The sequence below is a fragment of the Leptidea sinapis genome, chromosome 11 (assembly GCF_905404315.1).
Source record: "Leptidea sinapis chromosome 11, ilLepSina1.1, whole genome shotgun sequence".
Classification (NCBI taxonomy): domain Eukaryota; kingdom Metazoa; phylum Arthropoda; class Insecta; order Lepidoptera; family Pieridae; genus Leptidea; species Leptidea sinapis.
In genome coordinates, this window is record NC_066275.1 from 10,746,443 (window position 1) to 10,890,621 (window position 144,179).

General features: G+C 34.4%; 1 protein-coding gene across 1 annotated transcript; it reads right to left on the minus strand.

Moving 5' to 3' along the window:
* Positions 1-7,233: 7,233 nt before the first annotated feature.
* Positions 7,234-87,285, minus strand: LOC126966860 (lachesin-like). Its single transcript, XM_050811131.1, has 10 exons — positions 86,950-87,285; positions 36,060-36,163; positions 29,065-29,272; positions 24,366-24,521; positions 23,140-23,268; positions 18,161-18,298; positions 15,290-15,439; positions 13,287-13,355; positions 9,597-9,680; positions 7,234-7,821 (listed from the first exon to the last, which is right to left on the minus strand). The coding sequence occupies exons 1-10, from the start codon at positions 87,026-87,028 to the stop codon at positions 7,736-7,738; spliced, it is 1,203 nt and encodes a 400-aa protein (XP_050667088.1). The 5' UTR covers positions 87,029-87,285; the 3' UTR covers positions 7,234-7,735.
* Between the last annotated feature and the right edge of the window lie 56,894 nt (positions 87,286-144,179).

A 144,179-nucleotide genomic window follows, 5' to 3' on the forward strand; every position in this document is an offset into this window, starting at 1 on the left:
TGTATGTGTTTGTGCTAAGTAAGAAAAATAATGCTGGGAGAGTTTCTTTCGCCGTTTCTTCTCTTTCAGAGCGCCTTTTGTTTCCGAAGCGTTAGTAGTAGTATATTATTAGAAATGACATCAATAATACTTCTAAAGGAATAAATTTTGAGAAATTAAATGCCTATATGCCTTTTTATACACCGCTATATTAGAACATAATGCTTAGAAATATTATTTCTTTAAAATTAGAATACTTATCAAGTAGTTTTACACAACAATAGTGTACAAGTGAATTGTATACTTGAATAATACAAAGTTACGCAGAAAATAACTTAAGTTTGTAACTCGCGGACCACTGAACTCATTCAATGCGGTGCAAAGATCTTGAAGGAATTGCCGATCTGAATACAAGTTAAGTCACAATCTATGCGACCCATTTATGATTCTTTACTATAAACACTATTATTTGTTAATACGAGGAGTTAAATGTATTGAGCCTAAGCGACTTTATGTGTCACTAAGGACTTGCGCTGTATGTCACTAATTGATTAGTACCTATATTAGATATTCCTGCCGCGGAATTCCACCTTCGCACGACACGCCACAAATTAGAATATCATTCCCACCATCTGGATGTATAGCGTTTCTGCACAGTGCGGTTTTTAAGGAACTTTCAACCAAGCTGTGAAATGAACTTCTATGTTTTCTTTTAATGAAAATAAGGGATGAGACGAGCAGGACGTACAGCTGATGCTGATGGATCCGCCCTGCCCAGAACAATGCAGTGCCGCTCAGGATTCTAGAAAAATCCCAAAATTTCTGAGTGGCAATACAACTACGCTCGTCACCTTGAGACATAAGATGTTAGGTCTCATTTGCCCAGTAATTTCACTAGCTACGGCGCCCCTTAGACCGAAACACAGTAATGCTAACACATTACTGCTTCACGGCAGAAATAGGCGCCGTTTTGGTACCCATAATCTAGCCGGCATCCTTTGCAAAGGACCCTCCCACTGGGATAAGTGCGGTGTTTTCGGGATGATACGACATGGGTACGATATCCGAAAAAAGTGTGTATACTTTCCTCAGGCTTGCAACGCTCCTGTAATTCTTGTGTCGTTGTTGCATGAGTATGTGGGCGGCGGTGATCACTTAACACCAGGTTCCAGGTTAACATACGCTCATTTGGCGTTATGTTCCATAAAAAAAGTATAAATACCAAATTTCATGTCATTAGTGTCATTGCATTATTAGATATTGAACCGTAAACGTCACTATGACTGAGTCATCCGCGTATTCTGCGAAATCAGAGTACGAAACGCCAAAGAAAACAAAACGCCATCAGAAATTGAATTGAAACGATGTCTTAATTTACGGGGAATCTAGACCTTTCTTTGCGTCCAAGTTTAAGAAATACATTTCTTTGCTAAGATTGATCCTTATGAGCAACAGAGTCCATTGGTCCCATAATACATAAAGTAATTTTTTTGAAAAATCATTCGGGTCGATTTCCGTCAAAAGTTCAAGAAATTCTTAAAAACTTAATATGTAGTTATTGCTTACTTATAAATCGAGGGCATAACTCCTTTAACGACTTTCCTCTAAGTCTCGGGTAGTTTCCGACTTGGCCATCACCGCCGGTCTCAAAAAACCATCCTGTATAATCAACTATAACTATATAAAGGCTTCTTTGAAAGAAGCTTTAATATATTTCTCGAATTTTTGCTCAGTGACTCAGTGAGAAATAGGCCAAAATTTAGTCCAAAATCACCGACATAATCCAAATGATTGCGAAACTGAAGTGGCAGTGGGCAAGGCGTATAGCTCAACCGACAGATGGCCGGTGGGGCAGCAAAGTCCTCGAATGGCGAATACGTACCGGAAGGCGCAGTGTTGGTAGGCGCTCCACAAGATGGACTGACGATCTGGTCAAGATCGCCGGAGTAGGTTGGATAAGGGCAGCACAGGCAGACCGTCGTGGAGATCTTGGGGGAGGCCTTTGCCCAATAGTTAACTGTTAGTTAGTTGTGGCTTCCAGCTGATATGATGATATTGACCATGAGTCTTAGAAAACTGTTTGGTGTTTATTGTTAAATTGAATACCCAAATCTATACAAAGTATGCGGTTATGTGTTTCGGTAATATGACAAGAGACTGCTGACTTCAAATCACAGCGCAGTATAAGTCTAAGTAAAAATAAATATTTTGAGATTTCTTCTTCTCGATCGTTCAATCTTGTCAGAGTGGTCGTGGTTGCCAAGATGACGCAACTTTAGTCGCCGTTGGTCTCCACAGTTATGGGTCGCACTGCCTCCCTCGCGATTTTGAGATTTACAACGTACTTTTTTAAGTAAAATTGTATTACATCACCTCAAATTTTCTCGTGTCTATCTTACATAAAGTCGCATTTCAGCCGGTTACGGAGTAGGTGAGAATATGAGTCATTAATTGTAACTACTACATTAAGTCAGGATGGTCGATACGCCAGATTTAAGCTTTTTTCCTAGGGGAAGCGTGGGTCTTAACCCCACCCCTGACAATGGTTTTTTTATTAATCATATTTTTATTTTATGAGTAAGTAAATCATAAAATATACCAAAATATTAATTACCGGGAGAACTATAGGTAAGAAATATGAACTTGTATTAATATTATCTGCTAACCATAAATTAATCAAAGCCTTATATTCTGTTAGTCAAAGCAGCGTCGGGTTTAGCTAATAAATATACGCATATTACCTTAATTTACCAGATCATATATTATAGTCTTGGTAAGGCTTCTGAAGCCACTCTTCAGGGGTTGAAAATAATACTAGATATCATACAAAAAGGTTTATTACTTGTTTTTACATCAACATCTAACTGAAACATCTATACATGCATTTTCAGATATTTACAAATTTCTTATTGAAATACCTAATTCATTACATTTAATTCAAAAATTTATCACAAAAAAAAAAGTAGAAAATCATAATAAAATCATTAACCCCTTCAGTACTAATTAAAAATGATAGTTACATTGTTGTTATCGCAATAAAGGTTGTATTGGATTGAAATAAAAAAAATTAAACTCCTTACGCACGATTGACTTGGGGAGAAAGTTGGTGAATGCGTTGCGAGAGCGTTACGAAAAGTGTGATCGGGCGAGGCGATCGGAAGTTGAGATATAGAAAGAGATTTATGTTTCGTATATTGCTATAGAGAGGGGCGAGCACACATTGTTTTTCTCTCTTCCTCTCATAGCCAGTGCATGAAATATACATGTATATCAGTCAAGGAAAATAATAATAAAAAAAAAATCAAAAATAATAATTTATCAATGAAAACACATAATAAATTTAATTATTCATAAATATTATTATTTTAATATATATATGTATGAATATACATGTATTATATATATATATATATATATATATATATATATATATATATATATATATATATATATATATACAAATATAAACATATATATAGATACATATAGATGGAGCTAAAGAGGTTTTATTTCAGTCGTGTGGTCTAAAGCACACTCGTTTTTATATTTTACGGTATGTTACTTTTGTAGTTATTATTATACATTTCTATATTATATTTCATATTTATACATTACTACATCTTATAGGATCATCGTTCCTGATGTCATCAGAATGATACGAGAATGAGTAGAAAGATAGAGTGGTATTCCCGATATTCCCTACTCGCTCGCACGTATGCATCTTGTTAGAGTACGTAGTGAGTGATGTGTAAAACTCTTTAGATTTATTTTCGAATTTGTGTTCCATGAGACAGCACTCACATCTCGTTACCTTATATCAAAGAACTATATTGTGATATTTTAACTGTTCACTGTTAAACACTAGGTTCTATACTAAAAACTTACAGATACATATTAATGGATACGTCATATTGTCTGTATTGTATAGAATATTTACAAATGAATACGGTATATACAACGTACATAGAACTAAGAAAATACGAACTTAGGTTCGAAAATTAGGTATTGTCTCAGGAGACGTTACAGTGAAATAGGTGAAAAAGGTTCACGAATAAAAAAGAATAAATAAAATTCTTTGGAATAAATTAATATACCAATTTACATTCAGGTGCCTTTTTATGGTGCTTAAAGTGTTTTTATATACTCAAATATCATAAAACCTCCATGATGCATTCAAGAACCGCACATTATGATCACCAAAAAAGTGTGTTTTGTTAGAACAAATTTCTTATCTGTATAAATGTTATTATCGCTAAATAATAACATCAACTTCGATAGTATTATTTCATTCAAATTTCGAATATCTTTGAAAAATAGGAAATTCTATTTGTCCCGTATTCTAATAACAGTCCAGATGACCTTTAGTTCGAAATTCAATGTCAATTTGCAAAGAAATTTGACAAAATGTTGCACGTAAGTTAGATATCGAACGATATGATAGTTAGGGCCGACGCTAGTTTGTCTCTGAATTAAATAAAACTATGACATGTGACAGAAAACTTTTCATTGCCGCCTTTCCGGTTCAAATTTATGGTTGTTATAATATACGGCTTCTAAATGCATCATGGAGTTTCATGATTTGTCGGTAGATACTGTAACTGTACATTAATAGGCATTAAAACACTCTTGTGACGTTATTAAACCCACACTCGTGCTTAATGCCCTTCATTATGTACAGACACATAAACTACTACAATTACCTTGGTTTTCATTAAAAGTCTGCCTGCTCTCCCTTTACGCTAAAATGACGCATTGAGTCAGTTAGTTGAAGTGAAAACTTCTACTTTATCATCGTTGTGTTTTTAAAGTCGGTGAAACGAAAAAGCAAGACAGTAAAAAGAGACAGACACATGAATTCATAAGATTTAACGTGGGAGAAAATAAGATAGGAAGCATTATACTGTATACCAGGCGATCATAGTTGAACAAGAGATTGTCTTATGTATGATGCGAGTATATCTTAATATATTCTGACATCATGCGCACGACGTATTAGTACATAGACAAAAGGAGAAGATAAATATGGTAGCGGTGATAGTAATGTCTTTCATAGCGATTGAAATCATGTGTGTCATCCTAGCAACATGTACCAGGACTAAATCAAATCAAACCATGACATGTGTACTTTGTACGAAATGGCTCTGTCGTAAATCCTATTACTCCACTGCTGAATATCTAAATGATCGGACAGCCTGGGACTAGATTGTGATTATTTTATAGCGATAGAAATGACTGTACAATATTGTATATTTCTATTGAAAAGAGCGCAAAAAAAGAATGCTGGGAGAGTTTCTTGCGCCGCTTCTTCTCTGTCAGAGCGCCATTTGTTTCCGAAGCGGTAGTAGTATGTAGTATCTAGTAGTTATTAGAAATGACATCAAAAAGAATTCTAAAGGAATCAATTTTGAGAAAATAAATGCCTTTTATGCCTTTTTATTTTTTCCGCAATTTCTTTTCTATTTTTAGTTTAACAGTGAATCATAGAAGTCTAAATGAATTTTATAGTAACACCTTATCCCATTACGTAGAATATGCAACATTCCTTTAATAAAGTTAAAATAATCAATATTTTTAACGATATGTGTGGCATTTTTTTTATGTTTGAATGCTGTTGTTAACGAAATGGTTCTGAGCCTCAAAAGCCTGGGTTTTATAAATATTAATTTTCTATTTAAGTTCTTGTGTCTACTACTATTAAATAAATTGATTAAATGAATATAAAATTTACCGAGTTGTGTGTAGCCATAATTTATAAACACGATATGTCAATCAGAATTAATAAATACAAAAATAACTTCATTAAAATATGATCATCAGATATGGCACGTTGATTTTAGTGTATATCAGTCTTTGATTGTATTATTATATTTTATTTACAACGATTAACTACTACATTACAACAGAGTTAGTTTATATTATTCTCTTATGCGCATAATATTTGTGCACTTATCGCTACGAATGTCTCACAAGCCCAATTCTACAAAATAAATGGAATATGTTAATAAATAGATCCTCAAATTTTAATGATATATTTTATTCTATAAATTAAATTTGAAAACAAAATTTATGATCAATGCCGGACTCGAACCCGTGACCTATCGCGTACCGTGCGAGCACTCTTCCATTGAGCCAACCATTTCATGAAACCAAAACCTAAAAGTTGAACAAAAGATATAATCAAAATTTATGAAAGTGACATCACTCGAACGGTTGGCTCAGTGTACGGAACGTGAGAGGTCGCGGGATCGAGTCCCGCACCGTTCATTAGATTTGTTTTCAAATAAAACTTGTGTAGTTAATCCCAGAAGTGATATATATCGCTTAAAAAAATAACAAATTGTTTATGATTCTGCCCAAATTTCTTATCATTTAGAGCATATTTTACAAGATCGTAGCAAATAATGAAAGAAAAAGACAACCGAATATTCTCAACAATGAACTCTTTTTTGCAATACGTACATTAGTAAAAACAGAAGGACTCCGCGACGTGATATTAGCAAGTGAAGCACCTTTATGCTAGTGTGTGTGCGGTTACGGGGATACTAGTTGTACAATTTTTTTCCCTTAAATAGTCATATATGGCCACAAATACTTTTATAGTATCGTTTTTACACTTTTTCACAACACACGACGGTATTTTTAAAAATATTTTATTGCGACGCAAAATGATCTGTCACAGACGATGGTAAATCTCATAATTGCGGCAGATCGGCTTGTATTAGAGTAAGTGTGTGCGTGGGGCTATGTGTTTACTCGCTTACCGGCTTGTTTTGGTGCTTCACTGTTATGTTAGATGGCACGGAGTCCTTCTTTTTTTACTCGTCCGTGGTAAGGACTTGTTTTGTTATGCAATATTGTAAATTGCTTGTTTAATAATATAATATTAATAAAGATTGAATTCCTTCATTTTTATTATCTAAATCGGAACATAAATATTATATACTAGGTTAGTATAATTTAGAGATAATTACAAACAAAAATCAAATGAAATAAACTTTTTTTTAAAGTTGGCTTACTATTTCTATGCCATTATTGATTTATTTAAACACTTTCTCATAAAATAAAAACAATTATATCTTTATCTGTTTAAGGCTACTATCCTAAGAAATTGCCAAAATACCGCATAGATGAACCCATTTCTTTAAGATTTATATAAAGCTTTTATTTTTTAAAAAAATACTTATATATCTACAGAATATGAGAACAAAATTAAATTTTTTTCATTACATTTTTTTTATATACAGTGTGAAAAAAATCACCAAAATACCCCTAACTTTTACAGTTGAAGCAAATATTCAATCTAGTTATAAATTGTACGGAAATTTATGAATTGTACACCAATGCATTTAACATGCTGTGTCATCTGTCATTTTGATAGTTTTGTAAAGAAAATCGTATGATGTTTGTAATAAATTAAAAATGCTTCTAATTCTGAATTAAAACTATGGCGATCTTGTGCGAGAGAGTTAACCTAGCTCCGCTAGATTCCTCAAGGCCATGGGTTCGGTTCCCAGCCTTAAAATAAGATAATAAACAAAATATTATTATTCAATTTGTACGGAACGAAATACTAATTGTTTATTAATGTATATACAAGAAATCTTCTAAGAAGGTCTAGACCCTAACAAAATAAGAACAAATGCACTTAAATTTATACTTTTTCTAATTAATATACATTAAAACCATTCGATGTAACAATACTTTTAATTGAACATTAATACTGTCGGCACTAAAGTTATAGTAAAAACAATTTATGTCAGCTGATTACTAACAAAGCTATAACTGTTATTAGAAAATTTCCGTGCAATGAACATAACCCTGAAGACTGTGTGGATTCATAATCTGTGAACAAAAATACCAATCATAAGTTGAAATCTTAAAATTAATAATATGAAATAAAATTTAATCAATTTAAATTTCATCAATTAAAATTTCACCTGATTCCTGCCGCTGAATTCCACCTTCGCACGACACTTCACAAGTTAGCATATCATTCCTACTATCTGGATGTGTGGCGGCCTTCCACAGTGCGGTTTTCAAGGAGTTTTCCTATACGTACTACAAAGCTGTGGAATGAACTTCCTTGTGCAGTGTTTCCGGGACTATACGACATGGGTACCTTCAAAAAAAGCGCGTACACCTTCCTAAGCCTTCCTAAAGGCCGGCAACGCTCCTGTGATTCCTCTGGTGTTGCAAGAGAATATGGGCGGCGGTGTTCACTTGACACCAGGTGACCCGTACGCTCGTTTGTCCTCATTTTCCATAAGAAAAACTCGAAGTAATTTATTCGACGTTATATTGTTAACAGCTTAGTTGTGGAAACTATCAACATCTGCTTTTTTTGGCTGGATTGCATCATATTAGCTGTTACAGTTAAGGTTTAAGTAAAATTTTTAACGCTGACTTTAACATAGACTGCAGAATGTATTTGACCATCGTATTCCATAGTTAAAGTTTAAAACTGAAATATCAAATAAATATCGAATATTTATTTGAAACTTTTGTCAGGTCACTATGTAGCTATTTAACATTAACAATAGCTTTAACCGGCGAAGATTGGACAGTTACGGTTACAGTTATGACGTCATCTAAAAACTGTCAAATGGTGAAACACATTTTTTGCTTAACTGTAACATGTTTGTAACTGCTAAAGTTAGTTGGTGAATCCCAGCCTTAATCTTTCTACATCTATAATTTCTCCAGTACGATATATCTGGGTGTCTTTAAGCCTGGAGCAAAATAGTCTACTACTAGGTACGCCTGCTACGTCTTCGCTTGCATCTCTTTCCATGAGATGAAAATAATGTACCATAATAAATTTTTGGCCTCGCGACAGTAAGTAAAATACTATATTATTAGTATTAATGCTACTACCAAGAACTCTTACACACTAATACGGATCACCAATAAAACACTAGCAGTTGTATCGATTGCCAATATATCAATAAGGATTTTTCTCAAATGATATCGGACTGTGATTTTAATTATAAATAATCGAGAAGGAAGAACAAACAAGTAAGTAAATAAATTGTTTACGTAATAGCTGAATCCCACCAAAATTATTTAACCTAAATTACTGTGTAAGGCTTTAGGCGACATTTCCTTAAACTGGTATTATTATTCAATTTTAAAGCTCTTCAACGTAACCCTGTAACAAAAATTATTATGGATAACCAAACGTTTATATCTACCGGGACTCGAACCCGAGATCCCCTACTTAATCTTTCCTTTCGATCCTCCAAAATAGGGAAGTGCCCTTTGGCACTAGATCTTTCATATACACCAAAATCGAAAGTGCCGTACGGCACACTATACCCTGACCAAGTTGACAGTCTGACATTCATTTTCTTCAAAAGATAGTTTATTTTATATGGTCTTAAAGCTTGTTTCAATAGCTTTCTTAAACATTCTCTCATATCATCCTAATTATTAGCAATGTATTAATACACGTAAAATAATACGTATTAACAGGCCGCTGCGCGCGCGCCAAAATCGCGCCGATCTGAGACATACCACGGCGTGGGGGCACTTGCCGATTACGGAAGGTTAATAGTTCCGATTATTTAGCACTGGAGTAAGAGATCTTCAAGTATTAAACAAGTTTAAGAAAAACTTACCCATGTCTTTCCATTCCTCAACTTCATAATCCCCAATCACTCTGTTGTCAGCTGAACTATCTCGCCACCTGTTTCTGTGTTTACCTGTGCATAGATATTCAATTGATCAAAAAAAATAACTGTTGTGTAATAAGGGGTATTAAAACATGAATGTCGGTTTATCACACGAGGCGAAGCCGAGTATCATAATAGTATCACATGAGTGTTTTAATTCCTAATTATAAACAGTTGCATACAAGACTTTATCTACTCCCCTAATATGAATCCTCTATTAAAGATTCCGAAACAGTTAGCTTACTGCTTACATTAAAAAAGTCAGTCCTAGTAACCATTACATCATCCAAAGGAGTGTTATTATAAAATTTAGTACAACAAATTCATTACAATACTCATTTGGATGATGTAATGGTTATGGGACATTGGGTGTTTTAATGTTGGTAATAAGCTAACTGTTTTTAGAATCTTTAGTAGAGGATTTATATGAGTGTAGATAAAATATAATACAGAATAGATAAAGTTGTGAGCTCGAACAATATATCGTCATAAAGCATAAAGGATGTTCACTAACAATAAGAACATTCATTTGAAGTCAAAGAGCAAACAAAATCGTTCTACCCACAATAATATTACTAACGACCCAATTGTACAGAAGCATTGAACTACGGCGGCAAAACCAATAAATACGAAATCCGTCGTCGACCTTTTGCAGCTACAAGTTTCACGATGAATGTATAAAGGTAAATGTAAGACACGAGTGCTGAAACTTTTCAATAACCTCATCTTCTCATCTCGGTTACAACGAATGTTTGAATTATGGAAAATTTTCCACAAACACAAACAATAAGAGGATTGAATTTACGTGAAAAATTAAAACTGGAAACGTCAAACTTCCTTTAATCACACACATATAAATAAAATCGGAGTGTCTGTTTGTAATATCGAAATTACTGTTTTTTACTACATGTACATGAATATACAAGTGCCGTATATATATGTAAGTATACGGTATATTTACACCAAAATAACATTTTTTACATTTATTGTCTGTCTGTTTGTATGTTCCGGAAAATCTCTGAAATGGCTGGACTGATTTTGACGGGACTGTTATTGGCAGGTAGCTGATGTAATAAGGAGTAACTAAGGCTATTTTAGAAAAAATCTTTTATTTTATTAAAATTAAGTAAAGTTGTTGTTGTATGGCAACACAACGTTTGCCGGGTCAGCTAGTATTATTATATACATTATATAATAATAGGATGTAATTTCCGCAACTTTGGGAATACTTGACTTAGCGTGGAACAAGGATTTGTAAACGGATAGAAATATACTATGTGTACAGATATATATATACTTTGTGTACAGATATATAAATAACGTAAAACGTTGCGTAGAGACGTCGCTTCATTGTGTGTCTTCTACCGTATTTATCAAGGTGAGTGTTCCGAAGAGCTGCTTAACCTATTTCCTGCCGCCGAATTCCACCTTCGCACGACACGCCACAAGTTAGGATATCATCCCCACCATCTGGATGTGTGGCGGTCCTCCACAGCCCGGTTTTCAAGGAGGTTTCTTCCACGTACGATTAAGCTGTGGAATGAGCTTCCTTGTGCGGTGTTTCCGGGACAATACCACATGGGTACCTTCAAAAAAAGCGCGTACACCTTCCCTAAAGGCCGGCAACGCTCTTGTGATTCCTCTGGTGTTGCAAGAGAATGTGGGCGGCGGTGATCACTTAACACCACAAAATTCTCATGTACATATTCAAGAATTGTAACTAGGAATAAAATATATTGACCCGTACGCTCGTTGATGAAGAAAATAATTTGTAATATAATAACATATTAATGAATGTAGATTATATTATATTTATTTTTATGAAAATGTCAAACCTAATTATAAAATTTAACCATTTAGTTAAATCTTATCGATATCGATCTGCTATTACGCACATCATTATGGCGCTTATAACTTTAAAGACCGATTACGATCCTGACTTTATTGGAAAACAAACAGCTTAGGTTATATACACATTGTAACACATAATTTATATTACACAAGCCAATAAAGTTTCCACTTAAATATAAACAAAGTAGGAGTGAATATAATACAAAATATAACGATTTTATATACAATTAAACATAAGGCGAAAAAAGTACACAAAAATACAAATGAAACAAAATTTATCAAATTTATCGGTTGGACATATTTTAAGAATGTTTAAGATATTCTTTAATTTTTTTAGTATAATGCGGGCACTATAGTAAGAATGCTGTATTGTTTGCTTTTTATAAATCGATAAAGGCTACATAGATCTGGCCTGAAACAGAAAACCTCATCTATATATACAAATTTAATTTGTATCACTGTTTGTCTCAAAATTTATGGACGATGCGGGACTTGAACTCGCGCCTTTCGGTTATCACTCGGACGACTGGTTCAGATGGTAGAGGATTCGGACGGAACCCGGAACTTGGTAATACGTAAAAATAACAAACTGTTTAGATTTGAAAGAGCTACATCTCAAAATCAATGTCAAATAAAGTCAAATAAACTTTATAGGCTTAAACTAAGCGCTTTTGAATCGACACTGCAGATATTTCTTTTAAATTATTGAATTCACCATATGTTCGTAAAAAATTGAGCTCGTGAGAAGAACATACAAGAAACTTAACGGCCACTCTTTTCAATCAAATACAGTATTTTACAATGGCTGTAATAACAAACAAATTTGTTTATAAGGTGCTGCATCCAATATATTTTGAGTCGTGTTCAAATAGTAGAAATTATTTCATGAAAAGTAATAAATAATTAAATTTAGAAATAAAAATTATCGTATTTTGGATGCATCAACCCTTAGAGCTTGAACTCATTGTTTGTGTAAGGATGCTTCGTGAACATGATGATCATGATTACTGTCATATTTAGTAATCACATCCAACAAATACACTGACTAACTATAACAGGTCGACCTGGCACCACAAGAAGCACCCGCTCACGAGTTGACGCATGGACCAAGTCAACTCCAAACAGATCTTTCATATACACCAAAATCGAAAGTGCCGTACGGCACACTACACCCTGACCAAGTTCTGACATTCATTTTCTTTAAAAGATAGTTTATTTTATATGGTCTTAAAGCTTGTACTGACTGAAGTCAATTTCCTAATATGCAATTATTGGGATTGAGCAGACTATCAACTGTAAAGTAGGTCCTGTAGATGGAACTAAAACCTGAGAGTTGAACAAGTCATATCAAGATTTACGATCGATGCATCACTCGGATGGTTAGCTCAATTGGTAAGAGAGCTCGAACGGAACCCGAGAGACGCCGGTTTGAGTCCCGTATCTTCCATAATTTTGGTCCAAATTAAATTTGCATATTTAATCCCAGAAGTAAGGCATATCACTTTAAAAACATAAACCTCGTTTATGCCATAAAGTGTGCCGAAATTCAAATAATTTGCATTATATACACTATTTAAAGGACATAAACAGAAAGACAGACAAAACTCAAGAAATATTATAATTTGTGTCAAACTAAAAATATTAAAAAATATTAACAAAATATATTATAAAGATTTAAAAGTAGTATGTATCAAATTAATAACAGCATAAGCGATCTTTTGATGTTTGCTTCAAAAACTTTACCAGTAGTCTAACATACTAAGTTTAATTATCTTCTTTTGTTACCTTTTTTCCTTTGTGGAAATGTGGGAACGATGTTAACCGTCGTTGTTATTGTTGATGGCGCGGGAATTTCTGTTAACAATTTTATATTATTATCTGACACGCTGGAAAATTACATGTGCAATCAATAACATCGCTACATTGTTCTGTAGAACAATCAATTTCTGTTACGTTAGTCACAATAATTGAAACTTTACTATTTGTGTTTGTATATTCGACCAACTTCGCTCAGCACTGATTATATTGACTGTGAGCTATCTAAGTTCATCATCTGCCGGAAGACGGCCACTGCTGGACAAAGGCCTCCCCCAAAGATTTCCACGACGATCGGTCCTGCGCTGCCTTTATCCAACGTATTCCGGCGATCTTGACCAGATCGTCAGTCCATCTTGTTGTGTGCCTACTAACACTGCGCCTTCCGGTACGTGGTCGCCATTCGAGGACTTTACTACCCCAACGGACATCTATCTGTCGAACTACGTGCCCTGCCCACTTTTACTTCAGTTTCGCAATCATTTGAGCTATTTACCAATCATCATTTTTCATGTGAGCTATCTAAGTAATTATTACAATTTCAATAAACATAACAACAATTTCAACATTGTATATTTCTTTGAGCCATTAGGTGGTAATCATATAAATATGATTTAAGCTTAGAATACTTTTACGGCAGCAAATATTTTTGATTGATTGAAAATTCTGAGCGGCTATACGGCGTTCGTCACCTTGAGACATAAGATGTTAAGTCTCATTTGCTCAGTAATTTCACTAGCGACATCGTCCTTCAGACCGAAACACAATAATGTTAACACATTGCTGCTTCACGGCAGAAATAGGCGCCGTTGTGGTACCCATAATCAAGCCGGCATGCTGTGCAAGAGAGCCTCCCACCTTTTCCTACAAAGAGAATCACAGAAGCGTGGCCGGCCTTTTAGAAAAGTGCATGAAATTTTTGAAGACAACCACGTCGTCTCATGAAGGAGATACTGCACAGAATAAAAGTAATCCATTGGCGCCTCGGCAAACATCCATGATGCGCTACAGAACCCGCAAAACGCTATACAGGACCAGACCAAAATCACACAGACCACTCCAAACACCCAAGCATTCCGTAGAGCTCCCTATAACTGTAAGTTGTGTAGAAAAATAAAAACAATGTTTAATGCAAACTTTTTTAGCCAGCATTGTTATGTACAGTACCTACGAAATAAGGGTCAATGTCACTTGTTCAATGTTTTCTAATGCTGTCGGATGTTGAGTTTGCTTATGCTTATTGGTTTTTTATTATTTTAGAGACTAATAATATTTATGAGATAGTTATGAATAAAAATTGATTGCATATTTTAATCTTTAGTCTAAATATAATTAAAATTGTTCGCACCAAATTTTTTATTTTGGTTATTTTCACTTCCAATGTTTTTAAAGTTATAGTCCAACTGCAACCCCCTATTTTTAAGATGTAGCTATTTAGCTATGTTATAGGTTGTTAAATAACAACCTATATAATTTTAGTGTATAATCACCACACAGTCTGTAGGTGTCAAAAGCTTAGAATAAGAATAAAATAATATTACATGCATAGTACAGGTACTTATATATATACTATATTCTTATTCGTATATGAACAGATTGGTGACATAGAAGTGTTCGTAGTATCGATTTTAATAAAAATAAACATTAGTGTATATTCTGTTGAAATTTAATAAATAAATCAATCTTCTGCACTTAACGTCTTCAGTTCAGAATGTTTTTAATAAATCAAGATATTCATATTACAGATGATAATATAAATTATATTAATTATCGCCTATATTATAAAAAAATTGAGTAAAGAAACTGTTTGAAAATAATTGAGTAATATTTTTTAGTTTTTGTAATGAATAAGTATCTAGTTTCCATCTTGAGGTATTCATGAGAGCGTCTTAGGACCGATTGCCGACTCTGTCCCAAAAAGGAGTTACAGGAACTTAACTTAACTGAAATATAGTAAATAAGTCAATAGTTACCATCAAGCCGTATAAGACCGTCTGTCTCGCCCAAAGAATTCTTCGCAACACAGCGGTATGAGGAGAAATCCCTTGCCGACACACGCTTGATCGTTAATTTCATCTTTCTGCTATAGGCATCATCACTTAATGAGGTCATGTATTTATTTCCTTTAAACAAAAGTTGCGATTAATTAAATGAAAAAATTAAAATTTGGAACATTTTTTCCCCAAAAAAGGGCTATGCTTCAAAAGATTTCAATTAGAATTCAATCGGCCTAGTCTGACTATAAATTACATCATGAAGTTTCCACCATCGGCACTGTATTTAATACAAGACTTTTATCTACCATCCCAGCAATTTATGGATTTATACATTTTCTTCTGTTTAAGTTATACTCAGACACCGGTTTAAGAATCAAATAGATTGGTTATTTTATGTGAGGACTATCAATTATTGTGGCCAGTCGAGAAGAAAGCTCAAAGCACCTCAACCTTAAGGTATTTCCGCTGTGAACAAATTCGTTTGTTCGGGATCAAACTCAAATAAAATAGATATGTCTATCTATCTATAAATATATATTGCAAGTCAAGTATTGTATAAGCTATATTAAAAAAAAAAATCAAAAAATTCAAATTCAAGATTTCTATATTTGGTATTAAATACATTTTACAAAATTACTTAAATCTACTTATTAAAGCAATTTACAATTAAGCCTTATATATGTAGGTATCAGAAAACTTATTTCTACAACCCTATCTACGTATTGAGGGATAAAACTTTATTATGCTTAAAAACTAATACATGAGGTTTGTGGGGGGGGAATCCAGGAAACTGGGAAAACCTGGCTATTTGCTATTGATATAACGTAATATTAATCGTAACCTATCACTTAACCTAACTTAAGACTAATGACTAGAACTTAAAACTAACTTAAAAACTAAGGTGAATAAATACATAGATATGTATACATACATATATAACATAAATATAAGAGGGGGGAGGGGGGGGGATCTTGGGAAAGGGAAGGAGGGAGAGGGAATAGGAGGCCAGTTTTCGCCGTTATTTAATTCTTATAACTAAACCAATTTACAATATATTGGTTTTACATTTATTCAGACCTAGCTAGAACTCTGTGTGCGTGAGTGTGTGTTTGTCTATACGCTAGTGTTCTGTGAGCTCTAACCAGTTGTGATGTGGTAATGCATGTTTATAACGTTTTATGCTGAGGCAGTACTCTGTGAGTGACTTACGACTACAAGTCGACCGGAGGGCGGGGTTTATTCCGTCCTTCAGTCGGCGTAGCCCTCTGTAGAAGTTATGAGATATCTCTTGTATGTGTTGTTCTAGTGTTGGGATGTATGGTTTTAAGGAGCTATATTAAAAATATAAACTTGCTCATATCCTATATTACATATTAACCAATGTCAACGCGACCCAAGTAGAACCTAGCGCCATCTATTATTCTTGTGCGAAAAACAATACTAATTGAACACACTGTATTACGTAACTTCCGTCTGGAATAACTTTTGACTTGAAGAACTTCAATGCCCCTTTTTGGTTTAACGATCAGCTCCTATCAAGATATGTCCATTGTGAGAAAACAAAGAAATATAACAAAAATATATCAACAATACAATAAACCCATACTCATATAATTAATGATTAAATTAAAATATAGAAGTTGTATACAGTTAGAAAGATAATCCAGTAAATATAAAACACTATAAGACAGAGTGAAGTACCTAATGATGGAGACGTAAAATAATAAAGGCGTCTGAGTGCATTACCGACGGTATCATCACATCTGCGGATGGAGGAAATATTATTATATATTCTGCGCTTTTTGACGATACCAAGAAAGAGTATTTACAACTGTTAAGTAATACTATACCAGATAACGCTGTGGCTGCAAATTTTCTTAGAAATCTCGATGCAAATATCGATATGTGTGTTCACGTAAATCATACGGCCGTTTGACGACTTACATCCATGCTGATTTTTCAATTCTTTATAGGGTTGAGAATAATAGTTAAATACCATTTATATTTACATTGTATGTATAGGCTGCCATTAGTACGATAATATATATTACCATGCTTTTTTAGTGTCTTAAAATTACCTTAGATCTTCATACCAACTTTATGTAAAACAAATACTGTGGTTATATAATACTTACAATATCATACCTAATAAATTTATATTTATTAAAAAATACTATTACGTTGATAATAATTGTGGATTCTCACACAATATAGACATTCCAAATTTAAACACACTAAGAGTGAAGGCGTTACATTAACATTATTTATGGTCAGACTTCCCTTTTTTATAAGTAATTAATGAAAAAAATATATTATTATTATAGACTAATGGAAGCTGTTTAACCTGATTCCTGCCGCTGAATTCCGCTGAATGAACAACCTTCGCACGACACGCCACAAGTTAGTATATCATCCCCACCATCTGGATGTGTGGCGGTCCTCCACAGTGCGGTTTTCAAGGAGCTTTCTTCCGCGTACTACTAAGCTGTGGAATGAACTTCCTTGTGCGGTGTTTCCCGGACGATACGACATGGGTACCTGCAAAAAAAGTGCGTACACCTTCCTTAAAGGCCGGCAACGCTCCTGTGATTCCTATGGTGTTGCAAGAGATTGTGGGCGGCGGTGATCACTTAACAACAGGTGACCCGTACGCTCGTTTGTCCTCCTATTCCGTAAAAAAAGCTTACTTAATAATCTTGGTAGCTTTTTTGTATAATATTGTCTCTATCTTTTATCTGTCAATCTTTATTCATTATATTGTAATATTAAATTATTACCCTATACTCAATAAGGTATTAATATTCGAGATGTGTTTGCTACATTTGTAATTAATGCATTTAGACTTACCTGATATGATCATGTCTCCTCTGTCCGTAGTCCAGTAATTTATAGAGGATGGGAAGGCCTCCGTGTGACATTCGAGAGTGACGTCTTGTCCTATATACGCAGCCTCTAACTGATTCGGGATCGATAGCATCGGCGGGACTGCATCCAAATGTGTTCATAAATCAACATTATTATACCAGTTTAGTGTTCGTGTAACGATGCTCAAGTAATTATTAGTAAGGAGGTCAAACAATGTTATTTATAGCTTGATTATGTAAAAGTACCTGCATTTCCATTGCAATTAAGAAAAAACTTGTCGAAAAATGTTTGCACTTAATTGAATTCTTATCTATATATATAAAAATGAATTGCTGTTCGTTAGTCTCGCTAAAACTCGAGAACGGCTGGACCGATTTGGCAAATTTAGGTCTTGAATTATTTGTGGAAGTCCAGAGAAGGTTTGAAAGGTGAATAAATAGGAAAATGCTGCTAAATTAAAGAAAAAACAACAAATTTGTTTTTCCTCTGATGTTTCCATACATAATTTCTATGAGAGAATTTAGTGAAGCACGGTTTGACAGTTCTGCTGTGAAACAATTTCATTACGACAGCAGGGTGCGTATTTTACGAAGTAATTTTTGATGTTGTGACATATTATTGACAAATTCATATAAAAGCATTATTTAATTTATTATATACAGAACAACGTCTGTCGGGTCAGCTAGTACTTTATATATATACTTTAAACTTCGAGCATAGAGCATGCTTCGTCGTCTACGCAGCTCTTGACACTTCATTTAGTCAGATTTTTATAATTGGATTTTATTTTCTCGTTAGTGAAGAGTAGGAATATTATTGTATCAATTAGTTCTCCCAATATACGATTTATTTACAATATGTGACTTACAAGAGCGACATCTCAAGTTAATTTCCTAATATGCAAATATTGGGGTTGAGCAGGTTATCAACTGTAAAGTAGATCCTGTAGATGAAGCCACAACCTGAGAGATGAACAAAGCAAACAGAATTTTATAACGATGCGGTACTCGAACGGTTAGCTCAGTTGGTTAGAGCACCGGCACGGAACGCTGGAGGTCGTGGGTTCGAATCCCGCATCGTTCAAAAAAATTTATTTGTGTATTAATCCTAGAAGTGAGAGTTATCACTTTAAAAATATAACATATTATATGTGTTCATGATATTACATCAGTATAGAACCCATGATGAGTGTGTCACGATCACTTGTCATTTCTTTTTGCATTGTATTTTTTTTTGTTAAGAAAAATCTACTATACCGCCTCGACGCTGCCACGAATAACTATTAACACATTACAAAAAAAAAATTATGCGTAAGTCTTTAAATTTCATAAAACAACACCTGAAATCCTTTAAGGTGATCAAAATTCATTTATTCGTATTTATTTCTTTACAGAGAAATTCACTAAATCTAGTATTCTTTTTATTAATACTCACGTTATTTTTTCGTATTTAAAATATTATCATTAGCTACATTTAGAGCAAGAATATAATTTAAAAGACCAGTCCCTGTTTTCGTTTAAAATGTTATTCGTGTTAGCAAAAGCTAAAATTAAAAAAAAAATGAGAAAAAGAAAGTCATTTTAGCGCCACTTGTATCATAATCTCTTTCAGTTTCAAACAAGAACAATGAATTATTTACAACATAATTTAAGAAATTTATGTCTGAAACAATAGCAAAGTCTCCTTTACTTATTCAAAAGCTATCAAGTTACTATTATTAAGACCAAACTAAATATAATAACAGTTATCTAACACCTCAATAATTATCAAACTATTAACAATGTTTCAAGAAAGTTATAAAATATAATTAATGTCTAGACTGCAGCAGTCAATTTCTCTATTAAAAGTACTCCCGTATCGGGTACAGCGCTAATACCGTTCGGTTATAACCGGCTGCTTTCGCCAGACTTAATGGCGACTGACAGGAATTCATAGGGTTATCGTTTTGGTTAATCGACTGAAAGTTACGTGAGAATTTTACGTATACCATAACAAATTTAGAAATCTCCGAGCGTTCGCAGTGTTAAATAGGGAAAGGAATCATCTCAATAGCCTCTGGGATTGAAACGTCCCGGAGACGGGCATTTCGTGGCTGATAGTATCGCACATTATCGCCTTCCCGGAGAATCCACGTCAGCATAATGCTCTAATTGGGTGCAATTACGGTGAGACGGTATAGAAGGCATCGTCAGGTAGACGGTGTGTCCTCGTAAATACTCGTTAACGACGCCCCTAGAAAAATAATACCCGTAAACGCTGACTTCCCGGCAAAAGGAAACGACGTGGGAATATTCACGTACTTATAAACGGAAGTATTTGAGGTTATCTTTACGGGGGCTCGAAACGGCGCTTTGCGAAATATTGCTATAACAAATTGGTGTTGTAAATATGAAGGGTTCTTGTTACGTGAGCTTGTATAAATTATTAATGTTAATTGCGAGAAATGAGGCACGTGTCTGTGAAGTGTAATTAGAGTTGAACGTAGCGAATCGAACTAGCGAGCGAGCTATTACTGCGATCTGAGTAACTATTCGAGCTGTATTGATGTCTGCCTATCAATTTAATCGGTGCTCTACAGATACATGCTTGGAGTTTAATTATCTCCGATATGAATCATGATTTTGCAGTCAATTGAGTTGAGACTGGCAGTATACGTTGCATCTGTCTAGAGAAGACTGCGATATAATATCGGTTTTAGGAGTATGGTTTTTAGGGTGAGTATTCGTGTGTGTTTTATATATATTACTAGCTGACTCGACAGACGTTGTTCTGTAGATAATAAGAAACATACTGTTTTATAGAAATTCGCCAATAATATTTAAAAAAAACATCTAGAATTATTTCGTAAAAAATGCTCCCTGTTGTTATAATGAAATTTTTTCACAGCGGAACTGTCAAACCGTGCGTCACGAAATTCTCTCATAGAAAATATGTCCATACAAAACAAATATTGAAAATAAAAATAATTATGGGTCCCAAATCGAAATAAAAACTATCCTATCTCTCAAGTTGGACCAAAATGCACTCCATGAAGTAATCCCCATTAAAATCCGTTCATTAGTTTAGGAGTCCATCGCGGACTACGATAATTTATATATATTAGATAATATTGTGTCATGAAATAAGGGTGCTACATTACATTTATTTACAGTTTTTACATGCACGAGACATAGTCGCGACAGATAAGGGAACCGAGAGTGGCAGGATCAAGGCACTCGCGTTTTCAACATAATTGCGAGGAAAAATAAAAAAAGCGATATAAAAATATTAAAATTATATTTATCATAACACAGGAATTTTATCATTTAATTGGTATTGTGTAAGTTGATAGTTAGTTTTATTTTAAGTAATTGTATTTTTTTCAATCTTTAAATTCAATGAATTGGCTAGCATTTTCATAAAATAATTAATTTTATAAAATTGTAACCGCATTTTGTGTGTTTTTTATAAAATCAATGAAATAAAAACCTAGCTTACTACGCGTCTTATTATACCTATTTTTAACGAATTTAGTGTGAAGTGTTCACTTATCAATTGGAAACCTTAATACCTTAATTGCTTTTTCAGAAAGATAACCGGAAAAGTCTGAATGAAAATCAAGTAACAAGAAGTCTAACTATATTTGCTTAAATTGGCAGAATACTGTTAATTCCTTAATTTTCTGATATTAAGTAAGTTTCCTTTTCTTGTGCGGTAACTAACTTCATGCTAAGCTTCTTGGTTTGAAATGACAGCTTACGTTTTCAGTTAAATATGCGGATATAATAATAGTATTATTAAATAGAGAGACAGACAGATGAATTACTTTTATACAGTGGTTTGGAAACATGGCTATAAACTTTAATGTTACAATTATGAACTTTAATATTAATTTTATTTATTTATTTAAAACATCACAAAATCCACAGAATTTAAATTAGTTTATAATAATACTATTTTGTAGAACTTACTTCTAATAACGTACTTACAATATTTATAATAAGACGTGGTATTTGTGCGTGTGTGGTTTGGTGAGAGAGCGTGCGTGTGTGTGTGTGTGTGCATGTGTGTTTGTGAATTACTCTTAATTTAACCTTCCTTTAGATTTTCATTAAAACTCCATTTAAAGCAGCCTTTACTGTTATTAAAAAGCTCAGTACTGTTGAATTCTTTATTATAGTTGCATAGAGTGCGACAGATTACCGAATTTTCATAATAAATAGTGTGACTCAGCGGGACTTGGAATAGAGGCGTGTGTCTAGTGTGAACTGACAGCACTCGTAATTGTATGAATAGTTCAGTTAGCTCTGTACGATCCTACCATGAACTATGTTGGTTTATGTGAAGGAAAGAGAGATCCAGAACCTTGCTTATGACTAGCTGCTGCCCATGACGTTGCCTGCATGGACGCCATAAAGGAGCAACAAAACTATACCTGCTTCTAGCGTGACAATATAATATGCTGCCGTGACCTCTTATTAATATTAATTAACTTAATAGTTTTATATGACATTAAGGGACGAGATGAGGACGTTCAGCTGATGGTAATTGATACGCCCTGCCTATTACAATGCGGTGACGCTCAGGATTCTTGGAAATCCCTAAAATTGTGAGCGGCACTATAATTACGCTCGTCACCTTGAGATATTAAGATGTTAAGTCTCATTTGCCCAGTAATTTCAATAACTACCGCGCCCTTCAGACTGAAACACAAGAATGCTTACACATTACTACTACACGCCAGAAAAAGGCGCGATAATCTACCCTATTGCATCCTGTGCAAAGGAGCCTCCCACTGGTGTATTCTTAGTGTTTTCCCAGACATACATATAAACGGGCAAACAGATAAAAATTTTAAAAGCACTCTTCTCATCGCTATTGTTTGCACAACACACAACAAGTATTCTTTAAAAATATATAATACCATGTTTTTACTTAATTACGATTATCTTATGTATAGATAATATTAACAATATACTTACACTGGACCATTAAAACGACTCGCTTGCTAATAGATGGCGGGACTCCATTGGACGCGATGCACAGATAGGCACCCATATGGAGCCTCGACACTTTCGATATTGTTAAATTCTCTCCGTCAACTACATTAACTGAAATTTTCAGTGCATTATAACTCTATACTTAAATCAAAATCCTTACAATTATAACTGTACTACCAATGCTTACACGACATTTGTCTTACAAATTTAATTTGTTTATTTGAGGACGTCCCAGTCCCGTCCCAGATGTGATTTGCAAGAGCGACATCTTAAGTCATTTTCCTAATATGCAATTATTGGGGTTGAGAAGGGCATCAATTGTAAAGTAGAACTGTAGATGGAGCCGTAACTGGAGGGTTGAACAAGACAGACCCAGATTTACGGTCGATGAGCTCGGACGGTTAGCTCAGTTGGTAAGAGCGCTCGAACGGAAACCGAAAGCCAGGGGTTTGAGACTCGCATCTTTCATAATTTTGGTACAAATGAAATATGTATATTTTATCCAAGAAGTGAGAGATACCACTTAAAAAGAACAAACTGTTCAGACATTTATCTTAAGAGTAAAAGGCATTGTGCTGCATATTATAAAGCCTTTTATTCTCATTTAAATCTGATTACTGAGGTAAGATTACGTTAGTAAGCCACGTAAAAACAATCTTGATCAAAAGAAAACCAAAGAAAAACTTATATAGAATTACAGAATTCCAATTTCAATTTCTGATTCAATCTTATAAATATTTCGACTATGCGAAGATGTAAAATGGATTGTAGTGAACGGAACGATTGGTTTATGTTGTCATTTCGCTGAGAGGTCGTCTTACAAGCCATTGGTGTTTCGAATTTCTTTAAAGTAGAACGGAAACATAAAATTCGTTCCTCGTGAAATAATATCAACGAAAATAACTCTAAAAACGTCTGTTTTTCCTTTTGTATCTCGACAAGAACTCGATTTGTTGAAGTGTTTCGTAGCTCCTTCAGTCAACCCTTAGCCTTGTACTTTTGTGTACCAAAAAGTTGTTATACATCTGTTTTGTTTCTTCGCGAATGCGTCTATATAATGATCATCCGGAGAGGATGTTCGAACCGGATATTTATTTGAAGCAATCCACGTTGTTGAAACAACGAGAAACGTCTTATTTGAAGTGAAAATAATTTCGTCTGGATCACAAAAGGAAATAGCTTGTGAGAGAATTCTATTGTTGTTTTACCTGACTCGCCATTACAGTTGAATTCTTGACCATCTTCGCGTCTCCACATGACATATGGTTCCGGGTAGCCGGTCGCTCGACATACCATAGTGACGTTCGTACCCTCGCGTACCACCATGTCACTCGATGTCATGTTGTCTATTATTATTGGCGGCACTGTACAAGAATTTCAATTACATATCTTATATCTTAAAACGAGCAATTCTTGTATTTATAATCCGGATCTCGGAAACTGCTCCAACGATTTTCATAAAATTTAGTATACATAGGTATTTCGGGGGCGATAAATCGATCTAGATAGGTTTCAATTTAAAAAAAATGTAGTTTTATCCGTGTTTTAATGTGAAATAGCTACAATAACATAAATATAGAAAGTAAATTACGCCACTATATACACGACTATAATAGCTCAGATGGGGCATTGAGTGATCCGGAAAGCAGAAAATACCGGTTTGAATCCAGATGTGGTATTAGTTTTTTTTTGATAAAAAAAAATGCCAAGCAAGGCTCGGTCGTCCGGATATTACATAATTAAATAAAAAAAGCCTTTAATTTGTTTAACTTATAATAGTACAAGATTCCATTACCACTGGGAGGCTCCTTTGCACAGGAAGCCTGCTAGATTATGGATACCACAACGGCGCCTATTTCTGCCGTGAAGCAGTAATGTGTAAGCATTACTGTGTTTCGGTCTGAAGGGCGCCGTAGCTAGTGAAATTACTGGCAAATGAGGCTTAACATCTTATGTCTCAAGGTGACGACCGTAATTGTAGTGCCGCTCAGAATTTTTGGGTTTTTTAAGAATCCTGAGCGGCACTGCATTGTAATGGGCATGGCGTATCAATTACCATCAGCTGAACGTCCTGCTCGTCTCGTCCCCTATTATCATAAAAAAATCCACAACTCGATTCTGCAGGCACTTATTTTGTTTGATTAAACTAATATTAAATGTACGTTTAGGGATTATTCAATGTACTAGCGATATTGCCTATAAAAAATCGGCCACAAGTACCTGTAATTTATTTTAATGAAATGAAATGAAATGAAATGAAATGAAATGAAATGAAATGAAATGAAATTGAAATGAAATGAAATGAAATGAAATGAAATTTATTTGCAGGAAACATTGTACTTAAGGTGTTAACAATATAATGGATAATCCAATATGTTTCGTCAATTGACATGCAAAATATGTTACAAAATTGTCTAAACACTAATCGTACTGTTATATTGAAACATGTCGGATTTCACAATGATATCAATAATATTTATAAAATGAAATTTTAATACTTATATAATATTATAATATGAGACGTAAATAACTTAATAATTCATTTAGTACCTATGTATAATATTAACAAATTCAATGTCATAAAAGTATATTAATTTACATATATTATTATCAAATAGACTAATTCATTTTGTATTGAAAAATTCATTTAAACTATAGAAGCACTTATTTGTTAACCACTGATGCAGTCTTCTTTTAAAAACTTTGAACGGTAAATCTTTCAATTCATTGGGCAATTTAGTATAATTAATCTTCTGAAGTAAATTGCACCTTTATGCTTTTTTCAATAAATTGTACATCATGTTAAAGGCAATTACGTCAAGAATTGAGAATAATATGGTTGCCAGTTTTAAACAGGTAAATTTTTATTGATAATTTACAGTCATCTCTTTTATTTTTATAATATTAATATAGAATTGATGTTTTTTATTTACTATTTACGATAAACCATGGTTATCTGTTAATAAATGGCCTCAAGTAGAGGTTGCCATGATTTCAATAAACGAGTCTCGCTCCAGTAAAGTGTGAGCAATTATTAGATATTTATGCAACTGTTGTGTAATAAGGGGTATTAAAACACGAATGTGGGTTTATCACATGAGTGTTTTAATACCTAATTATCAACAGTTGCATACAATACTTTATATACAGCTAGAATATAAATCCTCTAAGAGATTCTGAAACAGTTAGCTTACTGCTAACATTAAAACAGCCAGTCGTAGTAGTAACCTAATATCATCCATTACTAATTATATACAAATAAACTAAGTATTAATGAAAGAATATTTATTTTAATAGTAATATACATTTTGTGTAGTGTAATTATTTAAATTCACTTGAATATTATGTTCTTTTGCAGCGTTTAAAATATCCGGCGGTGTGCTGTCAAAACTTGAATCGATTTCTTTTTTCAAGAAAAATAGCGAAGTTTCGAATAACCAATTTTTTTTACGGCGCGCCACGTTCTGGTAGTGTGGAACGCGCGTAAACGAAAATGTAATTTTTTTAAAATTCATACAGATATCACGCATCGAGCAATAAGAATGTGGCTGTTTATTGAAACTCTTTGCGCATGAAGGGATCGAAAAAAAAACCAAGGAGTGTTGTTATGAAATTCAGTACAACATTACAACACTCGTTGGGATGATGTAATGGCTATTACGACATTGGGTGTTTTAATGTTGGTAATAAGCTATTTCAGAATCTTTAATATAGGATTTAAAGCATAGGTGTAATTAAATGTTTTTTAATCAATTTTACGTAATTATTTTAAAGGAAATTATGTAAGAGTTGCCAGCTCTCAGTCAGCCGTTAAGTTATGATTGCGAGGGGTAAACAGGAATTTTATTGTTAATTATTTATAAACATATGTTGTTTTTTTAATTGCAATACAAATTTGAAGTTTTATTTTATGTACTATTTACGATAAGACATGGCTGCTAGTTAAAAAATGGCCGCAAGCAGAGTTTGTAATATTTTTTCTATTTTTTTTTTTATGGAAAAGGAGGACAAACGAGCGTATGGGTCACCTGGTTATAAGTGATCACCGCCACCCACATTCTCGTTCGACATCAGAGGAATTTCTTCCACGTACTACAAAGCTGTGGAATGAACTTCCTTGTGCGGAATTTCCGGGACGATACGACATGGGTACCTTCAAAAAAGCGCGTACAACTTCCTTAAAGACCGGCAACGCTCCTGTGATTCCTCTGGAGTTGCAAGATTGTCATGATTTCAATAAACCATTCTTGCTCCAGGTAAGGTCCATATAAACATTTTAGGTTTCTGCGAAGTCGCTAAAAAATTTAATATTTATTTATTAAGAGCCATCCCTGGCTATTTTTACGCTGAGATACAAAACTGTGGCACAGTGATTATTTGCATTGGAGCCTTTTATTCCTATAGATAAATATAATTGTTACTAAACATTAAATTGAAAATTGATATCTGTTCGCTAACAGTTTGGGCCAATTTTTCCGAACACATTTCACCATCTAATATCAAACATTTATCTACTAATTTATATAAAAAAAAAAACTATTATTGGGTTCGTCGAGCTACTTGCTGTCATTATAAATTAATGCTATTTGTTTCTAAAGCGGATTAGATACCAACAAGAAAACACAAGGAATCGGTCTTGTGAAAATAAGTTACTTTACACCATAAATGTTTTTATCATAACGAATAAAAAAATGATCTAACTACAAGAATATGAATATCATAAAAAGTTATAAAATATTTTTTTGTGATAATAAGGGAGGAGACGAGCAGGAGGTTCAGCTGATGGTAACTGATACGCCCACCCATTACAATGCAGTGCCACTCAGGATTCTTGATAAAGCCAAAATTTCTGAGCGGCACCCCAATTGCGCTCGTCACCTTGAGACATAAGATGTTAAGTCTCATTTTCCCTAGCTACGGTGCCCTTCAGACTGAAAGACAGTAATGCTTACACATTACTGCTTCACGGCAAAAATAGGCGCCGTTGTGGTACCCATAATCTAGCTCTTCCCATCGGTAAATATTAATTATACGTGTCCAATAGCACCGATGATTTATGGCGCTACAAACAGCGAGAGTTTGATATTAGTAGATGACAATATATTGTATGTTAAAGAATATTACCGAATTCGAGAAAAAATATGATTTAAATTCATTCAATACAATAAGATAAAATAAACTGTGCATTTTGATAAGTAAGCTAGAGTTAAGAGCTCCTTCATATGTCTTCGTATTCAATTTAAGAATAAAATACCAGTCAGTATACCAGGACTCGCTGAGCACAAATTAATGAAATATATTAAGGCTTCTTTGACAAAGAATATAGTATAGTAGATTATATAGAGGTCAATGATGCATGGTTCTTTTCTGGTTCTGCGGAGGCCACCTAATATTCTATAATATTATATTAGTCATAAAAAGGCATAAAAAAGCTTAAAAGGCATTTATTTTCTCAAAATTGATTCCTTTTGATGTCATTTCTAATAACTACTAGATACTACTACCGCTTCGGAATCAAATGGCGCTCTGAGAGAGAAGAAGCGGCGCAAGAAACTCTCCCAGCATTCTTTTTTTGCGCTCTTTTCAATAAAAATATACAATATTGTACAGTCATTTCTATTGTTATAAAATAATCGCAATCTAGTCCCAGGCTGTCCGATCATTTAGATATTCAGCAGTGGAGTAATAGGATTTATGAAGATTACGTAATTTTATTATTGAATAGGCTAAGCTGTTATATGATTTAAAAGATGCGCTGTGAGTTTCTTGTTACTTCTTCTTCCCATGCCATAGTCCCTTTACGAACCAATGTAGCTTCATGACATTTACAAAGTGTTGTTGCAACATGTTATGTTATTGTCACTCCCTATGGAAAATAAATATATTCTATTCCATTCTAATTATTACCAACAACTTGCAGGTATCCCTTCCTGGACCTCATGGGGTCCGTGTTGACCTGGCACATGTACCAGCCTCGGTCCACCTCCTGCACGTTCTTGATGTGCAGGTACCAGGATCTGTGGTCGTTGTACGAGAGGCTGATGCGAGGGTTCTGTGTTATTATGTTGTGGTGTATACTCAGGATTGTCTGAGTATCAACCCGCACCCAAGCGACCTGTAAAACGTGTGTTAGGTGAATCCCCAATAATATTATAAACAGACTTAATTCCTAATTCAAACTATCAGAGGCTTTATCGCAGCTATCCTAAAATAAATTATGTGACGAATTTACTTTTAGAAAAGACATGTGCATAAAATTACTTTGCATTTACCTCAGCGTCACCTTATTTTGTCTTCAAGCAGTAATAAGTAAGCGTTATTGTATTTCGGTTTGAAGAGCGCTGTTTTCAGTGAAATTAAAGTGTTACTGAGACTAAGCCCAATTTCACCAATAACACTTTGAACTGAGTTTAACAAAACTCAGTCTTACATAAACGTGTTCAAATGGCAGTCTTGATCTCGATTGAACACAAAGCGATTTCACCAATATATAATATGATATAAACGTTTTACATAAACAATAGAATGTATCAAATACCTCTCAAAACTGTCATCGACAAGTATGAGCAAAATTAAAATTGTTATATGTCAATGTTTCTATTATGATGACGACAGTGAAAGCTCTTGAACGTGATCAAATAATATAATGAAAGTTCAGCGCTCATAGTTTAAACGCGATTAGGAAATGCGGTTAGTTTGTGTTGGTGAAATCCGAATTGATTCTGTAAACTCGTTTACAGGCGTAAGCTTTGTTCAAATTAATCAGGGCTTAACATCTTATATCTCAAAGTAACGAGAGCATTTGCGATACCACTCCAAACTTTGTACTCAATGAAGATTTCTGAACGGCACTGAACTGTGGTGCGGGAAGCTGATGGCAGGGCGTTTAACCTGCCATCAGGTGCACGTCTTGCTGTTTTGATCACTATCTCTCATAAAAAATAACTAAAGTTGCCTGCATGAGCGTAACAAACATACATTAACGATTTGCAAATTCAAATTTAAGTATAGAATGACGTTTCCTTTTTTGGAGTGATAACTTCTTATGGGAGGATACATCGCTTTGTAAAGTAACGCGTTACGGCGCCAATATGTCTGGCTTCTCTTTCTCTCACGCATACTCCAGAGATAGGCAGGCTCCGCCTCTGCCACTATAAGGCTGCATTTAGTGCTCAGATGACAGCAAAGTTAATTGCGCGGGTACAATTGCGAAGAAAATGAATCGATTCTTAACCTCTTTAATATGTGCGTATTATTTAAGCAATCATTTACGGAACTAAAGTCGGAGATGATATCAAGTTCACCCAATAATTATAGAGCGCCTAATTGAAGGAGAAATTTATTCAATATATTCGAAATTGCCAAAACACGAAGTTTTCTATACGATTTTTGATGACGTTGTTACATTGACCGCGTACGGTCGGTCATTCGGCCAGCGTAGCACTGAAAGCACTCATTTATCGCCATAGCGTATCAGCGGACCGACGCGACGTACGTCAGATCGACAGCTCGGCAAAACGATTCTCGTCAGCGCGACGTAGCTCTACGCGCGTAGCAATTCAACAGCGCTGGACTGAACGCGTTCATTCGTTTTCATAATTATAGCTACGATCAGCGCTGACGTCAGTCGAGCACTAAATGTAGCCTAACCAATTGTTACTTTTATAGGATTAAATAATGTATATACACAAAATTCGAATGTACATATTCAAGAATTGTAACTAGGAATAAAATATATTTTATAATAAATAAATCATTTTATTATAAAATAACCTATATATTAATAAACGTAAACTTTAGGTAATAACCTAAGCTTTTCTCAAAAAAGTTAAACAATTTCAATATTAAATCAATGTTATCTCTTCTTTCAGGCGTCCCGAGACGCACACTTTTTGTTTTAACTTTGTATATTTTTGTCCGACAGAAATCAAGGCTATATAGGCTACTCGTGCCTATTGTCATTGTAATTATACGAGTATCTCATAACATTATTTTTCCTATTATCGTGCGCAAAGTTCGATTTAGCGCATGCATTTGCGTTCGCAAAGTACTACTTTCCCAAACGTTGATAAAAGCGTTTGAAAATAATAATAGTGGTCGAACTTTGCCCAACTTAATAGGAAAAATAGTATACGATACTCGTGCGCTCGTAGGTCATCATGCACACGCTTCGCTCGTTCGGGAACGACTTACTAATTTACTATTTTCTATTATCGTGCGCAAAGTTCGATTTTGCGCATGCATTTGCGTTCCCAAAGTACCACATTACCGCACGTTGACACGAGCGTGCGGGAATGTAGCAGAGCGTGCGGGAATATGGTGAGCGTGCGGGAATGTTTGAAAATAATTATAGCGGTCGAACTTTACCCAACTTAATAGGAAAAATAGTATTCGATACAAGTGCGTGCGTCGGTAATCCTGCACTCGCTTCGCTCGTGCGGGAATGACCTACTTTGCGCGACGCGCTTGTATCGTATTGTACTATTTCATAATAAGATTGGTGCTTACAATATTATTACAAAATTTCATCGGATTTGTCGCTTTTTCATGAAGTAAATTAAAAATATCACTAAACTGAATTACAAAATCATAAAATATTTATTGGATAGTTTAAGAAATTCTCTAGATACACCTCATACAAAGAACTCGTAAAACTGAATTAATGAATTGACTCTATTCTATCATGAGGAACATTATTGATTGCAGACACTTCAATGATATTTAAAGTGAAAAGAAACTAGGTTATATATGATGAAGTAAACGATATTCTATCTAACATCGTGTTCTAATTTAGCGCTAATAACCTAATGCTAAATATGAAGAAATCGAAAGATATATTATTTACCGTACCGAATGTCATAAATGTAAGTTCGGCTCTCCATATTCTTGATAATGTTATATATTTACAAAGGCATATAAGTGAATTTGGACAAACATAAACTTATAATGCCTACTACTCGGCTAAGTCGAGTTAGTAATTCTTTTGTGGGGCGTTGTATATGTTTTTACAACAAGATCCCACATAATGTCCAAAAAAATGTGTTACGGAATTAAAAAGAATTGTCAAAGAATGTTTGTGTGGTAAAGGTTTCTATAACGTAATTAACTTTTTTAATGATACCACTGATTGGAAATAGAGCGACCGCCCTCAGGCAAATCATTAATAAATTTTATTGTACATTTTTAGGTTGTAACCATATTTTTTATAAAAAAAAAAGAATCCCGCTATGTGTTGCGTCCGTACTATTCAGATCTGAGCTTCAGATCAGACCTTATGGAATGATTGGTAGTTTTTAACTAAATAATTTTATATGATATTTTGAATAAAAATATTTGAATTTGAAAACTTTATTTTACTTCACACCATTATTTCAATATCTACTACGTAGGAATCAATAAGCTTCGATGAACAGCAAGACGTGCCTTGTTGAAAATACTCTGGCTTCACATGAACAGTTGCAACACCCCGATTTCTTGTCACTTAATTTCACTTACATTCACACTTTCTATCTCTAGTAAGCAAACTTCCCAAGTATACACATTAAACAGTCTTTTACATGTTCCATTTTCTCACTATCAACTCTGTCTAAAATTTCAACTTCAACTCTGTACAACAAAAGAAGCCTATATTACTCCTTTACAATGGGTGCTATCTTCCAAATCCCATTTATTATCACTGCATCCGATAGAACCACTGAGAAAAGCACTTGGCCCATTCGCCCATAGGGTTCGACTGCCGTTTAAAACGCATCCACAGCTACTTCGGCGTGCACATAATGTTTTTCTCGAAGATTTTCTTTTATTTTCGGCAAAAAAAAATCGCAAGGTGCAAGGTCGGAGTTATACCGCGGATGACCTGGTAATACAATGACCATATATGACGTCGCCAAATAGACGATATCTTGCCTGGCAGTGTGTGACGAGGCGGTGTCATGAAGAAGGATCCTACTGCAAGGTCGATTCCCTCGAACTTTTCCTAGACAAGAGGCAAGCAATTGTTCTTGTATCACTGTGTAGTAACTGTTTTCGATCCTCTAAAACTATTGTCACGTAATTAACTGTTCTTTTTTTCCTTGCTTTGACCTCTCTTCACTTTAGTTGGCAACTCCTCGGAAGGAAACACCCACTAATCAGTCTTTTGGTTTCAGTATCATAATCGTAAGTCCAGCTTTCCTTATCCGTTAGTACGTCGAACACAGCATTTGAGCCACCTGGGTTAAATCTTTTAAATATTCCACGGATCGTGACGGAGTTTTTGGGCCTTGGTAGAAAATTATGAGGTATCCACTATTCCTGATCGCTATATATTCATGGGGCTTTTGTGTATTTGACTCATACCGATGCTTAAGGTTATCCAAATCTACTATTATGTCAATCTATTATCAGTCGTAACCGTAGAAGACCGTCCCTCAGATCATCGGTGGGATTAGTGCGACCACATTTAAACTCATTACACCGGTTGTAAACAGTAGCACGAGATGGGGCTTCATCGTTTAAGTCCAATCGTAGTCTATAACAACTTTCTTGTAGACTTATATGGCAGCGATAAAAAATCATTGCACGAAAATATTCTCGCGTCAAATTCCTGCTGATGTGATATAGACAATTTTCATATTGTCGCCAAATCGTAAAATAAATTAATAAAAATATATATCTAAACTCAATATTTTAAAGAGGAACATATTTTGTGTTTTTGTATATATGTTTGGTTTTCACACAAAAACTACTGGACCGATTCCAAAAATTCTTTCAACATTCAAAAGCTGCATCTTCACTGAGTGCCATAAGCAATGATACATTTAAAAAAAAAAATTGGGATCCCTAATAAAAATGCAATAATACTCGTATAACCCTATATATGTAATAACAAAATAGTCATTAAAAATCAACCGTCAACAAAAAACCGTTTCAATACCTGTAAAATACTTTTTAAATTATTATAAACGGACATTACTTACAAAAGATTTAACGAATTTAAAAACGTCAATCTAAAGAAAATAATACATTAATAAAATAATAACTAAGTGAAATAAAAATTTTATGTTGACAAAAATAAATATATAGTTCGACTTATTAGACTTTCCACTGCCACGAGATCGGTATCAACGTGAGTGAAACACGGGACATTGCTAGGTACACAATAATATTCGAAAGGAGTTCCATTTTCAAATATATGCTTATTTTTTATTATATGGTTTACAAGCCGCCAGTTCGAATGTATCTTTAGTAATTTAAAACAATCATAGAAATCTTGTATAGATTTAAGAACCTATACAACAACTCATAATAAGCTACTATTAAAATTTTATGAAGTAATGAATATTTCATCATCAAAAGAACATTTTAAAAAACACCTCACGCCCACAAACCATGTACAAAATTATATAAAAGCCTCACGTTGTAATTGAAGAAAAAATCACGTATTCATTTAACATTCTGCACTATAATTCGCAATTCCGAGCACACAGCGAGGTAATTCAATAATCTCTTTTGTACCGACCACAATGCAAGTGGGCGAGCGTGGACTTGTTTACTTGTCAAAGAATATTAAATCGTCTTCAGATGGCATTTCCCGTATGCTAGCCATATCCTATTTGAATTCCAGCTCACTACACGCTACTCCAATTTCGCTAACTAGCCTTGGTGCATGATTAATAACTGGCGAATCGTGCACAGAGAAGTGATATTAAGTTGGCTTGTTAAAACTTCACTGTGTCGTATGACTGCAGTTCTAGTTTCCCTACACGTATAGTGTTCGTTGATACAATTATAGTAACTGGACTCCAGAATGAATGTGTAATAAAGTGCTTATATATATTTATCTTGTATGAATAGATTTTACTAGAGGTTTTTATACTCTGTCAATCTAACGATAGTCATGTCTAACTATGAAATCATAAGACTGCAGGGTAAGATCTGAAAGTTTGTTGCAAATGTTGTGTATTCGATTGAAAAGACTTTGATTGAAATTCATATTGCTTCGCAATAGGGTTTGATGCTAGGAAAGTTTTTATGTACCTTAATATTACACATAAAATTCTCGTGTCCCGGTGTTTGTTATCAAACTCCTTCGAAACGGCTAAACACATTTGTTTGACAATTTGTGTGTATATTATCGGGTAGATCTGAGAATCGGCTAGCATTTTTTTTTCATATCCCTAAATGAGTCACCCAACCCTAACTATTTTTATTGACATTTTTTTAAATTTTTATTTTATTTTGATTCAGCATTAAAATACATACAACTTCAAATTTTCACCCGTCTACGATTTACACCTTTTTGTATCGCGATTTATATATTATTATTGCGCTCGTCACCTTGAGACATGAGATGTTAAGTCTTATTTGCCGAGTAATTTCACTAGCTACACTGGAAGGGTGCCCCTTTCCGAACGAAATACAATAATTCTTACACATAACTGCTTCACGACAGAAAAAAAGCGCCTTTGTGGTACCCATAATCTAGCTTGCATCCTGTGCAAAGGAGCCTCTTACTGGTAACTTGAAACCCTACAAGCATTTTAGGTAAATTTATGCAGCGCATATAGCCACATAATAAATACTAGCTGATACCCGCGACTTCTTCCCTGTAGATAAAGGGTTTTTAAAAACAATTAGCAAGTTTGGAATTGAAGATTATCTCATGTCCTATACCATTTATGGTTACCGTTTTCACTACCGTTCCCAACATATTATAAGAATCTTATTCCAAGGGAGATTGCTACAGAAAACTAAGCCTACTATTGGAATAGTTATAGCTCATAGTGAATTTCAGTTTTTCACAAATCCCGCGGGAGCCATTATTAACTCCGGGTAAAAGCGTAACAAACAAACTTACGTTCACATTTATAATATTAGTAGGGATTGATTGAATTAAACAACATCAAGACTGAGATAAATACCTTGTAACTTCTCAAGTCTTCAACAACGCAAGCCAGCAGTGCGTCACGACCAACTGTTACCGTGACATTTGTCACCGGTTCCACGAAACGCGGGAATAATGATTCTGAAACAAAATGACAAATGAAAAACTAAATCAACACTCTTCAAAGATCTAACATAGCAACAATAATACTTTTATTACAATAAAATACTTTAAACATGGCCTACAAAAAAAACTACGTTTACAAAATCCGACTTAAAAAGTATCTATAAAAAAAAAAATAACACAAAAACAACCGAATCCAAAAAAACTACTCCAATAATACTACTCCAATAACCAAAAACACTGCTAATATTCACTAAAAAGTATAAAAATAATTGTGTATTTTTTTACTTTTAATTCTAGTTACGATTATTGTTCCTGTTTTTGATTCATATCCATTCCAATAAAAAAAGAATAATCGAAATCGGTTCGTGCGATATTGAGTTATTCGTAAATTTGTCGCGCACATACATAAAGCAAATTTAAGTTTTATTTTTATGGTGTTCTCATGGATTTCACTGTCAGATCTGGACAAATTGCAATGGGACCACACGGGAAGCACCTGCTTTCAAATAAAAAACGAATTATCAAAATCGGTTCACCCAGTAGAAGGTAAAAATAATACCGAGGAATTGAGAACCTCCTCATTTTTTGAAGTCGGTTAAAAATAGCTTAAAAGAGATTTAATTTAATACACCTCTTATGCAAATCTTTTACTTATACTATTAATAAAATATTATTATTTGTATGTGCTACCTATGATAGGGTGTAAGTCTTGCCTGCTTGGGTGGTTTGGTTCTAGACGAAGCATTTCCGCTCAAAGTCACGCATGGTGTGTGTGTGTCAAGTGTAGGTACCTGCTATTATTAATATTAAAATTATCGGGTTGGCACCGACTTCCATCCCCACAATATGGACCGACGATCTGGTCAAGATCGCCGGAATACGTTTGATGAGGGTAGCGCAGGACCGATCGTAATGGTTATCTTTGGAGGAGGTTGCAGTGGTTGTCTTCCGGCTGATGATGATGATGACTTAAAGGATTCTCATACATGGTGGGCGAGGATCGAACCAAGGGCACAGTGTTGAATGTCGAAGGTCCTAACTATTGAGCCACCGAAACATTCATAAAAGATTATTAGACAGGATTACTAATAGTAATAATTTACGGGTTCGAATCCATGCAACACATGCAAACATTTACATGATGAATATGGATGTTTGTTTCCGAGTCATGAACGTTTATGTATGTATTTATGTATGTGTAGTTATTTATATTTTACTAGCTGACCCAGCAAACGTTGTATTGCCATATAAAGTAACAGGAAAAAATCAATAATTAAAATTTTTGGGGTATAAAAAATAGATGACTCTCAGACCTACCAATAATATCGTACATAAAATGTATCGTACTATAACAATTATATTCGATTGCCATTTTGCAACCCTATTTCTGTGGATAGAACAAAATAATATAAAAATCGCGATACAAAAATGATCGTAGATGGGTGAAAATTTCAAGCGTTATGTATTTTTTAACGCTGAATCATAATAAAATAAAAATTAAAAAAATTGTCAAAAAATATATTTATTATTATTCACAGGAGCACTACGTCTGCGGAACCGCTTAATTTCATTATGTCGTACTCGCTGTTGTTGTGTTGGATGTGCACGAACTCGTTGCATTCTATGACTATCACCTAAGGGTACTTCATTGTCGCTTACTAAAGAACGCAATTATGACATAGCAATACGACTATTTTCTTGATCTGTCTCTCTCTGGTCATCATTGCGGTTAGCACGCGAGGTAGATCTTCGCACATTTGATTGACTGCGACGACCAAAGTCAGATCGTCGTCTCCTCAGCATCGTTAATTGTAATTAATCTACCAACTATAACTAGCTAAAATTAAGTTTATTATTTACCTCCTGAGAAAGTTACAAATACATAAAGATTCTAATTAGTTATTCATTTTTAACTATTCTTTCAATTTGTTTTCTGAACGACGAACACATCAAAGGAAAACTTTTGTTTATATTTAATTTTTCCGAGTATTTTCATATTTATTCACCTTTTAAACCTCTGGACTTCCACAAATAATTCAAGACCAAATTAAGCCTAATCGGTCCAGCCGTTCTCGAATTTTAGGGAGACTAACGAACAGCAAATCATTTTTATATATATAGATTAAGTATATCGTAGTCTTGCTTACTATGCCTAGTTTGGGACAAGATAATTTATGTAAAAATATATGTAATGACAATTAAAGGCACACAAATATCGTCTATCTCATCAATCTGTAACGCTTTTGCTGAATACTTTTCCACAGTTTATACACAACCAGATCATATGGACATTATAATCAAGCCTAATATAGTTTCTACAACAGATAATAACGCAGATGCCGATTCAGCAAACAAATCTCTATTTAAAATTTCTTTTTGGTAAGGTTTTCGAATCTCTTATATGTCCTTATCTTTCTTTTCATTTGAATTAAAAGAAAAATCTATTTTAGCCCCTCAACAGCATGGTTTCGGCAATAAAATGTCTACCATAAAAAATTTAACTGAATTTACAACTCAAGTAATCAATAATATAGACAAAGAACACCAAGTGGATGCTATATATATGGATATTAGTAAAGCTCTCGATCGGGTAAACCCCTCAATTTTTATAAGTAAACTGCAAAACACTAGCATTCTAGGAACTTTGCTGTCTTGACTCTCGTCATTTTTGTCGTACAGACAACTACAAGTTTTGGTTTGCGGGGTATCAATCAGATCCATTCATGGCTCCATCTGGAGTTCCTCAGGGATCCCATCTAGGTCCTATATTATTTTAAGTATTTATTATCGACTTGTGTGACCATATAAAATCTTCAAATTTTGCGTTATTTGCCGACGACTTAAAGATTTTAAAGCTATCCAAACTCCGTTAGACTCGAATCCCTTCAAAATGACATAAACAGTACGTCCCAATGGTGCGTTAAAAATAAATTACCCCTTAATGTTAAAAATGGCAGCATATAAAATTTACAAAGAAATTAATACCATATTCTTTAAGTAATCTGTCGTTAGATGAAGTGGATAACATCAGAGGCCTTGGTATTATTTTAGACAGGAAATTATCCTTCAATACACACATAGCTGTAACAATCAATAAATTTTACAAATTATTAGGCTTTGTTTGCAAAACGTTTAAATCATGTTTAGCTCTTAAAATGGTTATTTTGCTTTAATTCGTAGCCTATTAGAATACGGCTCCACCGTTTGGAATCCATTCTATAAGGATCCTATCAAAAGAATCGAAAGAATCCAGAAACGCTTATTTTGTTGTTGTCAGTACATGAAACAAAACAGTTCGAATTAACTATTTACTAGAAAATTGTCGCTGGGTAAATGATCAAATGTTTCTATCCAAAATTTTAAATCACAAATTAGGCTGTCCTAATATCCTAGCCAAAATTAAATTTTCATTGCCACACGAAAGTGCACGTTACACAAATTTCAAACCATTTATTGGAAATTTATATAGAGCTGAACTCGGTGCTATAGTGTTTTAGAATGGATCTGCCGGGAGCACAATAATCTTTTCAAAACTACTCGTGTTGACATCTACTCCTCCTCCCTTCAGGATTACAAAAAAATATTGCATCAATTTATCAGTGCAGAAACCACATAACTTATGCTTTGTTTTTACTTATTTTGTTATTTTTATAAGCTAGTAATAGTATATAATCTGTTGGTGAACCTAATCAATAAATAATTACACTATGGAGATGGTCAGATTTTGGTAAAATTTTTCGTCTTCATTTTCGGTATGTGGGTTTTTGATTTTAATATCGAGATTTTTTATCTTTAATGTTGGAAATATTTAGAAAGACCTCTCCACTGAATTGTAAATTAAAAAGGGCAATAAATAACCAACCTTCGTTATAACAACATTTACTTTTTAACTCATTTCAACTTCGGTACCCCTGAAAACGTTGAGATGGAAGGCAACGAAATGTCCGGTTAAATAAAAATGTTAATTATACAAAAAAAAACTTATAAATAATTAATCATTTTATTTAATATATAAAATACTCGTGTTAATCAAAGATACCATTATGTTATAAGCTTTACAAAGTATAACGTCATAAACATGCCGATATGAGCGATATTTCAAAAGCTACATTCTATTTAGGCTAAACAACCTGAGACACGGAAAAATATCCGCGAATGATTGATGAGGGAGCGAGAATAGAACAAATCCATCCAAGCCCCATCAATCTTACAGAGCGGGCTCCTTGCAAGCGACGTCTGCGCTCTAATGAAAGAGACTACATATAAACAATTGAAAAATGTTGTTTCTAATATCCGACATAAGACAGATGGTTTGGAAAGTTCATAATCTCTATATAAATGTCTTAAAATACCAGGAAATAAGATAACTTTATTAGCTCCAAAATTGTTGCAAGAAATATTTAAAATTGTTGGGTATGAGTAAATGAAACTAGTAAAAATGAATACCTAATTTACTACGAAGTTACGGCCATGTCATGAGAAGGCATATATATCACATGATGATCCACATTCAGTGCCTTGATCAGAAGTTAGGACCCAAGCAGTCCGGAAGACTCAGACTTACATGGATGTCTGTTGTTAGGAAAGACTATATGGAAAACAACAATGTTGATCGAAGGACTACACAGGAAAGACATGTCTGGAGAAAAATGAGAAAAGGACAGAATAAGAAGAGATCGTTGAAATGAATGAAAACTGTTATGTAGGTTTAGGATACAGTGAGCGATAAACAGGAATAATAAATAGTAAAAGGCACAAAATATCTCTAGAAAAAGCAGTGAATAATTGTCCCACGGAAAAGTGGGTAAATCCATACATATTGTTTAAAATTTAAAGGTATTGTTATGTACAATTTATATAATGATAGCTTTGACTGATTTTATTGTTTGTTATAATAATTATTAACTAGTTCGATTAATTGTTTATATTCTTACTAATTTATTGTTCGATTTTGGTCGTTCTCTTTTCAATTACTTATTAATTCGTTAGATTTTTATTAATATTATTAATTCAAGTATGTTTGGCATCTTTTCTCCCAACTTTGATATGTGTATTTTTGTAACATTGTGAACTGTTATTAGTTAAGTTATATTGATATATTTCTATTGTGTATTTATTGTTAATACCGTTTGTTTCCAAAATAAATACCTAGTCTTGCCATAACTACTGAAATGAAGTAAAAGAAAAATTATCATTGTTATTGTACACAAACATTTTACTAATACCAAGCGTATGGAGAGTTTTAAAATTGCATTTGGCTCCATACCTACTTTGTGAAATGCAATCACAGCGATTCGGTTTTCTTTATCAACCCACTCCATTTTAATATCGCAAAATATTGTACAATGAACCATATAAAAATGACAGATTCCAAATTGAAATGTAATATTTTGTTTATTTTTAATTGTAACAGTATTTATAGCCAGACTAAGTATATATCCGTAGTTAATAGTCATAAATACATTACTGTAAGTATAGGCCTTGCGAAGCAAATGCAATTGCGGAAAACGATATTTGATTACCCTGGTGTCATCAGGTCAACGAGTATTTACAGATGCATGCCATGGGGCCATCCAGCATCCGTCGTATATTTAACCAATTGTCAATGCAGTTAACAAGCAAAGCTTACGTTTCGGTAATTTCAGCTATTGTGCTTGTTGTAATTATTATTGTTTGTTAACTTAAAGTGTTTTATGATACTTATTTGTATTATTCTTAAAATTATGTTTTGCAACTGCACAGATTGACGTACCATAAACAACTAGACAAATAATCAAGCTCAAAATTCAGCCTACGCGTCTATTAGGCAGAGTTTTCGTTCAGTTGTGTTTCGACCGCGCTTTGAATACAACGCCACGCAATAATAAAATGGTCAGTGAAAAACCATCCAAATAACAGCATATCCATACTAAAAAAGCGGCCAAGTGCGAGTCGGACGCGCCCATGAAGGGTTCCGTAACAGCAAGTAACATAATAATATAAAAGTTCTTGTAGTTCGTTATATCTTTGATCGATGTCTTCAAACTAGTACCATAAATACCAATACGTATAGGTTTGATGAAAAAAAAAAATTTGAATTTCAGTTTTAAGTATATAATTATTTTTAAATTATTGTTGTTTTTTTTTTCTATTTTTGTGTAAAAAATATTAATGCAGTTCACAGAATACATCTACCTATTAAGTTTCAACAGTATAGTTCTGTGTGACATATGGACGGACTGGCAGACATGCAGACATAACGAATCCATATTATGGGTTCTTTTTTTTTGCCATTTGGCTACGGAACCCTAAAAAGGATGTAGTGTATTTCAGATAAGTGCCCCATTAAATCACATCACCACATCAACCCCATAATCAACATTTAGCTAAATTTATTATTACATTTCAATTGCTAAACAATTTGCAAAAACAAAAAAACATCGCTGACGAAATGTTCGAAAGAGACGCATGCATTCCTCAACATAATCAATATGCTTCTTATAAGCGTATGCAATAGATATTGAACATTAGTGCTACGAAATAAGGTGTTTATTTGAATGAATGTATTATGCCTATTAGGCATTTATTAAATAAATAAATTAATTTTAACTAAGTATCGAAAATAGTTCAGTAAATATGATAATTAGTCAATGTGGTACGATTTTCGACGCGGAAATCAGATACCTCCATCCAACACGCCAATGAATGTAACGTATTATCGAAAATAATGAATACACATTTAATAAATATTGTATTTTACTTAATTTTTTTTTACATTAAATTAGTATGTTTGATTACATATAATTTATTTTTAATATTACAATTGACAGTCACATATTTCCTTTAGTTAAAAAAAGCTATTTAGTTTTTGTTATCATCACAAAATTAAGCGTTAGAAAAACACTGCAAAACTGTGTAAATAAAAAACAAAATGAATTTGAACTAATAAAACACGTTGTTTGTTGTATACAAATAAAATAACACAAATTAAAATTTATGATCGATGCGGGACTAAAGTAGATCCTGTACATGAAACTACAATCTGAGAGTTGAACAAGACATTTCATGATTTATGAACTTACGTCACTCGAACGTTTGGCCCAGTAGAAGAGCGCTCGCACGGAACGCGAGAGGTCGCGGATATGAGTCCCGTTCCGTTCATAAATTTTGTTTTTAAATTTAATTTGTGTCATTTCATTTATATACAACAACGTGTTTTACTAGTTCAAATTCATTTTGTTTTTCATTCACACAGTTTTTTGATAACCCTCACTTCTGTGATTACCAGAAGTGAGGGCTTTCACTTAAAAAACAAAGTCATACTTAACTACTAACGTACTAAATATAATATTAATTGATTGTATCTAAAAATATCGATTTTAACAAAGCTACATCACTATACAATAGGTGGTACACTCGCAGCTAGCATTATATACCTATCAGCATCAAAATAAAACTGCATTACCAATTGAAATTGGAAATAGAACTAAACTACCTGGTAAATTGAATTACCAAGTTACATGCGTGAATTTGCACCGTCATTCACTAAAACAAAACATGTGAAGGGATCCGCACGTTGTGGCGAGATACATGCATTCATGAGTATCGATTTTATGTAAAATGCAACAAGATTCACTCGAATGTGTCGCTACTCGATGTGTTATTTAGACACGTATGTATCGAGCAATTACGTCGGCGTCGGTATCAACGCATTGGTTAGCTGGCGTTAGGCAATTCGAGAGCCGTAGTGCTCTCAAATTGAGAGAATTGAAGTAATCTATTAACATGAAACACAATTAACGAACGCTCGCTTGCAACACGTCCAACTCTACGTAATATCATCGGTAAATCCAATTTAGTATCCGATTTCTCTTATTGAGCTCAAGTCAGTTTTGTGTGAAACATTTCGATTCGTTGAATTTATTGTGACTGGGATTATTGTTTTCCTAGATAATTTATACGTCTAGATAGAGACTCTTGCTGCTAAACAACCGATTTTAAAAAAAGTTATCTTCAAAAATACTATTCTAAAACAATATGTTCATTCCATCGAACAGCATTATATTACAAATATTGCTTAGTAGATAAAATTAATTTCTTATAACTATGTGTTGCCTTTAGCAAAGCAGTACACTTGTAACTATAATTGGTCGAGCCGGTCCTGGTTATCATAAACCATTCGTCTATAACCATTGATCAGGCCGATCCCAGCTACCTTTAACCGTTTGTCTATAACCATTACAGGCCCGGTCTGAGTAGTCTTCTTCTGAGAGATCCGTCTTCTCACAAGTAGAACCATTAATTAAAGTTATTTAACGTGTCATAGATTAATTTAGTACCTTAAGAAAAAAATATTTTTACTATAAAAACCAATATATATATCTATCCCTAAGTGCACCCCTTTTTATGGTCCTTCGAGCCGGATTTACTACGTTAGAAACCCTTTTCACAATAGATATAATATGGTCTAAAAAGTATAAAATAATTACGTATTTTTTACCAATTCAATTATTTAATCTAATTCTAATTACGATTATTTTGTTATTTTTCGGTCTAAAAACTTCAGTGTGTGTGAGAAGCTACGCCTTACACTCGCCATTTGTATGTCACTTTGTGATAGTATGCGTGCATTGCTCAAAATAGAGGCTAACAATCAACCTCCATTTTTTTCGACGTTTTCGCAGCTGGTCACAGTCTATGTAGACGTATAAATGATCGAAGATTATTTTCATGTTTGTAAGTTTTTATTCAGCCTTATTTTAACTGAATTCAAATTTATATGCAAAACGGCAGAATATAGATTATATTTTATGAAGAAAAAGAGATTTCTTGTGGTTAACAAATTCAAAGATTAAAGAATAATAATTTAATTATAATAAGAGGAATGAAAGCTTCCCCTAGAAGTTATAAAATAATTCTACTAAATTAATATTAAGTATTATGTATTTATTGCCTTCATTCAAAAACATCCTCTATGTAAACTGATGAAATTATCTATCGAACTATCGGACGTATCTATCAATGTAAGCAATGATTCACAATACTAAAAAATTTAACAAACAATTTGATCATTGCTTTCATGAAAGCTTTTTGAAAAATGAGGTAAATATACATGAACTGTAAAATCATATCGTATTTTAATAAAATCCATGTTAAATTTTAACGACTAAACCAGAAATAACAAGCTTTTTACACAAAAGCTTAGTTGAGTAGTTATTAAAGTTTGAATGCGAAGTTCCTTGGCTCCAATACGACGACAATGCACCGCGTTTCGTATTTAATGAGACTAGGTATTGAAAATATTATCGTAGGAAGAATTAAGTTCCTTTTTATACACTAAATCAATATATTTGTTAGTATACATTTAAATAAAACACCAATCCTTGCACTTACCTTAGCAAAATTCTGTGTCTTCTACCGAATTTATCACGGGGAGTGTTCCGAAGAGCTGTTTAACCTGATTCCTGCCGCCGAGTTCCACCTTCGCACGACACGCCACAGGTTAGGATATCATCCCCACCATCTGGATGTGTGGTGGTCCTCCACAGTTTGGTTTACAAGAAGCTTTCTTCCTCGTAGTACAAAGCTGTGGAATGAGCTTCCTTGTGTGGTGTTTCCGGGACGATACGAAATGGGTACCTTCAAAAAAAGCGCGTACACCTTCCTTAAAGGCCGGCAATGCTCTTGTGATTCCTCTGGTGTTCATGCCTATCAATGTGAACTATGTAAAACGGAGACCATATACAACAATAATATTCTAGAGTACTTTTGATAAATGCGTTAAATGTTGAAACTCAACAAATGAATCCGAGAAGCTTATTACTTTTGCCTATAATATGCTCATAGTCAGTTCATAGTCAAAAAGTACACCTAGATCTTATGCGATTGATTTTGTATGACTAAGTTTATTTATTTTATTTTTTTATGAAAAAGGTTTACCAACTAAATGTACAATAATATTGTGACTTCTTATAATTTCATATTTGTTATATATAATACTTTTATATCTAACTAATAGGTATGCACAACGTTGCCTTCATTTATTATTGTAAGTTTGCGATAGATACTACTACTTTTATGTTTTCTGCTACTAAAATTGTAAGGGCTCAAAAGCTTATATTCTATAATAGCCAAATGTATTAAAATTTAAATCTATACTACTATTACTGTGGAATATCAATATGTGGAAAAGTCTTAGAAAGTCTAGTTCGAAAAGTAATATATTATTCTCATATAGCTCCATATCTCGATCCTAATCAACACGGGTTTCGCCCTCGGAAATCCACTACCTCGAAATTAGTTAGTTATATTTCAGACATCGCAGAGGTTGTAGATGCTACTGGTGAGGTACATGCAGTTTACACTGATTTTCAAAAAGCTTTTGATATGGTGAACCATAATATTTTATTGTTAAAAATTGAGTTTTTGGGAATTCATGGCTCATTGTTGCGTTGGTGTGAATCTTACTTAAGAAATCGGTCACAACTGGTTGCTATTATATGGTTTCAAGTCCTATGTGATAAAAATATCATCGGGTGTACCTCAAGGATCACATTTAGGTCCCACATTCTTTTTAATTTTCATAAATGATTTGGCACTCAAGTTAAATTCTAAATTAAAATTGTTTGCAGACGATATGAAAATTTACAAAACTATTAACAGCCAAGCTGACGTGACAACACTACAAAATGATATTGATGCTGTGCACTCTAGGTGCACCACAAATGGAATGTCCTTAAATATAGAAAAATGTTTCCACATTAAATTTACCAGAAAGAAAAATCCGTTAGACTGTGTATATAAAATAAACAATGTTAGTCTTAAGGAAGTTTATAGTATCAGAGACCTTGGTGTTATTATAGAATCGGCTTTAAGTTTTCGCCCACACATAGAACAAATAACATCTAAAGCGTCAAAAATATCTGGCCTAGTCTACAGACAAATGAAAATATTTAAGGATCCCAGTTTATCTATACTCGTTACAACAGTGTTGTCCGTAGTATCCTTGAATATTGCAGCACGGTATGGAGTCCAGGGTATCAAGTTCATTCCGATAGAATAGAACGAATTCAAAAACGGTTCTTGTACCATCTGTCTTACATAGACTTCAAATGTAATAAATTGTTTTCGTACGACTCTCGTCTCTCTTACTAAAGAATGAAATCACTTAAAGACCGCAGAAAGATTGCAGATATTATTTTCTTGGCAAAGCTAATGAAGGGACACATTGACGCGCCTGAATTACTTTTACGCTTAAAGTTCGTTGTGCCTCGTGATTGTAGCCACTTACATAATCGCAAGACTTTCTGTTTACCACAAAGCAGAACCAAACTTGGTGATCATAGTCCGCTATATAGAATGCAATTTTATGCAAATTATTACAGAGATGCTATAGATATGTCATGTGAGAATAACCCAAAATAAAAAATAAATTAAGTACATAGATAAGTTAGCAAGTGAGTAATCTGTTAATATTTTTTTTCTTGTTATTGGCTGTTAGAATAAGTCCTGTTTTTATCAAGCTTATTTGTTAAGCGGGTTTTGTTGCGCTGTAGTTATTGTATCACTTAATCACGCATGCCACGTCCACATCCAGTAGACTCAATTGATAAATAGTATTTTTGTATATTTTACTACTTTGCATCCATACAATTGTAGTCAGTTATGTAGACTAAATAAAAAAAATATACAGTTTTATAATTTTGAAATAAGTTGGATAGGTGAATTTGAGCCATAATTGTTTCTGAAAAATTGTACATGTACTGGCGGATATGTCACGTCAGTGTACCATCTTATGTACACATAATCCAATATCGGATACAATTAGTAATGGACACTTGACTGTTTAATAATTTATATAAAAAAAGAATTTGTGATGCATTTCTTCGCAATTCGAAGGTTTTCATATTGAAGGATTTTAATTTGTCTTTGTAACTTATAATAGTGTAATTATTAGTAACATAACTCAACATAGATATATTTTTTTTAACTGACTCAATCCTAGTGATGTACTTTTTTCAATAGGGCCACCAGACCACGGAATTTTATTCAACTTGAGATCTTACAAGGGAATTGTATACTATTTTAAGCGAAGGAATTGATGTAAAAAAAGCCTTAGTGTTAGGACAGTTAAAAATTAGACTGGATTACTTTACTATCCCATATTATTATTTGGAGGACTCATTCCACTTTATAAAAAAAAAATAGATTTGTCAATCTGAAGACATTAGGTCAATTTTACTACTTTTTTTTTACATACGTTTTATTTAGTATCAACACTATTTAGGGTTACCACCCGTGCGTTTAATAAAAATCTGTAGTCTTTTTCATGTATGTGTACTCTGCGATCTATGACACTAATAAATAAACAAAACACAAAGTTCTTGATGCTTTTGTTTATTAATCTATACTTTTTATTTATCCTTCTAAAATTGGAAGTAGTCTACTTTTTCTAGAAATTTTGGCAACCCTAAGTTTACAAGCTATTTTGACACGCTTTTGTCTAACTTGCAATATTTATATGTTTGTTCGGTTAAGCTGAAATATTATGTTAGTTCATCTCCGCTAACAAAATATTATAATATATTGAATGAGGTCTATCCAATGATACCTGCAGATAAAAGCATTTGAATTATGAAGGACAGTTTTTATTTTCAGCCTTCAAGGTTGGCTAACAAGAGAACTCCTAGACACTTTACAGAACAGATATTTTCAATGAACCCCCACGATATGGGTATCAAATGAAAGGATTAGCTGAAAATAGTCCTAAAACCATTGCCTATGCCTGTCTTGCAATATTGGAGAAATCTCTGAACACTGCCAGAGTTTGAGTGGAAGGCTGGAGGCGCTTTGATAAGATATATCATCGACCTGGACTACCCTACATATCTCTTCTCAGAGAGCTGGACTATGAATTAACTCTACATATTAAGGTTATAATAAGCTTTGAAAATCTAAAAAACAAGTTTAAATCGTAAGCCAATCTGAAAAAAATGTATTACACTTAATTATATTTCATTAAATCTAAGATTTTTTAAATTAGATAGTTGTTATATGCATACAATTTGCTTTCTTCTTTTATTACTCATGATATGTGTGTCGAAATTCCCATTTCATTCTTGGGATCTTGCTAAGGAAATGGCCAAAATTATGAAAATATTGTATTGCTAACAGTTTTTAAAACGTGTGAAAATTTTTACGTAAATCGAACATCGTGAAGGAAATAAAAAACTACTTTTGACTATTCCTTTACATAGATAGACCGGCAAAGCTTAAACGATTTGAAGTTTTATAAGACAGAAGAAAACTCTTTTCATGTTAATAATATTTATAACATAAGTTGCTTTTGTATCCCAGAAAAAATAAGCTAAAGTTATTACCGCGTCAATAAATAATTCTGTTATGCTTGAAACGAATATATATTTGTTTCCAACAGAAACGAAATGCCATCGAAATCAAATGTATCGTAAATTACAATACACTTCAAGAATGTAATATGAAATGCGAGCGTCGGTTATAAGAATATTTGCATGATAGCTTGGCGTTATATTACTGTTATAAATCAAAGATTGCGACACTACGGGTGAGTTTGCGGTACCACCTCCCGACGACACCAATCAGATGCATAAAATATAAATATCATCTAGTCACATCGATGCCTACTTCACACGCGATTCAGAAGCATAAAATGCTTTTTACATGACACGAACGTACCCTTACGTATTCAGGAATTGCTTTTTATTTTAGTTTATATATCGTGACATCGCATGTTGTGACTAAGAGTTTATGTGTTGACATTTTATCGGACGCTACCATATAGTTTCTCCAACGCTTTTGAATTTATACGTAAGTGAAAGATCTAGACTTTACTGCAGAATCTAGACTTTGATGCAGCCTTAAGTCATCTAAAACCTTAGATAATTAATACGTCTAAATAGAGTCTCTGGTTGTTAGACAACCGATAAAAGCAGGCCAGGAATAGTAGTTTAGTGTGCATGAGAAGCTTCGTCTTACATTCGCGATTTACCCACCACGTACCGGAAGACGCAGTGTTCGACCCACAAGATGGACAGACGATCAAGATCGCCGGAATACGTTGGATGAGGGCAGCGCAGGACCGAACGTCGTGGAAATCTTTGGGGGAGGCCGGAGGATCTTCGGTCTGATGATGATTATTTACATACCATTATCATTTAGCGCTAGAAAAGCTGCGTCTTAATGAGAAGAAGTAGAAAAAGTTTAATCACCAAATATGTGATCACCTTTTTTTTATGGAATAGGAGGACAAACGAGCGTACGGGTCACCTGTTACTAAGTGATCACCGCCGCTCACAATCTCTTGCAACACCAGAGGAATCACAGGAGCGTTGCCGGCCTTTAAGGAAGGTGTATGCGCTTTTTTTGAAGGAACCCATGTCGTATCGTCCCTGAAACACCACACAAGGAAGCTCATTCCACAGCTTTGTAGTACGTGGAAGAAAGCTCCTTGAAAACCGCACTGTGGAGGACCGCCACACATCCAGATGGTGAGGATGATATCCTAACTTGTGGCGTGTCGTGCGAAGGTGGAATTCGGCGGCAGGAATCAGGTTAAACAGCTCTTCGGAACACTCCCGCACTCTCGGACGTCTCTACGCAACGCCAAGTGATCCAGCCGTTCACAGAGCACTGGGTCCCCGACAATTCGAACTGCTCTGCGTTGCACGCGGTCAAATGGATCGAGCTGATACTGGGGTGCGCTAGACCAGAGATGACAGCAATACTCCATGTGTGGCCGGACCTGCGCTTTGTAGAGCGCTAGAATGTGGGCCGGCTTGAAGTATTGCCGTGCTCTATTAATGACGCCCAGGTTCTTTGAAGCCAATTTGGCTTTGCCTTCCAGATGACCACAAAATTGGCAATCGCTCGAGATTTCCAGACCCAGTATTCCGATACTAGCTTATACTTCACCTTTAATATTTTACAAAATATTTGCAAGGAGTAAGTAAAAAACTAAAAAAAAAAACAAAAGATTATATATTATATAGATACTGTATATATTTTTTATTAAAGCCTTTTGCTAAGAGTTAAGATGTTGTTAAAACTATAATATATTATAACTAGCTGACCCGACCGACGTTGTTCTGTGCATAATTAATAAGATACTGCTTTTTTATGAATTTGTCAATAATATTTCATAACACCAAGAATTATTTTGTAAAATACGGTCCCTGTCAATGTCGTTCTATATTATGTATAGAACGTCATTGCTCCATGTTGTTAATATAATGAAATTGTTTCACAGCAGAACTGTCAAAACGTGAGGCAATAAATTCTCTCATAGAAAATATGTCCATACATAACAAATATTGGAAATAAAAATAATAATAGGTCCCAAATCGAAATAAAAACTATCCTATCTCTCAAGTTGGACTAAACTGCACTCCATGAAGTAATCCCCATTTAAATCCGTTCATTAGTTTAAGAGTCCATCGCGGACAAACAACGTGTCACGTAATTTATACATATTAAAATGATGAGTATTAAACATCAAAATTGATTGTCAATTCGTCACACTAATCAAACCCGCCAAAAGCAATCTATTTGACTAGGAAAGAAAAAAGCGGATGTTTATTCTACAACTGCGAAACACATCGAGGTCAGCCTGTGGATTGTGAAAGCAGTGAAACTTTTAAAACGCTGTGTACACTGTCAGCACGAGCGCCTGACAATGGTTTCCGGTTCATATCGTCAGATTGGAAAAGCGAACTACTCTCGCGGAGGTGAATTACGCGACACCGCGCGAGATATTTTCCGCATTTAGTTCGTGACTGTCCCACTAAAGTGTATCGCTATTCAACCGTTAATAAAATACGATTGTGGAACGGCAACCGCACATCGAAAAAGCGAATATCGTGTGAAATGCTACCGGTGCTGGCATCGGTATAGACATCAAGAAATATGGGCACGCATTCTGCACACACACTCAAAAAATGAAACCAGTCAGCCTATTCGTGTCTTGCTGTTCCACCCTCGCATATTTTTTATGCATGGCTGCTGTTTAGGGTCCCGCAGCCAAATGGAAAAAATGGAGCGTTCTTTTTGTTTCAGTAAACCGTTTTAATGTTTCAATGAGCATACATTTTCTCGTATCTGTTACAATGTCTACTAATTTTAGGAAGTTGAAGAGTTTAAGAGCGCTCTTGATATTCCCGTCAGACTTAAAACAATTCTGTTTGTATGCAATAATTCATAAAGAATAGTATAGGCGAATGATAATAAACTTTTGGTATGAATTACCCTAAAGAATATTAGGTTTCAATTTAGATAATTAATATGAATATATAGATAAAGTCTCTTGCTGTTAGACAAGCGATAAAAACAGGCCAGGCCCACGGACAAGTAAAAAAATAAGGACTCCGTGTCACCTTACATAACAGTGAGGTACCAAAACAAGCCGGTAAACGTGTAAATACATAGCCCCACGCATACACTTACACTAATACAAGCCGATCGGCCGCCATTATTAGATTTGCCATCGTCTGTAACAGATCAGTTTGCGTCGCAATAAAATATTTTGAAAATACCGTCGTGCGTTGTGAAATAGTGTAAAAACAATAATATAAAAGTATTTGTGGATATATGAATCTTTAAGGGAGAAAAAATTGTGTAACTGGTATGCCCCGTAACCGCACACACACTAGCATAAAGGTGCATCACTTGCTAATATCACGGCGCGGAGTCCTTCTTATTTTACTAGTCTGTGGCCATGCCATACTTTGGTGTGCGTGACAAGCTACGTCTTACACTGCCGATTTATGTGACACTTTGTGTTAGTGTGCGTGAATTGCTCTCAAAAGAGGTTAGCTCTAAATACAATTTTTTTCGACGTTTTCACAGCTGTCATAGTCTATCTAGACGTATGATCTAAGGATTTCAGTTACTTTTAATCAAAATATTATATCAATAAATCAAAAAAATCAGGCAAAATATTCAACTCTTATTACGAACAAAGGAATTTTGTGAGCATTGCATAGCATAGACATATTTTTTCAAACTTACTTATGTCATTCCTCGTGGCTTTGTCGCAGGGTGGGTAGTTCTCTCCCTAAAATATTGTAAACGATAACTGGCGCTCCTTGTGGTGGCTAGCCGATCCTATCATCGAGAATTCTGCTTTTAAAGTTCTTTAAGAAATATATTTCTTAAAAAATACTTTACATGAAAACAAAATATTCGCATAATATCTCAATTTATTAATTATTAGTGCAGATTGATTGATTTCCCGTACTCAGTAACTATTTTAACTTACTTAATCAAGAAAGTCGAAAAAGTAATTTTCCTGTATCACTTTGCATAAAATTGCTTTGTTTTTAAAATATTTGTTATATGATCCAACTTTAATTATTGACTTAGAAAAGTGACAATGAGTTTATTGCTACTTCTTTTCTTTCAACAAAATCATATCTTTAGATATGATACTAGACTTTTAAGTGGTAGTAAATAGTTGCTAAGATGTATAAATTTCACATTCACAAGAGTAATTTTTGACCTGAATTTATAAAAGAATTTGATCACAGAAGGAGTCACAGAAGTTGCTGCCGGCGCTGTACAGCCGATTTCAATTATTTTTCTGAAAATAAGGGACGACACGAGCAGGACGTTCAGCTGATGGTAATTGATATGCCCTGCCCATTACAATGCAGTGCCGCTCAGGATTCTTGAAAACCCAAAAATTCTGAGCGGCATTATAATTGCGCTCGTCACCTTGAGATGTTAGATGGTAAGTCTCATTTGCCCAGTAATTTCATTAGCTACGGCCCCCTTCAGACCGAAACACAGCAATGTTTACACATGACTGCTTCACGACAGAAGTAGGCGCTGATGTAGTACCCATAATCTAGCCGGCATCCTGTGCAAAGGACTCCTCTGCCTGACTCCTGCCTCCACCTGGTAAATTTGTCAATGATTTAAAAAAAAAGTCTCATTTGCCCAGTAATTTCACGAGTTACGGCGCCCTTCATAGTGAAACACAACAATGTTTACACATCGCTGCTTCACAGAAATAGACGCCGTTGTGGTGCCCATAAACTAGCCGGCATCCTGTACAAAGGAGCCTCGCACTGGTAAATTTGTCAATGATGTAAAATTAGACACTATAGTAATTTATGTTTTAAATACGAATTACATATAATATTGTTTTTCTTATATTTTACATTTACGTAACTACTAACTTAATGAACCATTTAATGTAAATAGTATCATGAAATTCTTTGAAACATGGAAGTCAAAGGAAAGATAAAATTGCCTTTCTCTCGACTCCATCAAGTTCTACGAAACGTTCAAATACCAAAACAAATTTCACTCAAATCAATGGCAAAGGCATTTGGAATCAACAGTAATCTGTGTACGCGAAAACGCGGAAGGGGATGGATGACAAGGAAAATACGCGAGAAAATTCAAGAGGAAAGCAAGGTGGAACGGGCGTGGAAAATTGGCTTCATTAAGGAAGCGGGGGCGACGAAGCGGACACACAGACGAAGGAATCGGTCAGCCTGAATCAAAGGAAGTACTTTATCTAATTAAAATTCATGTTATTAATTGAGACTCATCAAACAGAAATATAATATTTTACTGTTATGAACAATTTGCTATTGTATATTATGTTACGTTTAATTATTAGCCGTAGATAGCAAAAGAGATACTTTATTTTCTTTCTTTATAAGATCATTTATTTATTTCTTAAATTAATTGTAATTTACTGTTAAAATCTACAAATACTAGTTATGATTTGATTATGCAGAATCTATCCTTTTGTTGTTTTTAAAATATTGATATTTATACAGAAAAAATGATTTTGAAATCCGAAGAAGTTTATATACAACTTTTATTAGTTTTTTTTACGACAAAAAGGGACGAGCTGAGCAGGACGTTCAGCTGATGGTAATAACAGGCCGGCAACGCTCCTGTGATTCCTCTGTGAGCGGCGGTGATCACTTAACACCAGGTGACCCGTACGCTCGTTTGTCCTCTGTGTACAATGCAGTGGCACTCAGGATTCTTGAAAATGCCAAAAAATTCTGAGCAGTATTACAATTGCGCTACACCTGGAGACTTAATATGTTAAGTCTTATTTGCTCGGTAATTTCACTAGCTACGGCACTTTTCAGACCGAAACACAGTAATGCTTACACATTGCTTCAAGGCAGAAATAGACGGCGTTATGGTCCCCATAATCAATGCAATATAATAATAACCGGCATACTGTACACAGGAGCCTCCCACTAGTGATTCAATTATTGTTGCTTAACCCGCGAGCACTCGCGCTATGAGCATTTTGCTCACAGCAAATTTAAAACACGCGCCATTTTGTCAAATTTATTCGTACGTACATCGTTCATTTGGTAGCTGAGTTTTATTCCGTCCCCCACCCCTGTATGCAGTTCACTTCTCACCAGTGTGCGCCAGTCACATGGACGAGGTGGTTCGTTACGCCGCGTACCATCAGGCGGCGTTTTGCTCATCGCGCGGGTATCGACGTAAGTACTTTTTTTTACTCATGACTTAATTTTTTTTCATCTTAAAGACAGTTTAACTGCTACTTTTATGTAATATTAAGATTTTACATAACTGAAATAGTAATCTATTATGTATTTCTATTATAGATGGATCGTGATCGAAGAGACGAACAAGTTTTGGCATGGTTGATGGAGGAAGATTTAGAAGACATTGAAGACCCGTCTTTTAGAGCCGATGATATTGAAAGCGATAGAGACAGTGAGCACAGTCATCATTCCACTAACACCGAACAATCGTCATCGGAAGCAGAAAGTGAGGTTTCTTCAATTTCACTGGGCAATCAGCTGTGTTACGTAGGCAAAGATGGGTGTACAAAATGGACCTATAATCCACTTCGTTCCAATGTGAGAACAAGAGCTCACAACATTGTCGAAGACAACCAGGGGTAAAACCAGTGGCTAAAAATGCAAACACTATAATGGATTGTTTTCTCCTCTTTGTGAGTGAAGAAATGCTGACTGATATAGTTCGCTTTACAAATATCCACATTAGAAAAATCAAGGACCAATTCTCAAGGGAGAGAGATTGCAAAGAGATTGATATTGTAGAACTAAAAGCCTTTATTGGTATTTTGTACATAGCTGGTATAAAAAAGATGAATCACTTAAATTTGAAAGAGATGTGGGACAAAGATGGCACGGCACCTGATATTTTTAGAGCTGCTATGAGTCGCAATAGGTTCCTTTTGTTGATGAGAGCTATAAGGTTCGATGACATAAACTCCCGCTCCGAAAGGTCAAAGTATGACAATATTGCTCCAATTCGTGAATTATTCGAATCTTTTATCGCAAAGTGCCGAGCCAATTACCAAGTAGGAGAGAACGTCACTATAGATGAAATGCTCGAATCGTTCCGAGGACGATGCAAATTCCGCATGTATATAGCAAACAAACCAGCTAAGTATGGTATAAAAGTATATGCTTTGTGTGATTCAAAGAATTTTTATACAAGTAACTTAGAAATTTACCCGGGAAAGCAACCGAACGGTCCACACAAATATGATAATACTGCATCTGCAGTGGTGAAACGTTTATCACAAGATATTTTGAATACAGGCAGAAATATTACGGCTGACAATTATTTAGCACGGACTACTATCGTTGGTACACTTAGGAAGAATAAAAGGGAAATTCCACCATTTTTTCTCGACATCAAACAAAGACCAAAACCTAGTAGTATCTTTGGTTTTCATAAGAGCAAGGTTCTGGTGTCTTACGTACCAAACAAAAAGAATAAAAAAAATGTTCTTATGATAAGTACACTTCATAACGACGACCATATCGATCCAACTACTGGAACTAACGCGAAACCCGAAATTATCACCTTTTATAATAAAAAGAAAGAAGGTGTTGATGTTGTAGATCGACTAAAAGAAGAGTATTCTGTGGCAAGAGTGGCATGTAGACGGCCGCTGAGATTATTTTTCACGATCCTAAACATAGCCGGAATCAACAGTCAAATCATTTACAAAGAAAATACGGGTATAATCATCACGCGCAGAGACTACTTGAAACAACTAGCTCTTCAACTAATACAGCCACATATCCAAAGAAGAAGCACCTTCCAAAATATTTCATATCCTCTGCAGCAAGTGATCAAACGTTTTGTAGCAGAATCTGAGTTACCAGAAGAAGAAAAACCAAGTGGTATCTGCGCGGTTTGCCCAAGACGCAAAAATCGCAAGACCAAAAAGATCTGCATTTATTGTCAAAAATTTTAATGTACCGAGCATAGTCGTACATTATGTGATACGTGTAAAGCTCGCGTATATGACGAAGATTAATTATTTATACTTAGTTTAGAAGTTTTTTATTTTTAAGTTTTTTTTTTTTCATTTTTTCCGTAAGACTGTCTTACAAGACTGGCAAATTAGTTCCTATGATTGTTAATTAAAATAAAAAAGATTAATATTGTTAAATTTTTCAATATAAATTTTGTAGAATAAATAATGTGTATTTTATTTAATAAAATATTTTTTTATTCATATTTTTTGGTAAAACTTGCATTTATTGACATTCATAAACGTGAGCAAAATGCTCTACACGCGAGTGCTGATGTAATTTCTTGAGGCGCGAGTGCTGGCGGGTTAAACAAGTTCATTTTTATATCATAATAAATACAGTCATATGTGATCGGAAAACAAATGTAAATGACATAATATATTTCAAACATGGTAACTTAGACTAAAGATTGGTCTCCACTGCGTTCCAACTAGATACCGCAAGCGTAATCGCAAAGTCAGCCAACCCGAGTAAGTCTCGAACATTGTGTGACATTGACGTGCCACATGCTCTGTAAGACTTTGTAAATATAATACTACAAGATATAAGAAAGACACTGGTATCACATATCATCAGTAAATATATTGTATTTTATTGATTTCAAAGTAAAATAACACGAAGCGTGTGTTACATAATTTGAAAGATGCGGTTGAGACTCAAGATGCCACGCACACAAGCTTCTAATAGTTGCCGTTATTAAGTGCAGTATCCAATAGGAGCGCAGCGGAGACGAATTCTTAATCTAAGCATAATAATCATTATTTAGAAACTACGTAAATCAAATTTCATAGAAAAACAATCAACAAGTTATGACAAATTAATTTATATATAATAAAGAAGAATGAATAACTTATTGTTTGCTTTTAATAAATTAAACATTTCTACGTACTAAAAACAAAACACGTACCAAACAAAGTGCCAGATTTTCCCAGGAAATAATCGTTTTAAAACGCTGTGTGTCCACTTGAACGATGTGATTTTGTTGTTGGCGGAAAATTTCAAAGGCACAAACCGCAAATAAAAATGTTGTGTCTTTTTATTTCATGAGTTCAGGCGATTTAAATGGAAAAGGAGGTAGAAAATGAGCGCTCTAAGGAAAAGTGTAACTTGTGTACATCACAAAGTTTCTGCCTTACGAGAAATGAACGTAACTTCAATTCCCACCAAGTGTAAACTACGACACATCCTAGGCCTTTGGTAGATGGCTATTATATAGAGACTTTCCGGGATTAATTAAAATCTAATGCAATATGTAGTCCATGATACAGGAACCATGCTACTCCAGAACCACATTTCCGGAATATTTATGTTCTTCTTTTCAACCAATCACAATGTCCAATATGGATATGAATAGCGTTCGCGCAAGCCTGGTTTTTGTGAGTTTTGTTTCTGTTTCTCCATATTTTGATTATTTTGTCCATTAAAATAACATTTTCATGGCCATACCTTTCTTTATTTCGCCAATACATCCACCTTTGTTAGAGATGAATGTTCTATAGTACGACAACTACGTGCGCGACCGTCCCATGGGACACACACCATAGGACCACAGACGTTGGCGGGTAGGGGGTGCTAAGAAGTCAGCGGGTAGCGGGTTTCGACAGTCTAACGGATTGCTTTGCTATTGCCGGCTAGATTATGGGTACCACAACGCGTCTATTTCTGCCGTGAAGCAGTAATGTGTAAGCATTATTTTGTTTCGGTCTGAAGGTCGCCGTAGCTAGTGAAATTACTGGGCAAATGAGACTTAACAACTTATGTCTCAAGGTGACGCAGTTGTAGTGCCGCTCAGGATTTTTGGGTTTTTCAATAATCTTGAGCGGCACTGCATTGTAATGGGCAGGGCGTATCAATTACCATTAGCTGAACGTTCGAACTTTCTCATCCCTTATTTTCTTAAAAAAAAACACCACCCACTGACATCTTAAGTAATATAATTTATTTGAGCTTCCTTATGCGGTGTTCCCAGGAGGATATGATATGGGTTACTTTCGCTTTTTGCGTAATTTTTTCTAAGAGCCTGGCAATGTTCCACTGATTCTTTGGTGTTGTAGGAGAAAATGGGTGGCGGTGAGGTTATTTAACATAAGGTAACTCGTACGCTCTATTACAATGAAAAAATTGGTAAAAACTGACTGACTAAAGTACTGTATCTGGCATAGTTTATGAATAGGTAGAGCCTGTGAGAAGAAGTAAAAGAAACTCAGTAGTTTTTTAGTTTATCGTATACTTAATATTATTATGACAAAGAGAGAACGACACGAACAAAAATGAAATACAATTTTTAGAACTGAATTGGTTCGAAATATTTCGAACTATATTAGAACTATAGATACATGGGGCATACTAAAAGTTTTGCACTTCTAGCTAATCGGAACTATTTGAATTTCGAATGTTATATTTATTGAAACGTTGCAACCTTCTTAGTAATAAAAAATAATTGGCGGGAAATCATTTGTCAATTGTTTCTAATCGTACGCAACAAAAATGGAATTAAGTCGAAAAGATTTTAGAGCGATGAGTTTTTATCGTTTTGCTCGTCTTCAAAATGCGTTTGGGAAAGAAGCATCTTGCTTGAGCATCGTGAGGCGATGGTTTGCTGAATTTGAGAGAGGTTGGGTTTTTATACATGATGAATTTCGTGAAGTGAACCCGCGGATTACATATGAAACAGTTCGAGGACTATTAGGGATTGGTATGAGTCAAGTTCAGAAAATTTTACACGAAGAATTGAAAGTTCAGAAACTTATTTGTCGTTCGATCAATCATGAAATAAGTTCGCGAAAGACGACCAAAAAGCCGCGTTCTCCTACATCATGACAACGCTTTATCACACACGGCCAACAAAACTAAGTCATTTTTAGATTTCGAAAAAGTACAACTCGCCATCCATCCTGCACATAGCCCCGACCCTAGCACTCTTTGATATCTGTATTTTCCCCGAAATGAAAGATTTGATGAGACGTTTCAATTTTTTACAATTCCGAAGAGGCAGTGATAGTGTTCAATCAGCACTTAGAAAACATGCCTTCAGATCAGCTGTGGTCCTCCTATTTAAAAAAAAGGTTCGCTCGCATGAAAATATGTTTAAAATGTATTTTGAAAAGTATTTTGAAAAGCAATAGACATAATATTTTGATTATAACATGTTGTTTTTGTAAGTTACGCAAAACTTTTAGTGTGACCTACGTATAAAACTATATTGTGAACTGTAGCGTGATGTCTGTCCGTTCTTCACTTGAAATAGGTTCTAATTGGCTAAATACTTGTTAAAACTATTGAAATGTAGCGCCGTAATCGCTTGTTTTCAATATTATTGTTTGGAAAAAATTTTCATTGATCGTTCTATTTTATTTAATCTCTTTGGTCTTTCTCAATCAAATCAAAATCACTTTATTCATGTAGGTCAAGGAAGTGACACTTATGAATGTAAAGTTTTCATTTCTTTTTACATTTTCCGCCGCTTCGCGAAAGAGACTCGTAGCCATTCTTTTAAATCAAAATTAACAGCTTCATAGTTGTTTGAAGGAGGCGTACTTTGCGGAAATCCATAATTATCCAAATGATTTGAGTTTTCTTTAGTGTTCATTCCGCCAATATTTGTCTTGTAACAATTCGACACGTGTTTCATTTCAGACATTCTGAGTTTCGGGCCAGATTTTGGCGACTCAACATGTCCTGAGGATGCCTCGTGTAGAGGCGAAACATGTGTCGAATTGTTTAAAGACAAATATTGACGGAATTAGCACTAAAGAAAACTCAAATCATTTGGATAGCTTCATAGTTTTACAAATATTTTTTTATTCATTGCACATTTGTTTATAATGTCTAATATTCAATACACGTTATCATTAAATGGATGGTCCTTTTTTACTCTTATGGAACCTAGTGTATAATTCTCGTTTATTAAAATTTATTTTTTTATGAAAATAAGGAACAAGACGAGCAAGAAGTCAGCTGATGGTAATTAATACGCCCTGGCCATTACAATGCAGTGCTGCTCAGGATTCATGAAAAACCCCAAAAATTCTGAATGTCACTACAAATGCGCTCGTCACCTTGAGACATAGGATACTATGTCTCATTTGCCCAGTAATTTCACTAGCTACGGCGCCCTTCAGACCGAAACACAGTAATGCTTACATAACTGCTTCACGGCAGAAATAGGCGCCGTTGTGGTACCCATAATCTAGCCGGCATCCGGTGCAGAGGAGCCTCCCACTGGTCTTTGTAACGAATTTCTTGCAAGAATACTTTTTCCTTAAAGTATGTAGCTTATACTAATAACAATAATGTAACATTGGGCAATTTATCAAATAACTTTAACATTAATATATCCCTGTTGATAATCGAAATTTTAATCAGGAATTGTAATTCCAGATTGAAATTTAAAATTCAAAAAGAGTGCTATTTTTATTTGAATTTTAATGGAATCGTTTAACGAAAGTTGTTACAATGCGAAACCCTTTAACGTTTCCTTTATTATGGTTTGAATTTTATTTTAAGATTTATAAGTTGAGCTTTTTATATATTCAGGTTTCATTTTTCAGGTTTTATTTCTTTTGATGTTGAATTTGAACCAACATTATTTTTAAAGTTAAAGACATTGAGAATTCAGTTACTCTACGATGGTACTAGACTAAGTTTCAGAATTTAGCAAGTCCACATCTACTGATGATGCCTCATAAAGAGACGAAACACGTGTCTAATTGAGTAAAGACAAAACTTAGCGAAAAGTAACGCGTAATGCTTCAAATATTAACGTAGATTTTATGAACCACCCTCTACAAATTTCGTGGCCATCTGGAGGGCAAAGCCAAATTGGCTTCGAAGAAGCTGGGCGTCATTAATAGAGCATAGCAATACTTCAAGCCCACATTCTAGCGCTCTACAAGGCGCAGGTCCGGCCAAACATGGAGTATTGCTGTCGTCTCTGGTCTTGCACACCCCAGTATCAGCTCGACCCATTTGACCGCGTGCAACGTAGAGCAGCTCGAATTATCGGGGACCCAGTACTCGGTGAACGGCTGGATCACTTGGCGTTGCGTAGACATATCGCTTCATTGTGTGTCTTCTACCGCATTTATCACGGGGAGTGTTCCGAAGAGCTGTTTAACCTGATTCCTGCCGCCGAATTCCACCTTCGCACGACACGCCACAAGTTAGGATATCATCCCCACCGTCTGGATGTGTGGCGGTCCTCCACAGTGCGGTTTTCAAGGAGCTTTCTTCCACGTACTACAAAGCTGTGGAATGAGCTTCCTTGAGCGGTGTTTCCGGGACGATACGACATGGGTACCTTCAAAAAAAGCACGTACTCCTTGCTTAAAGGCCGGCAACGCTCCTGTGATTCTTCTGGTGTTGCAAGAGATTGTGGGCGGGTGATCACTCAACACCAGGTGACCCGTACGCTCGTTTGTCCTCCTATTCCATAAAAATAGTCCTTACGTTTTTTCGAGATTACCATGGAAGTGTTTAATTAATGTTTCCAGGATTGGTTAATTCGTATGAAACAATTCAGAGAATAACTTAAGAAACAATATATTAATTTTTCACAATTAATCGTGTTTTTTTATTTTTTCTTCAGGAAACTTTTACTTATTTATAAATGTAAATCTGTTCCCGCATACTTCTAAACTATCGTTGGAAGTGATGTCCTTTGGTTATACCAATTTGGTTACCAGTGGGAGGGTCCTTTTCACAGGATTTTTTTTTTTTTATGGAATAGGAGGACAAACGAGCGTACGGGTCACCTGGTGTTAAGTGATCACCGCCGCCCACACTCTCCTGCAACACAAGAGGAATCACAAGAGCGTTGCCGGCCTTTAAGGAAGGTGTACGCGCTTTTCTTGAAGGTACCCATGTCATATCGTCCCGGAAACACCGCACAAGGAAGCTCATTCCACAGCTTCGTGGTACGAGGGAGAAAGCTTCTTGAATACCGCACTGTGGAGGACCGCCACACATCCAGATGGTGGGGATGATATCGTAACTTGTGGCGTGTCGTGTGAAGGTGAAATTCGGCGGCAGGAATCAGGTTGAACAGCTCTTCGGAACACTCCCCGTGATAAATGCGGTAGAAGACACACAATGAAGCGACGTCTCTACGCAACGCCAAGTGATCCAGCCGTTCACAGAGTACTGGGTCCCCGACAATTCGAGCTGCTCTGCGTTCCACGCGGTCAAATGGATCGAGCTGATACTGGGGTGCGCCAGACCAGAGATGACAGCAATACTCCATGTGAGGCCGAACCTGCGCTTTGTAGAGCGCTAGAATGTGGGCCGGCTTGAAGTATTGCCGTGCTCTATTTATGACGCCCAGTTTCTTTGAAGCCAGTTTGGCTTTGCCCTCCAGATGGCCACGGAATTGGCAATTGCTCGAGATTTCGAGACCCAGTATTCCGATACTAGGCGAGGCTTTAAGGGAAGTGTTCTCGAAGAGCGGTGATACGGCAAATGGGGTTTTTTTAGTGGTAAACGCGCAAACTTGAGTCTTCTGGGGGTTAAATTGGACAAGGTTAAACTTACCCCATTCCGCGACCTTCTCGAGAGAGGACTCGATAGAAGACACAAGTTTCATCCGGCACTGGTCGACGTTTTCCCGAGAGAGACCTGCATGGCCCGTGTATACGGCATCACCAGTGCTGTCGTCTGCATAGCAATGCATGTTGGCGGTGTCCAACATATCATTGATATGCAGAAGAAACAGCGTGGGAGATAGCACACAGCCTTGGGGCACTCCAGCGTTCACGGGCTTGGGATTCGAGCAATAACCGTCAATAACGACCTGTATGCTGCGCCCAGTGAGGAAGCTGGAGGTCCACTTGCATAAGCTCTCGGGAAGCCCAAATGATGGAAGTTTTGCGAGGAGCGCCTTGTGCCATACACGATCAAAGGCCTTCGCTATATCCAGACCAACTGCCAGGCCTTCCCCCTTGCTTTCAATAGCCGCCGCCCATCTGTGTGTTAGGTATACCAGAAGATCGCCAGTCGACCGACCATGGCGAAAGCCGTACTGCCGGTCGTTGATCAACTGGTGACCCTCAAGGTATACCAAGAGCTGGCGGTTAATTATGCTCTCCATAATTTTGGAGAGTTGGGAGGTAATAGCAATAGGCCTGTAGTTTGCCGGATCCGAACTGTCTCCTTTTTTTGGGATTGGATGGACAAGGGCTGACTTCCATGAATCAGGGACTACGCCTTTTGAATAAGAGTGCCGGAATAAACGCGTTAGCACCGGCGTCAACTCAGGGGCACACGTTCTAAGCACGATTGGAGAAATGCCATCCGGCCCGCTCGACTTCCTGACGTCCAACGAAAACAGAGCTCGCCTAACAGTTTTCTGTCGGAACTGTACTTCAGGCATGGAGCTCTGACACCGCGGGATGGTCGGCGGTGTTTTTCCGTTGTCGTCAAGGGTCGAGTTGGAGGAAAAACGAGTGCACAGGAGATCGGCTTTCTCTTTTGCCGTATGGGCCAGGGTGTCATTCCTCATGTGCAACGGCGGCATGGACGGCTGGTTGAAGTTACCAAGAGCAGCTTTCGACAACGACCAGAACTTGCGTGTTCCGGTCGGGTAACTGGAAAGCTGCTCGCCAATTTTGACGACGTGCTTCGATTTCGCACGGGCGATTTGCCGCTTAAAAAATCTGGAGGCACGGTTATATTTCCTCTTCAGAACTTTGCAGTTCGGATCCTTTGAGCCCAGCGCCGCAACCCAAGTTCGATACGTCTTTTTTTTGCAGTCAGATGCTGCTTTAACTGACGCATCAAACCAGGGCTGTGATCTGCCACCGATCGGTACTACAGAGCTTGGTATAAAAATATCCATGCCCTGCAGTATCACATCGGCTACTGCAACGGCGCAGGCACTAGGATCATCTGAAAGGAAACAAACCCTGCCCCAAGGGTAGGATGCAAAAAAGGAACGCATCCTATCACAATCTGCTGACTTGTGGTGCCAAACGCGGCGGATCGCTGGTGGTCTGCGACGTTGGCGTCGGATAGGCACTACACTCCTGACCAGGCAATGGTCGGACGTTCCGAGAGGGGCGTCGACAGAGACCTGGTAACCATCGGGATGTGTAGTCAGCAGAAGATCTAATAAGGACGGCATGTGGCTATCCACATCCGGGAGCCGCGTCGGCGACTCAACCAATTGGGACAGACCATACGCCAATGCAAAATTATGCACAGATCGCCCTGCGTAGTCTGTGGTACGTGATCCAAGCCATTCGGCATTGTGCCCGTTGAAATCACCCAAGACTACGATTTCAGCGGAGGGGATCTGAGCAAGCACGTCATCAAATGCCGCTTGAACGCAGCCCATGAGGTGATCCGTTTCTGCGTTACCACTATGGGACCTGTAGACACACGCATAGATGCGGACGCGGTCCTCTAAATCTACGCGGAGCCAGAGAGTAGACAGGCCCCTACCCTCAAAATTGCCGAGACGGCGACAGCAGATATCCTCCATAACGTACACACATACCCCGGCATGAGGCATGAAATTATGCCCAATTTTGTACCCGGGGTACGTTAAATATGACGTATCGCTAGGTCGAGATATCTGCGTCTCCGTAAGGAAACACAAGGCCGGCTGCGCCGTCTCAAGGTGGTGGTGGACGGCGTTTAAGTTGGAGTGAATTCCCCGGATGTTACAAAAGTCCACATTAAGCGTGGAGCGGGGTGCCGTGGTGTTGCTGCCCTGTTTGTCCTGTGACATACGCGGTACTGTGCCCTCCCCAGAATACGCCCGCTAGATTATGGGTACCACAACGGAGCCTATTTCTACCGTAAAGCAGTTACGTGTAAACGTTACTGTGTTTCGGTCTGAAGGGCGCCGTAGCTAGTCAAATTACTGGGCAAATGAGACTTAACATCTTATGTCTCAAGGGACGAGCGCAATTATAGTGCCGCTCAGAGGGGTTTTTGGGTTTTTCAAGAATCCTGAACGGCACTGCATTGTTATGGGTAGGGCGTATCAAAATAAAAATTACCATCTGAGCTAAACGTCCTGCTCGCCTCGTTCCTTATTTTCATAAAAAAATAAGCACTTTTGAATGCGTTCACATAGCGCTGTTTGAATTGGTCTACTTCAGCTATTAGATATAAAATTACTTCAAACATGTGTTATGATTTTCCTTCATCCTAAAAGATAATAGATCATAATCTGACTCTATTATGCTGTGAAAGGTTCTTGATTCATGATATTTATTATAAACTGGCACTACATAAAAAAGGTAATGATGGTAACCTAGACTTCAAAGTACTACAAAGGTTTGTATTCATAATTGTTTTTACTTCTTATGCTGTAAAAAAATTTACTTTGCGGAATTGCGTTACTTTGCGGAAATACATAATTATACAAATGATTTAAGTTTTCTTTAGTGTTAATTCCGCCAATATATATATATTCGACACGTGTTTCGCCTCTACACGAGGCATCCTCATGACGTGTTGTCTCGTCAAAATCTAGCACGAGACATAATCAAATGAGCCGGAAGCCGCTGTTTTATACCCTCGTTCCATGAAATGACGCGCTGTGTTTGGTCGACTGTTGTGACGTATTACCCCCGGAAGAGATGCGTAACAAAGGTGATGGGACTAAATTTGTTTGTTCATTCAAAAATGTGAACATGTTATTTTTGTGTTTTATTTCATATATATTCTTATGCTGTAGCCACATTTTGCCATTTTGAAATTAACTTTGTCGCAATACGTGCTATAGATACCGAAGCAGTTAAAACTAGTTTGGCTTTACTGCCACGTCATTAACACCGTTTGATCGTGACCCAAGCATTAGCAAGGAGCAGTGACAACGGGTCCCAAGCATTTAGATTTCTATAATAAGTTTTACTAGAGTGACGACTTTTCGTATGAATTTAAAATGATTTCTATTTATTTACGTAATTTTGTTTAAGAAACAACTAAACGCACCTATTTTGTATAGGATAAATTAACTTATTAAAATAATATACTTATTTCTGGTTATGTAAAAATCATTAAACTTATAGATGTTAATGATAAAAAATCTTTAAATTTTATATTATATCCATACACACAATTTCTAACTTATTTATTAATACGGCCTTTATCGGTGTGGGTACCGACTAGTTTTGAACCATTCGGAGGTACTCCATTAGGGTGAGTGGACACCAACAGTGACATAGTCAAAGTGATTCCGCGCTTGTCATCACCACCGGCGACCCCCGCCCTGCCCAGCCGCGCACTACGAGCACAAGTCCGCAGTAACAGACGGGACGTTATCGCGAACCCACTACACTCACCCTGATGAAGGACCTCCGAGTTTTTTAATTTATTTTAATGAAAATAAGGGACGAGATGAGTGAGTAGCACACTTAGCTGATGGTAATTGGATCGCCATGCCCAATACAATACAGTACCACTCAGCATTTTTGAAAAACCCAAAAATTCTGAGCATAGTGTTGCTTAGAATTTTTGAAAAATCCGAGCGGCACTACAAATGCGCTCGTCACCTTAAGACGATAGATGTTAAGTCTCATTTGCCCAGTAATTTCACCAGCTACGGCGTGCTTCAGACCGAAACAAATAAAAGTTTACGCATTCCTGCTTCACGGCAGAAAAAAGGCGCCGTTGTGGTACCCATAATCTAGCAGGCATTCTGTGCAAAGGAGCCTCCCACTGGTAATCCGAAAGTGGTCGGTACCCACACTGATAAATCGTGAGTAAATCCATATTAATAAATAATTTAACAATGTCTCACGAAAGTAATAAATTCTAGTTATAAACCTATTTAGATAGTTTGGAAACATTTCTTTAGAGAAACCAGGATGAATTCAAAGAACATCTCAATTCTTAGTAATTTCATGAGCGTGGTATCAACTGATGAACTGCGAAAAGTTCTTGCAAAGACATCTCCAAGTTACGTCGCAAATTGTGGCACAACGCTTCTAACTCGCAAATAACCATACAGGGTTCTAGGTAAGTTTTGAACTCAGCAAAAGTTAAAAGTTCACTAGGATTGCCTTGGGATGTGTTCGAGATATGTCTCACAAATATTGTTTTAAAATAGTGGCGCGACAAGTTTATATTTTAGATTATTTGCTTCTTAACAGAAACACCATACACGTCACGGAGTCACATGTATCTCCTTAAGGCGAAGAGTAAGCAGAAAACACACAAACAAGGTACATTTGGACAAGTTTTGTGGTGAAAATATAGAATTGGGAGCTATCAATACTATTTTATCCTATTACACATACCCTTAAGTCTTATTTGTAGGTTGCTTATGTTTACTGTTTGTTATAGAACACTCCACAGCTATTTGCAACTACCACTTTTCATTACCGGTAAACTCTTGTTTTTTCGGCATGACGCATTTATTTAGTACTCAGAAAATCTTTTTTGTGAAGGTACAATTCAGATTTGTAATCATTAATGAGAATTCTAAGCATATAAACTGTTTGCGTCTTTTAAAATGTTACGTTTTGTAAGCAAGAATTTAGAAAATATTGGCTTTGTTACATACACCTTCCTTAAACTTCCGGCAACGCTCTTGTGATTCCTCTGGTGTTGCAAGAGAATGTGGGCGGCGGTGATCATTTAACACCAGGTGACCCGTACGCTCTTTTGTCCTCCTTTTCCATAAAAAAAAATGGCGGGCCGGCAACCGTAAACTCATATCGCTGAAGGTTGCTGGCATTTAGTGTCGCCTTAAGAATATATACTCAAAACAGATTCAAGTGGGTTAGGCGTGACTTAAGTGATCAAATCAATCAGATCCTTTTTTTAATCCTATACAGCGTGAAAGGAATAGCAAGTATGCAAAAGCATTTCTTCAACTTGTTATATCAATTAAGTGTATATCTAGTTGTACAAGATTCTAAAAAAAAGCACCACAGGAGTACCTTATTTTTTTTATATTGTATTAGCGATCCCGACCGATATTGACCTGTACACACATCTAAATTTTGAATTTTTTTTTATAAAAAAAGTTTTTTGAATAGGCTGTTAAAGTTTTGATGATATTTTAACTAAACGTAATTACATCATGTGTGTTATTAATAAAAAAATATATAAATAACATTTTCCAGTGAATCTAAACCCATCTCGGATTCACTGGACCACACACAAAAAAATAAATTATCAAAATCTATCTAGACGTTTAGGAGGAGTTTAATTATGATTCTAAATCGATATCGAATATGCTGGACCACACACAAAAATATCCTCAAAATCGGTTCACCCGTTTAGTAGTGACGGGACGGGTAAGGCTTTCGATGGTAAGTGATACTTCCAGCTATTACAATGCAACGATATATGTTAAAGAAGAACTCAGACATAAAGTCAAGGAAGTCATGCTATCTCAAGCATCATGTATGCAAGTAGACATATTGAATAATACAATCTTATGTATATATCGCTCCCCATCGTACACTAACACTGATACCTTTATAGAATCACTAAGTACCCATTTTGGTACATTAACAACTCATAAAAACATTGTACTAGCTGGCGATATAAATATTAATATTTTTTATAAAGACACAGAATCTTCCCAACAGCATAGGAATAGATTGAACTACCTTAATATGCTGGCAACGCATGGGCTTATCCCAGGACACACAATACCCACCAGAGATAAAACATGCTTAGATCATTTTATGTTAAAAATTAATAAAAAGAATGTTTCGGCAGATATAGCGATTATCCATACTTCTATTACTGACCACTTTACGACCTTCTTACGTTTATCTAAACTTAAATTAAAATATAATGCTCATAAAATCAAAACAATCATAGATTATGATAAGGCCCTTAAATATCTAATAGATCAAAATTTACCTCAATTACTATTCTGTCATGATCCAAACCTACTGACTGATAAACTGATTAATATGTTAACAAAATCAATTTTAACTAACACCACCAATACAAGAATCCCAAACAATAAACGTACTTTAAAACCATGGATAACTTCGGGTATATTACGCTGCATAAAAAATAGAAATAAATTACAAAAAAAATGTCGTCAGGAACCGCACAACGTAATACTTAAAATAACTTATACTAGATACCGAAATTATTGTAATAATTTAATAAAAAAACTTAAAAGGAAATACGAAAGGGATCTTTTAGCTAACTCCATAAGCAATAATAAACTATTGTGGAAAAATATTAAATTAATTACATATTCTAATAAAACTAATAATTCAAACTCAGAATTATTCAACATAAAAAATACTGCATCAGAGTCGGTGAATTTCATAAACGATTATTTTGTTAACATTGGTACACAACTGGCTCAACAAATTCCACCTTCTGTGCAATCCTTAAAGAATGACAATAATCAATCAATACCACATTCTATGATCTTACTGGATACAGACGTAGAGGAGATAAACAGAATTATAATTGGTCTTAAGTCGTCTAGTGCAGCGGGTTGGGATAACATACCTACGAGCTATTTGAAACACATACGTCATGAAGTTGTACATGTTATCACTCATCTAGCTAACTTATGTTTTGAAAAAGGTGTTTTTCCTGACCTCCTCAAGCGATCTATAATTACACCTATTCATAAAGGGGGGGATAAGGATGATATTAATAACTATAGACCTATATCTGTTTTACCGTGTATCTCAAAGATAATAGAAAAGCTACTGAATAATAGGTTGGTACAATTTTTAAATAAATTTAATATATTATCTCCATTCCAGTTTGGGTTTAGACGAGGTAAATCGACAGAGGATGCAGTAGCTTCTTTATCAACTTTAGTGACAGATCAATTAGACAAAGGTAACAAATGTATTTCTGTATTCTTAGACCTTAAAAAAGCCTTTGATACCGTCTCAATACCAAACCTTATAGACAAACTAGAGAAGATCGGAATAAGAGGAACACAGCTTAAATTATTTAGAAGTTATCTCACTCACAGAACACAAAGAGTAAGGGTTGGTGAGAATGTAAGCGATGATGCGATAATATCCTTTGGGGTTCCTCAAGGCAGTGTTCTAGGTCCTACCCTTTTTTTAATTTATATAAATGACCTCTGCAACATGAATATAGAAGGTGCTCGTATACTATCTTACGCTGATGATACTGCTATTGTCTTTAGCGGAAGTTCTTGGAATGAGGTTCGAGAAAAAGCTGAATCAGGAATAATACATGTAGCTAATTGGTTACAAATGAATTTATTAACACTGAATACAGTTAAGACTAATTATATCTGTTTCAGCATATCTAATCCCTCTCAGCCAAAGAACTTTGATATTAGAGTTCATAAGTGTGATAACATAATATATGGTAAAACTTGTGAATGCCCCACTATAAGGAAAGTTGCCAGCACCAAATATTTAGGAATCGTGATTGATCAGCGATTATCTTGGTACCCACATCTTGAGCAACTTACTAAGAGAATTCGGAAACTTACCTGGATTTTCAGAAGTTTATGACACGTTATTCCTGAAAATTCTTCAAATTCTGCAAACACGCCTAAGCATCTTCTGAATAAAATATATGTAGCGTTAGTCCAGTCTATCTTCATATATTGTATACCTATCTGGGGAGGCGCAGCAAAATCCAAATTTTTAGAACTTGAAAGGGCGCAACGTGCTTTAATTAAAATTATGTATTTTAAAAAACGGCGTCATCCCACGCACAGCATCTATTCTGACAGTAACTTATTAACAGTTAGAAAGTTGTATATAGTACATACGGTACTAAAAATACATAAAACTATTCCTTATAATAGTACATTACTAAATAAGAGAATTAAACACACTGTTGCTCATGTACCTCACACCAAAACATCGTTTGCAAGTATACAGTATGAAAAACGTGCGGCCTTACTGTATAATAAAATAAATAAACTAAACAATATATATGAAAAATCATACTATGAATGCAAGAAAATAATAATTGAGTGGATAAGGTCATTTAATTATGAAGACACAGAAAACCTACTTATAGTTACGTACTAAATCTTTAAGTTTTCTTTCAAAGTAACACACACACCCACACACACACACTCACCAATACATACAATCACATACATACATACACACACCCACACACACACAGCACACTAAGTTTAGATTACAAATAAATAGATTTTTAGTATATTATTGTTAGTAGATTTTTTTTTTCCCTTAGTTAATTAATTATGTATATGTTAAGGTCAACTTATCTATTATTACACCTCATTATTATGTTTTTGCTATGGAAGAGCGGGGCCTCCTACTACAGGCAACTCTTTGCTTAAAAGGAGACCCCAACACTGATTGTATTTTGTATTTTGTTGTAATAATAAATAAATATTTGATTTTGATTTTTTGATTTTGAATGCCGTACAGGATTCTTGAAGGGCCTAAAATTATGAGTGGCGTTCCTCACTTTGAGACATAAGAAGTATTTATATTTTTGTTGATTTATACTAGATACAGGAATCATTTACAAAATATAACAACAGATAATATGACAGCATTTGAATAAAATGTGGGAGGCTCCATTGCATAGGATGCCGGCTAGATTATGAGTACCACAACGGCGTGAAGCAGTAATGTGTAATGTGCATTTTTGTGTTTTGGTCTGAAGGGCGCATTAGCTAGTGAAATTACTGGGCAAATGAGACTGAACATGATATGTCTCAAGGTGATGAGCGCAATTGTGCCGCTCAGAGTTTTTGGTTTTTACAAGAATCCTGAGGGGCACTGCATCAATTACCATCAGCTGAACGTCCTATTCGCTCGTTCCTTACTGTCATAAAAAAAAAAACTTATTTGTATCTTTATAAGATACATGCCCTATTAAATCTAACATACATCTAGAAGAAAAGAAACAAACTAAAGTACTGGTAATTCATGATTAAAATAATAAGGCTGCAGTGTTTTGTCCCAAAAAGGTTTACTCAGCATATTAGGTAGAACTTAACACTGATTTTCAGTAGCTCACTTCAAGAAGGTAACTGAAAGTAGCCATGTTATTGATACGAAATAACTTCAAACAAGCGCGTACATATATCTAGAAGGTTGGCGACGCTCCTGTGATTCCGCTGGGTTTGCTAGAGTGTACAGTAAACCAACCAACAACAAACCTTGTAAAATTAACAATGAAAATTACCAAGCATTTAATGAACGGTTTAAAATAAGTTGCAAACAAAATGTTTGGTTTTCATTCGCTCATTCAAATTCGTTGAGTTAATTAAAAATAACAAAACATGCATAGATTATGGCCCATTTAGAGACACTCGTATAGATTTAACAAAATCCAATAATGCTCTTTGAATATTCTATGACGGATCCGACAAAAAGCTGATCCGTTGAATAATAGCTTTATAGATATCGTGTTTGGACAGACGTGATATAAAAATATGCTAACTGGAATCTATTCGTTAGCGGATTAATGTTGGAAACAAATTAAATGAATCAGGTATCGATATGTTTTCTATTTAAATACTCAGTAACAGAGATATTATGAAAGATATAAGTTTGGTTAATAACTGACTCTTCACAACCAAAAGTGGACTGTATCGATGAAGTAGCGGTTGTGTTGAAACCATATTATTATCAAACTCATTAAATTTTGCTCTATTTTAATATATTGGTAAAAAAAGGAGTGTGGTATAAGACTACACGAATGGAGCAATACAAAATATCAAATTGTAAAATTGTTAAGGAACGAAATGAAATTACTAATTTATCAAGAAATCACCGTTCGCGTAACGCTAACGTACGTTCGTAAAGCTCTCGTCATGCATTAACTAGCGTACTCTCCAAGTGAAGCGTCCGTAGAGAAGTTTTACTTCAAAATAAAATACTACAAAAATTCATGAACTTTTATTTATTCATTTTGCATAAATTTTACTTTTAGTATTGTACAAAACAGTGGTCACTGAATCTTCTAGAAGCAACATGCTACTACTACATTACTGTTTAAGAAAATACTACCAGTTTTAGTAGCAGTAGAAGTACCTATGTTCTGGGGGCGTGGCTACTGACTCACATCTGCACCTATTTCTGTCGCTCTTCTTCAATTGTATTTCGCTTTGAAGAATATGCCTGCCAGTGCATATCGTCACGTACATAAATTTCATCTATAACTCAGGATGACGAGTGAGTGCGGCTTTATTTGACTCGTTTTGCAGTACGCTACGTAGTAGGCACTATGTGATGCGTTAAATCTTGTTGTTTCACAAAAGATAAGCTAAGTGCTGGTCTCTTCTTATTAAAATAACATCCCTTTAAGGTTGATAATACGAAAAACATACTATACTTTTTCTATACTCATAAAGTCATCGTGTTTTAATATATAAAACTATAATTGTGTATTAATTCTGGACGAGCGATACATATTTGATTGTGACAGGTCAGTGTCATTCAATATGCACAAAAAATGCTCTACACACAAAGAAGTGATCACTACAAAAACTCGATTTTGGAATCTTATTAAAAAAATATGTGAACTTAAATTGTTTTCAATTCAATACAGTATTTGCAGTAATGTGTTTAGTTCTACTTCATTTTATATATATGGAGGTGATCACATTATAAGGTATTCATATTATAAGGTAATACAAAATAATGCTTTTATGTAGAAATAGAAGGCCGTCATATCAATCACCAGAAATAGGCGTTATAGGCGGTAATGACTATTACCTCTTTGTACGAAAAATAATTATCAGACGGGGTTGATTTATGTACCCGAATATATTATAAAACTAAATCAAAGTCTAGCTAAAAGTAGCGTCTATAATTTAGACATAATATGAACACAGGGTTCCATACTAATGAAATAACGATTTATTATAAAGCGAAAGCAATTAAAAGGAAAAATATATCTACCTTTGTGAATTAAGGCCCGTATTACAGAATAAGTATTCCAGAAGTCGTTTGATTACAAAAACCATAATCAAGTGTATTTTATCTCTTTTGTGTACAGTTCTGAAGACAGTGATAAAAGACACCTAATCACAGATTACGTATGGAGACACCTTCTGGAATCCGTATTCCAGAATTCGTCCCAATAAATAACCCATGATGAAGTGATATTTAATCCATTATCAACAATGACGTTTATGTATAGAACGTAATTGGTGTTCAATTGTATTTTTTTTTATGTGCAGTTACGAATACAGTGATAAAAAACATTTCAACGCGGATTATGTGTTGAGACACCTTCTGGAATCCATATTCCAGAATTCGTCACAAAAGTAAACCGTGATCAAGTGTATTTTGTCTCTTTTATGCACATGTTGACAGTGATAAAACACCAGGTGCGTTTTGCCACGGATCTACGTTAAGGCACCTTGCGGAATCCGTATTCCAGAAATCGTCCAATACGTGATACGTAATTAAATGTATGTTGTCTCTCTTATGTAGAGTTATGAAGTGATAAATACACATCTGGTCACAGATTACGTATTGAAACACCTTCTGGAATCTGTTGGTTGGTTCAGAAGTCATCTCAATACGAAAACAATGATTAAGTGAATTTGGTCTCTTGTATATACAATTATGAAGACACCTACTGGGATCCGTTTTCGGAAGATGTGTGTATGTTATATAAGGCCATTATAATGTTAGGCCAGTTATACTAAAATGCACATATCTTTCGTTCGTTTAGAAGCTTGATTTTTAGAGTCTCAAGATACCGTTGATATTTGAAATTATTTTCATAATTTTTGCTTATTTTATAATGAAACAGGAGAAACTAAATAAAATTATGTAAAGACTGGCATCCAATGAAGTGATCCTATAATAATTCATTTATTATTTTACAAGTAAAGTAAATAAGTAATAACGTTTTTCAAATGTAAACAATTTATTATGTTTTTTAAATTATAACCCTCACTTCTAGGATTAATACACTGAAACTCGGTAAATACACTGAAACTGAAGGTCGTAGTCGGTTCGACTCCCGCATCGTTCTAAAAATTTTGTTTTCAAATTTTATTTGTATATTAATCCTAGGAGCGAGGATTATCACTTTGAAAACATAACAAATTGTTTAGATTTACAAGAGCGTCATCTCAAGTCACTTTCCTAATATGCAAATATTAGAGTTGAGCAGGTTTTCAACTGTAAAGTAGATCCTGTAGATGAAGTCACAACTTAAGAGTTGAACAAAGCATTCAAGATTTTTTGTAGATACGTCTCTCGAACGGTTAACATGTTTTATTCAAATCGGTTTTTAGAAATCATTATTATTTATTGAAAACTTACTGACAAAAGAGACCATGTTCTGTCAATTGAAAAGAAAATTTTGTAAGTATTCAGAAATAATGCAGTTTAAAGTCATCAGAAATGTGTAATCAAAGTTAATAAGTTAAAAATGAAATAAACACGTATTTCAGAATGATTTTATAATTAATTATGTTGTAATAAAATGATAAAAATTAATATCGTATTTGTGAAAACAGCAATTTTTTTTTATAATATTAACACACTTTTTAGACAAATTATCTTGCCCCAAATTAGGCATATATAGCCTGTGTTATGGGTTGCGAGACAACGATATATTTAATACAATATACTAAAACATACTTACATACATATAAACATCCATGACTCGAAAACAAACATCCATATTCATCATATAAATGCTTCCACCTACCGGGATTCGAACCCGGGACCTCTAGCTTAGTAGGTAGGATCGCTAACCACTCGGCTGTACAGGTCGTACATATATTACACTATCACTTTATAATTGCTACTTTTTTAAAGTATTAAAATGAATATGGTATGTTATCCTCCCAAAACAAAATAGATATCTTATTTTTTCCGCCAATTCCAATAAATATAGCAAAAACTTAACAAATTATATACTCAAACCTTTCTGGAGAACCACGCTATCCATTGGTGCAAACAACATGAATATCAATGCAGTAGTTTTTGAGTTTATTGCGAACAGACAGACAGACAGACGCGACTTAAACGATATCAACGAGATTTTCATAGGTAGTATGTTTCGCTATATAATCAGGCAAATTGATTGAATCTCACCCTTAACAAAGTGATGACTATGCGTATAAGACTAATTCAGTTTATTCACGTAGGTCACGGAAATGACACTTATGAATGTCAAAAAAATAATCTTTTTGAATCTACCCCTACTTCGTAAAGGGTTGAGCTAATGAGAAGAAGTAGCAAGAAACTCATTGCCACTCTTTTATATCAAGATTTACATTTAAGTAATAATAATAATAATAATAATTTAAGTAATAATATCAAGATTTACAAATAATTTCAAATTACAATATATTATGTAAAATGATGCAACAGACACACTCAAACGTTAAATAGTCAATGTCTTACACGAGTAAGTCAAAAAAGTTAATGTAAATTAATACAAAAGTTATTGAGTACAGTAGCTGCATCCTCCACATACACCATAAATAAATAAAGGTATTCTGTGAGAATTTTATAAGCGATTATAAATAAATAAATATGTATATATCCATATATATATATACTAAGATTATATTTAATTATATATAAATTAATAATATGTTTATTTTGATTTCAAAAAATAAGACAATGTACAAATAATATCTCTTATACCTTTCAATAACTAAACATTAATCAAACCTAGTTTTTTCATCAAACACGTGCAGATTAAATTATTAATTCCTCGCGCCCTAACTTAAATTTATAACACATATTTTTTAAATTTATTTACAAATTAAAATACAGATTTTTCTATAATGATTTCAAAATAATAAAAACCACTGGGGATTGTAATATAATGTTACATTATTTTATTTTTATGAAGAATTCCTACTGTAAAATTAATTATTACTATCCATCTTTAGTGATAACTAAAGAGGACCAATATTATAACCGGAGGACTAATAATACCTATTAAAATAATTTGTTTTTCTATATATTTTGTATTTTACATGTTTTCTCTTTTAAATTTATAAAAAAAAAATATGGACGATGAGGGAATCCAACCCGCGACCTCTCGCGTTCCATGCGACCGCTCTTCCACTGAGCCAACCGATCGAGTGCCGTATCGTTTCAAAATTCCTGATATGTTTTGTTCATCTCTCAAATTTAATTTGTGTAATTAAACCCAGAAATGAGGGCTATACTTTAAAGAAATAACAAATTGATTACACTCATTTTAGTTTATCGGTATGATAAATGAGTTTTTACCTCTGTACAAAATTGTAAAATAACCTAATAATTAATTCAACTGTGTGTTTATTACCTTACAAATCAACGCTTCCGAATTTCTAATTCCATCTGATATTACGGCTTGCTCTATTTTACTACTCCGTTCCATATGGAAGCCAAGCCGCAAATTGGATTATTATCTAATAACAGTTCAAAGTTCAAACTTCTTACTTAATTACTTACTTATCTTAGCGCTTAGTTCTATATTTATAGTTATATGGAGTTGTTTACGTTAGAACCTTTACTTTAATCATTCTTAATATAACTTTTCATATCTGAATTAAAATGTATCAATTCGAAATGCACTCATAATTATTTTCCTAAAATAAAAGCAAAACATGTCTATTTCTGTCGCAAAAATAATAACGGTATTATTTTTGCGAAAGAAAACCAATGTTTTCTATCTTTAAGGCAAAGAGGACGTTAATACTACGTAATAAGAGTTGGGACTGCCTGAGTAAAATTTAAATTTAGTTTAGTATGAAATAGTACAATTACAGTATGGTGATTTGCGACAAAATATAATTAGGCTAAGTATGAAAGCGAACAGTTGCTTAAAACGTAGTGGATTTCAGCTATCTCCGTTTTTTACAAGATTATAGCCGTCATCTGTCAATCTATCAATCGCTTTTTCTTAGAGAGTTGCTCTAGGCTGCTTGAAGGGTGTAAATGTCCTATAATAACACGTATATGAGATATTTTATGGTTACTTGACTACTGATTTTAAACATATTACAGGCTATGAACAAACTAAATATAAATATATAAATAATATCACTTTACGGCCGTTTTCAATAACCTATCTATCCTCAGTTTAACTTACTAGACGTAGACAAATCCATCATATTACGCTTACTTACATTTCAATAACCTATTGACAGATAGCATTGGACTATGATGGCTGTTCCCAATATTCAGCCTATCTCTTACTTGAGATAAAAATCGTAACTATTGTTGACTATTCTGACCCAATAAACATATCGACGGTAACTCACCTTACGGCGTGTACGGAACACGTTGTCTGTCAATGGGACGACATATAGCTTACCAGCGATAGAAGTTTGTATGGAAATTGCAATTCACGCGTCCCAATATAAGGCGATAGAAATGCTGAATAAGGGACAGCTTCAGATTATCGACAGTAGAAGGTAGTAATTTATCTCTATCTGTAGATAGTATATTAGGAACGGCCGTTGCTGTATTCGACATAACAATGGATACATAAGATCTTGTCATTAAACGGTGACAGCAATGTATCCGTAATTTAAACTAAGGGTAGATAGGTTATTGAAAACGGCCGTTAGTGCGCAATCTGCTCGTAACGCATATAAGATGAAGGTTTTGCGGTCGGAATAGTTAAATGTGTTATTATAATAATTGGTGGAACAGCGTATTTTTTTTTCACAAAATGACGACTTCAAAAATATATTTCATAATAAAGTAAAATGTAAGTCTCAGATTACTATTTAAATAAATTTCAATAAAATATATTTTATCAGTTTCTCTTCTATATTGTTTGTGATTCAAGCCTGGTTTTCAGAGATTTTTTATTTTAAGGTATAGTCGTATATGGATATATACGACCTGGGTTTATATAGGTCATATAATGATAATTAATTGAAGTAAGCCACAACCCATTTAGGAAGCATGGTTTCATTAAGAAGTTCCAGTTCCGGCGTCTGATCTGTTTCATGGCAACATCTTCTTTAAGGAAGATGAGCACAAACGATCAAACGGGTCGCATGATGGTAAGTACCAGGAATCACAGAAGCGTTGCCGACCCTGTAAGACGTCGAGTACATATGAATTTGAAAACTGAAAGCACATTGGTACGTAGCGGGCGAGGATCGAAACGGGGGCTCTGTGTTGAGAGTTGACGGTTGAAACTATTGAGCCACCGCCGCTTTTAAAATTTATTAGACCTCTTTAGGTTTGTAGGTTATAGTTGTAGGTCTACTTCTTTTAGGTTGTAAGGGACAACACATGTTTAACTTATAATAATAATAATATTGACACACTTTTCACACAAATTATCTTGCCCCAAGTTAAGCATATATAGCCTGTGTTATGGGTTACAAGACAATGATATATTTAATACAATATACTTACTTATACATACATAATTTCATATAAACATACATAAATACATTTAAACATCCATGAATCGGAAACAAACATCCATATTCATCATATAAATGCTTGCACCTACCGGGATTCGAACCCGGGGCCTCTAGCTTAGTAGGTAGGATCGCTAACCACTCGGCTATACAGGTCGTCAGTTATGATCATGCTGTTTCAATTTATTTTGAATGTACGTATGTCCTTATATGTTGTCGCCATCCGTGAAGTACTATGTAAAATACATTATTATTGAAATGTTCTGGTGACTATCTGTGGCCTTCTTCATCAGTACCACTTCACCGTATATCACACTATGTATACACTTCCATAATATCTCTGTACACAATTAGTGACTGATGACTATATTTTGAGGATTTTCGCATAGATTTGATCGTTCAAACTGAATTAATGCAAATTTATTTCTAATCGGTACTATAAATTCAAAGATATAAGGTACTGAGCATAAAAATTACACAAGGATTGAAAACCTCAGCCTTTTTGTGAAGGTTAAGACAGTTTAGTCTATTTATACGTTGACTTTGAACTCAAGCTATAATATTTGCACGATTGCTAGTTATTTACGGAAGCAGAGGATTTTTTTTAAATAAGCAGCCTTACAAATAAACTTAGTATAAAGTTATACCTGAGAATAAGCTAGCAATACACTCACAGATTATTACTTTTTATTTCCAAAGCTTTATCTTTCAAGTGACAATCAAACGTCTTATATCAGATTGAGAGAGGTCTCTCTCACTGCTCACAACAATGAAAGGTACATAAAACAAGACAATAAATAGATTATTTTTGTTGTAGCCTACAATTAGCATTATAGAGTAAACCGGTGGCATTTATTACAAATCATCTTAGGATGGAGCTCGGAGTTGATAGTAAGATAAAGATAAAAATAAAAGGCTTTTGACACGCTGGAGCACGACGCCTTATTGCAGTCTATGGATGAATGCGGTATAGGAGGGCCTATTAAAATCTGGTTCCAAAACTATTTCAAAAACAGGCTACTTAAAGTAAATGTCCTTGGAGCAGAGAGTGATCCAGGTACAGTATTAAATGGTGTTCCAACTGGCTCCATATTTGGTCCGATAGGATATAGTATTCATGTGAACAGTATGAGCAAAGTTATAAAAAATTGTAAAGCATATATGTATGCTGATGACACATGTTTATTGTATAGTAGTAGAGACCCAAATCTTATTCAAATCATATTGCAACAAGATATTAATAAATGGGCACATGACAATGGAATTATTATTAATATGGAAAAGACAAAATGTATGCCTATATTCTCACCATATAGTCAATATAAAGATATTAAAATTAAAATAATAGGACATAGTTACTCTTGCTTGCATAGTTCCTCACAAATATGTCAATGTAGTCAGTTGGAACAGGTAACGTCGTATAAATATCTAGGGCTCATTGTTGATAAAAATTTCTCATGGAATGCACATGTTAACTCAGTATGTTCGAAACTCCGCACAGTATTTGGTAAAATTTATCACTTAAAGTCATCGGTGAGTAAAAATATTTTGTACAGCCTGTATCACTCTTTGGTCGAGGCAACAATTAGTTACGGATTGAGTAGCTATGGACTAACTTTTACTACGAATAAAAATAAAATCAAAACTTTGCAAATAAGAACATTAACGCTCTTAGTGAACAGAAATATAAAAAACAAACTTAACGGGAACTATGAACGCTTGTTTAAAATATGTAATATTATTCCAATTGATAGAAAGGTAAAATTATTAACGTTAATCGAACAATATCGAGATATAAATAAATTTGTAGTACAGAGAGTGCATGCCTACTCAACTCGGCTATCTAACAAAAACAAGCTTGTGGTACCTAAAATATGTAATTATTACGGTATGCGTAGCATGCAATGGGTAATACCTACATTAATAAATGAATTAACTACCCATATAGCGTCACAATTGTCGAATTGTAAAACAAAAAATCAGGTGAAAAACTTATTGCGAAAGTTCTACTTAGCACAATGTCCATAATAAATAGACTTAAGAAATACTGGTAGGGACTTTTAAATTGTCACACACAAAAACATAATATTGATTTGATAATTTGCGAAACACGAGAATTACTGCCGACAAACTGCTGCGCAGTTTGGCCGAATAATATGTTTACATCGCTTTGTAATGTTGTATCAGAAATAAATGGTTTAAAAAAAAAAAAAAACAGAATTTACCACTTAGTAATTGTATGCACGCGATATTTTTATCACGTTTTAACTACACTGCTGTAGATACGAAACAAATAACGCAATATCAAAACACAGAACGATATTATAATAATACCATCATCATAATATCTACCTAAGTAATCGATACATAAAATATAATCGAAGTCGGTCAGGTTTTCCTATTCTTGGACTTTTTGCTAAACGTAAACAAACATTTTGGCGTTGACAGTTGAAGGCAGATAACATAAATACCATGGTGACATAAGGCTAGAAATCTAACATATAAAATTCTCGTGTCATGGTGTTAAACATTGAACTCCTCCGAAACAGCTTGACCGATTTTCATGAAATTTTGAGTGCATATTGGATAGGTCTGAGAATCGGACAACATCTATTTTTCATCCCAATAAATGTTAAGGGTCCACACGATTTTTTATTTTTTTTTATTTTGACATTTTTTTAAATTTGTTTATTATGAGTCAGCATTAAGAAATACATACAACTTAAAATTTTCACCCATCTACGATGAACAGTTACTTTTGTATCGTGATTTTAATATCGGCAATACAACGTTTGCTGGGTCAGCTAGTAAAGACTATATATTTCTGATTTGTAATGTTGCTATATTAAAAAGAATAGTAGCAGTTATAAACTACTTTGGTATTTAATTTAACAAAAACGCAGCTGTTTAAAAATATCGAAGTAGCTGTTTTATGATTTAATGTTTCATAGGGCGTCGTAGTTTGGTTTTCTTTAGTTAATGACCGCAAAATAAAAATAAAAAAAAACAAATTCCATAGTAAAACGGGATATGTACAAATTTATGATTGGTTTATTCGGCTGTAAAACGATTCCCGCGTTTATTTGAAAGCTGCCTGACATTCGGAAAACTTCAGAATTATCATTGCAGTGACGTCAGTCATAATTTCAACATTTTGCATTTACTGGGATTTATTCTGAGGTATAATTTTAGACCAAGTTTATATTTGTAAGACCATAAATGTTTATTTATATATCAGCGCTTTTAAAAGGCAACATTTGATATCGACCTGTATTCAATAATAACAGGTATTGGTTTATTTATACACGCCGCGCTATTAAAACTCTAGCACAAAAATATCCTTAATAGTTCGTGATTGGGTCCAATCTTAGTAGTGGATCTCTATTTTTTATATATTTCATATGTATAATATGGCAAGGAATAAACATATTCAACTTCTGAACTTTATAAAAGGGATATACTAATATTTATAAAAATGAAGACGAAAAGGAAGGAAGAAAGAAAAATCATTTAGTCTGCAACTAAAACCTATTTTACAGGTAGACTTATATGTTAATTTATATTAAGGTGCAGAATTGGAGTTCAGTTCAGCATAATACTGGTCATACCCACAGGTGATTTGAGGTGTTCTAGTGGATTGTCATACTATATACAGGTTATACATAATATTTAAAGGGTTACCAAACTAAAATAATAAGTAATTAAAACAAAACAAAAACTACATCTAAATTTCGTGATCTTACATAATTCAATAAGTTAGTAAGTTAATAGTTCGTAGTAGTATAGTATTAAGTATAAAAAAAACAGAAACCTCTAACTCTCACGTGAATATAAAGACAATAAAGTAATTAATATATTGTAATCGTACTCCCGTTACTTCCATTTGCCTATAATAGGGTTCGTTTAAACCAAAAATTAAATCTGTAAGCGTGAAAATTATAGTTTTATTATTTTATCATTAAGAACATTGTATTACACATCTCTCTTTGGTTTTATTTCAAATACGTTAACATGTTTGTAAACAATCCTTATGATAAAGTTGAAACATATGTTTACCAAATAATTCTGGGTAAAAAAACACACACACACACACACACAAAAACTAGATAAGCGCGACTCGTATTCAACCACTGAGGGTTCTGTAAATATTGTTAGGTACCTACCCATACCTATAAAAAATTTAAAAGGTTTTTGTCATTCTTCGACATAAATCGTTAAAATATACAATAACATCATAAAAATAATTAAAACCTTTAAGCTGGTACCAATTAAGCCCTTCCATAAGATACCCTACAACACGGGTAACTTAATTCAAAATAAGGACCGCCGCGCCGTTCCTTGCATTAACACCCTGTTTTTTTATGATTTAACTAGAAGTTTAATATTTCACATCTTCAAGCGATTACGCATTCCCGAGATAAAGGGTCTTGATAGACAGCCAGATGGACGGTCAAAGTGATACTATAAGGGTTCCGTTTTGTCATTTTGAGATACGAAACCATAAAAACAAAAAATAACATACCGTGGTAAAACTTGAAATGTAACTGAAGAGTAATTTTAATAACTAATACCAGTGTGGGCTTCTTCTTTCTGCCATTTAGCAGTAGTATGCAAGCATTATTGTGAAATTACTGTACCAATGAGACTAATCTCAAGTCTCAAACTGAATGCAATTAATTGCAATGCTGATCATAATTTGAAACGTATATACATTTAATACAAACTCCCACATCAAGTAATCGAAATTCCGTTACATAAATTTAAGATTCATACTAAGGAAATTTTAATGAAGGAAACGTATTATAAAGTTCCAGAATATAAAGAGGATACTAAAATAATAATATGGCTAGTAAATAATTGATTTTATTCAATAATTGACTGTGGCGCCTATTTCTGTCGAGAAGCAGTTATGTGTAAACATTACTGTGTTTCGGTGTGAAGGGCACCGTAGCTATTGAAATTACTGGGCAAATGAGACTGAACATCTTATCTCTTAAGGTGCATTTGCGCAATTGTAGCGCCGCTCAGAATTTTTGGGTCGTTCAAGAATCCTGAGCGGCACTGCATTGTAATAGGCATATCAATTACCACCAGCTGAACGTCCTGCTCGTCTCGTCCATTATTTTCAACAAAAAAAAATAATATTGAGGAAAAATTACATAATATGAATGAATAAATATGAATTTGACTTGAATTATTATGACTGTTTTATTAGAATTTTATATATACTTTGAGCTTAGAATCTTAAATACTTTTTCGTTGAGTTAAATTTGGTATAGCAATAAAATGTTTTACTACATATTATGTATTTGCATGCATTGTAGGTAGAATAAGAGAAACTATGATCATCAGTAAAAATCAAAAATAAGATCGATAGTAAAACTGACCTCATTCAAATAATGATTATTATTATTATTAAAATGTGTGGAAACTGTGAAATCTGTAAAGAAAGGATATTATATACTAAGTTTCTTGAATCTATGGCATCAAAATTGACTTTTGTGTACAAATTGTACATCAATTAATAAATAAAGTTGATCCAATTTTGGATTTGAGTAGAGCGTCCAATCGTACATCCGAACCATTAGGTAAACCATTAGGTAAGGTTAGTCTATCTAGTATTTTAATTTTTCCTTATAAAACTAAGTAACAACTTATCTATCTATTATTCATTGAGATAGTTAATATTTTCATTCCTTATAAAGTGTACGTTATTATAAGTTGATAGGAGATAGGAGAAAATGAATAAATAAATCCGTTTTTAATGAAGTTATTTCGCAACAAGAAGAAACATTCAGCCGTAGGTACTTTAATTAGCTTTGGAAATAAGCGAATCAGTTCATTTATAAAAGTTTCGCCGGAGTTGTTACAAAGAAAGCGGCAGAAAGAATAAACCGTTAACTACGTAAGAAAAAAGTTTGGAGGCGGTTCCGATTTCTCTAACACAAACTTGTTGAAAAAATACGGCTAAAGAAATAACAATATTTTATTACACAATTTACGCTTGAAATATTTTTTCTAAGATGTGGTTTTACTTTGCGTTACCAAGTCAATCACGATATTAATACTACATAATATTTTTGGCATATTTCTCGCTAAAAACCATATAAGTTTCATGGCTATCTTATTATAGTAATATTAGCAGTTAAGTAAGCAATATAGAATAAACTTAATAATATGAATGCATATGAAAATTGATTTCTTACCGTCGACCGCCGCATCAGAAGAGGCTATATCGTAAATAATTAGAAAAGCCATACACAAATCATACCGCGGAAAGTGCATGTTTATAAACTTTTCATTTTACAAACATATCATACTATAATATATACATCGGTGTCTAGAAGCAACGAAATGTATAATCAAGTTCGATGCAACCACGAAGTTCGCCCATTGATTCGTTGAATTGTTTAAATATTCATAGGACGCTTGTGGGCAGAGAGAATGCCGGTTATAAAGTGGTTGCGTTTGACGTCGCGCGAACGTGAATCGGTTGAATCGTTTTGGCGCGAAAAGCGTAGCTGCGATCTCCGGGCGACCCAACTGGCTACTGCCCGCGCTACACATAACCGTCGCTACGCTTTGTCTACGGACTTGCTACGTCGCGGCGCTTGCGTAGCCCCACCTCAGGTTTCGGATGAAAGAAGAGAACATTATCAGTATTTGTACCAGTTTGCGTCAAATTGATATAAATGGAGACGGTTTTAATAAAGTGTAATTGACTTTTGCAGACTTTGTGTCGCATTAATTTCGGCCACGCTAAGACGCTCCGGCAGGTGCTAAGCTGAATACCGCCGGCGAACTCTACATTTTACCGTGGGTGATCTCAATTTTAAATGAATGTTAATTATGATGAGATTTCAACTTTATGGAGGTATAAAAGATTGGCGCTAAGTAACTGTACTCTCAATTGTATTTTATTAACGTTTCATTATTGCTATCTATTACACTTAACCAAATTTATTAAGCTAAGTTGATGTTAAGTAGTTTTTTGTACACCGTCTTAATAAAGTCAGCAACGTGGTCTTACCATACTTTTTTAAGTTTTGTTTCAACTATTTTTTTGAGTAATTTAATCAAAGAATACCTAAACTAAGGCTTAAAAAGTTTTAAGATTTAATAATAATATTTTTTAAATGTAAACTCATATCTCTCTAAAGGCTCTCGCAGCCTAAGTCTGCGTTGGTTATTTGGAACTCACGTAAAAACCTGAATGCCTACCCACTAAACACCACCTGAGGTTGGTTTTGGGCAAGTTCCCGCTAAGCCATCATCGAAGGCAACCTTCTCTTGGGGAGACAGAGGCGCAAAGCTTCTCTTTTTTTTATTAACTTGAAGTACGATGGATTTAAAATATACAATTTGTTTCATTTTAGTACAGAGCTTAAGCAAGGCCATAATATTGCCTAAAAATAGAACAAATAAAAATACCTTTGGGCCAAAGCGTTTCATAAAGGCAAATAAATTGCCTTCCTCATCATTCGATATTGCAAAGACAAATTATAAAGTACCCCATAACGAATGGGGCCATATTTTATTTAACCTAAATTAATTTTAATAAAAGAACAATGTAATAAATGCGGGCGTCATTGAATAACTCACAGTTATCCTTCATGGTAATGTGATCGCGCAAAGTTTCAAGCATGAATCTAGCTTCGTGAGAATAACTCAGGTGGTAATTTCGCTTCGGATAATGTGTCGCTTATAATTTTAAATTTAAGTGTTTTAGAATTCTTGCTTAGCTTTCGAGAGATGTTTTTATAAAGAAGATTTTTCCACTTGATATGTTTTTTTTAAACTATGATAATATTATCTGATATAAATAGAAGCCTACTGAGTCTCTTGCGCCCATTCTTCTCAGGTCGTTTCTATAAGTGATTTCATATCCTATTTAGAACAAAAAAAATATTTGAATTTGCATTCGTCAAAATTTTGTAATATTAGTAACAGTGCAAAATAAAATCGGCATTCGGCAATAGCACTATGGCAATGGTTTGATACTTCAAAATGGAAACCTAGAAAGGTAAAAGGAACAGCTGCAACAAGAGTAGGAAATCTAATAGCTTTTCTATGCTAAATTTTGGAGTTATAAGCTGAGTAGTATATCACATTTGGTGGACACCACTAAAGCTGAGAAAAGCTGTCGAATGATGATTGCTAGTGGTCTACCAAATAGATCTGGTGACATGATTAGAAAGCTAATGGAGGAAGATTGGGGAACGGATTTACCATATAAAAAATACGAATGTAGATAAGTTTAGTAATACGTATTTAAAGACTACAATACATTTGATAAATAAAATGATTTTCGTCTTAAAAAAAACTGTTTCAAAATATTGAAATACTACCTGCTCACCTGGCAAACGTTGTTTTGCTACATAAATAAAGTACCCCGGATACGCTTATCTCATTAAATCTAAGCCAAAAATATATAGATTCTGGATAAGTAATCACCAATATATTATATACTAAAACCTTCTCCGAATCACCATGCATCCAATTGTATAAGTTTTCGCAGTATAACCGAACAAAAAACCAGGTATAGTATAGCTTAAGAAAATATCTGACCTGTTGTTTGAATTGTAATTTCAACTGTTTTTATGTTTGAAATAGGGACACAATAAGAACTAAATGGCTTATATAATCCAAACAATAATCTTCATTATTCAAGTAAACTTAGGTAAGCAGTAACACTAAAATACTAATCGTCATAATCATTTGTCGCGCACATGCTTAATACAAATGTAAGATATATTATTGTTTTATAATGGATACCATTGTCAGAACTGGAACACATGAAATGATACGAAACGAGAAGCATAAGCTTTTAAACATAAAACAGTCATCAAAATCGGTTCACCCGGTTGAAATTTCTGAGGTTAAAAACTTAAAAAAATACATTCTAATTGAGCACCTCCTCCTTTTTTGAAGTTAGTTAAAAAGAGATGAAAACTTCCATGCCAAATTGTTACAAATATGTATTATTAAAACATATTAGCTAATATTACGTGCTAAATTAACAGGCTTCGTAACTAACGAGCTTAATATGACTTGCGCAAATATGAACATATTATACAGATTATCTAACAAGTTAATAGTAAGTGATAATATTAGCGTATAAGAAGCGAATTATCAATTCACCTTTACTGGAAATTTTATTTTGATGTTATAAAAATAGGCTTATAATAAAGGAGACCAACCACGGCAAGTATGTACAAATCAAATCAAATCAAAATCACTTTATTATAAGTATTTTATTATTATATTCATATAGGTCACGGAAATGACACCAATGAATGTTTAAAAAAAAATTCTTATTGAATTTACTGCTGCTTCGTAAAAGGTTGAGCTAATGAGAAGAAGTAGCAAGAAACTCATTGCCACCGTTTTTAAATTATTATTTTAAATCAAGATTTACACTATCATCGTTTCAAAAATCATTTCAATTACAATATAAAATGTAAAGTGATGCAACAAACATACTCAAACGACAACGTACAGAACATAAAAATATAACGACAAAAACCCTTTTTTTATAATAACCTGTATTTTTACTGCAAACATGCATTTTCTTATAAATAATGGCAATGATGCTATGATAAGATTTTATATCAAATGAATTTAAATTATTCAGTGAATTAATTCAGATTATGAATTTCGAAAATTAACAGTTGGAAAACGTTGAGCCGTAATTAGAAATATTTAAATACAAAAGCGCTAACCTTTTTGCAAGCGATTTAAAACTATGTATTTTTTTTTATAAAATCCTCGGATTCATCGAATTGTTGCAATTAATAAAATGGCTTTAAATACTAATAAATAAATAATAAAAGCTGAGTAGAGCTTCTTTCACGCGTAATTGCTTCTTTAAACGGAATCATTTTTTTTAATAAAAATATGGGATAAGACATTCAGCTATCGGTAATTGAACTGCCCTGCACATTACAATGCAGAGCCACTCATGATCCTTGAAAAGTCCAAAAATTCTGAGTGACACTACAATTGCGCTCGTCACCTTGAGACATAAGATGTTGTCTCATTTACCCAGTAATTTTACTAGCCGTAGCGCCGTAGCGCCCTTCAGTCCGAAACACAGTAAAGCTTACACATTACTGCTCCATGGCAGAAATAGGTATCATTGTGGTACCCATAATCTAGCTGGCATCATGTGCAAAGGAGCCTCCCACTGGTAAACACATCAACACCACATTGTTGGCACTATTGCAACAAACTAGACGGAAATATAGATTTAGGTGTCATTTTTTAATCGAATTTAGGAGTCGTCTTTGATTCAAAATTAAAATTCTACATATCGACAATGTTATTAACAAATCATCGAAAATGCTGGATTTTATCATACGGACTGGTATTTCGCAATCCAACAACTCAAATTGCCATATTATGTGAAATGAAATGAAATTATTTATTTTGCTTAGGTATGTCCAGATTTTAAATATTACTATGTGTCCTATATCCAGCTTAAATTAAAATAATTTAAAAACTTAACACTTCATTATTCATTAATACTATTTAAATTATTTTTAAGCAGCTATTTAAAGAGTCGTTGTATAAACATTTTATCTCATATATATAAAATTCTCGTGTCACAATGTTAGTTACCTTACTCCTCCGAAACGGCGTTACTGATTTTTACCAAATTTTATATGCATATTCAGTAGGTCTGAGAATCGTCTACTATCTATTTTTCGAGGTCCAGCCCCAAATTTTTTATTTTATTTTTGGATGTAATTTTTTGTTTTTATTTTTTTATGATACAACATTAAAAAATACATACAACCCTAAATTTTCAAACCTTTACGATCAACTCCTATTTTTGTATCGCGATTTTCATATTATTCTGTTCCATCCACAAATCCGCATAAGATGGCAATGGATTAATACTAACAATAATTGTAGTACGATAAATTTGATAGGTCTGAGAATCGGTTGCATCTACTTTTTACAACCCATTTTTTTATTTTTATTACTTTATATGGCAATACAACGTTTGCTGGGTCAGCTAGTTTGACAGTATTTTCAAGTCCTTAGGCAATTTATTATATTATAATTTTATACACATGTTATGGCTATTTTGAAGAAAAAGTGTTTTATTCTCTTATGTGGTGTGCATTCCAAAACATAACCCGAACGAAATAGCACTGAGCCAGTCAACTCTAGATCTGATAGGATTGCTTATGTTTCAAATGCAGCGCCAACTAACGATTTCTTAAACGCGAGATAAAACTACAACTGTATGTCTCAAAACATAATAGAGAAATGATAAAAACACAATTTTATCCGTAGGATAATTTGACTTTTTATATTATCAAATAAATAGTGGTGAAGTACGATAAGCGAGGACAGAAAACAGCTCGGTAATAAAGAGGATCCGGCTTGTGTGAGTTACGGAAACCCTTTTTTCTTCTTCGCAAATCGTCGGGGATTAAGTCGTGAACAGGTCGCACCTTTGCGCTGTAATTTTTTGTGATTTAGCTATACGCAAACATGGGATATTAAATGATATTTGTAACATGTTATAAAATTTAAGGATTTTGTATGTATTATAAATCCCTAATCTATACATAGCGATAAAATTGGAGTGTCTGATTGTAATATTGAAATAACCGTTTTTTACTACATGTATATGAATATATATACACCAAAATAACATTTTTTACAATTTTTGTCTGACTGTCTGTCTGCTTGTTCCAGCTAATCTCTGCAATGGCTGGATCTATTTTGGCGGGACTTTTATTGGCACGTAGCTGATGTAGTAAGGAGTAACTTAAGCTACGTTTACTTTAGATAAATTCTTTTATTTTAGAAAAATAAAGTTATGTTGCAATGTCCAAGAAACGGTCTAACTATAAAAATAATTTATATGACAAAACAGTTTGCCTGGTCAGCTATTATTATTATAAATGTGAACGTAAATTTTTTTGTTACGCTTTTACGCCGTATGTACTGAACTTAATTTGATGAAATTTGGTACAGCAGTACACTGGAGCTTGACAAAGGACATACACACTTTATCCCGGAAAAATCCATGGTTCCCGCGGGATTCGTGAAAAGCTGAAATTCAAGTCGATAAGCTATAACTATATATGTATATTTATGTCATAATATCTCATTTTGATATCATGTAATGATACTGTGTATATTTTTAATAATAAAAATAAGAAGAATTATTTTTTACATAAGCTGTCATATTTAATACTAGCTGACCCGGCAAACGTTGTTTTGCCATATAAAGTATAATTCACGCGATAGTTTTATAAGCAATAAAATATTGCCTATATTATAGCCTGTACATCATTTTGTTCTATTGTCAATAGCTTTTGCAGCGCACACAAAAATAGGTTTTCGATTTTACACCTTGTCTTACAAAATAGCAATTTGATTACGGATCCCTAATTTTGAAAAAAAAAAACATAGCCTATAGCCTTCCTCGATAAATGGACTACCCAATACTGAAAGAATCATTCAAATCGGACCAGTAGTACCAGAGATTAGCGCGTTCAAACAAACAAACAAACAAACACTGCAACTTTATAATATTAGTATAGATTACTTAAATACAGGTTTTGTGACTACTGTACAGATTGTGAATAATATTGTTTACAATCTCGACGAAATGAAATAAGAGAAACAATTACTTGGATTGAAATAGAATTAACCTGTATAATTTTTGCATGTATGTCAATGGTTTGATTTTTTTTATGATAAAAAAGGATTAGGCAAGCAGGACGTTCAACTGATGGATATTGATACGCCCTGTCCATTACAATGTAGTGCCTCTCAGGATTCCTGTAAAACCAAATATTCTGAGCGGCTATATTATTGCTATGTCAAATCTCAGTTGACCAGTAATTTCTCTAGCTCCGGGCGCCCTTCAGACCGAAACACAGTAAGGTTTACGTATTACTGCTTCACGGCAGAAATAGGCGCCATTGTGGTACCCATAATCTAGCCGGCATCCTGTGCCAAGGAGCTTCCCACTGGTAAACACCTCACAATGGTATAGAACCATTTGTGTGTGAGTTCCCATCCTTGACCACTCTAATGTGTAATAATATGTATATTATAACTTGCTGACCGAGCAAACGTTGTATTGCCGATATTAAAATCGCGATACAAAAGTAACTGTTGATCGTAGATGGGTGAAAATTTGAAGTTGTATGTATTTTTTAATGCTGACTAAATTTAAAAAAAAAAGTCAAATAATAACCTGTAGGGACTTGACCACCCTTAACATTTAGGGGGATGAAAAATAGATGTTGTCCGATTCTCAGACCTACCCAATATGCACTCAAAATTTCATGAGAATCGGTCAAGCCGTTTCGAAGGAGTTTAACTACAAACACCGCGACATGAGAATTTTATATATTAGATATATTCGTAGATAGTGGTTTATTAGCGTATGATTCATAACCGTTATCAATAATGCATCTTCGATGTTGATATCAAAATACCAGAATACCAAAGATTGCATTTTTTGAAATTTTTTCGTAATAAAATTTTGAAATGTAACCGATTTCTTCATCAGATTCGCCCATTTTGACGAAGTAAAACAAATGAAAAATTTCTAAAAACAATATCTTTTTGATTAAATTCTTTTTTTGAAATGTACCCTTTCTAATGTCATCTAAAGAGATTTTATTACTAATTTATCAATAAAATATGCGAAAAGAATGTACTCTACCTGTTAGAATACAGCTTTTTTATCCGACCACGGTGAAAAAAAAGCATTGTTATTATTTTGGCTTGTATGTATGTGTGTTCGTTGGGAATAGATGGATGACCTTATAAACTACTTTTCATAATTTGCCGAATGAGATATAGATTTGATCGGTGGTTAGTAAAGTAGGGTCATTCTGTTAGTTTTTGTAGTACCCAATAACGTTCTATCGTCATTGGTATTATCTATATATTTCCATACATAGTACATACATTTATTTATATCGATATAATTTTTTTTTTAATATGCTCATCCACTATTTTCCTACTTTTGTATTCTTGGAGATATTTTAAGGAGCAGTTATTCAAGTCTTCCTTGCGGATGTCTTGAATAGCCTGGTATTATCTTTTATCATGAATTTTATGGCGTCTCTTTGTAGTAGTCCGGTTGTAGTTTTGATTTTTTTTATTGTAGCAAAAATATCAAAAATATTTATTTGCTAACCGTAAAGGTCTAATTTAATATGCCCCTATCTCATAAATTCTCTGTAATTGGACCCGTAATCGCATGGAAAGGAGAGCTGATGCGGGTAAGTCAGATTGTTGCTTCGTGAATTAACTAATTTACTCTGAAATTTATTTTACTTTTGCTATTTTCATTGTACAATTTGAATATACATTTATTATCATTCTGATGTTAAGTTCACCACCTATTCAAGAGAATACCAAATTTGAAGTCTTTGGCTCTAATGGTTCCAGAGATATCGTGATGAGTGACTATGTACGTGGAGATCTCTAATATATTATACAGATAAACTACCTCTACTTTGAGCAATTCACAAAGTGTCATACAAATCGCGATTGTAAGACGTAGCTTATCACGCACACAAAACTATTCCTGGGCTATTTTTATCGGTTGTCTAACATCAAGAGACTCTATCTAGATGTATAAATTATCTCAGAACTTTGTGATGAAACTAAAGAAACCAATAGAATTCTTTGAACTGTCAGTGACTGGTGTCAGAAACACACATATTGGAGAAATCTTAGGATGAAATAATAGCATTACTTCTAAAAGACAAATGCGCTAGAGTAAGTAACAAATTAACTTCTTTAGATAATAATTCATGGCTGGAACTCAGCTGATTCCTGTGGTATTGCTCTTGCAATCTCACAAGAATATCACAAGAGCGTTGTCGATCTTAAAGGAATGTTTATGCAAATGTGTACGTATTTTTTTTAAGCTATCCCTGTCGTATTATCCCGGAAACACCGTACAATTAAGCTCATTGCACGGTTTTGTAATACGTGGAAAAACGTTCCTTGAAAACTATACTGTGGAGAAAAGCCACACCTCCAGATGGTAGGGGTTATATCCTATTGTGGCGTGTTATATGAAGGTAGAATTCGGCAGCATAATTCAGCTGAAAAATCTGTTTGGAAGACTCCACGTGATAAATACGGTAGAAGACACATAATGAAGCGACGTATCTACACAACCTATTAACTTCAATTAATCTTTAGACAAAACTGGAGTCAAGCAAATTTTTTGTCTCTTAAGAAATCTCTAGATAGTCCCCAACATTCGTATGGAACCAGTGCTTCATAGATAGCTAGAAAGATTAAGGGTCTGTTCCAAGGTCAAAGATCATTTCGCCGTGGTTATTGGTGATTTAGAATAAAATTATTGCTTATTACTTACCAAAACTTTTAGAAAACTATTTTTTATCATTCGAATTTCCATCGAGCTTCAAAATCAAACTTTGCCAAAAATCAAACTTCAAATATGGATCGTATTTTTAGCAATGTCTCGTTTTATTTACTTTTATACGAATTTTCGTTCGCTGATTTTTAAAAAGAAAGACTTTTTGCTATTTCTTTCTGTTTTGAAAGTATAGCCGTGTTTTGTCGTGTGTCACAATATTTGGGAGACCGAGTTTTTATCATCCATCAAACATTGCTAGCATATTGCGACACACGGTATATCTCTACACGGTGTGGTTTCTGGTTTACTGTCAAATAATCCATCAAGAAATGCAATGTCTACGCAAGTTAAATTTTTCAAATAAAAACTTCTTTTGCATCGTTGTGTTTTAAAAGTCTAATCTAAGTCGCAATGTAACGTCTAATTCAGATTAGGCGGTACATTGCGAAAAGCTATAGGTATCTAAATTTTATGAGGTAATCTTTTCTTGAGTGTTAATTCTTAAGATTTGTCACAAAATATGTTTAAGAATTTGGAGATCAACATCAATCAACATCTCCCGAAGATGCCTCGTGTAGAGGCGAAACACGTGTCGAATTGGTAAAAGAAAAATCTTCGGAATTAACATTCATGCAAAAAACTACAAAGTATTTGGATCATAGCGTACACTTTATCTATCATCAATCTGTAGAGAAATTTCTGCAATCATTTGGTTTTCTCTTTTCACTTTCGATCCCAACCCGTTTCGGTTCACCTGAGTTCCAGCCATGAATTATTATCTAAGGAAGTTAATTTGTTACCTACTCTAGCGCATTTCTCTTTAAGAAGTAATGCGATTATTTCATCCTAGGATTTCTCCAATATGTGTGTTTCTGACACCAGTCACTGACAGTTCATAGAATTCAATTGGCTTCTTTAGTTTCATAAAAAAGTTCTGAGATAATTTATGCATCTAGATGGAGTCTCTTGATGTTAGACAACCGATAAAAATAGCCCAGGAATATTAGTTTAGTGTGCGTCATAAGCTACGTCTTATCGTGATTTGTATGACACTTACACTGTGTTAGTGTGCCTGAATTGCTCCAAGTAGAGATAGTGTATCTATATATATACATATATATATATATACAGGGTATCCCAAAGTTGTGGGACATGAAGGGAAAGTACCTTAAATATCGAAGATAGGCTATTTTACTGAAAGAAGACTTTATGTCATTTTTAAAAGTTAGTACTTCTGCATTCAAAGATTTTCTAAAAATTACTTGCCTCGTCTGGCAATCGAACCGACTGAAATGTATTAAAAACACCCCTACTTTTATGATGCCAATCGATAGAATGGCCAAAAACTAAAAACTTTTCTTAAGTAACATAGTATTTTAAAAGAAAGTAGTCAATTAAGTGGGTATTATTTGTAAATTAATTAATTAAATGCTCAAAATGTGATATCTCTTGTCTTACGCAAATCGCCAATCTTTTAATGAGTCCGCTGCCTGTTGATTTTCTTATCATTTTCATATCTTATCATCACGATATCTTTGGAACCATTAGAGCTAAAGACTTGAAATTTGGTAAAAATATTCTTATCACCGAGTGGAGGTCAGCTAAGAACGGATTTTTCAAAATTCCATCTGCAAGAGTTTTTTTTTATTATGAACAGAACAACGTCTGTCGGGTCAGCTAGTAGTGTATAAAGGATCTAAGACAAAGTTACTGTACAGAGACTGCAGCAGTGCAAGCCATTGCTTCAATATCCACATGATATTTGCGAACAATTTTGCAAGAAAAGTTTTACCAGCATAAGGAATGGCCCAGTAAGATATAACCTGCGATAGTTGTCATAATAGGTCCAAACTTTTTAAATATTACTTAACGGTTACTGATCTAAAATTATCAACAATTTTCTGTAAACATATTTTTATCCAGAATTTTAAATGAAACTGCTTTAGAAATCATAAAAACACATTGTCTGTGTATCGTAAGTCCCAGGTCGTAAGAGGTATATTTTGGTGTTTCTTTCAGTAAGTAAAGTAATAATCATACTAGAAACCTGTTCATGTAATGTTAAATCAGAAAAATTTGAAGTTGGCTATCAATTTGGTTTTACGTTAAATAAATTATGCGTATTTTGTATATGAAACATAGAATTTTTAAATTATAATAAATATATACATTCTGGACTAACTTTTTTTTATTCATGTCATTTACGAACAGACATATTGGCTTTATTTCGGGGTCTGAACTCTAAATACGTGAGTGTATTTTTCTCCTCTAACCAAAAAAAAAAATGAATTGATTAGCACTTCTCATTATAAAAGAAATTCTAGTGAAACGAAAATGTGCGATTAATTGCATTATTGCAATTGCCAGCTAGATTATGGGTACCACAAACCAGTGGGAGGCTCCTTTGCATAGGATGCCGGCTAGATTATGGGCCTCTTTCTGCCATGAAGCAGTAATAACGGTGCCGTAGCTAGTGAAATTACTGGGCACATGAGACTTAATATCTTATGTCTCACGGTGACGAGCGCATCCTGAGCGGCAGTACATTGTAATGGGCAGGGCGTATCAATTATCACGAACGTCCAGCTCGTCTCGTCCCTTATTTTCATAAAAAAAGACAGACTTATATGTTAATACGCAACGGAAACAGATTCTTCTAAAATATCTATTTTTGAATTAAACTGTACGACGACTATCCTATTAAAGTTATAATATCTTTAGAAATGTGTATAATGGTAGAATTATAGCCTATGAGCTTCATAAATCAATAAATAAATCAGTTTTAGTAGTAAAAATTTGCTTACCATAAAACGATTTAATATTGCAACGTTGTAAAAGAGCTTAGAACTGTGAAGGCCAGAACTGGACACAATGCCTTCGTTAGATAATGCTTTGCTAACGATCAATCTTGGAGCCATTAAGTTGTTTTAGCGTCCTGATGTATTGTTTCAACTTCAATAAACTTTTGATGAATTCTCCTTTCTCAAAACTTCTTGCAGACTCCGTTTAATTGATGCTCCCAATATTAATGAAAAATATTCTGATGTTAGTAATTGCGTAATATTATGTACTTATAAAGGAATTGATTATTTGTAGGTTAAAAAGTAAGTTAAGTTAATTTTTTTAACTTTTACTCAAAGAGAACTTTTGTGAAGAGATGTAAGTAATAAACTGTGGGTTTTACACCTCTGCCAAAAGCCAAACTAACATATTAACGATGTGAAAAAATATTAATAATTTAGAAATAAATACTAATCATTATTTAAAAAAAATGAATTAAATTGATTAAGAATAATTGTCTACAAACGTCATTCATCTTTTTTTTCACATACTTCTAAAAATGATAATCGCTTTTTCAAGGATTAATACGAATGATATTTCTTGAAAGCAATTTTATTTAAATATGTCATTGCTTTTTGCTTTTATTATTATTACTTAATCAAAGAATTTATAAACCAAACATAAAATGGTATTTTCTTAAGGATATTATACTTTCTTCTTTTAGAAAATGTGATTATAGATATTTTAAATATTTCCAAACAGTTCGTATTTATCCTAAATATGAACTGTTTATCTGTCTGTCTTCACAGACCATCGACGGCGTCTTGTGTTGTAAACTCTCAGCCATGTGGCGCCGGTTCGATCCCTGCCTGCCACGGATATATATATTTTCGATTTTCTGAATTGATTTTTTTGAACATTTCCATTCAAAATAGGTACACAGTAGATGTTGGGTTGTGGAAATACCATACCATTAAATCTATATAATTGAAGAGGGCGGGTAAAATATTAATTAGAAATAGTTTTACACACAAACATTTATTTTACAGATTCCAATTCTTAAGATCACCTCACATTGGGCTTAAACCCCTGGGTTCTCCATACAAAAGGTGCACAGTGGATATTGGGTTTCATAAATACCATACCATTAAATCTATTTAATTGAAGAGGGCGGATAAGTATTAACCAGAGATAATATTACACTCAAACATATATTTCAGAGATTCAAATTCTCCCCGCAGCAAATTAATGAGAATAATTTAAATAAAAATATTAACGAATTACGAGATTGATATTTGTTCGACGAGAGTCCTCGGCAGTACTCTGCTCTCGATCCACGTGATTTAATGAGTGCCAATATTTCATGATTTTCATGTATCGTTAGGTTACCTATCGTAAAATCAATCACGATATTAACGACGTATGAAACAGATTGATTTTTTTTTCGATAATTACTGCAATCCATTATCGGGTTAATGGTATGATATATTATACGGGTTTATAATCGTTTTTAGGGTTATACTTCAAGGAAAGATTAAGATTAAGAACAATATTACGCTGTTTGTTCGTTGGTCCATTTGGATTTTTGTTTCAGCGGGCTGTGAACTTATACCGCTTGAGGAAGATATAATAAAAACGAAAATAGCGTATTCCAATATCACCGTCGTGCAAATAAAAAAAATATGCAGTATTTTTTTTAAAGTTCGTTGTCTTGGAACGAACTCTTTGTGTGTATGTCAGACTCACACTTGACATTTAGTTTATGCGAATAGCATGAAGACATTTATTAAGTCAAAATTAAATCCTTAGAAATTTTTCTATGTGTCACCAGCGCCTTTATTTTTTCTGCCTTTCACCATTACTTTTATGAATTTAAAAAAACAAAAAACAATACGAGTAATATTTTTGTTAAACTTAAATTTTTTGTCGAGAGCAGGTTATCAATTACTGTAAGGTAGATCCTGTAGATGGCGCCACAACCTGAGAGTTAAACAAGATATACCCAAAATTGGCTTAGTTGGACAGAGCACTCGGACGGAACCCGAGAGGTTGCGGTTCCGAGTCTCGAATCGTTCATTAAATTTGGTTAAAAATTTAATTTGTATAGTATAATATTATTATATTATAGTTTTATAATATTGTCGCGTAACAGTTCTTCGACGTTTATGACGAGAGTTGTCAAACGTCAAATCGTGCAGCAACGTACATGACGAGAGTTGTCAAACTTCAAGACATTGATAATTTCAACAGCTCCGTCAGCAATACTCGTAGCTTTAGACGCTGTAGACCCGGGTTCGATACACCTACCAGTATATGAAATTTTTTGGGTTTTGTAAAGTTAATGGAAATTTCTAGTAAGTTCAGGATCAAATCGAACACCAAAAAAAGGGATGGAAAATGTGTAAGCAGGATAAAAATAGTTAAAAGAATTTTCTAGTACAATTTTAATTTAAAGATGGAATGGGGGAATCATTTTGAAAATGGAACAGATCCGGGGGTATATAAGCCGTACTAAGCGTGGCCTATGGCAGTTCTAGTTCTGTGGTGGTTCAATAGTGAAAAGTGGAAGTGTTCCAAGAAGAAGAAGGTAGAAGAGACCTAGTGTTCGGTGCAGTGTGACGCGTTGAAGGTACTGCCGCCCACAAGGAGAAAAAAGTGAACGCAAATAAAGATTCGTTCCTATAAGCGGAGTATTATTTCCAATCCCTGACCCACTCTCGTGTCAATTATATATATAACATAATATATAATTATATATTATATAATTATACCATATTATATTTATTATATTATAGCATAATATAGTTCTATTCTTATAAAGCTTCATCATCATCATCATCAGCCGGAAGACGTTCACAGCTGGACAAAGGCCTCCCCCAAAGATTTCCACGGCGATCGGTCCTGCGCTGTCCTCATCCAACGTATTCCGGCGATCTTGACCAGATCGTCGGTCCATCTTGACCAGATCGTCTACCAACACTGCGTCTTCCGGTTAATGGTCGCCATTCGAGGTCTTTACTGCCCTAACGGCCATCTGTCCGTCGAACTATGTGCCCTGCCCACTGCCACTTCAGTTTCGCAATCATTTGGACTATGTCAGTTTGGTTCTCCTACGGATTTCCTCATTTCTGATGCGATCTCTCAGGGAAACTCCGAGCATAGCCCTCTCCATTGCCCTTTGAGCGACCATGAGCTTTCTCATAAGTTATAAAGCTTGGTGGAATATAATTGTTTACGCTTTCAAATCAATTGTCTTGGAACAAACAACCATATTCATTACACTAATGTTTGTACCAATCGAGATTCAATAACCCATAGCTTTGAAGTCAGGCTTACCAAAGTTTGGGCTATGAGATCATCAACCAAAATTTTGAATTACCTTACTTTTTACCAAAATTGTTCTAACTTGTAAAAGATAACCCTTAAATTTTTAAAAAAGTCTTAAATCATTATTATTATTAAGTAACGTTAACCGATAAAATACAATTTTAGAGCTAGAGAGTCAGAAAAAAAATTACTTGTGAGTAAAGGAAAAATAATATAATATCAGTAATTGTATTTTCTTACAGTACAATGTTGTATGAGTATAATCTCGATAATAATCAAGAATTGTGCGTTAGAAAGAGCGTGCTTAATTATTAATAATGTGCTACATTTATAACCAGGTGGAAATCTATGATCATGTTAAATTTAAATTGAAATATTTTTATCCGTAATAAGATTTTCTAATCACTTATTGCTCTTCAAAACTACCACTCAATCGAAAATGTATGCTTCAGACCTGAGGAGAACGGGCGGTAGAAACTCAAGTAATAGAAGCCCTTTATTTTAATTATTTTTAATTTCTCTAGAATAAAATTTAATCCAGTATTACATTCATATGTAATACGGTATGGTAAGAGTTTGTTTTGTTTTAACTTACCTGTCTTAACGAGTAATAATTACTCCAGTAAGTAAAAAAAAATACATTAGAAAGTACCTTTGCTATTTTATGTTATTAATTAAAAAATAATAATAATAATACACATGTTATGCAAACCTTTACCTTTAATATGAATAAAATACTATTATTTGTCTGCCCTACATAATATTGATAGGTTTGAAGGTCGGTGCTTAGCCAATTGTAATAGTCCCTACTATCTGTCTACACTTACCACGCGTGACAGTGAGCAGGATAGCTTAGTCTAAAACAAAATATCCCAAGCTGACGGATAAGACGTCCTTAATAATCACACTAAGTAAGCTGTTTATAATATTAAGCTTTATTTTATTAAGGGCTGGGCACCAACTATAAATATAGGACAGTTTCAAAGCTATCTCAAACTAAATATAATAAGGTAATGTATCAAAAGCTACAAGTCATTGTATTGTTAGCATTCAAGGAAAATCCTGGATTTCGCAACGTGGTTGAAATCGCAGAAGTTTGTTCGTTTCAAATTCAATATATTACTGTGAGCGTGCCGGCGTTCATCCGACACAGAAACACACTCAAGCAGTGCTCTTATAAGATTTATTGTTTTTCTAAGAAAATTACATATCCCTGGGGCCATTTCTGATTTTAATGTCTCTAATACGCTATGGATTCCATTCTTAAGTTCAGTTAAGTTAATTCATTTTGGAATGGGTGGTAGTATTCTTGACTTTCAATGAGTGATGTCACATCCTATTTTGAATAAAAGTATTTGAATTTGAATTGTGAATTTAAGTAATTTTAAAGTTAATCCTCGCTTAGTTAATAAATAATTTCATCATTTTATTTATGCATTTGATAAAAAATTAAAAATAGTCTTGCTTATTAATTAATATCTTTGTTTGTATATGTAATTCCAAGTCATGGATGTTTATAAGTTTTTATGTATGTTTAAGTTATTTTATTGTATTAAATATATCGTTGTCTTGTACCCATAGTACAGGTATGCCTAGTTTGGGGCAAGAGAATTTGTGTAATTCTAAGTGTCTAAATTATTATTATTATAATATAATTATTATCTATGAATATTTTTTTAATCAGCAAGTTGCTGTGTCGTTGACACGGCAGTGTATTTTACGTGATAACGTGTACATAATAATATATACATTCAGTAGAAGATATAAGTATAACTCAGTTAGTGTGCCGCGTGCAACGCACAGCAGCTTGAATTGTCGGGGACCCAGTGCTCTGTGAACGGCTTGATCACTTGGCGTTGCGTAGAGACGTTGATTCGTTGTGTGTCTTCTACTGCATTTACAACGGGGAGTGTTCCGGAGAGCTGTTTCACCTAATTCCGGCCGCCGAATTACACCTTCGCACGACACGTCACAAATTAGGATATTATCCCCACAATCTGGATGTGTGGCGGTCCTCCACTGTGTGCTTTTCAAGGAGCCTTCTTCCACGTACTACAAAGCTGTAGAATGAGCTTCCTTGTGCGGTGTTTGCGGGACGGGTACCCATGTCGTATTAAAAAAAAAGCGCGTACACCTTCCTTAAAGGCCAAAAACGCTTCTGTTATTCTTCTGGGGTTGCAATAGAATGTGGGCGGCGGTGATCACCTAACACCAGGTGACCCGTACGTTTGTCCACCTTTTTCCATAAAAAAATTGATGTCACTTGATAGTTTATATAATTTTATTAGTAAGTAAGCCTAGTATATTGTATAATAATATTGGAAATGCTTCATTTATGTATTTATGTCTTTACGATCTTATGTTCTCTATGCCTTTTCACTTTAGAGAAGCTCTTTCCAACTATGTGCAAACTCAATAATTTGATGGCTATTTGACGAGTGTAGGCCGACAAAATATTTGCACTACTTTTTCACGATAACATCCTAAATTTTCTCTATAAGTATACCACAATAATATTTCAAATATGTACCCAATCGAAAGACCTCGACGAGAGCTGGCGATTAAATAATATTTGAGCTTCGTAGCTTTTTCAAGATATTCTATATAAATTATGTATTGAAAGCAATTGAATCACCTTAAAATGGTGGTCATTCCCCAATGGTATCACGGGCTCACAGACCTCACCAAGCGGTAAATTTTTTTTTTATTTAAATGTCGTGTGTTATACTTAATCTTTCGATGTGAATCATACATATGTAGGTACAAGCTGTACAATCTGTATTCCAAATATTTGGAGCAAATTTAAATGCGTTATTACTGTCAAAAATATTGAATTTGTTTTAAGCTTACACATTTTAAGTTTATTTTAACTATTTCACCAATAGCCAACGCTATATTTTGTCACCAAAGTATTGGATAAATCGGATTAGACATGTATATTTTAAGAATTTGTGTAAGTTAATAGAATCTATTTACTATGTATCCATAACTAGCTGACCCGGCAAACGTTGTTTTGCCATATAAAGTATAATTCACGCGATAGTTTTATAAGTAATAAAATATTGCCTATATTATAGCCTGTACATCATTTTGTTCTATTGTCAATAGTTTTTGCAGCGCACGCAAAAATAGGTTTTCGATTTTACACCTTGTGTTACAAAATAGCAATTTTATTACGGATCCCTAATTTTGAAAAAAAAAACATAGCCTTCCTCGATAAATGGACTACCCAACACTGAAAGAATCATTCAAATCGGACCAGTAGTACCAGAGATTAGCGCGTTCAAACAAACAAACAAACAAACACTGCAGCTTTATAATATTAGTATAGATATAAATAAATATTGTTGTTAGCGCTGTGTACAAAGTAATCGTACGCCGCATCACGTTGACGTCTGGCATTCCACAACCGCGCGTTTTTCAAGAAATTCCTTGCCTCCTACAGCCACTTTGTGGAATCAATTATCAGCTGTTGTTTTCCAGAACCGATACGACTTAAGGACCTACAATAAAAGAGCAGATTGCCATCTTTAACGCAGGCAATGCAATTCTTGACCCCTGATTTTCCGGATATCCATGAGCGGCTTCCTCACCACTCCCAATTAAGTCAGCCTCTTGCCCATTTGCCCCCTCTTATATAAAAAAAAAATTGTTACACCTACCAGAACAATACATAAATCTATCATAATACCATTGTCAAAGTAGGTGTAGTATTGCAGTAGCCGCAGTACGTAATAAATAAATAAAAGCGTGTAATAAATACATAATTTGCTCATAATAAGCTGTAATAATTTCTTATATAATGTTAATTCTTAGCACATTTTCTTCAAAATATCATTTCGATTCCCAGGCTATATGACCTCGTTAGGCCTACGTCCATGCCATTGACACGTGCGTATCTACAACGCTCTAGAGACTGAACCCTTCGACTGTCTAGATTAAATTCTCTCTCGTAAAAATGTTGAATATTTGCAGATGTCGCTTGTGAATATGAGCTCATAGAGACGTGCGAAGCTTACGGGTATGACCCAATCGTCCCGACAATGGCAAATCAATTGAAAACGGACTGCCGTCAAGGTTGCTTCGATTAGTGAGTCGAGTAGCTTTGAGCGAATCAATCTTCTTAAAAGCAGTTGATTAAATGTAGTAGCGAATGCTATAGTGTATCAAACTAATATTATGATCACACTTCTAACTATTGTTGGTTTTTTTTTTGTATTGGGACAAATTTTATTTCTTTTGGAATAGGAAGATGCCCTTGTGCCTTTTTTGTTTATCAAAGGTATGCTTTATACATATGAGGCATGCCCTTAACGCATTCCCGATGATGGTTTAAAGCTAAGCGCGCGCTGTGATATTTGTTTTCCCGCATCGATTGGATTTCTGTGCCAAAGAGCGTTCAACAACCACGACAGAACTAAATGACTATATTGGCGTTAGGTTCGCTAACGCATTCAATTACTGAAAGTACAAATCAAATGTTGAATAGACACAATAAGAGGCACAGCGTGTACATACGTTATTGAAGTGAAACTTCTTTAGAATCGTTGTAATTTGAAACTCGATGAAACGAAAAAGCGAGACGATAGAGACACACAAAAGTAAATGTATAGGAATAAGCCAGTGAGAGAATGAGATAGGAAGCATTATACAGTGTTTTGGTACCAGGCGATCATAGTTGAAGAAGAGATTGTGTACGATACTTGCTGATTGTATTAGGAATAATGAGGGTAGTTGTACGTGCTCGGCAAGCTGATGACACAAGCCGCGCTTGGGTTGACAAGCGGGCAGGGCTTTTGAGATTTTGATATCCTGTGGTCATCAAGACTACCATAAGCTTTGTAACCCTCCACCAGTATTGACGTTCCACCAGAGTGGCGTGGGAGTGTTCAAAGATTAGTTGAGTGCATTTTACTTCTTCCTCATGATTCTTGGTTCATTGCAAGTGCCTACATAAAATCATTTTTTAACGAGCCAAGAACCACCTGTTCAGTACTTGAACAGAAATAAAAGATTTGTGAACTTAAATGTATATATTACAAACTCTGACACATTATTAAATACAATATTATGTGTAATAACTAGAATGGCGTGCTTGAAGGTGGATACAGAATGAACAAATGCTCGGACTTCGAGAGCCGAAGAACTGGTTCCGCGACTCATGGATCGTATCATTTCGTAGAGTGAACTATAAAATATGAATCACAGGCCGTAAAACCAGCGACCCTATAGGAAACCTTATTACAGTCCTAAATAGATTGTCTTATGTATAACGCGAGTATACCTTAATTTATTCTGACATTTTGTAAAAAAATGAATTTTGTTGAGAATGATAAAAAAATGTTTTGCTTTAGGCTATTGCTGTGGTTTTCATTGTGAGAATAAGTAATGAGACAAGCAAGACGTTCACCTGATGGTGAGTGATACGTCCTGGCCATCAAAAGCAGTGCACCCAGGGTTGAAAAACCAATTTTTTTTATTTGTAAGCCGTACTGTTAGATTTTTCTTAATTTTATGAACCGTTGACTTCCGCTACAGCGTCCCGGTGATATCGGTCTTCAAATGCATCTTTTATTGAATTTTTAATTGATTCGACGCTTTATAAGGTAGGCAATGATCTTGTGTTTTCATGACAATAAGGAACGAGACGAGCAGGACATTCAACTGATGGTAATTTATACGCCCTGTCCATTACAGTGCCACTCTCAGGATTCTTGATAAGCCCAAAAATTCTGAGCAGCACTACAACTGCGTTTGTCACCTTGAGACATTATATATTAACTCTCATTTGACTAGTAAGTTCACTAGCTATGGCTCCCTTCAGAAACACAATAACGCTTACCTATTACTGCTTCACGGCAGAAATAGGCGCCGTTGTGGTAACCGTAATCTAGACGGCATCCTGTACAAAGAAGCCTCCCACTGACTTTATGACAATAAGGGACGAGACGAGTAATACGAGTAATTGACACGCACTGCCCATTACAATGCAGTACCACTCAGGGTTCTTGAAAAACCCAAAAAATCTGAGTGGTACTACAAAGTGTTACAATAGAGTATGGGCCGCGGTGATCACTTACCATCAGGTTACACGTATGAAGGTTCGTTTGTCCTCCACTTCTATAGCAAAAAGAACTATAACAATGACTGTAAAAACCTATTTGGTAAAAGTGAATCAAAAATATTTATAGCGTTTTTTGAGGGTATACTTCTTTAGGCGCGTTAAATAAAAAATGTTGAGAGTGAATTTTTAAGATGCGCGCGCATGACTGTAACACAAAAGTAACAGGGTGAAGTTGGTTCCTAAAATTTTCTGACGTTCGTTAATTTGGTTGGATGGTTTCTTCGTCCATAATCAGGATATGCAAAAGGTTCAAGCCGTATTCGTTATTTAATGATTAATTGTCAAAGCCATCGTTGCAAGATTTTTACAATAAAATTGTTCTTTCTACAAACGTAGACTAGAACGAGGAATAAATAATTGTATGGATTTTTGCTATGTTAGGCCAAAAAAATATAACTTCTTGTGTGCATACATAAGTACACACATACTTTTTTTTAATTCTAACATTATTTGGCTTAAGGCTGTTATCCAAAGGTTTAAATAACCGGTTTTTTGGTAGCATCACGTTATATATAGTTGGGAATGCTCAAAGTCAAAAATAAATTTGACGAGCGGGATGTTATTGTTGTTATAGCAGGGGCTCTCGCCAACCATCAAGTGAACCCCAGGCTCATCGTTAACGGAGCATGTAATAAAGGCAATATATTAATAAAGATAATAATATGGTTTAGATATATGAAGTATTTATTTCGTCAAGCAGGATACTTGATTACTTTATGTGTTAGTGGGCCGACGCGTGATAGGATTATGAATAAGTTTCTTAATGAAAATCTTTCCTTCCCATACTTCTTCTAATACTAGCTGCTGCCAGCGGCTTTGTTCTCTTCAGACGCAATAGAGCAGCAAATATATTAAACTTACTTACGATTATACATTATAGTACATACTATGGTGGCGATCTCTTATACTTAATATTGACACGAGAGTGGGTCAGGGATTGGAAATAATACTCCGCTTATAGAAACGAGTCTTTATTTGCGTTCACTTTTCTGAACGTCACTTCGCCGGTCTGCCGCTGTCCTGTCGGCGGCGGTACCTTTAACGCGTCACACCGCACCGAACGCTAAGTCTCTTCAATCTTCTTCCTCCTGGAACACTTCCACTTTTTCTTCTTTTCTTCTTCTTCTTCTTCCTTGCACTTTCGAGTCAGAACTAGAACTGCCGGATCTGTTCTATTTTCAAAATTATTCTCCCATTCCATTCTTAAATTTAAATTGTACTAGAAATTTCTTTTAACTATTGTTATCCTACTTACACATTTTCCATCCTCCTTACTCTGTTCGATTTGATCTTGAACTTACTAGAAATATCCATTATGTTTACAAAACCCAAAAAATCTATACACTGGTAGGTGTATCGAACCCGTGTCTACAGCGTTTAAAGTAAACACTTTTCCGTTGAGCTACGAGTATTGCTGACGGAGCTGTTGAAATTATCAATGTCTTGAAGTTTGACAACTCTCGTCATTTACGTTGCTGCACGATATGAAGTTTGACAACACTCGTCATATATCGTATATTGTTATACATTCAAAAAGTTTATTTTTTTTTATTCAGAATTATTCGGTTTTCTGCACAGACAACAATTTTATTTATAACTATTTTTGTCCTGGTAATGTTTGAAGATTGTAATGACCACAACCTCGAACGAACAACTGATGGTCACTGGGAAGGTAGACGGACAACGCCCCAGAGGTATCACCAAAGCCCTATAAGATGGTATGACCAAATCCGCACATCTCTGGATACCAGACCTTATGATGCACTGCTCGTAGCCAAAGACAGACACAGATGGCGAACTATTGTCAAAAAGTTGAATCCTCAGAGAAATCACGACCCCCAGCAATGAGGAATACGATGCGAGGAGGAGGATTGTTTGAAAAACACACAGCAAGTATTCTTTAAAAAGATATTCAATAAAGTTTTAATTCAGATTTGATTATTTATCTTTTGGGCTTGGGCTGAATTGAACATACGTTTGTTATCAAAGCATTTTGATAATCATCATCACCCGAAGTCTGAAATCGTATTCATCCAGCGTCACTCACAATATTTTTCATATAATTTGCATTCAATGTGCGAGTTTTAATGACTGGAGTGAAACGAATCTAAAGTATTTCAAACTAATAGCAAAAATATCTGCCAGATGATTTAAATATCAATTATAAGAGGTTCGAAATAAACATAAGATACTTTGACAGTATTGAAAACAGGGCTGTAAGTGAATTCCGTAGCAACAGTCACATATTTTGTCTGAAATTGACTAGTTAAAGACAAATGTAGCTGTTGAGCCATCAACAGTCGCACTTTCAACGCAGGTAGTATGAAAAATAGTTAGGAATCGCAATCAATTTATAATAATATATGGTAAATAATATTATGTACTATGTAGTATTATAATTAATCAAATAAGTAGAATAAATGAGAATGGAATCAGAAATCAAAGTTATTATATTTTATTTAATCTATTTATATAAAATATAATGTATGTTTCTATGTTCCCTAATAACTCCTAAACTATTCGACCGATCTCAATGAAATCTTTTGTAATAGAATCGTTGAAGCTCAGAAGGTCACATATACAATTTATATGGCAAAACAACGTTTGCCAGGTCGGCTAGTTCTATATAAATCAAATTATTTATTTTCGTTTTCGTAATCTACATAGGATACAAAGGATTTGGGATAACTAAAATAAGAAGTTTTTTTATTATTACATATAATGTATATATATTTACACATATATAGCATGATAAACCACTAATCGCACGCACTAGCCTCACAATGCAAAGCAAATAATTGTTAAAAGAATTAATAATATTACGTACCAATAATAACAATAATAACTAATTAATTGAATATACTAAACACAGCGACATAACAGCGAAGAGCAGCTGACAGCTGAGCCCTCCACCTCAGAGTGTGACGGATCAGCCTAACTTACTACCTACGTAAAAATGAGTGTGGGGTGCCCCGGAAGAAGTTTTCACATCAAAATTGATCACTGCCGCTTATTTTCTTTATGATTAGCTTGCCAGTCTATAGTTAGAAGTACTCGCTATTTTAAGGTGCACATGCCGTATGGACAACATGTTAGGAATTTTATACCACAGTTTCAGAAACGTATCACGAACGAACGTCACACATCTATATGTAGAGTATGTTTTAGATTGTGGCATGTAGAGTTACCACAAGTTGTTGGAGCAAATTCCGGGTCTAAAAGCACTAAAATCTCCTTTGATCACTCTCTGCGATAGATACTGTAGTAAATGCACAAAGATACATGCTATTTCCCTAATCAAAATGATTAATTTGAGAATTGACGTGGAAAGTACGAGTATTAAGACGATACTGTTAGCCGAAGCGTGATTTCGGCCAACGGATCAGCCCATCTATCTATCATACCAGTGGGAGGCTCCTTTGCACAGGATGCCGGCTAGATTATGGGTACCACAACGGCGCCTATTTCTGCCGTGAAACAGTAATGTGTAAGCATTACTGTGTTTCGGTCTGAAAGACACTGTAGCGAGTGAAATTACTGGGAAAATGAGACTTAACATCTTATAGTCTCAAGGTGACGAGCGCAGTTATAGTGCCGCTCTAAATTTTTTGGGTTTTTCAAGAATCTTGAGTGGTACCGTATTGTAATGGGCAGGGCGTATCAATTACCGAGAGTTGAACGTTTTGATAAAATTATTTTCCCGTCATTAGGATCCCTGCCACTGGTATATGCGGAAAATGCTAAGAATGTTTGGAAAGTTGCCTGTCCAAGTGAAAATTTGCATGCGAATGCAAAACATGCGATCAAAAAAGCTTTGGGATTAGCCACAGTGCAAAATAATTCACAAAAGGATATTTTTATCGAGTTACAATATTTCGGATCAGGCTCGTTTTATTGCTACTAGCGAACGACATTCAGGCCACTCCTTCGACTAATATTGGGACGCTTCTGGATAATCCCAGCTTCTCAATCGTAGTTGGTTTACGCCTGGGTATCCCTAGAACAGGTCCCCATATGTGCCGCTGCGGAGGCAATGTAGACAGCCTTGGCCACCATGGCTTATCTTGCCGCCGCAGTGCGGGCCGTCTCTCACGCCATGCCGCCTTAAACGACGTCTTGCGTCGAGCCTTTACTACCGTCAACGTGCCGGCTATCCTAGAGCCAAATGGAATTTCACATGACGATGGTAAAAGGCCGTATGGCATGACGTTGATTCCTTGAAGTCGTGGAAAGCAGCTGGTGTGGGATGCGACTTGCGTGGACACGCTAGCCCCCTCTCATATTGAACATTCATTTTGAGTGGCAGGTGCAACGGAGGAAACTGCCGAAAGCCTAAAGCGGAGGAAATATGCATCACTCGGTGATGGATACATATTTGTTCCCTTTGGGGTAGAGACGATGGGTCCTTGGGGTACCAATCGGATCAAAAACTCATAACAGACTTATCCAGGCATCTAATCGATTTAACAGGTGACCCAAGATCTGGTACGTACCTCTGTCAAAGGATAAGTTTGGCCATAAAAAGAGGTAACGTTGCCAGCTTCATGGGCACCTTACCTGCCGACAGCGTGCTTCATGATATTTACTATTTGTAGTTAATTAATTTTATTAGATTACTTAAGTTTTATTTTATTATTTTTTATATAAACAGTGTTATTAATTATTAAGTCATAATATGTAAATATTTATAATTTAATTATCAGTAGTTAGTTATATTTATCGTGAATAGTAAATATTAAACTTAAATTTTGTATTAAAATTATAAAAAGCAGATGATTACAATTTATCAACAAAAACGTACCTCTTTACACCTGGCAACCATTATGTTGCGGCTGACTGAGAGCTGGCAACCATATTTTTTTCAATAATGTACATAATTTCCCTTAAAATGACGTACAATTTATCATAGGCAACGTATAGCTTATACATTGCATCCCTAAACATTCATTTAAAATTAGTTTAATCAAAAAAACACGTACATGCAGAATCGAGCGTTAGGATCTTGGATTATAACGACGGACTTATAAGATAGAAATATTATTAATACACAAATAAAATTGGATAAACAAAATTATACAAACGAGGCGGGATTCGAACCCACGACCTCCAGGGTTCCGTGCCGGTGCTCTAACCAACTGAGCTAACCGTTCGAGTACCGCCTCTTTATAAAATTCTGTTTGCTTTTTGTTAAACTATATCAATATTATTAATATACAAAAAAATACACACATAAGCGAAGCTGTGTAACAGAAATATAATTTTAATTAAATATTATTTTGTTCTGGTATCAAATAGTGACATTGGATGCGCTGCAATTATAATTTTGATTGTTATTTGAATGTGACAAATTAATTCTGCTGACGGTTTCCTGCAGACAGAGAAATACCATAGACAACAGATGCGTTGTCATCTATGAGGTTATCATAATGACAGTTGTCTATTTCGCCGCCTAATAAAATATAACAAAATTGTCACCGAGCAATATAGTTCTAACGCAAATCGTCACATACTCATATATAATCTTAATATAATTACGCAAGTTCCTCAGAAGACTTCATCAGTGATCAACGATCTAATCGATAAGTTCTCGATGTAACGCATCGCAAAGTCTTTTCCTACACACCCCAAGAGGAAGTAACACGCACCTTAGCACCAGAAGTTCCTAGAGGACTAGCGGGGGCCCCAGCTACAGACCATGGCGTCCAAGGATACCAGGTATGTCGGCATATTATTTTAGCCATAACTGATTTGACAATTTTAATAATAATAATAATGTGGGTGGCGGTGATCACTAAACACCAGATGACCTGTACGCTCGTTTGTCCTCGTATTCCATAAAAAAAATCATAACTACACACGCGCGCATTCACACATTTTGATAATAATTTCTTAGAGTGAATTATAACTCAAGAACGTGAATAAAATCAAAACAGGCACTAATGAGTTAACGTTCAGGCAAGCACACATGCAAACACGCGGCTATCTAGCATTTAGTGCAGTTTGTACAAGTTAACAGCCATTGATTAAATGCCTAGTTACACCCGCAAACGTTTTGAATGTAAAACATTAATTAAAACTTCTGCAGTCGCTTCGTTTTCCTTATATTACCACTCGTGACTGTTTAGTAAGAGTGACAAGTAGCTATTATATTCTTTATCGGTAATGTAGGTAAATAAAACAGCGAATCTATAGTTACTTTTGTAATTAAACTTGTGGTACATAATAAATCACAATATTAAATTTATTGCACTCTTAAAAAGTGATTTTGTTTGTTTATATTTACAATTCTACAAAAGCTTTCCCACCATTATTATGGTGGGAAATACTTTATTTAATGAATGTTTCAATAGAAACATTCAATAGAAAAATCAGGAAGTATCTCTTGTAAAATCCTAAATATAATTATTAAATTCATCAAACCATTCACAAACAAGTCCAACATAAATACAGCAATTGTTAATTTTAGAAGCAGAATGAAGTACGATCAATATTGTTATCTTTTCTGAATCAATTTATATTGAATACAGTGAAAAAGAAAATGACGATAATGTTATTGTAAATCAAATAAATAAGGATGGAAGCCGATAATCTTAAAAGAAGTCATTATATAATATGAAGGTTTCATCGAATGTACGCCTAAGGGACCTTTTCCTCCTTTGTAAATCGTAGCGGCTTACGCCTTGTAGATTTTACACCTTTGGAAGTAATATATTTTGGATTACTTTCAGCCTTTATACCTCATTCAAAGTGCTTAGCCTTATCAATGCAGCTTACAAATAAATGGTAAAATTTACTTGATATGAAATTTCTTTAATGTGCCATCTTATTAACGTAATAGGTTTTGTTTGCTTTCCACGTCAATAAGCCTGTAAATTTGCTTTAATCGTGTTAGGCAGTCAAGCGAAAATGATTTTAATAAAAGCTATATATCTATCATTCACATCAAAAGTTTAACTATGCCACTCGATAGCTAAAGTATGTGAGGAGCGCCACTATTTTCAAAGTGTCCTTATAAGAATACCTTTTGTTTTGGTAAACCTACTATCTCTTTTGTATTTCAGTCGTTAGCTCTCATCAAGATCTGTCAATTGCGTAGCTGTATAATAAAGTTTGATATAGTATAATATAATATTACTAGCTGCCTCGACAGACGTTGTTCTGTAGATAATAAAAAAAATCTGTTTTATAGGAATATGCCAATAATCAAATTTCAATTTCAAATCATCAAGAATTATTTCGTAAGAAATGCTCCCTTCATTATAACAAATAATGAAATTGATTCACAGCGGAACTGTCAAACCGGTCGTCACTAAGTTCTCTCATAGAAAATATTATGTCCATATAAACAATTATAGAAAGTAAAAATAATTATTGGTCCCAAATCGAAAAAAAAAACTATCCTATCTCTCAAGTTGGACCAAACTGCACTCCACGGAGTAATCCCCATTAAAATCCGTTCATTAGTTTAGGAGTCCATCGCGGACAAACAACGTGACACGTAAATTATATATATTAAGATGGTAAAAATAATAATAGTCGGCCAATAACTCGTCAAATTGCCAATTATAAATAAGGACCGTAAAGGACTTCATGAAAGCAATATAATACTTTCTAAGTATTTAACAAACTTGAAGTTATTATCCACCATAAAGACCACAATATTAAATTATAGACACAGCCTACATTATTAACACAGGTTTATAGTAGTAGTATGAGGATTGAAACACACTGCAACTAAATAAAGGACTCAGACTTAAATAAAAACCTTATTCTGAATGATTTTTTCAAAGAATAAAAAGATCTAAATCTATGTAGAAACTTGTTTTGTGATCACGAACGGAAACTTGTACATTTAGCTATGAAAAGTGCGAATCACTCTGAAAGCGAATCAATATTTAAACACAGAAAGTTGAAAACAAACTTTTTAGTTAGAAATTTCTTTTTATCGTTTCCAGATAAATTTATCGTTTAATTATACGGAAACTTTTAAAAGGTTCCAAGCTGAAATATTATTCAATAGCTAATATCTTAAATTCATTTTATCTTTCAATTTTTGTACTAATAGTTCGTATTTCTCTCTACCTGATAATAAACATCCTTACTCACCCCTTTGTATTTTAAATTTTTAAGTTTTCTAATGGATTTTAGAGATGAGGATTTCACTTCTCCTGTATGTATTTTTTGTGTGTATGTTCCAATTTTGTCATCAACATTAAAAAACTTTTGTTAAATAGAGTAAATAAAGAAAATACAACACGAAATAGTATAAGTTCTTTATCATTTATATAAATCTGTGTCTAAAAATTGGAAATCTCGGATTAAATATGTATTCCACGACCGGTAAGGTAGTAGCAATGCTCGAGGACATGATCTTTGGTAAAAAAATAGCATTAGCAATGAATAGCAATGACTACCTGGTAAATTCCACCGGAGTTTAGCACGGATTACATGTTGATCACAGGGCGTTGAAGTAGGAAGGTGGAAGGGGACCCACGGACATGATGGTGCTTGCGCTTAACTAATGAAATGATCACGTAGTGCGGTTCATTAACAAATGAGAAATAAAAACTTAATTTATTACAAAATTAGAACGTGAATCGAGTACCGAGTTGTTATCTTTATATTATATCGTTAGTTGCTCACTGACTTATCGTTATTATATAATTAATGTCTCAGGCAACTTGTTATTAATGACTTTAAATTTTTTATCAAATCAATCATTTTTCTTTGTCATATATAATGTGTTCTCATCCTTGAAAATAAAATGATATTTTATGTAATGCAATATTTGTTCAACACATCTTATTCAAACAAAGTTTAATTATTCAGAATCATTCATGCGTGTAGAAATATAAGTTTAAAAAATACAAAGATTATTATTATTAGACTATGACAGCTGTGAAAACGTCGAAAAAAATTGAATTTAGAATTAACTCCTATTTTGAGCATTTCACTCACACTAACACAAAGTGATATCGCGAGTGTAAGATGTAGCTTGTCACGCACACTAAACCAATATTCCTGGCCTGTTTTTATCGGTTGTCTAACAAGCAAGAGACTCTTTCTAGACGTATAAATTATCTAAGAAAAAAATTAGTAGTGTCTTCCATCTGCATAAACAAGTTTTTGATGTTTTATTATGTACATACCTTTATTATAAAAATAAATTTATGAGACAATATCAATTATTTATGTTGTATACTAGTAAAATTTATAGCATTCTCGACTAAGATCAGATTGAACATAAATTTACTGAAGTAAAAGGTTACGTTGAAATTTTAAAACGCATCGAACGAAATTTTCGTCTATCGCACTCAACGCAAATAAAATAAATTGCTCCCTAGGTGCTTGTGAAATAGCAGATTTTCCAGGTTCCCGTTCTTTAACAAATAGGAATTAATTGATCACTACCGGACAGTTCATTGTTTCAAAAATAAAAGGGATAAAAAATGAAAATGGATGCGGGATATAACGCGCATACTCGTAGCAACGGGCTCTCAACCCGCATTCCCTTGCATTTTGCGGTTTCCCCTGACAGACTCATGTATCGTGTGGCGAAACTACAATAGACGTTGCAATAACTTTTTTTTTTTTAAAGAATCTCAATTTCAGCGTGCAGACTAGTAACCACTGGTTCTAACTGGTAATAGAATTGGAGAATACAACAAATACCATAAACTTTAAACACTCACATCGATTATCGGACTAATATGAGTTTTTTAGTAAATTCTAATCCTAGAGTTAATACAATATGCTGCTTCTATATGTTTTTGTTTTAAGTTAGTTATTTTCAAATTGTAATTAAATAAAAAAAGGTTAAATATAATTCTAAATTCAAACTTAAATAATATAATAAATATTTTTTTGTGTTATTAATCCCGGAAGTGAGTTTTAACACTCAGAAAAAATAACAAATAGTTTCGATTTGCAAGAGCAACAACTCATGTCGATTTCCTAATGTGCATAAATAGGGGTGGAAAAGGTTATCAACTGTAAAGTGGGTAGATGAAGCCACAAACTGAGAGTTGAACAAAGCATACAAGATTTTATCAACAATACGTCACTCGAACGGATTGCTCAGTTAGAAGAGCTATGAGAGAGAAGACGCAGCTTCAAATCCCGAATCGTTCATAAAATTTTGTTTTCAAATTTTATTTGTGTTATATAGGTAATATGCTGTAATATAAAATGAAAAAACAAAATATTTTCTCTGCAACGTATAAATAACTTTCTTGAATATCAATACGAAATTTTATATTAGTATCAGATATTAAGTAACAATACTTTACTAATGTAACGTAATAAAAGAAAATGGAAAATTACTCCAACTAACGACGTTATACAATGGCCGTAGAGGACTAAGAATGAAAAGAGAATAATCACTCTTCGATAAAATAATGCTAAGTGAAATTTTATTGTTAAAATATGAGTTAAGTACGTGAAAAAAGACTTAGCAAAGTTTATAAAGAATGGCTTAACAGATGTGTTCGACGTTTGGCCGTTATTTTACTAGTAGATGCTGTGACAGAGCTGGTATATATTCTGAAATTAAGATCTAATAAAAGTCCATGAAATATTTCTGTTCATAGTGAAATTCGTTTTATATTTGTAACGTTATATCTCCGCAGTTTATAGACAGATTTCACTTTTTTTTTTAATATACACAGATCTGATGACTGCTTGAGGAATTGAGGATAAGGGGAGGCGTTTTGGTTGTTTTAAATAACAAAACAAGTAATTAATTACTACCTGAAAACATTTGTGTATTTCTTCGCTATTCATATGCTTAACTTGTCAACAACTTCAAAACATATGCATAAAATTTTATACAAAAAAACAATCGACTTCAAAAGCACTATTCCGAAATAATAGATATAATATGCACTAAAAACACGATTATTGTTATTTTTGGAATCGGTGTCCTCCCGCCGTGGCCCCGCTCTCGTCTCTCGCCTCCTCACTTCGCACGTGTGACTCAAGCACATCTCACCTATAACAGCTATGTATGTACACATACAAACCTACCTTGGCAGACACCGACTATATATATATATTTTTATATAATATATTATCGTAATAAAATTACTAACTTAGAACAAAGACATATAGAAGCAGCGTATTATTATATTGACTACCGAGGCCCGTCTAATAAGTCTCATTTAAAATAGGTACCTATCTGCTATTATTAAAATTCATTAATTTGTACAGTGATTATGAAGCACTATCTTTTATAACAAAATTGTGAACTTTATTAACAATAATTCGGTTCAAAAGATAACAGCTGAGTCAAAGTTTTGCAAACTGAAAAAGATAACTAGTTTGTTGAAACTAACTTTGTACAGATATGAAAATGAGCTTGTTTCCATATTTATTTTAAAGCTAACAGATTTATACTTAAACATAGTATGATTATTATTACGACTAGTATAACCTATTTACTATATTTACCAGAGGGAGGCTCTTTTGCACAGGATGCCGGCTAGATTATGGGTACCACAACGACGCCCATTTCTGCCGTGAAGTGTAAGCATTACTGTGTTTCGGTCTGAAGGGCGCCGTAGCTAGTGAAATTACTGGGCAAATGAGACTTAACATCTTGTCTCAAGGTGACGAGCGCAGTTGTAGTGCCTCTAAGAATTTTTGCGGGTTTCAAGAATCCTGAGCGGCACTGCATTGTAATGGGCAGGGCGTATCAATTACCATCAGCTGAACGTCTTGCTCGTATTGTCCCTTATTTACATTAAAAAAAAAACAATTTGTTATGTTTTTAAATTGATAACCCTCACTTTTAGGATTAATACACAAATAAAATTTAAAAACAGAATTGTTTAGATTTACAAGAGCTACATCTCAAGTCAATTTCCTAATATGCAAATATTGGGGTTGAGCAAATTATCAACTGTAAAGTAGATCCTGTAGATGAAGCCACAACCTGACAGTTGAACAAAGCATACAAGATTTTATGACGATACGTCACTCGATCGGTTAGCTCAGTTGGCGGAGCACTGGCACAGAACGCCAGAGGTCGTGGGTTCGAGTCCAGCATCGTTCTTAAAATTTTGTTTTCAAATTTTATTTATGACTAGTGTAAGTTACTGAAGTTCTTTTACTTTTTAACCGACTTCATGAAAGGAGGAGGTTCTTAATTCAACGGTATTTTTTTTAAGTTTATTACCTCAGAACTTTCGACTGGGTGAACCGATTTTGATGATTCTTTTTATTTGCGAGTTTGTTCTTTCCCTGTAGTTCCATTTTGGTGTCAGCTAAGGTAATCTACCTTTGTTGTTACTACATACATTGTTATAGGTGAGATGTGCTTGTGTCACACGCGCGACGTGAGTAAGCGAGAGACGAGCGGGGCCTAGGTATTCAAATATTTTTCATTTCATTTTACTTAGGAGAACTCATACGCGCTTGTTCTTTTTTGTTTTTTTTTTTTCTACTTACTCCAAAGCAGTCTCCTTATACTTTTTGCGAAAACTACTTGATTGGAAACCTACCTATTTTTAAGTAATTACAAAAGTGAGAACAAATGATTAGGTTTTGAGATTTATTGAAGGAGCGACGTAAGGCATCCAATGTAATATACATCCGGATATCAACTTATTCACTCCCTTTATTGAAAACCTCAAGTTGAGTTCTCAGACTTCAAATTTACAATTCAATGGAAACTGCACAAGGCTTTCCATGTGAATACGTCCAATTGAAGCATATACGATCTACTCAATTGACAGAAATGGAATTATACCAGTTATATTGTGTTATTTCGAATTTCATTCACTTTGAGGCAAAGTAGTTATTGCAACCTTATATTATTATGAATATCAATATATCTCTATATATAAGAATGAATTGCTGTTCGTTAGTCTCGAAGAAATAATTTAATGACAATTCAATAAGTAGTTAAGCAGTAGGTAAATTGACATATTAAGACGCAGGAAGATCACGTTTGCAGACAAACCTGGAGCTCTATTACCAAAATTGAAATACGAAGTTTCGGTTGATGGATCGTACATTTTCCTATTACGAAATTATTTCGGATTCGAACGTCGATACGAAGTTCGCGATTAGACATTTTGTCTTTCGTTTAACTTACTCCCAAAATCACTTTACATTTACTTTTTCGTTGCTTGACATTATTATGATCATATGGTTCCGGAACGAATTCGTCCGCACTATTCGGATCCGAAGTAATTTGGTAGTAGGATTTATTTCGAAATTCGTCATTCTTTCGTTTCGGACCGAAACTTCGGCTTTCCATTTTGGTAATAGACCTCCAGGGGTGTGAAATTGTTAACAAGTCATTAAAGAGGCCGAAATCTAGAATTTCCAACATACCCTAGTAGTTTAACATCAATAATAAACAATTTTAGGATTCCTTGCGACTGTCCAAACTATTATGTTATTGATTCACCTGCCAAGTGCCTATAGCCAAATGACTACATGATTTTTGATTGTTTTGATGACATTTTGATTGGGTTGAATTAGAAGCTTTTGCAATCTCAAGGGTTTCATAATTTAGTTATTCATGATGTCTTTAATGTGATACCTTCAAATATGGGTCATGACAAGCAGATGGCAACAAAATTGTTCTGTAAGTGCTTATTTTTTCTTTAATACCTTAAAGAATAATAAATTAAATTAATGGCTTACACAATAGCCCAGTTAAACCATTAAATGAACCTATCTATGTATGAAAAAATATTAAAGTTAACAATATAAGTCAGTATATGATAAGTATTCACTGCATCGAATATAAATCACAATAGTAAACTTTTTATTCTGACAACGAAACATTATATGCAAAAATGTGAAATATGGTTGAATATAAAATGATTTTGTTGTCAATGAGTGCGGAACAAACGTTATGAGCTCATAATTCAATCGGAACGATATGTCTCGTAGCATCGAACTGGAAAGCGATATCTGGTTCCGCAAAAGTTGGCACGCTTGGCGGTAGAGACCACTGCCAATTTCCATTAACCCTTCGCCCAAAACGAAAAAAATGCATAGACGATCACTTTTTCATTCAATTAAAATTGGCTTCTAACCAAAACGGTTCCATATTTGAAGGATAAGGGTGAATGACTTTTAAGACCGTTTAATTCTATGCTCAGGTGGTTTTTATTTTGCATGAGAAGCGTGCTATTGTAAGGAAGCACATTCGTTGATTATCAAATTGTTGCGGAGAACATTGAAAAGCCATAAGCTTTCAATATTGCGAAGTAAACTCGGGTTTGGTTCACGATGGCATCTGGATCTGAATATCAAAAAATGTGAAAGCGATCGTTAGTAATCGAGACACGTTCATCGGGACCCTATCACTTCGCTCTTTACTTGCTTACAGCTTACATGCTGGGCGCCATCTGCAAATTCTCTACCTAATCCAGTTACAAATTTGATTATGTTACAATATCGAAGTGGATGCTGACTTTGCTTTTGTCTGCATTATTGCTGGTTTCGTAAGATTATAGAGATTTTTAACGTATTAGACTTGGATTTTTTTTTAATTTTTATTCTGAATTAACTTACTAATTAGCTAATTGTCACATCACATTGTTCGAAATAGGTTCACAGACTTTTGGACGATTGATTTGATCATATTTCTGTTTAGGCAATGATTACTGATTTATAATGTTGTTAGTATATTTACTGTATGTAAGTTTGAGTTGTTTACAGAGCAATAATTGGGTTTTGCAGCCTTATGTTGTAGTGTTGTAATGTTTACGATAGAAGATGTTTGTTATGGACCTTCTAGAAGAAACGCTTTAGATATATAGTTTTTTATTTGCTTAACCTACTAGAGAAATTAGAAGAGACTGTCCGTCTTTGTCTGTCAAGTAGCTTATCATTATTTATTTATGTATTATCACTAGAATATTTCAGTATTAAATTATTTATGTGTGGGTTTCCGTATTGTTTTGTTAATACCTCATATAGTTTCAATACTTTACAAATGTACATTATTATAGGTTCCTCCAAATTAGACAGACTGGATCACATTGGCATTGAAGCATTTTCGAACAAATTATACATAGCATAGCTTACTTGTATTGGACTATATTATTTTATTAAATTTTTGTAAGTAAACATATTAGGTACATAAAAATATTATACTATTGTTTATAAACGAAAACAAGAGTTCGGGCTATGTAGAACAGTAAAGACAGAGAAAATGTGTACTTTGTAATTTGTACTAGAAAATATAAGATTTTTTTTTGCGAAGCTTTTCAAAAATCCTGACTAAAATTATGGATATTATAAATAAATATTAAATTAGATTATCAATGTAAGAATACTACCAGTTGCCAGTGGTGACTTAAGTTGCCGCTCGGGGCGAGTACTTCAGCTACGGCGCCCTTCAGGCCGAAACACATAAATGTTTATTATAAGGATTAGAACGCGTGAAATTGTCACTGTCTTTTTACATAAGATTTTTGCGTAAAAATTACATCTTTATATAATATACATATTTAACAGAAGATTTAAATTCAAATGTAAAAACACATTTACAATTACACGCGTTATGATCCTTTAAGGCCATTGTATATGCCAACAAGAGGTTTTCTCCGTGTAACTGTTCTTTATTGAGTGAATATAAATGAAAAAAAAATATATATATATGTTATTTATTGTATATTAAATTTTAGTTTGAACGTTTGAAAGATTCTTGTAATGTTATAAATAGCTGAATAATCTCAGAGTGAAGCCTTTTTTGTTTGAATATATTCTCAGTTATTATGGCTTGATTTACATTTTAGCAACTTAGATTACAATTAAGATCACCAGAAATAATACAGCGACAGCATTTCACAATTAAATTATATACCAAATAAATAATTATACATATCTCACTGCTACTTAACAGATTTTTTATAACAATTAATTATGCCGTTATAACACATTCATAAAACGAATTCGTTTCCTTCGAAAAACCATTGACAAACATTAACAATAAAAGTATTGCAATGGACAGGCACTCGCCAAACTATTATTATGATTAACCAATTTTTGTAACTACTTCTAAACTGCATTCAATTTCAGTATTTTTCTTTCGCATAAATTTTTGATTAGACTTTTTTCACAAAGTGTACGATTGGCGACTCAATATAATGACTTATTTGGTGAAAAATAGCTATTCCTTGTTTTCTACATAAATTTGCATGGGCGGCTCCGTGCGCGGGCGACGGGAGACAGTGTGTTGTAATTTTATGGTGCACTAATTCAAGGATCCCGCCTTAGTGACACTTTTTTTGTTTTAGTATAGGGTACTCGTGGTGTAAATAATAAAATATCATTTTCCGCGCTTGGACACTTATTTGTATTGACTAGCTTAGTAAATGAGGTTTTAAATTATTGTAATGTATTATCTATAGTATTTCTGTGTACCGAAAATATCGATACTATAGATAGTTTATCGATAGTATTTGGCCTCAATTATCGATATCCTATTAATAGAGGACTATCTAACTGAAACACTTTTGCGTGTCCTGACTGTCATTTTTATATTAGGTAATTAAATTTCAAATTTACCTGGACAGGGTAGAGTAGAAATAACGATATAATAAATTAATTAATTATTTGAAAAATAACTATATTATGTTTTGTGTATAATAATAAGCACCCCTTTTACATATGTATTTTATTTTAGTGTGTTTATAGCACCTGTATATCAAAATAAATATATACATTATCGGTTCATCAGTTGAACAATCACAGTCTACCTACTCAAAATCTCTACTCCGTGTCGCTGATAGAAGCAGCTGTGATTGATAAATTTCAAGTTCAGTTTCACCCAGCTCCGTGTTAGTGGAAACGCGCCCTTATACTTGTGGTTGGGTGTATAATTTTACATGCTTGTCTATCTGTAGGTAACTTGCATTGATTTATTGTATATAAATTAATATAATCAATCATCAGTCATACACTACATCTACATCTCACATTCACGAAAATTATCAATAAATAAATTCTACTAAATCGACAAGCAAACCCATAGTATCTGGGCGATGCACTATATTTTATGTGCATAACTCATATGTTATACTCCGGACTGGCCAACCAATGCCCCTCACCTCCAGCCTTCCCCCGTAGAGTGCGATAGGGACAAATGCAGCTCAGACCGAATTTACCTACAAAATTTTGACTAAATATAGGTTTCGTATTCCCCTGTTTTCCTCTAGAATGTTGAACTTACCAAAAAAATTTTTGGTACAATATTTTTAGGAAGAATTAGTCTATGTCAGTACGTTTTCCATTTTTCTTAAAAACTTTTCAAAATTGTTACGTATTCGTCTGAAAAGGGCGGTATAAAAATGGCATTTTCTACGATGTTTGAAGGGTCATATTTTCTTATGTCATTAGTTAATTAAAAAAAACAAAACTTACAAATATAGCTTTAGCATATCTAGATTTTTGGACAAAAAATCTCCTCTCTAGAAGCATTATCCAGGGAGAAAAAAGGGGAATACGTTTGTATGTAATAACGCTGCTAGCGTCCTTTCTTAAGAACGTGGTGTTCGCGGCAAGCGCGTGCAACACAACCACCTCGCTCGATAGTTCTTACCTGAATGCCAGCTCGGCGCTTGCCCGGCGCCCGAACTTGCCCGCACTCGCACCACACGAAGATTATACGAGCTAAAACGAATACCAAATCATATTCGTACTCGCTTTTTGTGCTCTTGGCGTTGACGTTCTTGACTACGACATATATTTAAATAAAACACTTTTAAAGGATAAAAACGAGTGTAATTGTAACTGTTTTTACATTAGATTTTTGCGTAAAAGTTACACCTTCGTTTTAGCTACGCCGACGTCTTGAAGACCTTTCCAGATCCTGTTATCAAGGGAACTCCCCCAATTACACGCGTTTTCATCACTTTAAAGTGTTTTATTCAAATGTGTAACACTCGCGTTAATCAAAGAAAATACTACGACATATATATCTTCAAAATGAAATATAATATATTATTTTGGGTGTTGAATAAATAATCTACACATTATTATAAATATCGAGGCAGAATATATCTCTTCATAAATGTTATATGTGATAGTCAAGAGATGAGCGCTCTGGAGTAGGCTTTAATGGCCTCTCGACTGAATCTCACAGAGTACTTCAGGTCACTTCGTTATTTGGATTGTACAGGCTGTTATGTGTGATATGAATAATTGAACGAGGCTTAATGTTTTCTTACCTTCTCCTAACTACATAATAAAACTATTATGGCTGGATCACTTATACGTCTAGATAGACTGAGACAGCAGTGAAACAACAAAAAAAGTTGAAGTTGACTGTTAACCTCTATTTTTAGCTTAGCATGCCCACTTAAACAAAGTGACTTACAAATCGCGAGTGTAGTGTAATAAACCTAGTCTGTTTTCATCGTTTGTCTAGCAGTAAGAGCTCTATCTAGACGTATTAATAAACTAAATATATTATATTACAAAATTATTTTGGTTGGATCAATAGCATTTTTATTAGAAGTGGTTGAAAATCTTATGCACAGGACTAGAAATTATAATTGCGAAAACAAAATCGACTTCAAACATATAGTTTCAAATAAGGTAACTGCGAAATATGAAAAATGTGGCCAAGTGCGAGTCGGACTCGCCCATGAAGGGTTCCGTAGCAGCAAGTAACGTAATATAAAATTTCTTCTAGTTCGTTTGTAACTTTGATCGATGTTTTAATAATAGTGTATTTAATAAAACTGCTTACTAGATCTCGTTCAAACCAATTTTCAGTGGAAGTTAGCATGGTAATGTACATCATATTATATTTTTTAAGTTGTATCATTCTCTTATTTTAGAAGTTACAGTGGGAGGGGGGCGACGCACTTTACCACTTTGGAAGTGTCTCTCGCACAAACTATTCAGTTTAGAAAAAAATAATATCAGGAACCTCAATATCAATTTTGCAGACCTATCCATAGATACCCCGATGGATCTATCCTATCGATAGATACACGTATGGGTTTGATGTTCAAAAAATTTTTTTTTGAGTTACCTACAGTTATACGTATGAGGAATCCCCAAAATTTTTTTTTTTTATTTTTATGTAAAAATCTTAATGCGGTTCACAGAAAGAATCTACTTATCAACTTTCAACAGTATAGTTCTTATAGTTTCTGAAAAATGTGCCTGTGACATTCGGACGTACAAACAGGCAGACAGACATGACTAATCTATAAGGGTTCCGTTTTTTGCCCTTTGGCTACTGAACCCTAAACATATATCTGTTACATTATTGCTGAATGAAATAGAGGTGTCAATTTCCTTATTATGTTTATCCTTGTTTCAAAATAACTGTCACCCAATTATATCATATTATTGTAGTATTATTTCGTCAATAATTATCGAGTTGTTTCTTTCTTGCTTGTGTTAATTACACACTAACGTCATGTCATTATATGGCACCATGGTGATAAATAAGGTAATCATTTTTTCTGTTAAGCCCGGTGTACATTGGAGGACACAATATTCTAGAATATGATACACAACGCTCATTGTACTTGGCGCTACAAAGTTATTTTTGATTTATGTCATTAAGGGACGAGATAAGCAGGACGTACGAGATAAGCTGATGGTAATTGATACGCCAGCTCATTACAATGCAGTCTCGCTCAGGATTCTTGAGAAAACCCAAATATTCTGAGCGGCACTTAAATTGCGCTCGTCACCTTGAGACATAAGAGGCGCCCTTCAGACTGAAACACAATAATGCTTACACATTACTGCATCCTGTGCAAAGTTGCCTAATGTCCCACAACAATATGTTCCCCGACATTTTGTAACGTTTTTACATGACGCAGGACAAGCAAGCTGCCGTTTCAAAGGTAGAGATCATTAGGAACACCAATACTTTAATACACCCATGCTTTAAATCCTCTATTAAATATTCTTAAACAGTTAGCTTACTGCTAACATTAAAAAAGCCAGACCTAATGAAATTCAGTACATCATTACATCATCCGTTTTCATTACAACACTCGTTTGGATGATGTAATGGTTAGTAGGACTGGCTTTTTTATGTAAGCTTACTGTTTTAGAATCTTTATTAGAGGACTTAAAGCATGGCAAAGCGCACCGCCAGCAGTTTATTTTTTAAATTTATATAATATCAATCTTTATATACCAATATCTACTGGAGACTGAAAAGAAATACATACAAATTTTAGATTTTCGCACATTATGCAAGTAACTGATTCAGTTCAAGGCACTTCATATTTTTTTAATTTATCGAAGGATCAGGTGTCGAATATGTTACTCAGAAAGTTGTGCACAAACTGGATGATTTATTTGTCATAATAATAAACATTTAGTAGCTATAAAAATGGATAATATATTATATAAAAATTAGTAGCTTACGTTAGCTATGCAATGTTGCAATTAAAGTATAAGTAATGGTTATTTTTATTAAATTTATTTATATGTGCCAATATTTTACACTATAGTAAAACTTCAATTAATTAAAATTAAAATACATGGATTTCACTGATATACATTAAATAAGAATAAAAATATTGTCAGTCCATAGAAGGATAGCAAAATTAAATACTTAATATAAATCCCTCAATAAAAATAGTGAAATTTTCAAATAAAATAATGATCAAATTGAATTAATAAAAACAGTCTGTTTAGATACCTAACGTACCCTAGCCCCTGGAAGAGCGGCAACGTAGCACGTAACGGCAAATCGGCTTTTATTTCTCTTCTCGCCTATACCAGTTGCTTTGGCAACATAACATCAATAACTATCTAAGGATAACTTTAACTTTACAGGCCATTAATTATATTAGGAATATGAGCAGGCTAGCGAAACTCTTTTAGAATAAAGCGATTCACTCGATTGTATGAAACGTGCAGTCATTGACAGATTGGATGGCATTACTGTAAAAAACGGAGATAGCCGTAATCCACTATGTTATAAGCAACTGTTCGCTTTCAAACTTAACCGAATTATACTTCGTAGCCAATTGCGATACTGTAATCAATACTATTTCAAACTTATGTCAAATAAATTTTATAAATTAAATAAATCTGGAATCTCAAATCCACTCTTGGCATGAAGACAACACACTATTTGTACAACAGACCAGCAAAAGTTGTTTTGGTTGGATGGATGTTCTGACCCATTGCAACATCTGGCGTACCTCAAGGCTCAAACCTAGGTCCTTTTTTTCAATTTATTTATTAATGATATTCCTAATGTTATCCAGAACAGCAAGATATTTCTTTTTGCCGATGACTTAAAAACATGCCAAACGATAGTTAAAGAAAATTATTGTCATTTACTACAAGATGACATTAATAACCCAACGAAATGGTGTAAATATAATAAAATGTATCTCAATTACATTTTCAAGAAAAAAAATATCAACGGGCTTACCAATATAAGATTGACAATATAACTTTAAGAACTGCCGATGAAATCAGAGATTTAGGTATTACAATTGACAAAGACTTACGGTTTGCCAGACACATAGATAAAATTGCAAATTCTGCACTCAGTACACTAGGGTTTGTGATGCGACAAGGAAAGCAATTCAAGAAAAAAGCTACTCTTATCACACTATTTAATAGCCTTGTATGAAACAAGTTCGAGTATAAATTGTTGTCAAGTGTGGTCCCCGTGCCATAATATCCACATCAAAAGAATAGAAAGTATTCAAAAAAAAATTCTTACGATATTTAACTTATAAATTTCATACACCCAGAATACTGGACAACTACTGTAGCCGGCTTGAGTTCTTTAAAATACAGAGTTTGGACTAGAAGCGTAAATTGTTAGACTTAAAGTTCTTACATAAACTGTTTCACAATTTAATTGATAGCCCACACTTGCTGACGAAATTGTGTATTAATGTACCTCGAAGTGCCCCTCGAAGCTAACGTCCATTTTTTGCACTAATGAAAGTAAATACAAACCTGGGTAAAATTTTTCCAATCGAGCGAATGGCAAGAGAATATAGTGAGTACCTAAATCAAATACCAGACTTGGACATTGGTGCAGATGTGTTTACAACATTTATAAATAAATTGTATTTCTAGAACATATTGACTCATTCATTCAAATATTAAATTCACATTTGAAAAAGAAAGCAACAACCGACTGCCTTTTTTGGATATTTTAGTTATACGCAAAGCAGACGGTTCAATAGGCCACACTATTTACAGAAAAGCAACCCACACAGGTAGGTACCTAAACGGTGAATCCCATCATCACCCATCACAACTTCTTTCTGTCGGTAAATGTTTGTTTCAGAGAGCCCACTGCCTATGTGATGCTGACCATCTCAATGAGGAGTTGCAGCATATCAAGAAAGTACTCCATGAGAACAAACTGCGGCCTCCTCGTCAGCATCGGAACAGCGTTTTTGAGAGTTTTGGTAAAAGAGAATAGATTTCTCCCAAGACTGGTACGTGAAGCCATTGAAATTAAAAAACACCCAAATTTCAATAGAGAAGATGGTCTAAAATTATGTAACACCTGGGATCCAATAATCTCTAAATTAAAACCCAAAACTACACATACCAAAAAAGAAGAGGACACTGTCAGTAAATTTTGCCAAAAACCATCTGTGTACAGCAAATACCACCTCCGAGGAAATAGATAGCGCTAAACTTCATAATGACAACTATGACAAATACTATCTTTGACTCACTTCATCTGCAGTTCGACAGGTTCAACGCGTGGTTGAGAGAGGTTGTTGAATTTAGGTTATTTTTTTATTAACGCTGATCGTGGTGTTTGTGAATCTGAATTTTATTGTTAGTGTTGTTTTGGTGGTGGTAGGTATAACTATTGTATGTAAGTATATGGTATTTTTGTAATTCTAAGTGGAAGTGAGTATGGAGGAGCCGCCTAATGATAGGGGGGGGGATACCCCCAGACAAATCAAGAATTTTGAAAAGAACGGCAGAGATCGAAATAACTAAACCCGATGGCAAGAAGATTAGGACACCGGCAGAATCAATCCAATCAATTTATTCGAAACCTGGTTTTGACTCTGATTGTAACCTTAAATACTCTGATGAAGACAAAGGCCCATTATCTGTGTATGTCTCTAAAATTGAACCAGACCCCGCGTCGGGATACGCGTTGAAAATCCTTAAATTTGCACAATTCCTCCACAAAAATAATATAACCGGTATCAAAGAGGGAGGCATTAAGAAACTTGGCCGCAATAAGATCTCAGTTGATTTTATTTCAGCTGAAAAGCTAACAAATTTTTGGACTTGGATATTCTAGAAAGTAACAAATATTCTGCGTATATTACGAAATTTCAAATATTTCGTATGGGGGTGGTCCGCGATATACCTACAGATTGGTCCCTCGAAGAACTTATTCAAGGCATAGTGGTACCAGTAAATTGTGGAGAGGTAATTCGAGCGAGAAGGCTTAAGGTTAGGAATGATGGCATCACCACATGGGTACCTTTCCAACTCAGTGGTACTAACTTTTTTGGGCCATGCATGCATATGCTACCATGCTTCTCTCCCAGTTTCCCTTTACCAGCTTCCCACGATTCAATGCCGTAACTGCTGCAGATTTGGGCATATAGCTAAACAATGTAGATCTCAGCCACGATGTTATAAATGCGCTCAACCTCATTCCGGAGACTCTTGCAAAACTAATGACTTGGAGGCTTCCTGCTTCCTTTGTCGTGATGGAAGTCATATGGCCATCGATAGTAAATGCCCCGAACATGCTCGCCAAAAATCGATTAAACTTGTTATGTCACAGGAAAATATAAGTTATTCGGAAGATTCAACCAGGTTTAATAAACCAAGACGACTTTATTCTGAGGTCTCCAGACCCCATCCCTCCCCTGTTACTCTTCAAACTTCTCAATCCTAACCAGCGACCTCCACTCCCCGCACTTCTTCAACATCTTACAAGAAGACATTCTTACTCCCAGCTAAACCTAAACCAGTTTTACTGAAATCCTATGACCGTCAGGCTCACCAAAATATTATCTCCTCTCCTTCCTCTTCCCAGCCAAATGGCTGTGCCTTACAGCTATTGCCATCTATAGAATCAACCCCTCACCCCACTCCAATAATAATCTTGCTGAACTACTTCTTTGCTCTCTTATTAATATGCTGTCCAAATTCTCGGACGCCTTACCGAACAATGTCTCTGCCCTGGTTGAACAGTTACTTGAAGTCCTTACCCGCAATAATGGCTCCTATAGGTCTCCAAATTCTCCAATGGAATTGTAGAAGCATTCGCCGTCATAAACATGATTTGTCATATTTGATTAATCGACACAAATTTTCTATCCTTGCCATTTTGGAGACGTGGCTCATGCCTGGGTCAAATTTTAGGATTTCAGGCTTTTCTTGCCTCCGGGATGACAGGGATGATGGTTGGGCAGGCTGCGCACTGCTGATCAATTCATGTATGACATTCTCCCAAATTATTTTGCCTATACATAATCCAGGTTTACATGTAGTAGCTGCCAGAGCTGCTAATATATCTTTTGTTTCTGTTAATATTCCTCACCCCAATTCTAACATCATTCTCGAACTAAATACTATCCTCTCCTCAATACCTAGCCCCATGGTGGTATTAGGTGATTTTAATTGCCGACACACCATCTGGGGTTCTCATTGTATTGACCCATCTTCCTCGTTCCTTTTAGATCTTCTTGATGACATAAATTTATGTATCCTCAATGATGGATCTGCCACTCGTAGAGTTTCCCCAGCACAAAATATCAGTGTGCCTGACCTTTCTCTTGCATCTCCTTCTCTAGTCTCCCTCTTATCTTGGCTAGTGCTACCAAGTTCATTGGGTAGTGACCATTTTCCCATTATTATTTCTTATTTTCATCCACTCCCCCCCCTTTTCTCCCTCCCAACCTCTCCTCAAATACCAAGTCGCCAATGCCAATTGGCATCAATTTTCATTGCTTATGGACTCAGAAAGTGATTCTTTTACAGAGATGACAACATCTAATTGTCTCCAGATATATGAGAAGTTCATTTCGTCAATTTTACAAGCTGCCAATGCTTCAATTCCCTTAAAAAATCCTGACCGAAAATTTACTTCTTCCCCTCTTTGGTGGGATGCTGAATGCTCCGCCATGGTCCGCTCGTGAAAAGAAGCTGAGAAAATATTCTCCACATCTTGTAGCATGGTAGATTTTCTTTCCTTTAAACAGATTTCTGCTCGCACATCAAGACTTCTTTCCAAAAAGAAATCCCTTGGATGGCGTCAATTCTGTGAATCCTTATCTCCTCGTTCCCCCCTTTCCTTCGTTTGGAAAAATATAAAAACGTATCGTAGAGGTGTTAACAAGCGGGAAATTTCAAACAATGACCCAAACTCTTGTGATCTCCAAATGACTTCTTTTGCCATCTAGCTCCTCCCTACGTCCCTGAATCTGATTGCCTTTTTACTCCCGATCCGATTTCTACCCTTTCCGAGTCAGACAAAATGAACGATCCTTTTTCCTTCTCCGAACTAACATCTGTTCTTGATCACCTTCGTGATTCCTCTCCTGGCGCGGATGGTATACCTTATTCCTTCATTTGTAAATTCTCTACCACTAGCAAAAAGTCCTTCTTAATATTCTCAATTCGTTCTACTCCTCCTGTGTAATCCCGAATTCTTGGAGAACACAAATTATTATACCCATCCTTAAACCTGGCAAGGACCCATTGGTTGCTTCTTCCTATCGTCCCATTGCTTTGTCGTCAGTTCTGGCCTAAATTATGGAAAATTTGGTAAAAAACAGATTAGAATGGATAATAGAAAATAAAAATCTCCTTTCTAATAGCTAATATGGCTTTAGGAAAGGTAAGGGTACGATGGACAACCTAAGCATCCTTACTTCTGAAATTCGTTTAGCATTTTCTAGAAGCGAGCATGTTGTTGGAGTCTTTCTAGATGTCTCAGCGGCATATGACAACGTTCACCTTCCTCTACTGAGGCAGAAAATGCACCAGCTGAGTATTCCGGTTAGGTTGATCAATATCATTTGTAATATGTTAATGGGTCGCTCTATTTACGTCCGCCATCAAGGAACCCTCCTCCCACCTCGAACTGTCTGGAAGGGCCTCCCACAGGGTTCGGTGTTAAGTCCTATCCTATATAATATATATACTTCTGACCTAGGCCTTACTGTTAGCCCATTCTGCAAAATTCTTCAATATGCTGATGATATAGCACTATACTCCATCTCATCTTCTTTTAACTATTTATCATCTTGCTTAAATTCTGCTTTATATTATCTGAATCAATGGCTCTTAGACCACAACCTCACTTTTTCTGTCCCCAAATGTACTGCGGTTATTTTTTCCCGAAAACGCACTATACCGGTCATAAATCTCTCAGTAGTTGATGAATCAGTCCCGTTTAAGGATAATGTTAAATTCCTAGGTCTTTTTCTTGACTCTAAGCTCACCGGTATCACCCCTCTCACATTTCTCGTTATGAGGGCCCTTTCGGGGGTACGCTGGGGTGCCCACCCATTTTGTCAAAAACTTTTATACAATGCTATCGTTCGTAGTCATTTTGATTACGGTAGCTTTCTACTTGAGCCGGGTAGCAAAATAGCCCTGTCCAAATTAGAGAAAATCAAGTCCAAATACGAATCATAACTGGTGCTATGAAATGTTCTCCCGTTAACGCTCTCCAAGTGGAGTGTGTAGACCCACCTCTTCACCTTCGCCGTCAGTACCTAGCCGATAGATTCCTAACTAAAGTAATCCAATTTAGCGCACACCCCATTCTTCATATTCTGCACTCTTTGTCTCTAACTATTCAAACTTCTTTATATTGGTCTCATAAAGATCCACCTCCGTTAATTAATTCTTATACTAAATTTAAAGCCTTTCCAGTTCCCATTTACCAATCAGCCTTATGCCCAGTCTTTGAAGTAGAATATCAGTCTCTCATTATCCAACCTAAAATTTTCTTTGACTTTGGAATTACTAAACACTGTCCTGAAGCCAACAGAAAATTTAATTCCATTCTATCTTCTGATTGGTCTGATTGGGTGACGTTGTACACGGACGCATCCAAATTATCCAACAATAGCTGGGTCGGGTCTGCAGTTTGGATCCCTAAATTCCGTATAATTTTAAATTACAAAAGTCCCTCGCAGAATTCCATCTTTACTGGTGAATCAATTACCCTGTCAGAGGCGGTGTCATATGTTGAATCACATAAGATCAACAAGGCTTTAATCTTGTCTGACTCATTAAGCTGCTTGTTGGATCTAACAAAAAATCCTTTCAAATCTTCAAACAACTTCACAATTAATTTAAGAACAAAGGCATCCCTGTACAGATGTCACATAATGGGAATAGAAATTGCATTAGCTTGGATACCTAGTCATCTAGGGATAACTGGCAATGAAATTGCAGACTCGTGCGCTAAAGACGCGATTCAGTCTGCAACATTAAAATTTAATTACTGTTTTCCTCGAGATCTACGCGCTATGTCTAAACACTTTCTGGTTGATTCATGGAATTCTTTATGGCAAATCACACAACAAACTAAAGGTAAATTCTATGGCTCTATCCAACCCTTTATCCCCTCTAAGCCCTGGTTCTTTCCTCAAAAAAACAAAATAAACTTTTCACTTCTGTCTTCATACGACTTCGCTTGGGATTTGTCTGTTTCCCAGTATTTTTGGCCAAGATCCGGGTAAGGGACCATTATATATGTAAATGTGGCCTTGAGGAAGGTACTCTTGAACATATTTTTTTCTATTGCCCTAAATTGTCAATTCCTTTATATGACCTTCTACCGAAGGATATCCCTCGCCCCATCAACATCCCTTTTCTTCTTACTTTATGCCATTCCCCTTTCATAAAGATTCTTTACAAATTTATCTCCCGCAATAATATTAAATTGTAATTTCTATACTCCATACTTTCTTCGCTTCTATTAGGCACATATTCCCACTTACATTCACACATTTCTGCCTTAAACTTAGATTAGATACTAACAAGGTAGTTAATATTGTTGTGTTATGTGTGTTTATTACTAACTGTACTAACTCTTGTTGCCTATTCTTAAGTTCACAAAAAAACCACAGCTATATCAACCGATCATTTCCTTCTAAATCAGCTCTTTATATACTTCAATCAGCTAAATTAAAAAAAAAAATCTCTCCACCTTGACGTTGGCCGAATCGTCGACATTCAGTCGACGGAGCCAGTTATATAAAAAAAAAATCTGCAGTTCCCCTGAAAACGAGATCTGGAAAGGTATTGAAACGTCGGGTTAACTAAAATAAAAATGTAATTTTTTCGCAAAAATCTAATGTAAAACCGTTACAATTACACGCGTTTTAATCATTTAAAAGTGTTTGGTTTAAATGTGTGACACTCGCGTTAATTAAAGATAATACTAAATAAATGTACTAAAATTTAAAAGAAGTAAATGCTGTTGTTTTGTATTGGACTTAAATATAATATAATATTTAGATAAACTGTAATTTTACTAACGTAATATTTAACTATTGTAATCCAAGTTGTATAGTATGGAGGGAAAGGTAACAGATAATGAAAGATGTGTAACCCTGTACGCTATCTGTACACTTAGATATATATATTTTTTATTTTTGTATGTACATATAATTTATGTATTAGTGTGCGATTATTGGGTTTCCGAATAAATAAATAAATAAATGACTTCACGTTTAATACTAAACTAAATTTCAATTTTTACTTAGGCAGGCCCGCCTCTTATTATGTAGTATCTACATCCTCTTTGATACGAGTTACGAATATCGTACATCCACTTATTCAAGATAAGCCCATTATTTTTATTACCTGCTTAATTTGTTTTTAAATTCCAAATTCAGATTACTTTGACATCGCATCAAATACTTGCTACAATAACGGACAATGTTATTAATTTTTCATTAAAACAAAATATTACAAGTTATCGCAAAACTAATTCTGTTTGCGACCAATAGACGCGGAGAACTATCACAAGTTTTAAGCATGTTCTAGAACAATGGAAATGGTGATGAGATCGAGTTCCAATAATTCTGTATTTCTCTCAATAGATGCAGTACAATCAAAAGCTCAGAGGATGTATTGAAACGGAAAACGTGTTGTTTTGGCAAACGAAATAGTGAAATTATAGAATTGTCATGAATATAAATTTTTATTTCTAGCAATTTGATTATTATCAACTCCAAGAACATAATATAATTTTTTCTCGTGGTAGGTATGTGAAATGATAATTTTTAGGTTTAAGTTTTTACTATTTTATTACACCTTTGTACTTAGCAGTTAGTATTTTTTGAAAAGTTTGTAAATTTAGGGATTAAGAAAAATTCCTAAAACAACAAAGCTTAGTTAAGACAGATGCGAGGGTGAGAAACCCAGGTAGTAAGAAAGAGCTTATTGTATGGGAATCGAGCAGCAGCAGGCAGTCCCTAACTACCTTCGATGTACGACAGACCTCTGTCCTGTAAGTCTGTAATTTTTCTTAAATTAACATCACTTAAATTGTAAACGCTCCGTGATATCTTAATTACAACAATAATAAATATTAGTATCCTATCCCACAAAATCCAATACTACAGGTATAACTCACGGGCAGGTCTTCGCAACCCGCCCCAACCATCTAAACGTGTACATATTTTGCGTGAAAAACAAACTGGGTTTAAGTCCTTGTAAGTCCAGGTGTGTGTAGGTTTCTTCGCGATGTGTTCATTTACCATAAGAATATCATAAAGTGAATATATATATCAATATGAATTCAGAAAATCGAAAGCAAACAAAAATTTGCTCTGCGTTTTCGTCCTAAAAGCGCCATAAGTATTGTGTCTTCAACGATACGTTACGTTACGTTACGATAGTTATGAAAACACGTGTTAGGAGTTCATTGGAGCCACCAAATAAAGATAAAATAAAGAATAATAATAATTAATAACATATTTGATGTGTTGGCAAAGTAACCTGATTTTTTTTTTATGAAAATAAGGGACGAGACGAGCAAGACGTTCTGCTAGTGGTAATTGATTCGCCCTGCCCATTATAATGCAGTGCCGCTCAGGATGAGGATGTGAAATCTTAAGTCTCGTTTGCCCAGTAATTCCACTAACTACGGCGCCCTTCAGACCGAAACACAGTAATGTTTACACATTACTACTTCACGGCAGAAACTTCTGTGCAAAGGAGCCTCCCATTGGTTTTCCCACTCCCAATTTTCACCTTAGCAATGAGTACGGATAGAAACTTAAGTATTGGATATTAAAATATGAGTGACTTTGACCCGGCACCAAAAATAAGGGGTTCGCAGCTTATTAGCAGTATCTTTATAAGTAATCAATGAACTATTTATGTGGGTATGACTAGTTTTAACTAAGTATACATTTATTTATTTATTTTTACTACACATAAAAAAATAATTAACTTTGATGATTTTAATCTCAAAACATGATGTTAAGAAAGCTATTACGTAATGTTCAAATGATTTAAGTTTTCTTTAGTTTTATATTCCGCCAATATTTGTTTTTAAAAAACAATTCGACACGTGTTTCGCCTCTACACGAGGCATCCTCAGGACGCGCTGTCTCGCCAAAAATCTGGCACGAGACATTTGAGTCTCGGCGAAACACGTGTCGAATTGTTTTTCGTGTCGAAAAGAAAACTTAAATCACTTGTATAATTATGGATTTCCGCAAAGTAACGCCTAATTCAATATGTTTTATTTTATTACGTAATGATTATTGAAAACAAAAAAATCACAAACAACAAATCGTTTCTATATTAGATCCCCTCCTAGTTGTATTAGTTCTAAGTATGTAATGAACTTGCTATAAAATAGAGTGAGGCTTGTCAACATGCTTGCGAGCTTAGACATTGTATAAGTACACTTGTAGCATACTTCAACATGCATAATATATTTATGCTTTAGGAGAAGACTTGCACAATTTGTATATTCATAACTTTTCTCTTAACAATATAGAGAATTGCAGTTTCATCAACCTTTAAAGTAATACTGTATTAATTTTAATCAAAATAACTTTATTCGGACTATAATTAATAATAATAATATCTTTACATCGATAGATATAAATAATATTGGAGTGTCTGTTTGTAATATTGAAATAACCGTTTTTACTACATGTATATGTATGAATATATATACGGTACGGTACATGCACAAAAATAACAATTTTTTCGGCTAAACTCTGAAATCAATGGACCGATTTTGACGGGACTTTTATTGGCAGGTAGCTGCTTTAATAAGGAGTAACTTAGGGTACGTTTATTTTAGAAAATTTCTTTTATTTTGAAAAATAAAGTAATGTTGTAATGACCAAGAAACGGTCTAACTCTTGAAATAATTTTTATGGCAAAACAACGTTTGCCGGGTCAGCTTAATATAATATAATATTGATACACTCTTACACAAATTATCTTGCCCCAAACTAGGCATAGCCTTGTGCTATGGGTACAAGGCAACGATATATTTAATACAATATACTTACTTAAATATACATAAATACAAATAAACATCCATGACTCGGAAACAAACATTCATATTCATCATATAAATGTTTGCACCTACCGAGATTCCAAACCGGGACCTCTAGCTCAGTAGGCAAGGTCACTAACCACTGGGATATAGGGGTCGTCATAAAATTCTGATTTTGTTTATAATTTGATGGCTATTCAATATTAATTTGTGCCTTGAATCAGATTATACATAATAAATAAAATATCGATATAACATGGGATCCAGTCTTTTTAATATTAAAAGTGCTCTATAAATTTTATTTATAAAGTTAACTAATTATTAAAGATAAAATAAATTCATGAAAATAGTACTAATTCTAATTTACATAAGTAACGGCCGTTTTCAATAACGTATCTCAAGTTACGAATACATTGCTGTCACCGTTTAAAGACAAGATCTTATCTATCCATAGTCATGTCCAATATTAGTTATACGGCCGTTTTCAATAACCTATCTATCCTTAGTTTAACTTACTAGAGGTCGACAAATCTATCCTGTTACGCTTACTTACATTTTAATTCACACATTAACTCTAGTAAGTCTAGTAAGTACTCTAGTAGCTGTCTAGCCTAGTTAAGCTTTAAATATTGATTTTTATGAAGTTAGTCGGAATCTCTCGCGGACTGATTGTAATGTATGTATTATATGATTGTATGTATGATTTGCAGCAATAATGACAAATTAATTCACTTGTTATTTACTTTTAGAACATACTTTTATAAATATGTTGTCTATAAATAGATATAAACGCGAGTCAAACCGCAGCATAAAGCTAGTAACATAATTGTTATGTATGATTTCCAGGAATTTTTAACCGACTTCAAAAAAGGAGGTGGTTCTCAATTCGTCGGTATGTTTATTTGTTATGTTTGTTACCTCAAAACTTTGGACTGGGTGAACCGATTTTGATAATTCTTTTTTTATTTGAAAACTGGTGCTTCCCGACCATAAAAGTCTTTAATTTGCTATATGTATGTGCGCGACAAATTTTACGAATAACTAAATATCGTGCCAACCGATTTCGATAATTGTTTTTTTATTGAAAAGGATATACTTCAAAGTTTGTTTGGTGAGTGTGTAAATTTGGTTAGGTTCGGATTATGGGATCCATGACAAAGTAACGGAGCTCTTCAATTCTTAGGAGCGAAATAACGATACTATGCCAAATCTTTTTATTTATTTTATTTTCCACGGAAGACCAGCGTTGTGGATTCTTTCGAAACCACAACTATGCTGCGTTGGGGGCCCATTGACGTCATTAGATCATAATTCGAATAGTATAACTTTTAAGAACTATAATCATAGTGTATAATGACGTCAATAAACATTTTTTCTTTCATTGTTTCTTTATGCTATCCGGATATTTGAGTCACCTACCTAAGCAATGGAACTCCTTAACGACTTGACGACGACAACGACTGCATTGCAAAACTGAGGGAGATCTACACAAATTTAGACAAATTATCAGTAAGTGTAGTTCAGATTTACTAAGAAACTAAAAATAAAAAAAATTGCAAAAAAACAGCCGACTTCAAAAACACTATTTCAAGACAATAGATATAATATGCATCAAAAAGTATGAAAATGATTGTGTATTTTTATAAAATCTAATTAATTAATCTAATTCTAGTAATGATTATTGTTATTTTTGGAGTCGGTGTCAGCCAATGTAGGTTTGTAAGTACATACATAGTTATAGGTGAGATGTGCTTGAGTCGCACGCGTGACGTGAGGTGGCGAGAGGGGAGAGCGGGGCCGCGGCGGGAGGACACCGATCTTAAAATAACAATAATCGTAACTAGAGTTAGATTATTAAATAAGATTGTATGAAAATACGCAATTATTCTCATACTTTTTAGTGCATATTATATCTATTATTTGGGAATAAGTTTTGAAGTCGGTTGTTTTTTATTAATTTTTTTTTGTGACAAATGAATTTACTTGTAGAACGAACATTGTTTTTTTATGGAAAACAAACTATTGTACGGGTCACGTGGTGTCAAGTGATCACCGCCGCCCACATTCATGGTGGGTATGATAATTTATCTTATCTTCAAATAGATATAATAGTAACTTTAAGTATTTGTACGCAAAGCAGGTGAACAACAATAATTAATGACTAATTTACACTTCGACGAGAACTATCCAGCCTATAATCACAATCACTGTGATAATTTGGGCTTAATTGCTTTTATAGTACCAGCTATCATCTAGCTATAAAATAATGACCTACGTAAGCCACCAGTATCATAAACAATAGAGGCCGATCGAGCCCACGCTATTAACTTGGTTAAACAGTCGATTCCGAATTGCCATCAGAGATGAATTTGCTATAAATTTACCTAAATTAGTTTTTGATAATTATTAATTATTCTATCAATTAATATGTGTTATGTACGAGTAAGCAGTTAGTACATGTTAATATGCAAATGATAGGCTGTAAAGTCAAATTCAAATAAACTTCATTCAAACAGGCTTAAAATAAACGCTTTTGAATCGTCATTATAAATAATTCATTTAATTAATGAAACTATTATGATCGGAAAAAGTAGAAATTTTGAGAAGCTTTTTTACGTTGTTAAAAAAATACTTAAATAACATTTATACAACATCCAATATATTATGATTCATCTTCAAAGTTAAGAAACGTTTATATATCAAATCTATACTAATATTATAAAGCTGCAGTGTTTGTTTGTTTGTTTGTTTGAACGCACTAATCTCTGGTACTACTGGTCCGATTTGAATGATTCTTTCAGTGTTGGGTAGTCCATTTATCGAGGAAGGCTATAGGCTATGTTTTTTTTTCATAATTAGGGATCCGTAATAAAATTGCTATTTTGTAACACAAGGTGTAAAATCGAAAACCTATTTTTGCATGCGCTGCAAAAACTATTGACAATAGAACAAAATGATGTACAATATATATATATATAGGCAATATTTTATTACTTATAAAACTATCGCGTGAATTATACTTTATATGGCAAAACAACGTTTGCCGGGTCAGCTAGTATATCATAAAAGTTAATCAAACGTAAGCTGAAGAAGATATATAAATGATCAACCTATCAACCTTCTATCTAATGAGATTATAATGATAATCAACCTTTGGACCTTAAATTTATTGCTTGTGTTAGGATGCTTCATAAGAATATCATATTTGTATGGAAAAAATGTTAAATATACTCCAATAAATATTGAAATAAATTTGAATATTATGAAAAAAAGGTTGTAGAAATAACAGATTATGATGTAACTTTGTCAAATAACCACATTATCTGATTATATTGTTGACCTTCAGTGCTTTATCATAAATTCAGGTATATGTTAGTTTTATTATTATATGAACAATATCGTACCTAAATAAGTAGTAATGATTACGTAATCTACTAATGTATAACAATGGAGGTAGATAGCCCCGGCCGCGGCCCCCAAGCTATTTTTTCTCTTATTTGAACCAACGACAGCTACGAACGCTCGTTTGTCCTCCTTTTCTATAAAAAAAACGATGAATTTTCTTATATTGCTGCAATAGAGTTTATTGTACGTGCAGTGTTCGTCCGGGGCTATACTTCTACCCACAGAACAGTTTTACCTGCTCTGTGCTTCTAACAGATTTTATTCCTGTCGCAAATTTGCAGTGTTCTAATATTATTCCATTTTGAATAGTGTGGTATATTTAAAGGCATAGCTATTCTATCTTAAGGCGACACTAAATGCCAGCGACCTTGAGCGATATGAGTTCACGGCTTCCGGCCCGCCATCTATGTAACAAAGCCAATATTTTCAAAATTCTTGCGTGGAAAATAGTTTATATGCTTACGATCCTCGTTATTCATTACCAATCTGAATAAATATACCTACACAAAAAAGTACAAGCTATAAGAATAACTTTTCTGAGAGTTGTACTAATATAATGCGTCTTGCCATCCCAAAAAACTTGTTTAACTGCAAGGAAAACTGGTAGTCCAAAAAGGCTCTGGAGTGTTATCTATAACCAACGGCAAGCATTAGCAACCTACAAATAAGACTTAAGGATATGTGTAACAGGATTAAGTAGTGTTCATAGCTCGAAATGCTATATTTTCACCAAATAACTTGACTAAAAACACCTTGTTTGCGTGTTTTCTGTTTACTCTTCGCCTTAAATCTCCGGGCACAGTGCTATGTATGATATAGGGGTTGTATCGTATTACGCTAGATCATATTGTAGATGGATCATGTGAAATGAAATCTAGATTAAAAATATAAATTGTCAAGTAATACTTTTACTATCTAACAAATAGTCATAATTGATACGAATTTAATAAATTTATTT

Coding starts and splice junctions, on each gene's coding strand:
- LOC126966860 (XM_050811131.1), bottom strand. CDS start 87,028: ATGCACTTTCCGCGGTATGATTTGTGTATGGCTTTTCTAATTATTTAC. Junction 36,164..86,949: donor TTCTGATGCGGCGGTCGACG/GTAAGAAATCAA, acceptor ATTTTGTTTCAG/AATCATTATTCCCGCGTTTC. Junction 7,822..9,596: donor TGAGGAATGGAAAGACATGG/GTAAGTTTTTCT, acceptor TTTTGTTCACAG/ATTATGAATCCACACAGTCT.